The sequence below is a fragment of the Peromyscus eremicus genome, chromosome 1 (genome assembly GCF_949786415.1).
Source record: "Peromyscus eremicus chromosome 1, PerEre_H2_v1, whole genome shotgun sequence".
NCBI lineage: Eukaryota > Metazoa > Chordata > Mammalia > Rodentia > Cricetidae > Peromyscus > Peromyscus eremicus.
In genome coordinates, this window is record NC_081416.1 from 131,908,279 (window position 1) to 132,052,457 (window position 144,179).

A 144,179-nucleotide genomic window follows, 5' to 3' on the forward strand; every position below is an offset into this window, starting at 1 on the left:
TAACCAGAGCAGTACCACACGATCCAGCAATTCATCTCCTGGGCATAGACTGGAAGGACTGAAGCTGTGGGTGAAGCATACTGTTTGAATCCATTCTCTAGCTGCTGCTCAAGCCCCAATGCTTTGCGGCAATCCTCCCTTTCACCAGTACCCACAGACGTCTACGAGACACTGTCTTTGAGTCCCTAACCAGCAGCCTTCCCAGTGCAGGATCTCTCCCCTGGGGTGCAAACTGACATCAGAGCCATGCATCCTGCATCTTGCTCCACATGCTCCCCGCTCCCCGTGCCTTGGGATCAGAGCCCGGATGCAGGCTCCTTCTGCAAAACCTCCCCCATCTTCAGAAATGTGTAAGAACAGAGTCCATTTCTTCCACATGGGATTCTGATTCCACTCTTCAAAGACTCCACCATGATGCCTGTCTCTGGTGCTGGGGTCTGAACTCTCTTTGAAACTCATACTATGCTGTTGCCTCTTTGTCCATGGCATTGATAACTTTTCCAATAAACTCCTTACTCTCCAGTAATCTGCCTCAGTGTCTCCCTTGAACCTCCATACCCAGACTCTTTCAGTAGGAACTTGAGGAGATCTTTACACAACTATTCTGAGGCATGATTCACAATGGTCAAGGGTAAGGGTGACTCAAGTACCATCAGTAGGAGCTAGCCTAGAGCTTATTAGGTAGCCAAGGCTAGCCTGGAGCTCATGGCAGTCCTCCTGATTCTGGGATTATAGGCATGAGCCACTCTGGCTCTCTTCTCCTAAATTAATGAATTTACCTTTTATATTTTGACCATTTCACAAACATATATTATATATTTTAGTCATTTATGCCCCCATTATCTGCTCTTATCATCCTCCCACTCATGCTGAACCCCTTCTTTCTGGGTCCCCCTTCTATTTTCAAGTCTTCTTGTGTAATCCACTGGGTTTAGAGTTGCTTGCATGAGAATGGCTGTGAGGTTACATACAGGTCATGGACACCTTAAGAAAACGACATGTCCCTACTTCCTCCCCAACCATTAACTGCCAAAGCCATCCTCCCAAGGGGGCGGGGCTTCATGTGCTGGCATGTCAGCAGGCTCCATCTTGTGCAGGCCTTGTGCTATGAGTCCATGGGTAGGTACAACACATCCCATCCGGAGGGAGCACTTCACAGCTCCCCTCTCATCTTCCACCACTTACAATCTTTCTGACCCCTCTTTGTCAGTGTTCCCTGGCCTTTGGGGATGGGACATAGATGTCCTGGTTAGGGAAGAGCACTCCACCGTCACTGGTTCTCAGCACTGTGACCAGTTACCGGCCTGAGTTAGCTGTTTGCAACTGCAGACAGATGCTCAGGCTGAGACAGCCCCAATTTGTGAGTGTAAACATAACTGTTTAAAAGGCAGCTTGGCCGCCATCTTGGTTTTTAGATAGGCTCTTGCTATGTATTAGACAGCCTGGCCTTGAATTTGCAGTAATCCTCCTACGTCAGGCTCTCTCTTTCTATAGAGACACTATCAATCATGAAGACTCCTCATCTAAACTTAATCACCCCCCATTCACCCCACCTCCATACACCACGGTACTTGGCAGTTTCACTTGGGACTTCACCTTAGGAATTTTGTGAGGATACAGACATTCAGTACACAGAAAGTGAAGACGATAAAGTTTACATTGAGTATATTTTACTGCAATTACCATGTAAATACAAGTAAGAGGATCCTGTGTGGAGTGGCAAGCCCTTGGGCTCTCCCTCCGTAGTCCAGTCATTGGCTCTGTGTGGAGGACGGGCGGTCCTCTCTTACAGAATGCAGGCAAATCTGAGTCCACCAGTGTGAGAAGTCTCCATGTGAGCCATGGGAGATTCCAAGCGAGGCTGAGGCAGGGTGCAAATGGAAGGTTATGTACCTGGTGGACAGGCAGAGCCACTTTGTCCAACTGGCTAAGGAACGAAGGGGAGGAGAAGAGAGGAGCAACCGATGAAGGGATGGAATGGATAATCTCCGTGGCCACACTGAACATAGTTCTGCCCCTCTCAAGCCCATCCCTAGCCCCACCTGCAGCCCCTCTCCAGGGCAGGCACCTCTTGTTCTTCCGCCTTGCTGTCCCAGAGTCACCCTGGGACACTCAGGTGTCCGGCAACAGGACCATCTGCAGACACACAAAGAGCAAGTTTTTCCACTGAGGGGAAGCAACCTGTGCCTCTGGGACCTGGCCAGGATAGCATCCAAGCTTGGAGTGGCCGGTGGGGACAACAGTATCTGCAGTGTCTCCGCCAATACCTGCCAGAAGGGAAAGGAGAAACCCTCGCTGGGAACCCTGCGGCTGAACCCTGCGGCTCTGCTCCGAGACCTTTGGCCACAGATGACTGCTTATCATTCCAGGGGACAGTCCCAGCAGCGGGAAGCAGAACCAGATCCCTCTTGTCTCCAGCCATTTCCAGTGCAGGAGGCCCTGGTTTTGTCCAGGGACACTGCAGGTCTGTCAGAGGAAAAGAGGCATGTGTCCCAGCCCCGGGCCTGGCCTCTGTGGGTGGAGATAAAGAGATCAGATTCTCTTTGAGGCCTCTTCCTGCTCTCCAAGTCCTTGCCAAGGCTCCAAAACAGCTCCATTCAGGGTGACACTTGGGTGGCAGGGCCATAGGCCCCAGGGACAGCCCCAGCCAGATGGTAGCTGGCTTCAGCCTGAGACAGTAAAGGAGGAGTGGAAATGGACCTGCTCAGCCTGACATGCAAAAGCCTTCGACACGGAGGGGGCAGGTAGGCTCCATGTTGCCTTCTGAATCCTGTGTCCACAGCACAGTGATCACTTAAATTTTTTAATATATATAATTATTTTATATACATATATATGTAGTGTGTGTGTGTGTGTGTGTGTGTGTGTGTGTGTGTCTGTAGGTCAGGGCAATTTTCAGGAGTTGGTTCTCTCCTTCCACCATGTGGGTCCTGGGGATTGAACTCAAGGCATCAAGCTTTATAGCAAACACCTTTCCATCGCCAGCCTGGGATGACTTTTAAACACTTGCAGGGCGTGCAGAGACGGCTGGTCAGTTAAGAGTGCTCACTGCACATCACGAGGACTGCAGTGGACGCCAGCATCCATGTGACAAGGTAGACATCCCCCAAATTTCTTCAACTCCAGCTCCAGGGGATCTGTGCCTCCTTTTGGCTTACACACACACACACACACACACACACACACACACACACACACAGGGGGGGGGGACACCTACTCACATATGTGAACATACACTCACATAGACACACAAACACATAAATAAATCTTTTTTTTCAGCAGATGGGGGTTATGAATTCAGAGTCCACCTGCAGCTCAGGTGGCAATCGTAGAGCCCTGAATCCACAAGGCCCCTCCCAATACAAGAGCTATCAAGGTCTCCATGATTTATCCACTGAGAATCTCGGGTACTTCCCATTCCACTTGCTTTCTGAAGAAATCCTGAATTATGCTGTTATGGATTAAATTATGCCTACTTGGCTCCCAAATTCCCAAGTTGGAGTCCCATCTCTACTACCTCAGATTGTGGCCTTATTAGAAACTGGCTCATCAGGTATAACTAATTAGTGAGGCTGCATTCACGCTACAGCAGGGGTGTATTTGATTCAATTTGCCAAAATTCCTGATAAGCAAGGGAGGTACGACACAGAAACACACCCAGAGGTGAGATAACATGAAAGACTTGGGAAGACAGACATCTTCAGGCCAGGGAGAGAGGCCTGGAACAGAGCCTTTCCCAGCTCAGAAGGAACCAATTCTCTTGACACCCTCACTTGGACTTTCAGCCTTTAGGACTGGGAGACGAAATTTCTGTTGTTCTGATGTAGGTAGACCTGTAAGCCAAATCAACGGTCTGTCAGGAAGGAACGTCAGGGCAGGGACCTGGAGGCAGAACCTGAAGCAGAGACCACAGGGGAACACTGCTTACATGGCTTGCTTAGCTTGCCATCCCTACAACCCAGGGCCCAGAGGTGGCACTGACCACTGTAGGCTGGGCCCTCCCTCATCCATCATGAATCAAGAAAATGCCCACCAACACACCTGTGGGAAATCTGGTAGAAGCATTTTCCTAGTCAAGGTCTATCTTCCCAGTTGACACTAGCCTGTGTCAAGTTGACAAACACTAACCTGTGCAGACACGTACATAAGCTAATTTAGTCATCGTTGCTATTGTTTCTTGGTCTTTGGGTTGTTTCCAGTGTTTGGCTGTTAGGAGACTTTGGTTTTCTTTCTGAGGATCACACTCAGGCCTCATGCATGCTGAGTTACAGCTTCAGCCCTATTAGATCTGTCTCATATATGAATCCTAGTACACATGCCAGGATTGCCTTTGGGGCAATGCTGCAGAGTGGGATGCTAGATCACAGAATTTGTGAGTGTGTTTGTCATGTGACCAGAGAGTGCCAACTGGTTTCCAACGCTTCCTTACCAACACATGTCCCACTTAGCAGTGGGAATTTCCATTGGCATCCTCACCCACGACTCTGGGGGTTATCCCACTGTAAATGGGAGCACTACCTGGTGTGTGGTGGCATCCGGTTTTGTTTTTTCCTTTTTTTAAATGTTTAAGATTTATTTTATTTTTATGTATATCAGTATTTTGCCCACATATAAGTATGTCCACCATGTAACTGCCTGATACAGAGACCAGAAGAGGATGTTGGATCCTGTAACTCTTGGAATTAGAGTTACAGATGGTTGTGAGTGTTACATCCTGGTCATGAGCCCCCCCAGAGACCACCCGAGTCAGAGTTCATGTATAAACACAAAGAGCCTTTATTGCAAGCTCAAGCTTGGGTTCTCCATTCCTTCTGACACAGCAGTTGTCAGGGACAGCCCTGAGCTCTCAGGACTTTTAAGGAGTAAAGGATGGGGGGATAGGGGAATTCCAGATTCAGATGGGGGTTGAACTCCTGGTTTGGCAGGAGTAGGGCAACAGAAGTCTTGTCAAACAGGGATTGGTACTGGTGTTGCTGCAAGGAAATTGGCAACCTGTATACAAGTGATGTAAGCTATCCTTAATGTTCTGGAGCATCCAGTACTTGTTTGTCTCAGTTCTGATTGGTCCCCCACAGGGTATGGTTTGTGGCTTTTCCTGGTTATTGTAATGGTGAGGCCTAGTCCCAGTATTGTTAGTCTGCAGCCTGTCATGGCTACACTGATGTTAAGTTAGGCCTCTTCAGTAAGCCATTATGTGGGTGCTGGGAGTTGAACCTGGGTCCTCTAGAAGAGCAACAAATGCTCTTAACTGCTGAGCCACCTCTTCAGCCCCTCAGCAAGGTCTTGCATATTCCTGCTTAAGAATAAAAGTCAGGGCCTTTTCATGTGCTTCCTCTGCGGTGAGGTTAGTGCTCAAAACTTACCCATCTCTAGGGTTAGTAGTGTGACTGTCATTGGCATATAGGAGTCACACACACACACACATACACACACACACACACACTCATACATACACACACATTCTCATACATACACACAGACACATTCTCACACACACATACACACACACTCACTCACAGGAGTCCTTTGTTAGTTCAGGTGTTGCAAATATCTTTCTCCTATTATAGCTTGTTTCTTATGATGCCTTGATGGACTTGCAGGTACAACTCCTTTGGGGAGTTTATTTTATTTTTTTAAAGAAATCCTTCCTCACCTTAAGCTCTGGAAGATATCTGACTATGTCACTCCCGCCTGTCTTCTGCCATTGTTTTGCGGGTGAGAGGGTCAGTTATGTATGCAATGGTCACAGTTCCATGTGTTTAAGCCTCAACCCTCTGCCACAGATCTGCATGGCACCTGCCTTATTGTTTGCAGTGCTGAGCACTGAACCCAGGGCCTTGCGTATCCTGGGCAAGCCCTCTACCTTTGAGCCCAAACACAGCCTCTACAGGCCACCTCTGTCACATGTGGTATCCGGTTATGCATAGACCCATTTCCAGGCTCTCTGGGCAGGGGCACCCACCATCTTCCTACCCCAGGCTTTAAGCAAGCTGTCCCCACTGCAGGACAGTATGCCAGGATTGTGTTTGGAAGGAAAGTTCCACTCACCCTATTTTTTGTTTACATTTATTCGTGTGTATATGTGTACATGTGTGTGAAAGTGCACAAACCATGGTTCATACGAGGAGGTCGGAGGACAATTTTTGAGAATGGGTACTCTCCTTGTAAGTTTTGGGGCCTTAACTCAGGCTGTCAGGCTTGGTGGCAAGTGCCTCTCTCCACCCCATACCGTCTTACCAGCCCCAGCCTTGAGGGCTCCCTCATTCCAGCCGTTGGCCGTGGGGCAGCCATTCCCTCCAGGGATGGTTACTACAGGAGAACACAGATTATAAACACAGACACAGAGGACACCTGGGAGATAAACATAAATACGGAGGAACAGCACAGACCGTGGTCCCCAGTTGTACGGGGAGAGATCCACTGAGACTTGTGGCCACCTGAGGGTGTGACAGGGTGGACAAGTGGTAGGCATTCAAGTAGAAACTGCACTCGGAATTTAAAAGCATAGCTTTCCCATCCCACTGAGTGCAAACCACCCTGTCAGTGCTGGGCTTCGTGAGGGAGCCCCAGCCCCAGTCACCCACAGTTACAAAGGAGAGCTAGGGTTCTCACTAGTTAGGTGTGTGTGTGTGTGTGTGTGTGTGTGTACATGCACACATGTGTGCACGTGAACTCTAAGCATCTGGTCCACAGCATCATGCTTTAGACAAGTGCTCTGTCATGGGGTCACACCCTCAGCTCTAGCGAATGCCTGTTTTACTTTGAGTGTTTTCCGTCTGTGGGTGGTTTACGAGTACAGAGCTTTACTTTAAGTTGAGGAACAACTGTAGTGAAGTGCTTGACTTTAAACTTAAGAGGCACTGGGGTGGGGCAAAGCACTTGCTCGCACCTCAAATCTTGGTTTCTATCTCCGGCATCACACACAGTATACAGATAGGTCAGTGTTATTAGCTCGAGCCCATGAGATGAGATGGGGACTCCCTGGGTGAGGAGAAGTTGAGGGGATAGTGTAGAGATGGGTGGTCTCCATCTGGGCCATTTGTCTTGACTCGAGGTTCTTGGAAACCTAGGAACAGCTGGCATCTTAGGACTGGCACTTTGAGGTATGAGCCAGCTGCCACATTTGTCCTTGTGCCGGGTTGTGCTAGGGCAGTGAAGCAGATGAGGTGTAGAAGGTGGCAAGCGTTTTCTGAGCAGGACAATGGGCACCACTGAGCAGGAGCAAGGGCACCCCATAGAGAGAGGCCCTGCGGTGAGTAGGGAGAACAGGACAGGGACCCGTGGGGTCCCGGGCTGAGTCCAGCAGCTGTCTCCTGGCAGTCACTATGTTCTGCAAATCAGGCCTCAGGTCAATGCAGAACAGCAATTGCAAGCTCAGGTGTTCTCGTCCAGTGAGAGACTAAGGTTGTTTACGTGGGTTCTGGAGATCTGAACCCAGCTCATCAGGTATGCGCGGTAAGACTTCATGCCCACTGCACCATCAGCCCAGCCCTCTAACTTAATGAGATTCGAATTCCAAACTCTGTCTCCTCCTGCAGCAGGAGCTAATCTGCTTTGCTTTCCTGGGACCACCAGCTATGACTTTCTCCTGGGTTCCATGGAGTCTGCCCCACGAAAACAAAGAAGTCAATTGAGGTTTAGAAGGGAGTAAACTGGTAGACTAGGTTGTTCCACCCTCTGGCCCCACCCACTCCTTCCTGGGACCTCCTCCTCCAAGGCCCACTCTCCTGGAAGCTCCAAACTCTTTCCTATGGTGCCTCAAGCCAAGAACAATGGGACTCAGTGAGTCCTAACCTCCCACTTCTAAGTGCTCTGATCTGTTTAATATGTACCTCAGTGAAGTTCTCTTCTTCCAGAGTAGGAAGCTCCTATCTGGGCACGATCTCAGGGAATCACCAGCACTTTGAGTAGTTGTTCCTTTGTTTAGTTAATTTTTTCTGTTTATGGATGTTTTGCCTGCGTGTATGTCTGTGTACCATGTGCATGTGGTGCCTCCGGAGGCCAGAAGATGTCAGATCCCCTGGAACTGGAGTTATAGATGGTTGTAAGTCACCATGGGGGTGCTGGGAATCGAACCTAGGTCCTCTGGAACAGCAACCAGGGCTCTTAACCACTGAGCCATTTCTTCATTTCCATTTTGGTTTTCGTTGTTGCTTTTTCTATGGTGTACAATTATTGTCTGTGAGAAGATCAGAGTGACACACGCTACTCTATCCTTCTTGGAGCTGGAGGAGTCTTCTGAACACTGTATTTTGAAGGTTTCTTCTCTTTCTTTTTGTAGTGAATAGCATGTTAATGGAATGCGTGTTTTGAATGTGCCCCTCCACCCCAAGATGCCTGTGCTGAAAACCTAATTCTCAAGTTCACGCACCGACGGTGTTTGCAGATGAAGTCTTGAGGTAACTCCAGTTAGATGAGGTCATGAAGGTGAGTTCCCATGATGGCTTGAGCTGATTTCTACGAACAATAAGAAGAGACCCAACCTAGCATGCTTGCCCAGTCTCACCATGAGCTGCCCTCCACCATATCAATGACCCTCACCAGGGGCCAGCATGCTCTTCTGGACTTCCCACTCCCCAGCACTGTGAGCCAATAAACTTCTATTTTTTTGTAAAGTATTTGGTTACAAGTGTTTTGTTGTGGCAACAGAAAAAACCACTAAGACATGGAATCTTTACAAAATACAACCTTTTTTTTTTTTTTTTTTTTTTTGAGACAGAATTTTACTGTGTAGCCCAGGCTGGCTTAGAACTCACTACGTGGCCTGGTCTGGCCTCAGACTCACAATTCTCTGGTGTCAGCCTCCCAAGTGCTGGGGTTATATGTTTGCACCACCTAGCTCAAAAACTTTAACCTTTTTAAAATGCAGGAATTCTGAAAAGATCTCTTATGTGCGAGCCTATAGCTCATCAACAGTTCACTGCATTCAGGGGCCACCATCTCCTGGTAGTAGATGAGTACTCTAAGCTGAGCTCTTACATTCCTGACAACCAGAAAGAACACATTCCCACCCCCACCCCCATTCCCAACACTCACCAGTGACCAGAACGAGGCCAAGGTGCTTGAACAAATCTACGATTAATCAGCTCTGTGACCTTAGGCCTCTTACTCACACTCTCTGGGCTCCTATTCCTCATCTGCAGCTAAGGTCAGAACACTGACCTCACAAGGATGGAGAGAGCCACAAATGAAGTAACATCTCTAGAGTGCGGGGCACTGAGTCACCCGACCCATGAACAGTCACTTCAGGAGGCCAGCGGGGAGGTGTTCCGTGGCTCTTTCACTGAGAGCTGTTTGGTGGTTTTCTTGGAAAAGCTGGAAGCCACAGCTGTCTTTAGAGGACTATCCCATTTTATTTTCCTTTGACCAACACCCCAGCCAACACAAAGGGTGACTAACTCGGCTTTGCACAGTGACTTACCAGGTTCCCTCCAGGATGAGTGTGTCCTGGTTCCGCGCCCGTCCACTGTGGTAGCTAGGTGTCAGGCAGATGGAGATTTGGCATCTGCAGCTAAAACCTAGAATCTGCTGTGACAAGCAGGAAGGGACCTTGGTCCGAGGCTAGTACTGGGCAAGTCTGCAGGTGTACCCAGTGGGGCGGAGGTTACTCCAGATGTCATGTGACTGGAGCTAAGGTTCAGAGAATGATCCCCTGGTTTCCTCTTGGGCACAGAGATGAGGCAGGGGTTCATGTGGACAGGTAAAGATGGAAAGGCAGTTGAGGTCCACTGGGTAAAGTACAGGCGGGTCAAATCAGGCAGTCTGAGCTTGAACCACAGCTATGCATTAAAAGTGTTTGGTAAGACTTGGTTGTGGTTTTTTTGTTTTGTTTGGTTTGTTTGTTTTTGTTTTAATTGTTGTTTCTTTAAGGAAGAGACTGGGATGGAGGAAGGGAGTAAGCAGGACGTGTTCCACCATGTGTAGTACTGGGGGCAGTTCCAGCTAACATGAGGGGTGGTGGGGGTAAGTGGGATTATAACTGACATAAAACTACAGGACAGCCAAAGCCAGTCAGCTCCCTTCTCAGTCTGGGGTGTGGTGATATTTTGTTTGTGATCTGACAAAAAAAAAGCTTGCCTGAAGATCAGAGTGTGGAGCTAAGCCACTAGTTAGCCATAGAGGCCAGGCAGTGGTGGCACACACCTTTAATCCCAGCACTTGGGAGGCAGAGGCAGACAGATCTCTGTGAGTTCAAGTCCACCCTGGGCTATACAAGATTGATCCAGTCTAAAAGAGAAACAGAGCCAGGCAGTTGTGGCTGACACCTTTGATCCCAGCACCAGGGAGGTTGAGACAGGAAGTGATATGGTTGGGTGGAGAAAGGAATATAAGGCGGGAGGAGACAGGAGACAGTCTCCTCCAGGCTGAGGAGTTGGTGAGGTAAGAGGCGGTGGCTGTGGCTTGTTCCTTTCTCTCTGATCTTTCAGCATTTACCCTGAAATCTGGCTCCGGGTTTTTATTAATAAGACCAATTAGAATTTGTGCAACACTGGGGAGGTGATGAGTAACCCCGCCCACTTTATAGAACAGGAAACCAAACTTTGGCACAGGAAATCTACCCAAGATCATACAGCTGCAGGTAGGGCCTGGGGTCTACAGAGTTGACTCAAACCAGTGCTGTGTGGCAAACCCAACTTTGGGGGAAAAACGATCAAAAGCCTACTTTGAAGGGCTGGCCATTTCCTGAAGTGTAAATACTCCACTTTGGCCCATGTCTGACTCCTGTTGTGATGTCACAGGCAGAGCTGGAAATGAGGCTCCTTCTCCAGGCTGAGCTGCCCCCAGACCACGGCTGACCCAACTCAGTTCTGTTTGGTTCTGAGTCTGTGGCAGCTCAACAGTCCTTTGTCTTAGCTGACACTCTTCTCTGCACTCTCATGAGTTGATTTAACCACAGGCTACACCGTAGCATGAATCTTAAAGGTTCTTATTAACAAAATCAAACCCGGGGCCAGTTATTGGGGTGAAATGCTGGATGGTCAGAGAGACAGACAAGCCACAGCTATCCTCACCTGGCCAACTTCTCAGCTGGTCTTGTTTCCTCAGACTGGAAGCCTCTGTGTCCTCATATCCGAATGGCTCTCAGCTGAACTGTGCTGCTAGAAGCCTGAAAGCTTAACCAGCCAAATGCTTCTAGTTTCTGGTCCTCACACCTTTTATACCTTTCTGCTTTCTACCACCACTCCCTGGGATTAAAGGCTCGATTTCTGGGATTAAAGGCGTGTGTCACCATGCCTGGCTGTTTCCAATGTGGCCTTGAACTCACAGAGATCCAGAGGGATTTCTACCTCTGGAGTGCTAGGATTAAAGGTGTGAGTGCCACCATTTTCTAGCCTTTGTATCTAGTGGCTGTTCTGTCTCTGACCCCAGATAAGTTTATTAGGGTGCACAATATTTTAGGGAACACAATACCACCACACTACACTGTACTATAAAATGAGCTACACTGATACCTCTCACAGTATGAAGAGCCACTGTTCCTTATCCTGTCTGTCTTGAGCCCTGGGCCCTGGTATTTCAGGATGCACAGCTTAGCCAGGGCCCCATTCTGGAGTTATGGAAAAGCAACATCCTTTACAGACAGAGATGCTGGCTGAGATGCAGGGGAGCATGGTAGTATACTTGCATCTGGTTCTCTGGCTCGCCCAGGAGCCACAGACTGGCACAGGTCCTAGATTCGAGGTAACAGATACCTGCTCATTCAGAGCCAAAGCACAGCCATTGTTTGTCCCAAGTAGAGATTGTGTTTCTGACGCCACAATCTATAAGTGGATTCGGCTTGCACAGCACTCATCATGCAAGTTGGCAACCTCAGCTTCTCTCGGATGATTTATTTTAGGACAAACTGTGGCATTTTTACACCAAACCTATGGAACTCTGTGTGACTCTGAATCTTGGGACTCATGGATATTTTCCTTCTCATTTGAAACTGAGAGGCAGCCAGGAAAGGTGCTTGCTAAGGGGTACTCCTACTGGGAAGCAGGGAGCAGGCACTGGAGCAGTTGAACAATTAGGGAGCAATTGCTTGTGGCCGGAGTGACTTAGACAAGAGCCACATCAGCCAGCCCTCACCTGAGGGGAGGGCAGAGAGATGGTCTGCACATGCCCAGAACCTCTGATCTAACAGAAGGAAAACGGAAGCCAAGCATTGTCCTTGCTCCAGGGCTGCTGGCCTGGCAGCAGAGAGGAAACTCCGGGCAGGCACAGCCCCTAAGGCTGCCCAGCACTTCTGGCAGACCCACAGGAAACCAGCTGGGGCTGGACAGAGCTTTCCAAGCCCTCCACACTGATGAAATCTACCAGTCACATCCGCCTGAGGATGTGGCCCAGACAGTGACTGCCCCGACAACCCACCTCAGAAAGCGGTGGCACTCAGTAGCTTGAGGGCACAGCCTCTCAGGGGGAAAGGCCATCTCTGAATCTAATTTTAAAGACTCACAAGTCATGACATAACTCATTTCCCAGGGGTGGTAGCCACATCAGACTCTGGCTCTTGGAAAGCCACGAGGGTACATGTGATTATGGTCACTTCCCTGGAGTCCAAGGTCCCCAAAGAAATCCCCAGTGCACTGACAATGGGTGAGACAAGAAACACCCTCCATCTTCCTTTTGTGAACCGGGTCTTCCTTTCGCCCATTCTTCTGATAAAAACATTCTTTGGTGGAGTCATCACTGGGTCTCATTGATGGATAAACACTGTCTTCCAATTTAGCGATGTAGAGCCTTCCAGGAACACCAAAGCTAACAACAAAATCTGTTGTTATTGTTTGTTTTCAGAGCCAGGGTTTCTCTGTGTAGCCCTGGCTCTCCTAGATTTCACTCTGTAGACCAGGCTGGCCTTGAACTCACAGAGATCCACCTGCCTCTGCCTCCCGAGTGCTGGGATCAAAGGTGTGTGCCATCACTGCCCGGCAACAATAAAAAAAAATATTAGCTAGCACGTACTATGATGTCACTTTATAAAATAGTCTTCAAAACTAGCCTAGAGCACAGGTTAAGCAGGTCCACGGTTGTCAATCAAAGTTCACTCTCATGTATTTGCAAATAAGTACTTTTCTACCAGAAAAACCATGCCTGGTTCCCTGAGGGACACCTGGGCTCCTTGACACCCTGCCCCGCTTTATCCTGCATCCCTGCCACCTCAAGTCTGGGAAGAGCTGCCCTTATCTTGAACTGACAGCTTCCGTTTCTCAGCCTGCCTGTCCGTCTGTCCCCAGGGCAAGCCTATGAGTGGACCTCATTCCCCAAGAGGCCACGTATCTGGCCGGAGCTTGCCTGACTCACCGTTATGCCTGCCTTTTCCTCATTTTGTCATGACTCAAGTTTTGTGGCCATGGGGCTGAGTTTTGGGGTTGCCGTTTTCTCGGGACGGTATAGCCAACAATGTACTGAAAAGTCTTCCCACAGTAATTCTCAGATGTGATTTTGTTGTTCACGTTGATATTTTATTTATATATATATTTTTGTGCTTGTGTGGCACTGGGGATCAAATCCTGGGTCTTACACAAAGTAGGTAAGTGCTCAACCACTGAGCTATATCCCAGTACCTCATTCGGTTTTAATTTGAAAAATGTTTTTTAAAAGATTTATTTTTAGATGTGCTGTCTGTGAGGGGGTATGTGCACACAAGACGCTGCGTTTTCTACTGGAAAGACTGAAGCACAGGTTGCTGGGGTTCACTCCCCAGGATCCTGACCTTCACATTTCACATCTTCACTGAATTTATAAGCCAGACTAAGCCAACGCGCACGCACGCGCGCGGTGGACGTTTCCACGGAGAACAGAAAATGGCTGCTTTTAAGGGCTTGCAAAGTGCCAGGGACCCACCTAGGTGGATGGCAGCCCTGTGCAGCCACCTTAGTCGACACAACCTTAGCTGTCTCCCGGTCGTGTGGCACGTAAGCTCCTTTGCAACCTAGATTACAGGTCTTTGTAGCAGGAGTAAGCCAGCCTAATCCCCAGGGCTGGTGCTGTACAGGGTGGGGAGGGCTGGCACCTGGCATCCCTCCACACAAAGGCACTGCAACCTTAGGCCCTGGGAACTTGAGTGGCACTCCTTGGCCACTAAGAGTCTCACTTCCGAGTGTCCTTAAAGACAAGGACACTGGCAACAGGGTGATAGATTCAAGAGGTCCTTTTAATGTAAATATTCCCTTCCCAGATGAGGAGTGTCCTTGAACTCTGAGCACACTAGGTAATGGATAAAGCTGTCTGCAGAGAACACCAGATCCCCGGGCGGCCCTTCCAGGGACACGAGGCAAAGCCAGACTGTGACAAACGGCAAGCAGAGGGTGTATTAGCAAAGTCCACGAGCATGCAGCCTGGGGAGAAGAAACCTCATACCTAACTATTGCTGAGCTGTGCTGAGACCCGGGCTTGGAGGACTTGGTAAAATAGGATGTGAACAAGAGCTGGACAGGAAGGAGGTGCAGACAGACTTGCCCAGAGGGCTGGAACTTAATTGGAAGGCTCAGGAAGGTTTCTACGTCCCCTTCCTGCTTTCAGACTTCAGTGACAGGTTCTGTCCACTTTCTCCCAGGGTCGGCCTGTGTCTACAACCCAGAGCAGGTACTTCAGGACTAGTACTGTGTGAGCCTCACCTTCCTTTTGAAACAGGAGGATCTCAGGGAGTTATGGCTGAAGGCCCAGCTCCAGCCTCACCCTGACCCAGACCACCAAATCCAGCAAAATGCTACTTCCTTATGAGAGTGACATACCAGCATGTGTCATGGCTGTCTGTGACCACCCTGCTTCACCTCTCTCAGGATTCCTCCAGATCCGATCACAGCATTCAAACCTGCCAACCCTGCCCTCCCAAATGCCCCCAGATAGCAGAGGGCCACGAAACTCTGCTCTGCCCTCAAGTATCCCAAGGCAACAGATACTCCTGCCAGGACCTGTGTATTATACACTATTTTCTCATCATATGCACACATGCACACTTCCGTCACCAGGATACATACAAACCTGGCAGTCCACTGTTCCAAGAACCTTGGGCTGGATGGCTGGACGGGGAAGAGAACCTTCCATCTGCATGCCCTCATGCACAATGATCTCTTCCCTGCCCCCCTAACCCCACTCACATTCTTGATTTTAAAAATATTGTCAACAGGGCTTGTCTAGTGTGTTTGGGACATACTAGTTTCTTAATATATTTTATTAAAAATAAGGCAACGCAGCTAGGTTTGATGGAACACGCCTTTCATCCCAGCACTCTGGAGGCAGAGGGAGGTGGATTTCTGAGTTGAGGCCAGCCTGGTCTACAGAGTGAGTTTCATATAGCCAGTCATAAAGTGAGACCCTGTCTCAGAATAAAGTAATCCATGAAGAACAAAGTACTGGCAAGTGAGACAAGGAGGCATAAACTGAAAGCTTCCCTGAGGCTGAGGGCAGTATTTCTGGGCCCAGGGTGAGGGTGGCAAGTCTCAGCCCATCTAATGACCATAGGACTCACTCAGTGGGAATTCCATTTCAAAGAGTAGGAGCCACTGTTCCCAAGACACCAGGGAGCCACTGGGATCAAGAGGCCCAGGTGCAGCTTCCATGAGGTCTAATGACCACATGAGGGAAGGATTAAGTCCGACTAATCACATCCATACAGGGTGGGGGGTGGGGTGGGGGGTCGTCTAAGGTGGCATCAGTGTAAACAATGGGGTGTTTCAGCTGCAGAACAAAAATACAGAAGTGTCAGAGCCTACCAGCCCACAATGCTGGGCCAGAGCTGGTGTGGCTATAGGCGGTGTCCTGATAATGGTCACCAGGCAGTGTCCAGGCCGAGGGCCTGGGACAAGTGAGACTATTAAGAATACCTCTGGAAGGAGGACACTGGAGTCACAGGGAGTGACGGGATGAGAGTTGAGCTTGGGGGGCAGCAGACATCACAGGTATTAACAAGGGCAGTGAACTGGGAAAGGGGCCGACAGCATTCCTGGAGACCACTGTCACCAAGAAGTGTGGAGGACGGTGGAGTGGGGACAAAACAGTAAGGAGCAAGTTTAACCATGTGTCACTGCTTACGAGCATTCAGCTCTGTATGTTCCTGCCCCAAATCCCTACAGCTTGTGTCAGAGCACAAGTCCACAGACCAGGCATGTCATCAGGCTTGGGATGATGCTCTTCCTCACTGGGAAATAAGACTGCTCTGATTTTCTCCATAAGGGGTGGGGAGGAAGGCCTAACAACTTGTACAGACTGAGTGGCAACTAGGCAGATCACATCAACTCTGTGAGCACAATGTCATCACACTGCAGATGCCTCTCCCAGGGATAATTCCCATCCCCAGAACCTTACTAATAACCCCAGAAGCCACTTTTGATCTCTGGATTCTATAGCAACTGTGTGCAATTTTTTTCTCTAGCTAGATTGAACCTAAACCCCGAGAAATTAGTGCTGATGAGGGTCTATTTGTAGCCAGGAGCCAGACAAGGGCCTGGGCCTAGTCTGAAGCGCTGTTTTTCACGTTGAGTCAGCAAGCTGATGGGGGAAAAAGATGAGTTTCCCCTAAATGAGTCGGTTCTATGGACTCCCCACCTGCAGTCCAGAAGTGCTGGCTGAAATAAGTGCAAAGGCTGAGTCTGTGTTTCAGTGTTTTACTTTCCAAATGTAATTCTTCAACTAACACAAAAATAATGAGACAAAATGGGTCTGCAAAGTACAATAGAAAAATACTGTCCACTGGTTTATTTGTTCAAATGTGCAATAGGCTATTTACAAATAAGCAGATCTCCAACGATGTCTATTAAAAATGACAAATCTATCAACTGTTTGAAATCTAAATGAAAACAAATTATTAAGGCACATTTGATCTGTGAGTTGGAAACAAACATTCTGGTGTAATAACAGATTCATTTCATTTTTTTTCCCAAAACACATGAGCACCAAAATTATCAAAGAACACTTAATATTTAGTAAGATGGGAATGTAAAAATTAAAGATGAGGAAAAAGTGTTTTCAAAAAGAAATCTTTGGAGATCGGTTTACCACAAATAAAACATTCTAACCACACTCATGGTACACATAAATACTAGTAACTGACAAGTACTCAAATGGAAGAGATCTAAACAATGGGTATTAAATAAATTAAAGGTATTTCAGATAAACAAGATAGAACAAAACAGTAATTAAAAAATGAAGTGACCATCTTCCACCCACAACCCAGGATGAAGAGAACAGAGCCCCGACTTCCCCTCACTTTCATTAGGGGTCTGTTTAGCTTGTATCCGTTACACGACTAACAGCCATTCTTTGTCACCCTAAATAATACTGTGTCCTCTAAGGAGAAGGGGCAGGAACAGAGAAAATGCCAAGTCCTTCTTGGACTTCAGTGCCAGGTCTGCTGAGCCAAGGAATTACGGTGGGGTCGCCACAGTGCGCTTCCCTCAGTCCCCTACTTGTAAAAGCCCACGTGGCCACGGTGGGTGGAGCACAATTGGGGGAAATAATCAATGTGGAAAGCTGTCCTGGAGAAAATGACAATACAGCTATTATCATGTCTCCTTACTTTGTGACTGGAACTAAAGACAGCTTAAAAAAAAACTTGTTAAAAAAAAAGGTAAAAAGGTAGAATTTGTGCAAAGGTAACAGTCACAACAGAACATTTACCAGTTACAGTGTCTCTGTCACAATAATACTTCTTAGGAATGTTCACGTTTTTTGCCATAGGACTATAGAGAAGGGGTGGGGGTTGTTGGAAAAGAAATGTAAAAAAACAAAAACCAAAAAATTATTATAAAAGTTTTGTTCATCAGGTATGTTTCAAGTCAGGATTAAGCAGGTGCTACATAATGTTCAGCAAGATGTGTTCAAAGGCAAACATTGATCACATTTTTGTTCAAAAAGCTCAATCTTAAAGGAGTCCTGTGTAAGAAAACCACTTGGAAAATATATCCTTATATGGACTTCAAAAAACTGATCATACAAAAAAGTTTTTGAAAAATAAATTAGGCAATTAAAAACGTCTTTCCAGTGCGGCTGGAATCAGGCTGTCCCGGCAGAGCCGTTACTGCCGCCGCCTTTACTGTAACTGGGGTCATTTTTTTCTAGCCACATTTCGGCCAACTGCTGTGTGGACCCGTACGTCGATGCTTTCGACCCCAAGCACATTTTATACTGTTTGGGATCCAGATTGGGGTCACAGAAGACAGGGTGGTGGATGTGGACGACTCCAACCTCCTGGCTCCTGAATGTCTTCAATCCTGCCTGGACAACCTTGTTAAAGAGGTCCACATCCTCTAGCCCCCAGCCTTGGATGGAGATATCAAAGCCGCCCACTCTGACAAGATCTCCCTTATAAATACAAGTAATGCCAAACCCATAGTTTCTCCAGAAGCCGGTTTTCTGAGTAAAGGCAAAATGGTTGTCACTGGGAACCTTCCCACTATAAACAATCTTTGGATCGTACTGGCTAAAGATGATTGGGAAATAGATCTGCTGACCCAGCACTGTGTTGGCTCGACATCGTTGTAGGAATTCCACAGTAAATACCAGGTCGACATCACAGAAGAAGAGCAGAGACTCATTGTTAAACTGGGAAGAGCCTACTTCTAGGGCCAGCGCTCTTGAAAACCCTCCAGACACAGGCAAAACCTGCATGTCAGCTTTAGGGTACTTGACTCGGTAATCTCTCATCAGTTCAACCTGTTTGGCCTTGTCTGGGTTGGAGTCAGAATTGAAGAGCAGAACTACCAGCCTGACGTTCTGATTTGGAATGAGACACGTCTTCTCAAAGTTTCCCATGAACCTTACAAACATGTCAAAGCGTCCAGACAAAGGGATCAGAATGTTTATCTTCTTTTCTTTGGGCTCTTTGTGCTCAATCTTGGACCCAGGAAGCTGGAAGGGAACGAGCTTCTTCAGGGAATTGGATAGGAATGACAGGGAACCAGAGTCCTGGTTGATTCTGTCAGCCAGCTCCTGCGCATCCAGCTCCTCATGCTCCACAAACTGGATCCTGCTGAAGGTCTGCTGCAGGTACGCATGCCTCCTCACAGGGACTGTCATCTTCTTCCCTTTGTGCTTCTTATACAGGAGCAGCAGGTCCAGGATGTACTCTGCCCCATACAAGGGGTTCACACGACGGTAGCCATACTGGATCTCCTTGAAGTCAATGATGCGCCCTCGGGTCTTGGCATTGGCATTGATCATCTCCATCACCTGCATGACAATGTCATCCAAGGCCTCCCTCTGGGCCGAGTCCATCCCTCTCCTGGGAGGCTGGCCATCAGTGGCTGAATATAAGTATTTCCCAGTCAGAAACTCCCATTCCAGGATCTCCTCTCGCTGGTGGGCTTGAAAGCGCATAAAGGAGGGTGGGATGCCCAGCTGGAGGTCTTCCTTCTGGATCTCTGTGCCACTGTACTTGCTCATCAGGACAATCTCCCGGTGAAGCTGGATGGTGCGGTGGCGCAGCTCCGCAATCTTGCGGCTGAGCATGTAACTGTGCAGCCTGTACTGGTAGGGTGGGTTTTTGTTGGGGTGTAAGGTGATCGCTCGGTGGATTTTACTGCTATGGAGGTCTCTGATGTACCCTTTCTTGTTCTGTTCATAATTCTCGTAAAAAAGCTGCTGCATCTGTTAAGAAAAGACAAGACTCCTGTTTTAGCATAAGTCAGTGTCATTCCATCCTTACATCTCCTCAAATAACTGCTAACTCTAAGGACAAAATCCAAAAGTGAGACCATTTTCTGGGTAGGCCACAGCACACAGAAGGCCCTAGAGCAACCTCATGAGATGAGAAGTTAATAGATATGAATAGCTTAAAGAAACATTTTAATGAGATGCTGGGCAGTGAGTGGCCCCAAGGGCTAAGGACCCTGGCCCAAATTGAGGGTGCAGCTATGGACCTGCAGAGCAGACCTCTGCAGATGGGGTGTTTTGTTTTTGTTTTGAACAACACTACCAAAACCTTTTTTTCAAAAGAAAGGGATGGCTGGGCAGTGGTGGCACAAGCCTTTGATCCCAGCACTTAGGAAGCAGGGGCAGATGGCTCTCTTCTGAGTTCAAGGCCAGCCTGGTCTACATAGTGAGTTCTAGGACAATCAGGAATGTAATACAGACTCTGCCTAAAAAAAAAACAAACAAACAAAAAAAAAACCCAAAAGTTAAAAATAAGAAAGCATTTTAGAGTCCATCTAAATTTAAGAGGACAAAACCAACTGTGACTGTCATGGATGCTCAGGGGAGCCAGTGCACACCATGGGGCCACTGAATGTGATGGGCTTTGGCTCACTGCTGCCCAGCAAACCTGGATCACAGCACACAGTGGGCACCTCCTGAGGGGATTCTGCACATCTCTTGGGCTCTCTACTATAAATGATAGCAAGGGTCTGCTCTGAAGACTTCAGGCTCGCTGAGAGAAAGTCAGAGACATCAGACACGGTGCCGGACTGAACTCCTCCCGACCCATGGCTGGACCAGAGGAGTAACTGTCCTGCTGCAGTGATGAGGTGACCTCCCGAGCTTGGAGCAGCTCCTTCACCACCCACTTTCCAACTGCAGGGCAGCACCATGGCCAGACTCCATGATTCAGAAGCTTGCTTTCAGGTGCTAGAACTCTTTAAACATGTTCCATAACCCTGTAAGCCCCCAAAGTAACAGCCTCTAAACTTGCTCCCAACTCTAAGAAGCCATGGCTCCACCTCACGGGAGCTACTGGACAACATGCTGACTCTACCTGGGGACTCCACCTGTGGAGGAATTCTACCATGGTAAACATCAGTCGCAAAGTTCCAGAACAGGGGATTCACTGCATGCCATGGGTAGAAAGCTGGAGACCATATGTGCACTTGCTTAAATACATAGGTTATGCCATTTCATCTGCTTATCACCTCTGAACTTGGACGACAAATTGAAGAAATACCAACAATTTTGGAAGATGGTCCTGTTCCCAAGAATACAAACATCTAAACCATTGATTTGGCCAAAATTAGGTGAGGCTGCTCAGAGGCATGCGCAGTTCCTCTCCCTGCCCAGCAGGCAATTCATGTTGCCAATCACCTGCCGGGGGCTCTCAGCTCTCTTCCTCTGACTTCAATTGCCAGGCTGAGTGGTAACCGCCCAACACAGCAGCCAAAGGGCATTCTGAGAATGTAAGTGAGGACTCATGGCTGAAAGAAGCATGGCAGAACTCATGTGGTTTTCCCCTCCCTTCTGCTCAAATATCTCTATGAGAGGAAACAAAGGGGCATAAAAGTAATAAACCCCTAACATGAAGAGAATGGGCCCAGAGAAGACCCTGCACTTGTGAGAGATGTCCCTACATCCTGAGGAAATAAGAGACCAAGCGAAGGAATATGGAAGCCAATAACCCACTTTGAAGAGCAAGCCAGTTCCCCAAGCCAGAGCCCATAATGACACGGCCGTGAGAACATGGCAAAGCTACTGCTGGACATGGGGAGAACGGAGGAGCTAGACCAGTGAGACCCCCAACTACCACAGAGGTAAGAAGTGAAAGGGAAGATGGAGATACCAGAATCTTCAGACACATTCCAGTGCCTGGGGGGTGGTGGTGGTGGTGGTGGTGGTGGTGGTGGGAGAAGTGGGGTTGTTTGGTGGTAGCAGGTGCACTTTTGTTAAAATGCACCAAGGATTGTCTACCAAGAGTTGTAACTTTAATTAGGATTGGCAGGGAGCAGAAAGTAGAGTTTCAACACCAATGATGGATGATCATCATCACTTGCAATAGTTAGTTCTGAAGATAATTATCTACAGGCCATTTTTCCTCTCCTCTGGAGTCACTTCTAGATTCCAAATCATGCAACTCCAGTTCACTTTCCCTAAAAATTAAGCGAGGACTGGAGACTTCAGGCTCAACCATTAAAGGTTAAGTTCACAACCAAAATCCTAAGAAAGGAGGAGTAAGGTATAAGGCTGACAATGGAGTATGACAAGCCTCTGGGCTGCAACAGGACCCCAATCCTCAACTGTCCCTGCCATCTAGCACAAACTCCATTCCTCATCCCTCAAAGAGACCCAGAGGCCTCCGATCAAAGTGTTAACACTGGATCACAACAGCGGGAAGCTCGTGACTCATTCCTAACAGAGACGCATGAGCCCCACCAGCCGAGGACCAGCAGTTAGAAAAGGACTGCCCTGGCACAGATGCAAACAAACAACGAAGCAATTGGAGGGCCCACCGCAACAACCGAAGCAGAGAAAAGGCCTTGAAATTAAACAAAGTAGAAAAAAGGGGGACAGTGCTCAAGAGAATGAAGAATCTCTCAAGGAACCTGGAGAATAAGGCAATAATCATTCTAAAAGATAACAACATAGAAAATGGATCCAGAATTCAGAATTCCAGGACCTTTATGTCTGGTCAAGCCCCAAGTACTTGGCATAAAGAATAGAAGTCCAGAATGCCAAGGACAAAACACTTATAAACATCTACAGTGGGATCTGGTGAGGTAGTCAGTGGATAAAGCATTTGCCAGGTAAGCCTGATGACCTGAGTTGACCTCGGATCCCATGTAGAGGTAGGAAAGGAGAGAACCAATCCCACAACATTCTGACTTCCACAGGAATATTGCAGCATACTGGCCCACCATTCACACACACACACACACACACACACACACACACACACACACACTCACACACACTCACACACACAGTTTATGACTTTTTTTTCTTTAATCCAAAGTGGAAGTCATGTTCAAATAATCAGAGATCAGAAACTGCAATGATACTGCATGTGGATAGTACTACTAGAACAATGTCTTCAAAAGCAGGGAGAGTGAAAATCATCCTCAATGTACATTTACCTACCCAGCTAAACTATCCACCAAGAAAGGAGAATGGAAAAATCTTCAGATATGGGGGCTCATATTATCTTGCATCCTTTTCCTGGAAGATTTTGCAGGATATACCTCTCTTCTAACGTGACAGAAGACAGTAGCATTTGATCCAAGAAACAAAGGGTACAATCCAGCATGATTATGCAAGGAAGTGTTGAGTACTCTAAAGCTCTGATGCTTATTGCCTTATCTCCAGGGGCCAACCTAGGCCCTGACACATTATAAACCGCTTAATTACATCTGACAGACCAGTGATGAAGTGTTAGCCTTTAAGCACAGCAAGATATTGAGAAGCTGTCGAATGACTTCAATGTTGAATTGCTATGAAGGCTACTGAGATACATTAAATATGGTAAATGATACATACTGGACCGACTCCTCTAACCACATGTTTTCAAATCTAAGATTATTAGCATCCTTCCAGACTGTCTTGATTTTAGTACTTAGAATCTTAATATGACTTTATTTTGTTCTTTCTGGATAACATCCCACATGTGGAAGGTGGGTGCCCAAAGGCACCCTCTTTGCAATGTACCCCACGAGTGTCTGGTTTTCTCTGTATGATGATCACTTCTTACAGGCTTGCAAGGATAACACATTCCCAGATGCTTTGAGAAATACAGTTCTAAAATGTTTTAGAGGCTACCTTTTGGCATTACTTTCTCAGTAACTGGGGTCTAGGTAGGATTTACCTAGTACACTAAAGATATCAATACACGGAAAGTATTCACTAACGGGCTATGGGAGCATTAAAACACATTGGGATTTTTTTTTTTTTTTTCCCCTGAGACAGGGTTTCTCTGTGTAGCTTTGCGCCTTTCCTGGAACTCACTTGGTAGCCCAGGCTGGCCTCGAACTCACAGAGATCCACCTGGCTCTGCCTCCCAAGTGCTGGGATTAAAGGCGTGCGCCACCACCGCCCAGCCACATTGGGAATTTTTAAGTTGAATAAAGTTGTTGTAGGGACCTTCTAATTAAACTCCACAAGTTTGACTGGAGGGGATACTGTGTTATATTTATCTTAAAAAAATAAATTTATTACAAAATAAAAATAAGTGAGATTGAGGAGAAAGTGAACAGCAACAACAACAAAAATCAGACCGGCTGGTGGCCCCTGTGCTGTGCAAAGGATTTATTCTGTATATTGACTGCTACTGCAACCAAACAAAACTTTTACACAAAGACACCATCCACTTGATAGACTGAATGAAACACATACCTGCCATAATCTGAGGAAAAGGCTTAACTTTAAGGAGGTTCCTTGATTTCTGAAAGAAGCTGATGGGGATGAAATAAAGAGGTGAGCAGACGCGCCATGTAAGGGTGCGTGCCTCCATATAATCATGCTAACAGCTATACCAAGACCTGTCTGGATGGGCGTGGCTGGCACATTCCGTTAATCAGCCTACCTAACACCCATCTCAACCCTGTGCAAAGCCTCATCAGCAATGGCTTTGGTTGAGAGGTAGGCAAACATTTCTTCTAGTTCTCAGTGGTGAGAATGAGGAGGGGATATCACATGTTTTTCAAATTTACAAGGAAAAAAATTGTTTAGAGACAAGTTACCTTCAAAATGAACAAGGAGTAGGGAGAGGGCTCAGCAGTAAGGTACTTACTCCGTAACTACAAGGCTGGAGTGTGGATCCCCAGAACCCATGAAAAGCTTCGTGGGTGTGGTGGCACCAGTAGTCAGTATTCGGGAGGCAGAGCCAGGGATCCCCAGAGCAAGCTGGCTAGCAAGACTAGCCCAAAGAGTGAGCTCCAAGTTCAGTGAGACCCTACCTCAAGGCAGAAGATGGAGAGAGATTGAGAAAGACACCCTATGTCTACCTTGGACCTTCACATGTGTACCATTGCACACACTCACACACACACCAAATATGGGGTTTAAGAGTATTTTATTATCTCATAGTACTTCAAAAATTTATAATTTGAAATGTTAAGAGGAATAGTATAAGGCCAGGGGTGGTGGCATACACCTTTAGTCCCAATACTTGGGAGGCAGAGGCAGGAGGATCTCTGTGACTTCAAGGCCAGCCTGGCCTACAGAGCAAGTTCCAGGACAGCCAGGGCTACATACAGAAACCTTGTCTCAAAAAACTAAACCAAAAAAAAAAAAAAAAAAAAAAAAAAAAAGAGAACACTATAACACAAAGTTAAAAGGTGCTTAAAGAAAATCTGTTATTAAAAAATTGCAGAACCTGCTCTAAATGCATACAGCATTTAAAACTGATAGTTCCAGTTCCAGTGTTGAAAGAGCCCTTATTCCTTCTTCAACAAAGCACCTCTACCATTCTGGCTCCAGCAGAGGCATCTCCCTGCTCTAAGATACCTCAAGATTCTGTGCTACTCTGCTGTAAACCGAAGAGGAGCTAATTCCAAGGTCATGTTATTCCCAGGAACTTCTAGTACAACTGGGCACAGCCATCATCTACCCACATCTAATCTTCCATACAAATGCCTTCAAGAGTTCTCATTAGCAAGTATCACCTGTCCTCTGCCAGAAATGCCAACATACTGGCCAGGCCCTTGTTCTTCCTGTTAATGTTTACATTACTGTGCTCATTAAATACAGTACATCAGTAGGCTATCCCTGCTCCAGATGATTAGTGTCTGGATTAGTGCTCTATTACCCAAATCTTCTTATCCTTTTGTTCTTAAAAAATGGTTTTAAAACAAAATTAAGCTATCACAACTCCTGATAAAATAATTTAAACAGGAGAGATAGTGCAGCAGTTAAGAGCACTAGCTGCTCTTTAGAGTACCCGGGTTCAAGTCTCAGCACCCACATGGCAGCTCACAACTGTCTGTAACTCCAGTTCTAGGGGATCCAACACCCTTACACAGACAAATGTATACATAAAATTAAAAAAATTTAAATATCCACACCCATATCTTAAATATTTAAATTAATATTCTTACACAGCCACAGGCATTCCAATTCACACTTCAAAGCAGAACTTTTTAAATTTTATTTATTCTTTGTGTCTCTCACATCATCCCATCCTCTGCCCCTGCAACCCCCATCCCCTGAGATAAAATAAAATTTAAGAGGAAAAAAGAGAAAAAAAAAAGGAAAAATTTTGTCATGGAAGCTGCAGTGTGCCACAGACAGTTACAGAAACCCCTTTTGTCCATGTATTTTTATTTTCAGGTGTTCATTGCAAAGAGTCACTGGTCTGGTTCGAAGCCTCTAGTTTCTGCTACACTTATCAATGCTGGACCCTCATTGGGACTCCTGTTGTTGCTACACTGTGTCCTGGAGATCCTGCAGCTTTGGGTCTGCTGGATGGCCCTTTCACGTGCTCCCGCAGATCATGGATGGGGTGGATGTTGGGGTGGGCCAACTCATAACCCTGGTTCTGGGCCTGGGTGGTTGCAAGGTTGGTCAGTCTTTCAGCTCTCCCCCATCCTCACTACCAGGGTGAGCTCTCCTGCATTGCTTGGCTAATTCACCCCTTGGGGTGGAGCCAGTTCTCAGGCTTTCATGCCCTCACTCAGGGTTGGCTCTCCCACACCTACTACATCATCAGGGTCAGCTCTACTGTGTTGCCCAAGCGAGGTACAGGGGCCACTCTCCTGAGTGCCAAAGCAGAACTTTTGAAAGTAGGCATCTGCTAATAACTAGGTCAGACCACCAGCACACACGGAACTGCTTCAGGCTCTCGGGACATATGGTTAGCCTACACATTCCTATTAGTTCTCCCTAATTAGTTTTGTGTTGGTGTTGCCAATTTTCGTTCAATTAAGTTCAAGGAGTATGTACTCTGCATTTTAAAGACTTCATTCATAAAACTAAAGTTTTCATGAGAGTCAAACTGGACTGTTAATGGTAAAAATTGAGAAGTACATCACTGGTTAGATTCCAATTCTGAAGTCTGAATATTAAAGCCTGGGCCATTTCAAAGTCACTGAGAACTGAGCTTGGCAAAGTTAACCAAACGCGGCTGGTGGAACTTAAGTCCTCTGTGTGATACAGCACGCAAACACTGGACCAAAACTGGAGGTTGTGTGAGTGGAAATCCCACAGTAAAAGGTTAGGAAAACCCTTATCTCCAATCAGAAAGCTGCACAGAGCCCCCTTCTCTACTCCTTACAAACCTGACGGTCACTTCTTCCATGAGTTTTACTTTGACTAGTGTAGACAATGGGGTTCAGCTGCTGTCTGCACACATGTATACTGTTGTACTGTGCTCATGTCTGGCCTCCAGCATCCTTCTCCAGTCCTCCTCCAGCCCTGCTGGCCCTCTTCCTTTCCCCAGAGTATATTACCCCCCTTCTGGTTTCACATCATATGCAGGACTTTTTTTTTCTTTAATTCAGATTCCATGTGAAAGAAAATGTATATCTGTCCTTTTCTCCCCTACCCCATCATTATTTTTAACTAAAGAAGCAATTACGCCATGCTATGTGGAATGAATTATATACAGAACTATCTTCTAATGAAAAGTCCTATCAGATGTGGCATATGGGTTTTGTGTTGGTGCTGCCAATTTTCATTCAGTTAAGTTCAAGGAGTATGTACTCTTGTGGATGGCACTGTGCAGAGGGAGAATCCAAAAGGCCCAGCAAAGCAAAGGGATAAGGTAAGCCCTGGCTTGCTGAAAAGAGCACCTAGGACAGGCCTTAACAGAACTCACCACAGTGCCAGGATCCAATCCTCACAGTTCCCCAAGGCACTGTGTTATATATAACTCTAGTCAATATGGGTCTTGTAGCAACACAGCAAACACTTCTGTATGGTCAAATGACTCAAGTTCTAGCACCAGGGGTTGCCAAAACAAAACAAAATACTGAGATAAAGAGGTGAGGAGACACAGGGGGCAGGGGCAGACACATGGACAGGAGAATCAAATATAAAGGAAGGCAGAACTCTAGTTCTTTTGTGGAAAACTATCACATTAGGAAGTAGAGTGGGGAGGGAGGGAGGGAGGGAAAAGATAAAAAGACAAAGAAAGCCTATATGTCAAATACTATGGCCTACAAGGTCATTTCTCACCGGCATTTTTGTTTTTATTATTCTTATTATAAAATCTCATTCTACATAAATACTTCGTGCTACTTTAGTTTATAGACTTTATCAAGTAGTAGTATATCTCAATCCTACACAGCACTGGCATCTTAAGACTTACTGAGTTAGGGTTGTGAGAGCAAAGTGGAACAGGACACACCCCAGCCCTCTTCCCAGGCCTGGACTCTAGAAGCACAGCACACACTAGAGCCTATGTACCCCGCTTTGTTTAGAAACAAGCGCTCAGGAGCCAACTGTGTTGAAGCATTCTCTCCACTTGGCACCAGCAGAGGAACTGAAAGTGTGTAGGGACATCTCTGCCTTGTCTTATGTCTGTCACTCATCTCTTCAACCTTTCCTCTCCAGCTGCCTTGGGTTTCTGCAACAACAGACCCACAGGGCAGACTGCACACCGTGCAGCAGAAGCAATCACCTTTCACCCTCAAGCAATCCTTTCTTCCTCTACTTAAACCCAGAGAAATGTCAGTCTCAAAGACGGACTTGGGGATCCTGAACTCCTTCATCTGTTCCTTTTCACCAGCATGGCCACACCGAGTAAGTCTCTTCTGCTTGTCTCTTTAACTAGCATACTGGAATGGGTGGCCAGAGCTTGTAGGGGCTGCTTGAGCACAGCTTTTGCCTCAAGAACTCCCTTCACAATTTCACATTAAAATCAGAACTATCCGTATCATTTGATGAGTGTTTTTGCCCTGCACAGGCTCACACATGCCCATGCACATGTGTGCAGTGCATGCATAAGTGTGAATTATAATTCTGGATAGATGAGTCTTGAGCATGACCCACAGGAGATTAATGTTTCTACCTATCGTTACCAATGCACTAGTCTAAAAGGGAAGGGTGATTCCTACTTTACTACAATTCAAAAGCAGAAGTTCCATTTTTAAGAAAAAATATTTTATGCTGTGTGTGCCTGAATGTATGTGTGTGTAAACATGAGTCTTCTGCAAAAGCAGTTCAGTGTTCTGTCCTGGATTTTATTTTATTATTATTATTTTTTCCAACTTGACACAAGCTAGAGTTATCTGAGAAGATGGAACCTAAATTGATAAACTACCCCACCACATTGGTCTGTGGACAAGGCCTGTGAAGCATTTTTTAAACTAGTGATTGATGCTGGAGGGCCCAGCCCATTGGTGATGCCACTGACCAGCCCATGGTCAGGTGATACTGGGGTATATATGAAAGTAGAATGAGCAAGCAATGAGAAGCAAGCCAGTAAGCAGCACTCCTCCATGGCCTCTGCATCCTCCTCCTCGTTCCTGCCCTGAGTTCCTGATTGACTCTGCTGGGTTATGAACTACAAACTAAGCTAAACTAAACCCTTTCTTCTCCAAGTTGCCTCTGGTCATCCATCATGTTTTGTCACAGTGATAGAAACCCTAACTAGGACATGTTCTTAACCTCTACATCATCTCTACACCCCAAAAGTTCTTTGCTTTCACAAAAGATCAAAAGAAAAGGTTTGCAGAAAGAGGGGAATGAGGAAAGGCTAGGGGTGGGTGTCTGGTGAGCAAGAGGAGCAATTAAGAATATCTACTCCATGCTACATGGCTTACAATCTCCTGTAACTCCAGCTTCAAAAGATCCAATGCCCTCCTACTGGCCTACCCAGGTACCTGCACTTGTATGAACACTCATACAAACACACATATATACACATGATTAAAAAGAAATCTTTAAAAAAACAAAACCCTTTCAATCCATGGTGTTAAATTCCCAGAGAAGCTATAAAAATGGCTTTCAAAACACAGTAACCAAATCCAAACAACTCTGAGATTTTCTCTTACCCCAGCCATAATGGCTACAGTCACAAACAACCACCAACAAACGTGGAGGTGGTGTGGGCAAAGGGAATTCTCATTTGCTGTGGGGGACTGCAAACTGCTTTAGCCACTCTGGAAATGAGTTTGGAGAACCCTCAACAACAATGGCTCTCAACCTATGGGTTGAGAACCCTTTGAAAAAGCTCTATCTTCAAAAATATTTACATTATGATTCATTAACAGCAGCACAGTTAGAGCTATGAAGTAGCAACAAAAATAACTTTACGGTTGGGGGGTCACTATAACACAAGGAACTGTATTACAGGGTCACAACATTAGGAAGGCCGAGAACCACTGCTCAAAAATCTAAAAATAAATCTACCACATGTCCCAACTAACTATACCACTGCTTGGCATGTGTCCAAAAGATTCACATCTTACTCCACAGATACTCACTCAGCCATGTTTCACTGCCACTCTATTCACAATAGCTAGGAAGTGGAGGAAAAAAACAAATGTCCTTCAAAATGTACACACACAAGGAATACAATTCAGCTGTAAAGAAAAGTGCAAACATGAACTTTGCACTAGAAAAGGTCATATTGAGTGAGGCGACCTAGACCCAGAAAGGCAAACACTGCATGTTCTCTCTCATTTGCTGCTTCTAGATCCAAATCTTCGTATGTGAGGATGTAACCTGCAGTAGCTACAAAAGCCAGAGAGTAAAAAGGGACCACAGAATGGGGTGAGAATGGGTAAGGCAACAGTGAGGAGACTGGCAGGTCCACATGATCTGAAGGGAGCAACAGGGAAAACTGATGGGAAGGGACACTGATACAGAAGGAAGGAGGAGGGCAAAACAGTAAGGATGTCTAAAAAGATCATAAGAAGTCATTATCTGTCTACCTCAATTTACATATATTGTATGTAATACATGTAAGTCTGTACGCACACACTACAGACACACAGAGACACAGAGACACACACAGGCACACACAGGCACACGGGGCTGGGGTGGGGACAGAGAGTTTAAATAAAATGTTTCCATCTGGGCTGACAATGCTCCCCCTAAGAGCCATAGACTATGTAACAAAATCCCAACACCTTGCATAAGAACCCCCCATTTCAAGCTATTGCCCTTGGTTGCCTCCCAAAGGTTGAAGTTAAGTCCATTTTGCTCAAGATACCATATACTTTGGACCCTGGACCTGGAGGAACCAGAAGGCACCATGAGGCACCATGCAAGCTTCCAAGGGAGGGAAGAAACCAATAGTCATATCCAGTTAAGAGCCTACGAATTAAAACAATGAACAGCATGTCTCAACAGCCCTAAGGTGCAATAATGGTGCACAGCCCTTGGTGGTGACCAACAGCTCTCTCATTGGACTTCAGGCCCACTCAACAGGAGGGAAACCATGCTTGGTACTAGAAACCTAGCCAAGTACCTAAGGCTAGTGAAGTCATGGATCTTGGAAGAAACCTATTAACTACCATTTAACTAAACCAGCACAATCCCTAACATCATTCTAAATATTCGTCCTTACACCCACAGATAAGCGTAGTCCTCACTTCTCATCAAGGAAACCTCTCTTTGCAGCAGATGGAGACCACTACAGGAAAAACAAAAAACAAAAACAAAAACAAAAACAAAAACAAAAAAACTATCAAAACGCAGAGAACAAGTGACCATAGGATATCTAGCCCAACTGATACATCTACAACACAACTCTTGTACCTAAGGCTCAGCTATAGCAGGAAGTGTGGAAATATTCTAAGAGTCAAAGAAACAGGAAGTTTTCTGTGAGATTTCATCTTATAGAAATGTCAGAAGTTACACCCATACAGTCTCATCAACACAGCTACCTAAGCAAGACCTAAGTAAGAAGAGCACAGGCATGCTGATGTGGAAGGGGGAAATCTCATGAGGCCTCAGCCCTACACAAAGAACTACAAACAACTAAGAATGTGGAGAGTGGGATAAACAGTCTTTCCTAGGGCAAAGCCTCCAAACTGGTTATCCAATACCAAATGGTCAGCCCTGAGATCACCTAAGTACAAGTAACATTATACAGACTAAGTAAGTTGTACCTATATATTTAGGTATATAAAAGAGAGTGTATAGGAAGGGTTGGAGGGAGGAAAGGGAAGGGGAAAATGACAAAATTATATTTTAATTTCAAATATATACGCGTGTGTGTGTGCGCGCGCGCGAGGGCACATGTGCATGTGCGTGCTAAACAAAAAATGCAGGCAACCAACAAAGGCACAAAGGCAACCAAGAAAGGCACCACCCCAGAGAGAAGAGAAATTCAACACATGATGCTGGAACTGGACATTCACATGCACAAAACAAAAGCTAGCTACTCTTTATAAAAAGTAACCCCAAACAGATCACTAAAAGAGAATACAAAACTACAAAATGACACAAGGAAATCTAGAAGACTCAGCAATGACAACTGGATAGAATACGACCCTTGAAAGAGAAAGAATTGACAAACTAGATTTTATAAAGTCAGAAACTTCTATCCTAAAAAGACAATGTCGGAGCCTGGTGGATCTCTGTGAGTTCTAGGCCAGTCAGAGCTACATAGTAACACAAGTCAGAACATAGAAACTATCTGAATAAGACTTAACAGATGAGCCGGGCAGTGGTGGCGCACGCCTTTAATCCCAGCACTCCAGAGGCAGAGTCAGGCAGATCTCTGTGAGTTCTAGGCCAGCCTAGTCTACAGAGTGAGATCCAGGACAGGCACCTAAACTACAGAAGAGAAACCCTGTCTTCAAAACAAAACAAAACAACCCCAAACAACAACAACAACAACAACAACAAAAAACCCAAAAAACTTTACTAGGTGAGTTACTTGTCCAAGTCCCAACAAACACTCAGGGATCCTAAAGTTCAACAAGAAAATCAACTCTCAAGTAGTCAGAGATGACATATTATGGCAAATAAGGACGTGAAAAGACACCTGTGTTAATAGGAAAACACAAACCGAAACAGTGAGATGGCTAAGCGTGGTGGGCACATGTCTAATCTTGAGGATGAGTGAGTGTACTAACGGGAAGGAAGGTCACCCTGAACAATCATTCAATGCAGCCTTTCCTTCCTTTGGTTTTAGAGCAGACAACCTTTTGGCACTGTGGGTTGGCGCTGTTACCATTCAGGGGTTATAAAAAGGTCATTACCACTCCCTCACCCAACTGGACTTAAACCACTGCTGTCACTCTATAAAGGCACCTTAACAAGTAACACTTCTTGGGACCTACATCCAGCACCACGTATTAATGACTGCCCGTGTTTTACATGACGGGTGTGATGTGTCTGGGTTCAGCACTGGGTTCACCACCTGGAACAACACACCAACTGTTACTGCCTGGCTTGGTCAGAGCTGGCCCCTGAAATCAGAAGAACCTATTTAACCAGGTCTCTAGGCCTGGCTTCACCCAGAGGACAGGAGATGATGGCCTGCTCTCCAAGAGCTCATATAATAATTAGTAACATTTCAGACAGTGACTAGAGCTTTGTACAACTACAGAGAAATGAAACCAGTCGCAAAGATGGGTGCAGTTTCACACCTGTGAGTCAGAGAAGACAGGCTGAACTCTGAACAGAGACCCACAGGCAGTGAGAGGGAGGGAGGGAGAGGATGGGCATGCATACACTCATGTCTGCACAACAGCACTTCCAGGAGCAAAGAGTAGCCAGGGCTAGCCTCCAGACTGACCCGACCACATACCCAGGAGCAAGCAGCCTCACAAAGCACTGTGGCGGACTCCCTGCATGGCGTCACTGTGAGGCTCAGACCAGACACACACAGATTTTAACAGCATCATCAGTAAGATTTCAGTTAGGAATGCTACTTAAAATTTCTGAACAGAAGTTACAAACCCCACGGAACCCGAAGTTAAAGTTTGAGAAGGGCTGAAAAGCAACCTATGTGATGTGTACAACAAGCAAACTGGCATTAAATGGAGCCAGTCTTCTGTGCTGGACAATCCTTCCTCTCCTATGGAAATCCAGTCTGGGCTGTGGAGCCCACACTGCAGTCATTTCTACTCTGTGTAGGGGCAGGCCAGTCAACACCCGAGGATCCCTGGAAGAAAGGAATACCATGACAAGAACAGCTTCCTTCTGCCTGCTTCTTCCTCGAGCTTACTGCAGTCAGCTGCCCACCTCGGCCAGAACCAGAGACCTGTACTTTGTCCAAATGAGAGTAACTCAAAAGCACTGAGCCATTTGCCCTCTGTGTGGTGATGGAGTCTTCCACCGGGAAGTCATTACTGAAAGTATTATTCTTAACCTTTAAATGAGAAAGAGAGCAAATGGGCAACTCATGTTTTATTAACCATGCATGGACTGTGCCAAGTGCTTCTAACTGAAAGGAAGTGAGCACCAAGTCCATCTCACCTCAATTCATTATGCATGTTGGTTCTGTTTGTTTCTTATCTTGCTCACTGTACACATACATTTTAAGTGGGTACTTCCCCTGAGAAACAGTACAGTAAGCATGGAGACACTTTTAGGTATTTTAACTCTGTATTTCATTATCTACTTTGAGTTCTACCTTCCATAATAACTTTAATCTCTGAATTACATGGCCAAAACAACTACCTAGCTATCCATTCCGGCCTTAAACTCCCGTTTACACATCAGTACTGTGTCCTGTGAGATGAAGCTACACCAAGCACAGATGCCTGACCCCCCGCCAGTGTCCCGCCCCTCACTGGAATGGAAGCCCTGGCGCCCTGGCATCTCCAAGCTCCGGCACTGGCACATCCACTCTCCAGCTGTGCCTCTACTTCTGCATTCACTTAGATTACAAGTTTCAACTCTGTGTGCATGTGGGGTGCGGTGGGGAGGGCAACATGGAGATCCGTGAAGGCTGGGGGGTAAACGGGCATCTGAAAAAGCCCAAATCCTGTTCAATACACTTCTGGAAGGGGCCGAAAGGACTGAGAATCTCATATACTTCCTTCCTCAGAGTCCACAAGTTGTATCTCATAATAGAACTGGCTTCACAAAACCAAAATGGGACTTCATAAGTGAAATGTGTTTTGTTTAAAAAAAAAACAAAACTGTTTATGTGTGTGAGTACCTGCAAGTATGTTTGTACACTACATGTATACCTGGTATCTATGGAGACCAGAAGAGAATACTAAATTTAAGTGCTGAGCCATATATACAGCCCCAGCAGTGTTTCCAAGTCTCTGGCTGTAAAGCATCCGATTCTTAGCATGCATGTGTGGAAACAGTTCCATCATTTATAAGACCATTTTAAAACCTTTTACAGTCATTTCAGAACTGGTGAGATGGCTCAGTGGGTACAGGTGTTTACTGTGAGTCTAAACCCTGGGACTCACATGATGCAAGAGAATCCCTGCAAACTGTCTTCTGACCTCCACATGTGTTATGACATGACATGCACATGATGGCAAACACTAATACACATAAAGTAAAAATTTAATCTTTAAAATTTTAATAAAAGTACATACCAGTATTAAAACAGAAAAAAAACACTCACACTATGTAAACTAGTGCGTGTTCAGTTAGGACACTCTACTTCTGACCACCTTAATTTCCTAAAACAAACACTGGCCAATCCCTCAGGCAGTACTGGCTATCTACATAGATGCTCTAAAATTATAAGGTATAAGAACACAGACACAGAAGTGAGACAACTTTAAGATTAACGCCAAAGAAGTAAATTACACAGCAGCACGCACACAAAGACTGGAACAATTTCTTTCACGAAAAATGGCGGGAGAAGCAGGGTAGAGCAACAGAGAACCAGAGAGACTCAAATTCCATTTTCATGGTGCCTTGACTTCATTAGTTAATGTCAATTAAGTATAAATATAAACAGTAGAGCCGGGAGTGGTGGCTCAAGTCTGTAATCCCAACAGTTAGGATGCTCAGGCACATGAATGCCATGCAGTTGAAGCCAACTTGGTCTACACACTGAATTCCAGGCCAGCTTGAGCTAAGAGCCCTTGTGTTTTGTTTTTTTAAAGAAAAAAGAGGAAAAAAATGAAAATACAAATAAATGACTAAACAAGTAAAATAAAAAGTAGATGCAGATACAAAGTAAGTATCCACTATTTTAAAAATGGGTCACTCAGGAACCCTGTGAGAATGAGTTAGACTTGAAGAAGGGATGTTCTATCTTTCGGAGCCTTCTCACACCCATTCCCTCATGGTCCGTCTGATGGTCAGGTATCAGACAATACTATGCTCATGTAGAAGGGAGAGATATGATAAGGCCTTGGAAAAAAGAAGAACAACAGAACAAACCTAAATCAGTCGATGGAAAGAAATAGCCAAGAGCAGAGCAGAAATTAATGAAATGGAGAAAAATCAATTTAAAGAAAAAAAAAATCAACAAAAGAGCTGGTCTTTGAAAAGATACATAGGTAGCCAAACTAAGACGGGGAAGATACATATTAACCTAATTAGAAAGGAAAAGATGGCTTAATAAAAGATATTGAAGAAAACTCAGAAAATCATTAGGATACATCTTTAAAAACTTAATATTCCATCAAACTGTAGAAATCTAGACCTTAGAATAAACCAAACCAAGGAAATTAGACTTGTACGATGAAAATTTTAAAACACTGAAGAAAGAAACTGAAGAAGACATTAGAAGATGGGAAATCTCCCATACTCCTGGACTGGAAAAAGTAACATCTTAAAGATTTTTTTTAAAATTATGTGTCTATGTGCACGAGGGTAAGTGCTCACAGGGACAAACAATAGTCAATTCATGTTTACCAACCGAAAAGCAAAAGGCAAATATTAACTTCAGAAATACCAGAACTACCCAGAGTTACTACTTAGAAGTAACCACTACTACTCCTTGAGGACCCATCAGTGACAACATAACTGACGAAAGGCACACCACCAGGCGAATAACAGAACTCCACACCAAAGCCAGGACAACGAACGAACTATGCTGTGGGATGGTCTGTATGTCAAGTGTGTTGCTGATTGGTCAGTAAATAAATCACTGATTGGCCATTGGCTAGGCAGGAAGTATAGGCGGGACAAGGAGAAGAATTCTGGGAAGTGGAAGGCTGAGGGAGAGACACTGCCAGCCGCCACCATGACAAGCCGCATGGGAAGATCCCGGTAAGCCACGAGCCATGTGGCAAGGTATAGATTAATGGAAATGGATTAATTTAAGATATAAGAACAGTTAGCAAGAAGCCTGCCACGGCCATAGAGTTTGTAACTAATATAAGTTTCTGTGTTTACTTGATCGGGTCTGAGCGGCTGTGGGACTGGCGGGTGAGAGAGATTTGCCCTGACCGTGGGCCAGGCAGGAAAACTCTAGCTACAGAACTACGTAACACTGGCACAGGCAGGCAGCCATGAGCCAATGCGAATGCCTCGGCTTCTTTTCAAGTGTCTGCCACACACTGTGTGTAGGTGATCCTAGCAACTCAACAGTGAGCCACAGGTTCACGGTGAACCACAGGGATGAAAAGGAACAGAGCATATTTAGTTTTAATTATTTCCCTCTTTGATTTACCTAAGTATGTACCTATGTAAATACTCCTGAGTCAATTTTGTTTATTTCTTCCCAAAGAAGGTAGCAATATCCAATTTGAGATTTCCCCTCAAATTATTGACAAATGTGACTGCAGGCCAATTTAAATGTCTTCTTTCTTTTAAGATCAGGTTGGTGTGATCCATAGTATGGCACTTCCAAATCCCCAACATATAGGCTTTGCCACAAATGCATTCCTAAACTCTGTTACAAGGGAAAGTTGAAATGGCATAACAGAAACTTAAAGGGAGACATCCTGTGGAGAACATTCTCATCTGGGCTGATGTACTAGCTTATATTCTGATAGTATTCCCAAGTTGTTACATCTGTTATTAAGGTCAGAGTGACTTTCCAGAACAGAAAAACTTAGGTCACATATATAAGGATAACCCCTAATTATGCCATTTATATAACACAAACTTATAAATTTGTTAAAATCATAACACACAAAACCAAAACTACAAATAGAATATACTGATGACCGGCTTCTAACAACCAAGGCTTCTTGCTTGATGGAAGTGCTGGAAGTCTGTTCCAAAATTAGAATCTTTTAAACCTGAAAGTCAATTAAACTGCACTGTTCAATTGTGTTAAGTACTTGACCCTGGTACACTGTCACAAATTGTGACATCCAAGTGATCTAACCGTGCAACCTAGGGAACAAAACTTTAATTCACAAAACAAGTACACAGGCTACTTAGGATATTTATAGTGTGTGACCTCATGGCCAAGGTCTGTCCTCCATCCTCTGTGGTGACAGACTGAAGCCTGACTTCATGTTCAGTTAGGTGTGACCACATGCTCAAGTCTTCCCCAGTGGAGTATGACACATCTCCACCTCTTCCCCTCTAGGCCCTGTTCCTCTCCTGGACCACAGCCTGAGCACAGCAACCATGTCATCCATCTCCACCAAGAGCAATGTCTCAGGAGATAGCAAAGAACACAGACCTCACTCCCTAAATCCTGGGAAACAGTCCTTGACAACCTGGAAACCCTGGAGGAGTCAGCCAGTATTGGATATAGAAATTTTTTCTACTTCTACTGCATTTCTTGGGTGTCTGTTGTATTGGTTTAGCCTCTTCCTAAGTCATATGTCATATTAACTATTTTTTAAAATAGTATTTCAGAATTATATCTCACCAGAAAAATGCACAATTATACCATCTATTTCTGTAACTGCATGTCAGCCCTACGTATCCTATTAGTCACATTGTTCCTATTTTGGGGTGGTGGGGCAGCTCTAAGAAACTGAGAACCTCAATAAGGAAACTGCCAGTAACTGCAGGCTTAATTTCAAAAACATCATGCCCACATGGCACAGGATCAGCATATGTCCACAGCTGGTCTCACCAAGTGAGTTCCTGCCCCAGCTGCTGAGCTTAGCAGCTGGAGCTGAGAGCCTATGGGCCATAGACACTGAGATATTTACTATCTGATCCTTCAGAGAAAAAGTCTACTGACCCTTTATCTAGAGCTTTTGGGACGTGCAGATTTCGCTAAAGAACACAAGGGCCCTAAAAGTGATATTTGTCCCTAAGCAGTATGCCTTCTCTTCCAAAGCTAAACTTCTCCTTGGCTCCTGAATGCCAAGCTAGCATGCTAGACCAGTTCTGTCTCATCGATGCCAAGGTACCTTGTTTTATCTGAGATGTCACACCTCTGCCTTGCAGTTCTACCAGCAGAACACCTTCAGGGGAAAATGTAATCTCAGGCAAAAAAAAAATTCCAGAGACTGTATTACAACAAACAACTATATTTAACTCTACTGAATTAACGGCTAGGATAACAAATGTGTTATGTGTATTTTACAGCTAAAACCAAAAAGCTGCTGGGCATGGTGGGGTACACCTGTAATCCCAGCCACTCAGGAGTCTGAGGCAGGAGGACAGCTGAGTTTTGAGGCCAGTTTCAGACACAAATTAAACAAATAGGAAACTATAAAATTAAAATTTTACTGTAAGCTCTCTAAACACTGTAAGCTAACTAAGGACCTGAAAGTAACAATTCCAGAAACAGAAAACATACAGCATTCAGTTCTGCGTGGCCTTGACTTTGTGGTATACATTCATTCTACTTGGGTTTTATGAATAAAAGGCAGTTTCGAAAAACTAAAAACAGATATAGCACGCCTAAAAATAGAACCCCCAAAGCCCTCAAAGAACCAAGTATGTTCACTGCATCCCTGCTTCTAACCAGTATTACAGTTGCATCAGCATCTGTAAGGACCACAAAGCTGAGAAGTATCATTCTGAATAAGATACACAAAAGCAACTTTTCATACAACTCACTTCACACAGCATTTTGTCAGCCCCTACCACATGCCTGACATAGTGTATGGTTAAGCCACACCCCATGGCATGAAAAAGTATCTGAATTCCAAGCTCTCATGATTTTCAGGCAGTAATGATCATCTACGCAGACAAAGAGAAAAGACAGTCATTACATGAAGTCATTTTGTGAACCAAAATTTTTCTTTCATTTTTTATAACGATCAGGATAAAAAGAGAAGTCATTACACAATTATGCTGGCTATAAACAGATTCCTGGGGTTCACAGTGCCATTATACTTAACACGACAGCCAGACACCACACAGAATGAGAAGCTGGAGTAGGCTCTGCTTCTTGAAGTCTGCGTGTTTCTGTCCAAGTTTCCTAACCAACATGATCTCAGTTCAGGCTAAATAAAAAAGTATCTTCAGAGGTTACAGTTGGGGGCAAAGTACAGTATGAACAAGACTTAGGATTGCTGGAAGCCTGTTCTGGAGTACAATGGAATCTGATGAAGACACCTGGCTGCCCTGTGCCTTACCTGCCCCTAGATCAGTGAGGGTCTACCCGCTATGAATGCAACCGGGTCTTTTCCACAAAGACCTTCTGCAGCCTGTGAACAAGGCTCTTGCTGACCTCCTCACTTCTCAACTGTCTACCCCACACTTTCTTTTGACCTCCCTGCCTCAGCCTCAGCCTCCTCTGAGGCTGGGAGTATACAGATATATGCTGACTTGCTAAGAAAAATTTAATCCATCCAAACTAAGTCCCTGGTAAAAACTCAATTCAATAAAGAAAATAATGAAAGGGGAAGTATGGGGAAGATGCTAAAAATACATACTTGCATGAAAACAGCCTTAAGTGACATGAAGGCACTCCAGCAGGAAGAACCATCTTAAACCCTGTGGACTAAGGTGAAGCTTGAGAGAAGAATAAGAAAGAGTCCATAAACTGCATGGTGGTGCTCATTTGTAGTCATAGGGAGTAGCTACCATAGGGACTAAGTCAGGAAGATCAGGATTGCCTAGGAGTTCAGGGCCAGCCTGGACATCAGAGCAAAACCCTGCACTCTGCTCTCCAAGAGGATGCCTAAGAACAGGTGGGAGGTTGGTGAGCAACTCCAGCAGACTCCTCAGTGTTCTTCAGTGGCCAATCTGATTCAGCTGATAGACAGACAGAAGAGGCTCCTTTTCCAGCAGGCCACTGAGGAGGTGGGGAGAGCAGGCAGAAAAGCCAAGGTTTAGGAAAGGCAGGAGTCTTAGATGCAGAAGCCACAGGAAGAAGTGCAGACAGACATTCCCTGGAAGCTTCGGGAGCAGGTAGAAACAAGTACTTGCTGGCGAGCCCAGGCTGACCCGGAACTAGTGCTCCCTCTGCCCGAGACCCCTAAGTGTCGCAGTTCTAAGAAATCATGTACCACCATACCCAGCCTCACCTATAATTTTTAATGTAAAGGTCAGACACCAAACCAAGGTCATAACTTAGACACTTGGGACACACCAACTAAATACTTCATGGGATCCTGGATTCTAGACTGCATTCTGAAAAACCTTTAAGTTTATTTGTTTGCTATGAGCTGTTACAGGGATAACTGATGAAATATGAATACAGTCTGTGGATTAGATAACAGAGCAATGTTAATATCCCAATTTTGATTACTGCACTGTGTTTATGTCACTGAGGTATTTAAGGCAAAACTAAGCATTTCATCTGTAACTGACATGAAACAGAAGATGTGCTAACAGTCAGCAATCCGGGCACTTGGGTGAAGGGTTTAGGTGTCATTTTCTGTTAAACTTAAGTGATCTCCAAATTTCCAAACTTTACAAAGAAAAGAGTAGTTAAAAGTGATCATCTGGGAGCTGGAGTGATGGCTCACATGTCAAGAGCCCTTGCTGCTCTTACCCACGTCAGGCAGCTCACAGGCTTGCAGCTCCAGCTCCAGGGGAGCTGATGCTCTCTTGCCTGGGAGGGCACATGCATGCATGTAGTGCATATAGACACACTCAGACAGACAGACACAGATAGAGACACAGAGACACAGAGAGAGACACAGACAGACAGACAGACACACACACACACACACACACACACACACACACACACACACACTCTTTCCTAAAAAAACCGACCATCTGGAGAATTTGCAAGTACTGGTGGGACCCACCACTGCAGCCTTGTGTAGTCTGCCCTCCCTCCGCCAGCCAGCAAATCATGACCAGACTTCTCAAAGGTTCTTAAACTATTCAAAGAGATTTCCAGAAACATAAAGCAACAGGTTTTGGTCTGTAATCTGCTTTACTACACAGAGTTTTAAATTGTGTCTTTTGGATCCCTTCCCCTCCTCCTCCTCCTCCTCCTCTTCTTTTCAAAACGGAATCAACCAGGTAATACCCCAGTATGTGCTTTGCGGTTTCCGGGACAAAACCATTGCTATTTCTGTCCCCAATTCATTCTCTTGCTTGCCATCCTGTGAGTATGACATCAATTTATCATAACCAATAATTTACTGTGCCTCTAGTCACCAAATTACCACCACACGCACTGGTGATTCAGAGGAAAAAATTAGTATATGCAAGTAAAGCCAGTATGCCCATCAGCAGCGTAAAGGCAAGCCTGGTCTTTCTTTATTCCTCCTTCAATACAAACATACTTATTATCAATCTGCAAAGACTGTGCAGAGCTTCCAGGTGAAACAGAGAAAACACAGTTCCTCCAGTTTTTTTATAGCTTCCATTGGAAGATTCAGTCAGTACTCAAAACCTGGAGGGTACTGAGATAAAATAAAAGCCTAGGGTTTCTGGTAAACCTCTCATCAGCATTTGCATTTAATACAAACACACACACTTATTTGGCTCTGAGTAAAAAATGTCCACTTTGGAGATGGTTTAATAAGTTGTTCCATCTCCTGTGTTCCTAGTAAGGTTATTATTTTCTATTTTAAGTACCAACAGTCAATAACATGTTCCTTAAAACAATGATATCAACAATTTTGATGTATATCATAATATCTGCATTGATAAGTAAGGTTTCATTTCAAACCCATGCCCATATCCATGTCCTATCTCTACTCCTGGGACAGGCTCTAAGCTGAGAGAGATGTTTCAGAAACGGCCCTACAAGCAGGGACGGTTCTTGTTCGACGGTGTCAAACTAGAGAGGCAAGGAAAAACTGAATGGTTTTTAAACCAGCAGGACTAATGCCCAGGGGTGTGTTTCTCAAGAGTCACATGATCCACTCAAAGAAGGACCTGCGCCAATGAGATCAGGTGGAGGACGTCTGAGACATTCCTGAACACCAAAGCTGAGTCCTTATCCTTTGCTTTGATAACAAGGATGCTAAGGACCACTCCTGCTCAGTGATATGGCCACTACTGAGCCTGCTTCCTGTGAGAATGTTTTGGAAAGAAGAAAGCAGTAAACCATGGGGCTAAAGTGCAAACAGAAGGAGCAGTATTGGACCACAAGAATGAAATGGCTACAGAAAGAAAACAGACTTTATCAGCTGTGAGGAAACATGCCATTTTCTGGGTTTCATCCCACACAAAACTACTACTTATGGCCAAGAGAAGTGAGTAAATATCCATGGTTTAGGGGCATAGCCCAAAGCAGTGTTCCAGTACAGAGGATTTCTCCTTCCCATATTTATGCCTATAAATACACATAAGTGTATAAATGTGTGATGCTCATTATAAATATGTTCTTCCCTCTCCCAAACTTCAGGTAGAACTTACAGCTTGGGCATATCCATCTACTCATGCCATGGAGAGACCTGGTTCCAAATCAAAATGTTTCTCAAGAGAAACCAAACCACCCCAAACAGAAAACAGCATGGACATTGGGAAAGCTCCTAAGAAGACACCTGAAACAATCTATTTCTCACAAAGATTCTATCCTCAACAAATACTTTTTATATTAACACAATATCTACCATCAAAAAGAAAAAGAAACTACTCACTACTTAATATAGGACTACGAGAATTCTCCTCTACAGCTAATCTGTGGACATGAAGTTTGGCTTAAAAAGGAGATGTGGCACCTTATGAACCCCGAGGGGCAGGACTAGTTATCTCTGAATCTTCTCTCGTGTTAATCACTGGCTGGAGCTGTGAGAGAAGAGCGCACGATGCTGGCTTCCAATAACACTTGCATTTGTACAGTACTTCATCTCAGTGTTAGCAGAGCATCTTCTTCAAATTCAGGAGACCTTTAGCGTATTCTCTGAACATGGAAGTTTATTAAACATTAGTCATTGTGGTGCTGGGGAGATAGCTCAGCAGTTAAGAGCTCTTACTACTCTTGCAGAGGACCTGAGTTCAATTCCCAGCACCCACATCTGGCAGCTCACAACCACATGCAACTCCAGATCCAGAAGGTCTAACATCCTCTTCTAGCATCTGTGGGCAGCTGCCTTGATGTGTAAAACCCATCCCCAACATACATAATTTTAAAAATAAAACTTTTAATTAAGTGCCAAACACATTAACTATAAATATTGAAAGTTGTTAAAATTTTTTAAAAAGACAAATGTCTGGCACAAACACCCAACTTTAAAATATACACACTATCAAGACAGAAATAACCTCAGTGTTTTGCTTTGTTTTTGAAATTTAGCAATTACATATTTCATAGTCTTAAAATGAAGCCTATAAGCATGTGAAACAGGTATTTTCCAGGGCCAAGTAGCTAAAATTAAAAACCTGCTTTCATGGTCAGTGGTAGAGCGCATGCTCGGCACTATGGGGCCCTGGCTTGCTTCAGTCTCCAGAAGCAGACAGACAGCTGATTCCAAGATGGGTTTAGGCTTCTCTCAAGACCCATCTGAGCCTTAGTCCTGGAGGAAAAAAGCCCAGGCTGGAGTGCAAGGTTGAGAGAAGACAGGTTCAAGAGCCCAACAGGGCGCATCAGATTCCAGCGAAAAGGCTTGTGTAGGTATTGGGAGTGGCAGTGGGGTGACATAACATAGCCATCAGCACAGGCATGAGAGGGCCCAGGAAGCATGGTGGCAATGTGGAGGCAACAGGAGGCTGTTCTCACACGAGTGCAGTAAATAACTATATCCAAGAATAACGGGTCCTCAACTGTCAAAGAAAGGAACTGCAGATATGGAAAGAGATAATAAGAAATGAGCTTGGAGTATCATGATGCATGAACTAACAGTCAGACATGAATCCACTCTAATGTGCAAGAACTCTACTTTCCTGTGGTTCAGTACACTAAACACGGGTGCAAACAGCAACACCTTAAAGCAGTGAACATTCCTGGAGCCGACATTTAGTTTCTATGTTTTCCACTGTCCAGAACAAGAGTCTCAGCTGTAGGACTAGGGCACAAAAAAATGTAAGTTTTGAACAGGTTATTACAGCAGAAAGCAAGAGAGTGGTCAAGAAGGAGAAAGGCCTATCTGAAAGACAGAAGTCAGGAGGAAGCACTAGAGACCTGGCAAGATTTCAACAGGAAGGCAGGACAAAAGGAAGAAAGTGTAACCCACTGAACAAAACAGAAATGCCCGAATTGACAGGCACAAACACGGGAACACACAGGGAGAGCAACCCCCTTTACTCTCCACTAATAACAGCAGAAGGAACGGTCGGGTTACAGGTCACTCAGCCAACACCACAGTCTTTATCCAGCCGGGAAGCACTGCTGAGTGCCACAGCCAGGGTGTGATGTGAGGTGGACAGGGTACTTAGAGACTCCGAGGAGCTCGCCACCAAGACATACTAATCTTACACTAATTTTTATTACAAGAGTAACTCTACAATGGAGAATCTGACCAGCACCACCAGTGGAGCAAATCAAAACCACACACTGACCCACCCCAATCTCACGGGAAATCAATCCAAACTGACTAATCCACTAGCCTGTGATCTCTGAGAACGTAAGTCATAAAAACCAATCTGAGGACCTGTTTCAGATTGAAGGTGACATAAGAAAGGCATTTCAAATTTCATTCATTGTAATAAAATGAAGACTTATACACAGATTTTAAAAAATTGTAAAAAAAGAAGAGAAGAAAAAAGATGAAATACTTGATGGTTATGAGACTGGAAATTATATAAATTTAATGTCCCATAAGGAAAAATTACTGAAGGAAAATAACCACACAAGGTGAGTTGCTCCGTAACAGTAAGACATGCTTGTGTCAAGTTAAGCAAGGAGGGTAAAACGTGGTGAGTCTGTACTTTCTGGGTTGAGTTTCCAGGGCAGGTCATAACTACATGTGAGACTGTTTCAACAGCTCAGTACCGACTGCAGAACACACACAGTGGCACTCCCTAGTTAATGGGGGTGGGTGGGGTGGGGGGGATAACAGCATCAATGTTAAAAACCAATGGGGGGGTAGGGCTCAAAAAAAAATAACATGGGCTTTAACTTTTTTTTTTTTTTTTTTTTTTTGGTTTTTCGAGACAGGGTTTCTCTGTGTAGCTTTGTGCCTTTCCTGGATCTCACTCTGTAGACCAGGCTGGCCTCGAACTCACAGAGATCCGCCTTGGACCCAGAAGTCAGTGTGGCATCATGACACTCACGGTTTTACACAGACAGCAAAGCTGAGCAGACCAGGAAATGCAGGCCCGTGAGCATCAGCCTCTAAAGACTGCATCTACCAGTCTATGGATAGAAACCCACCCTAATGTTAGAACAGTGACAACCTGAAAATGCAGCACTACCTGGGTGGAGAGGAAGGGATTACTTTTAATCTCAAGTCCCATTTTCTTCAGTTTTAGAACTAAATTCTGTGACTCAACAACAATTAGAGCCCACATAATGAAAACAAAACAAAACATAAAACCTGGTGTTAAGGGGTGAGGGTTGTAACTCCATGGTAGAGTGTATGCTTATTAAATTTGAGGAAATGCATACAGACAACTGAAGAGGAGAACGGCCAGCTCTATTTGCAGAGCAGAAATCAACTAGGAACAGTCCTCTTAGACTATGAAGCAGTTCTGAACCAGCCGTATCACAATCTCAAGGGTGTCACATGTGGCACAATAAGTGTCTCCTGGAAGCATAATTACCACCTTACTTGGGGACAATACCCCTACCCTAAACTTGCCAATTTTACAGGACTGCTACTTGTCAGAGTCATCAGACATCAATTGTCAAACTGTGGACAAATATAGACAGAAATAACTTGCAGAAGGAATTACTTATTTTGTGGCTCCAGATGCTTCAGTCCATGGTTTCTTAGGTAGAATATGGCAACAGGAGCCTGAGAGAAGAGGAAACGTGTATGGCCAAGCAGGAAGCAGAGAAAAGGAATGTGGGCACAGCTGCTTTTCAGGTCTCCAGCCCATGGGATGACACTGCACACATCCAGAGCAGGCCTTTCCTCCAGTTACTGCCCTAGGCATGTCTCAATCTAGTCAGTCCGACAAGTACTTAACCATCACAAAGACCAAACAATGGAAAACTGAGATGGGGTGTAGACATGAGGTCGATATTTATCAGATACAGACTTTCAAAAGATGTAATTAATGTTTAAGAAAAGGATGATATAATGGACAACTTCAATGGGCAACTAAAAATATCACCAGAAAACCCAAATCATGAAATAAACTAAACTGGATGTGATGGTACATGCCTGTAGTCCCAGAACTTGGGGGATAAAGGCAGGAAGATGAGAGGTGAGACTAGCCTGGACTGCTCTGTCTCAGAGAACAAAACCAGAGCTGGCACGATGGCTGGGCAAGTAAAGATGCTCACTGTCAAGATGCCCTGGACCCACGTGACACACAGAGATAACTGATTCCTACAAGTCCTTTGGTTTCCACATTCATGTTATTACACACACACACACACACACACACACACACACACACACACACACACACACACAAAAACATTAAGTATGGGGTGACTGGAAATAAAACACTATTGAGAACATGAGGCAACGGGACCTGACCTCTTCATTTAGTGTGGCTGAGAGTTAACATGGCACAACTACCCTTAGAGAAAAACAGCCATTTCTAATAAAAATATATATACCTACCCTCTAAACCAGCAATTCTACTTCTAGATATTTACTCAAAAAATAAAAGCCATGTCCACACAAAATTCATATACAAGTTTACTCATTCATAATAAATTGAGCCCTATTCAATAGTCAAAAAGACAAATTATAAAATACATAACCACAGGGATGAGTCTCAAGGCCATTGCACAACAGTCAAGCAAGTTTCACACACAGAGCACATACATGACTCAACAAAATGAAGTTCTACAAGAGACAAAAACCATGTCAACAGCAGTTGCCTTGAGAATAGGGGAAACACGGGGTGATGGTAATAACAGACAGCCTTATTTATTTATTTATTTATTTATTTATTTATTTATTTATTTATTTACTTTTATTAAGAGATTTTCCATTTGTTTTACATATCAACCACAGATTCCCCTGACCTCCCTCCTCCCACCCCCCAGCCTTTTCCCCCAACACACCCCCTCATTCCCACCTCCTCCAAGGCAAGGTCTCCCCTGGGGAGTCAGCAGAGCCTGGTATATTCAGATGAGGCAGGTCCAAGCCCCTCCTCCCTGCACCAAGGCTGAGCAAAGTGTCTCACATAGGCACTAAGTTCCAAAAAGCTGGCTCATGCACTAAGGACAGGTCTCAGTCTCACTGCCTGGGGGCCCCCTAAACAGTTCAAGCTAAACAACTGTCTCACTTATCCAGAGGGCCCAGTCCAGTACCATGGAGGCTCCTCAGCTATTGGTTCACAGTTCATGTGTTTCTACTAGTTTGGCTAGTTGTCTCTGTACTTTTTCCAACCATGGTCTCAATATCTCTTGCTCATATAATCCCTTCCTCTCTCTCGTCGATTGGACTCCTGGAGTTCCGCCTGGGGCTTGGCCATGGATCTCTGCATCTGCTTCCATGAGTCACTGGATGAGGGTTCTATCATGACAGGGTGTTCGGCCATCCAATCACCAGAGTAGGTCAACTCAGGTATCCTCTTGACCACTGCCAGTAGTCTATAGTGGAGGTATCTTTGTGGATTTCTGGGGACCTCTCTAGCACTCTGCTTCTTCCTATTCCCATGGCATCTTCATTTATCATGGTATCTCTTTCCTTGTTCTCCCACTCTGTTCCTAATCCAGCTAGGACCTCCCACTCCCCTAAGCTCTCTTTCCCCTGACCCTTGCCCTCCATTACCCCGTCTCACCCCTAGTTTGCTCATGTAAATTTCATCCATTTCTCCATCACTGGGCGATCCCTGTGTCTTTCCTAGGGTCCTCTTTACTAGCTAGCCTCCCTGGAGCTGTGAGTTGCAGTCTGGGTATCCTTTGCTTTACATCTAGTATCCACTTATGAGTGAGTACATACCATGTTTGTCTTTCTGAGTCTGGGTTACCTCACTCAGGATGATATTTTCTAGTTCCATCCATTTGCCTGCAAACCTCATGATGTCATTGTTTTTCTCTGCTGAGTAGTACTCCATTGTGTATATGTACCACATTTTCTTTATCCATTCTTCAGTTGAAGGCATATAGGTTGTTTCCAGGTTCTGGCTATTACAAATAATGCTGCTATGAACATAGTTGAGCATGTGCCCTTGTGGTATGATTGACCATTCCTTGGGTATATGCCCAAGAGTGGTAAGGCTGGGTCTTGAGGGAGATTGATTCCCAATTTTCTGAGAAACCGCCATACTGACTTCCAAAGTGGCTGTACAAGTTTGCATTCCCACCAACAGTGTAGGAGTGTTCCCCTTGCTCCACATCCTCTCCAACATAAGCTGTCTTCAGTGCTTTTGATCTTAGCCATTCTGACAGGTGTAAGATGGTATCTCAGAGTCATTTTGATTTGCATTTCCCTGATGACTAAGGATGTTGAGCAATTCCTTAAATGCCTTTCAGCCATTTGAGCTTCTTCTGTTGAAAATTCTCTGTTTAACTCTATAGCCCACTTTTAATTGGACTGTTATGTATTTTGATGTCTAGTTTCTTGAGTTCTTTATATATTCTGGATATCAGCCCTCTGTCAGATGTGGGGTTGGTGAAGATCTTTTCCCATTCTGTAGGCTGTTGTTTTGTCTTATTGACCGTGTCCTTTGCCCTATAAAAGCTTCTCAGTTTCAAGAGGTCCCATTTATTAATTGTTGCTCTCAGTGTCTGTGTTACTGGTGTTATATTTAGGAAGTAATCTCCTGTGCCAATTCATTCCAGACTACTTCCTACTTTCTCTTCTATCATGTTCAGAGTAACTGGATTTATGTTGAGGTCTCTGATCCACTGGGACTTGAGTTTTGTACATGGTGACAGATATGGATCTATTTGCAATCTTCTACATGTTGACATCCAGTTATGCCAGCACCATTTGTTGAAGATACTTTCTTTTTTTCATTGTACAGTTTTGGCTTCTTTGTCAAAAATTATATTTTCATAGGTGTGCAGATTAATGTCAGGGTCTTCAGTTCGATTCCATTGGTCCACATGTCGGTTTTTATGCCAGTACCAAGATGTTTTTATTACTGCAGCTCTATAGTAGAGCTTGAAGTCAGGGATCGTGATGCCTCCAGAGGTTGTTTTATTGTACAGGATTCTTTTTGCTATCCTGGGTTTTTTGTTTTTCCAAATGAAGTTGAGTTTTGGTCTTTCCAGGTCAACAGACAGCCTTTAGATCAGAGAACGCTGGTATATACACTTGTCAAGAGGTGACTATGTGTGTAAGATTTGTTCATTTTGTTAGATGTAAATAACTTAAACTACACATCAATAGTGAAACACAGGTAATGTGGACTGGGGAGATGGCTCAGGCAGTGAAGACAGCAGCAAATAGTACTGCCCGAGCCATCTTCCCTGAGTTTAGACCCACAGCTCTCACATAAGACACTGGCAATGTAGTTCGTATATCCCTGCACCGAGGAAATACGACACAAGGATCCCTGAAGCTCAATGGACAGCTAGCTAGTCTAGCTGAATTGCTATACTCCAGGTTCAATGAGACCCTTTCTCAAAAGATAATATGGAGAATAACAGAAGAAGACACCCACCATCAACCCCTGGCCTCTGATACATGTGCACATACAACATGCACCCACAGTGTAAGCATGTTCGCACACAAAACAGCAGCAAGAGCATTCTGAAATCAGGATAGTATGTCATCACAATTTACTTTGAGATGTATCAAAAAATAAGATGGATGGCTAGATATACGGATGGTGGACAGATACACAGCAGATAAATAAAAATGTTACTGGTAGACTCTTCTGTTCTAAATTTTTCATAGTAAAATGTTGTACAAAATATACAAAAGTGATATTCATTTTTTCTAACAAAGAAAAACAACTTACAACAGAAGGCTGGCATTGCAGAAAATCCGAAGGAATTAAATTCTTCTGAAAGCAAGAAAAGATTCCCAATGAGAGAACAGAGATGCAGGAAGTATAAAGAAGAGTAGGGTAACTTTGAATGTATCTGAACTATAAACTCATGGTATGGAACATTATGACTCACATCTAACAGGATATACAGATAGGTAGCAACAGATCAAACAGCAGGAGTAAAATGGAGTTACATTCTAAAATCCAGGCACGACAGAGAAATGAGATTAACTTACAGTATCTTAATAGGATAAAACTGCACGATACAATCTCTACTAGAGTTAACTACTACTATAGCAAAGAAGGAAACAGAATTAAACATGATCTAAAAGGTGGGAGAATGAGAACTGGTCCCAAGAGAAACACCAATTTTAAAAAGTAACAAAAATGTAGTCTCTACAACCATCAATTATTATTTTAAAACAAAGTAAACAGATGGAATACAATGAAGACTTGCCTTGTTGTTTGATAAAGGGCCTTGTTATACACCCAAGAGCAGTCTAGCCACTCTCTCATTTTCTCCCCAGTGAGAACAGACTTTCGATCCTACACAGGGAGTCCAGGAGTGGCAACTCTACTTCCTTTGTGCCAGCCCACGTGACCAGGATCGATCACCTGCAGTGCAGGCATTGAAAAAGCCAGCACTGAAATGTGTTAGGCACAGTCATCAGGGTGCACACGCTCCTGTCTCCCATCTGCCAACCTCAGCCTCGCCACACATCTGTTAAAGATGTACCAACTTCACATCACTGGGCACAGCCCATCTCATCCATCTGCCTGCCCTGCCTGATGGATACTGACCACCTGCTAATCAGGACCTGTGCAAAACAAAATGCAGGCACACTTCCTTCACTACAGTTTCGATCATAATGCACCTGTATGTCCTTTTTCTGGGAGATAATGATTAAAATATGTTTCATCTGCCATCTGAAAAGAAAACAGGAACTGACTTGTCAACTGAGTTCATCCTCTGTAATGTGTTTATTTACATTGGCAATTGAATAAAGTGTGCGAATACCCTGGAATACCAGATAAAACTTAACATTTTACAAAGTTTTCTACCTAGTATAATATCAACATGAACTTACAAGGTCAGGAATGAGTTCCAGAACAGCCAGGGCTACACAGAGAAACCCTTTCTCGAAAACAACAACAACTGTGTGTGTGTGTGTAACTGAAGGGTTACACATACAGAATTTGACAGGTGTTAAGTAACCCTTTAACCCAGCTGCCATGGCACAGTATCTCCTTCTCCTTTAATCTTAAATCTAAAGAACAAATCCTTCCCAAAATTACATATTTTATAAATTTTGCACTCACATACTCAAAATTAATTTTCAATTATAGATTCACAGCATTCTTATTACTTCTAACTTAATGCCATTTGATTTTTAATATTTTAATTACATTTATGTATTGTGTGTGCAGCATGTGTACATGTATGTCGTATGTGTGAACACATGACAGTATGCCCATGTAAGTCAGAGAACTGGGAATCGGTTCTGTCCTTCCACCGCTAAGGTGCCAAGACTGAACTCACACCATCAGTTTGGCAGCAAGTGCTTTTGCCCTCTCAGCCATTCTACCGGTCCCCGTCTTCTGACAGAGTCTCACACAGCCCCGGCTGGCCTCAAGCTCACTGTGCAGGCAAGGACGGGCTTGAATTCCCACCACTCCTGCCTCCATGTCCAGAATGCTGGGATTACAGGAACACACCACTCTATCTGGTTTATGTGTTGTTGGGATGGAGACTATGACATCATCCATGCTAGCTGGGTCCTCTAAGTAAACTACATCCCTAACCCTCTTTTCCTTTTCTTGCATGTGACCTCGAGCACACTCACATTGTGTGTGTGTGTGTGTGTGTGTGTGTGTGTGTGTGTGTGTATTGCATGTACACATGGCCTCCATCACTGCCTCACACCCTTTCCACAGGCTCTGAATAAGTCACCGTATGCACTGAATTGTCCCATCCGCCCTACTCTGGTTTCCTACAACCATCTGTTCCCAGCTCCATTTGTACTTCTGAGACATACTGCTGTACACGTCCTCTCCTCTGTGGGACAAGTCTTGAAGGTGAGGGTCTGTCTTACCCACCTGTGATCTTCTTTGGTTGCCTGAAATTACAAGAATGTCTTTATACTTGTACTTTCTATTCTATGACAAAAAATTATTCTAAAAATGTCCATTTTCTGCAAGGATATATTTCCTATACCACTAACACTTTAGTTATGAAAGGAATGGCTGGAGGTGAGGCATAAAAGCGGTACTTGCTGAGGAAACGGACGAATTAAAGCAAGTGGGCAGATGTCATGCTCAAGGCTCTGGTACTCAACTGCCCTCCATTTAAACGACTTTCACTAACTATTGAACTCTTTCTCCAGGAGCCCGCCCGCCACCCACCTGAGGCTGTTAAGTTCCGCTCATCCTTAACACCTCCCTCCATCTCGGGAGAGGAAGGAATGCTCACAGTTCCTGCATTTTTGTCTTTCTTGAGCACAACCCTAATGGGTTCAACAGTCCCCTCAAGCAATGACACAAGTTTGGAGGGGACAACAACATAAGCAGAGACCCTGCCTGTTGTTCAACCTACACATGTGGTAGAGAGTATGTGCAAGAATTACTGACTGCTGTTTTTTTTTAATTAAATGCATATTCCTAAGTGGAAAAAATAACTTTCAAAAGCTATACATTTCTGTGACTGTATGAATCACAGAAATTATGTGTCTCAGATAAATTTCATAATGGCAAGGCAGTATAAATTTATTCACCCCGGCATTCTGGCCAAAAGTGCCACTATCACACAGGAGGTATTTAATAATGACTCCATGAGCAACAAATGAATGAACAATTCACACATTCTTCCAAACTCTCTTCAGTCGGATAATAATCATCTAAGTATAAAATGTGGAATGCTATCATCTCTAAGCTGTTTAGACTTGTCTTTAAAATTTTTACATATCCATTAATGTTATATGCTCTATTAATATTCCAGATGCCTAAGGCACATGGGCCACCATAAAAAGAATGGGAGGGGGAATTGAACCCAACCTCAAAAAAGACCAGTTGAACAATGTTCTAAACCCTCATTATATGCAGGCATAAACCTGTCCACAATTAGTATTAAGACACAAAAGTGGGATGCGCCACCTGCCTAAATTACCAACAGCAAGAAACACAGTACCAAATAAAAATACACTAGCCTGAATAAACAGAAGCAATATTAAAAACCTCTCCCCAGGATGAAAATGTGATGCCTCTCCACAACTAGTAGCATGGGCTCTGTTCCCAGCCCCAAGGAAACAAGGGGAATAGGGAAGAAGGGTGTGGAGGAGAAGGATGCTGACCTAAGCAGCACTGCAGATGGGCAAAGCCTTCAAACTCAAGGCAAGTGAAGCTCTGGAAGCACTGTGCTCCTGCTGGCGCAGCTGGTTCTCACGGGGATTCAGGCAACCATTCCAAACCACTAGTCAGGAATACTAGTGGATAATAATATCAGGTGGTAAAAGCCAGCAGGGTTCTGCTCGGGTGGGGAGTTGGCAATTAAGCAAAAGAAGGCAGCTGCAATCATCCATGTGGTAGAGATTAGAGATCCGGACAACAGTATTGATTCATGTTTACTTAATATAGATCCAGATGGTCACAGAGAGAAATGTTTATAGCTCTGTGTATACACATGGCTTAGCACTACATATGTCCTTGTTCTATCGTCCTAGACTCCCTAATAAAAGATCTTAAATCCTAAGTCATCCAACAGAAGAAGCCTGGGTTCCCTAAGAAACGAAAGATTCTAGGACAGGACAAAAAGTGTGGGCAAGAGGGAAGAGCATCTTCTAGTGCCTAAAAGTGAGGAAGGACAAAACAAGGAAGGCTTGCTCAACTGGAAAAACTCTCAAAGGCAAAATGACAGCAATTTTAGTGGATATAGAGTCCTGCCATGATATAAATGCTCCTAAAGTAGAGACAACAGTGACATCCTGCACTGAAGAATGTCAGCTAGGTCTGGTGGCTCGTGCCTGATGGTAGGCCAATGCACAAGAATGACCATGAAGCTCGGGCTAGCCTGGGCTAGACAGTGAATTCCAGATCAGTCTAAGCTACAGAACAAGAGACCCTGTCAAAAACAAAACAAAACAAAACACACCACACCACCACAAAGAATTCTAAAATATGTCAGTATCCCAGCCCCAAAGAGGCTGGATGGTAACTCCCTGCTTTTCAGGATATACTGACTCCCTTTTTCTAAGGATTTGGAAGACAACCCCAGGAATAGGGTGACTTTGTACTGGAGAGGCCTGACACAGCCTGCAGCCAGGTCAGCACTGACGGTGACAGTGACAGTGTAGCTGGTAGCACACTCCTCGACACAAGGTGAGAAAAACATCTTTCTGTCTCTGTGGTCTCATCAAACACCCTAATCCCAGTCTGGTTCTGGAAAACATCAGCTAAGTCCCAGCTAAGGAAATTCTACAAAACATGTGACTGTCAAGGTCATCAAAAACAAAGAAGTCTAAAACACTGTCACAAGCAAGAAGAACCTAAGAGATACATGACAAAAGGACATGGTCAGGCAGTCTATAGCCCAGCACTAGGGCAGCTGAGGCAGGAGGAGCCTAAATTCCAGGCCAGCCTGGGCTAATTTGAAAAACTATCAATATATAAATAATACCTTATCTTTATAATTTTTTGCAACTCTGAAAGTTTACCACAAATGAAATTTTCAAGGGCTAGAAAGAAGGCTCAGCAGCTAAGAGCACTGGCTGCTCTTCCAGAGGCCCTGGGTTTGATTCCTAACACCCACATGGCTCATCACCATCAAAAGCTCCAGTCCTAGGGGATCCAATGCTCTCTTAAGGCTTCCATGGGCACAAGGCATGCTTTTGCTACACAGGCATACATGTAGGTAAAACATTCATAAACATAAACATAATTTTAAAAACCCAAAACCCCAAAGCCAACCAACCAACGAAGCACTCTCTTCACTATTCTCTAGTGTGGTCTCGGTCAGAAGGAACAGCACAGCCTGGGGACATGTCAGAAACACCCTTCCCAAGCCAGGCCTGGGGGCACTCCTGGAACCCCAGCACCCAGAAGGCAGAAGGGTCAGGAGTTCAAGGTTAACCTTAGCTTTATAGCAAGTCTAAGGACAGCCTGGGTTATAAGAACCTCTCTTCATAAAGGGGAAGGGACGGAGTGCTGGAGAGACAGCTCAGCAATTAAGAGGGCTTGCTGTGCTTCTAGATGACATGACCTGAGTTTGGTCCCAGCACCCATGTTGGGCAGCTCACAACTATCTCTAGCTCCAGGGAATCTAATACCTTCTTCTGGCCTCCATGGGTACCCATACATAAGTGGCACATACACACACACACACACAGAGTATCTTTTTCTTTTCTTTTTCTTTTTTTTTTTTTTAAAGAAATACTCCTTCCCATTCTGTACCCAGATTGCTAAATAAGACCCACAGAGGCAGGGCCCTCAGTAATCCTTGCTTTGGGGCTGGGGATATACCTCAATGACAGAACTTGTCAGCAAGTACAGGACCCTGGGTGCTATCCCAAGGCTAGGAGAGGGAAGACAGGAAGAGGAGGCACAGTGTGATGCCAGTCCTTGGGAAACCAAGGCAACAAGAGTATTGTGTAGTTACCAGGCAGTGGTGGCACACGACTTTAATCCCAGCACTCGGGAGGCAGAGGCAGGAGGATCTCTGTGAGTTCGAGGCCAGCCTGGTCTCCAAAGCGAGTTCTAGGATAGGCTCTAAAGCTACACAGAGAAACCCTGTCTGGAAAAACAAACAAACAAACAAACAAACAAACAAACCAAAAGAGTACTGTGAGATTGAGGCCAGCTTGAGCTATTCAGTAAACCCGTCTCAAAAACAAAAATCAAAACCAAAAAGCCCGTAAATGACTCTGATACTTGCTTCACTCTGGGGACACAGTGGCTCTAGTTTTTGATACAGGACATGGGAGGACCTTGAGAACAGATGATGCAGAGCCTGATGGTCTTGGGACTACATGGTAACAAGCCAGGCAGTAAGAATAGCCACTGTCAAATGCTAATTGTCAGTCAGGTACTTATACAACATACTTGCAAGGCATGGGTCCTATTATTAGAGATGGCGACCTTAGTAAGCGCAGCCCTTGCCCCACAGCTCCACAACGGGGTGATGGCGACTCTCTGTTCTTGCATTAATGAAGGCTCCTTTTTTGGATAACATACTTCTTTTGCATCTTAAGACTGCTATAAATTCCAGTACTCGGGAAGTAGAGGCAAGAAAATCTCTGTGAGCTCATAGGCCAGCCTGGTCTACAAAGGCCAGCCAGGGCTACATAGAGAGACCCTGTCTTTAAAAGACTGCTGTAACAAAACACCAAACTTGTTGGCTTAAAAAACAGAAATACAGACCAGGTGGTGGTGGTGCACGCCTTTAATCCCAGCACTCGGGAGGTAGAGGCAGGCAGTTCTTTGTGAGTTCAAGGCCAGCTTGGTCTACAAGTGAGTTCAGGGACAGCAAGGACTACACAGAGAAATCCTGTCTCTGGGGGACAGGGGGAGAGATTTTAAGCAGTATTTGAGCACAAGCACAATGTTACATAGAAAAGAACATGATCATTATAGTTAAAGAGTGGAAGAGCTGAATGTGACTTCTGTTAACAAAGCCTTCTGCCTAGGGCTTGTGAGATGGCTCAGGGTAACGGTGCTTCCTGCCAAGCCTAATGAAGGAGTTCAATCCCTGGGACCCATATGGTGGACGGAGAGAACCAACTCCTGGTCGTTGGCCTCTGACCTCCACATGTGTGTTGTGGCATGCACACATACATGCAGTAACTAAGTAAATAAATGTAACTTAAATTTAATTAAAACTTAAATAAAAATAGATACCATGCACCCATACAGAAATGCTTTACAGCCAAGGCCTAACTGAACCAACTTCATTATCGTCTCTGCACTATCACAGTGACTTCTGCCTTGCTGGTTAAGGGCCATTTAGAAACTGTATCAATCCACCGCCACTATTAAAAAGTGACTTCAGCAATCTGCTGATCAGCAAACCAGAAGCCTATTAGGGAGCACCTGGTACACTCCGACTCGGAGGTCTTTGGTTTACATTTGCTAGTTTGAGCTCAGCAAGTCTGCACACTCATCATTCATTCTGGAACGTGCAATGTAGCGATGCACGACTTTTTAAAGAAGGGACTGAATCCCTGGGTGTGGTGGACAAGTGTTCCGGTGTGAGGGACAGAACTTGAGAATGAAAACATCTTGCCAGGGCCAAAGGAGCCCTGGGGCACAGATGGCTGGAAATTAGCACCCAGAGCCAAAAACTGTGTGGTAGGTTTTTTACTTATGTTCCCCTGCCCTCCTTTTAAAGACAGGGTCTTGGTGTGTTGCCAGGCAGGTCTCGAACTTGTGATTCTTCCGCCTCTTAGTAGCTAGAACCATAGGCGCATGCCACTGTCCCTAACTTACTATGAAATTTTAAAATGTTATTTACTTCATTTTATGTGTGTGGGTGTACCACACTCATGCCTGGTGCCCATGGAGCCAGAGGAGAGTGTCAGATTCCCTGGAGCAGCAGTTACAGACGGTTGTTAGGTGTCAGTGCTGGGAATTGAGGCTAGATTGTCTTAACTGCCGAGCCATGTCGCCAACCTGCACTTATAATGGTTTAGAGCCATACGGTCTGGTTTATTTTTTTAAAAAACAAGGGACTCTCCCCACTGGATGGCATGCATCTGCAAAAAGCCTCTTCAGGTCCTCTAAGTGCCCCCCCCCCCATCATGTTTGTGTTTCTTTAGGACCAAGTCTCTTGTTTCCTAGCATTTCCACAGAGAAGTTAACAGATGGTAGTTGCAAGACTCTGCTGTCTCACTGCTGTGGTCCCCATGACCACGGCAAAGAGCACACTGTTTTTACATCATTTGGCAATGGTGGCCCATACCTTTAATTTCAGCACGTGGGAGACAGAGGCAGGCGGATCTATGAGTTGGGAGACCAGCCTGGTCTACAGAGTGAGTTCCAGGACAGCCAGGGCTACAGAGAGAAACCCTGTCCCAAAGGGGGAAAAAAAAGCTAAGCATACTTGTATTACTTGGTTATGTTCATATCTATAGTCATCTTCTCATACTCTAGTAGAGCAAGCAGAATCCCAAATTATTACAGTATCCATCTATAAATATATACCAGGCCAGCAAGCCTTCTACTACCTTTAAATTACGTTGTTACAAGTAAAACTAAGCCTTTTTTTTTTTTTAGGGGAAAGGATCTAGGGACAAGGCTTAAGATCTCATGCTTATCAGGTAAAGGCTCTACCACTGAGCTAAGTCCTCAACCCCAAAATCTAAAGTCTTTAAAAGTAGTGCAGTATTTATTTTTCTGGTTTTCTTTGTTGTTGTTTGTTTCCTGTTGCTGTTTGGCTCAGGAAATAAATGCCAGACATCAAGGAAGTAACTTTGCACAGATTTCTTTATCTCCACAGTGGCGGAGGCCTGCAAGGCTAACACCGCCCTCCCACCCTGTGATGTCAGCAGGGGATTAGCATTCAATTACTTCGTGAATGCTGAAAGACTTTTGCTACCCAGGGAAAGGGCTGGCTGTAACGGTCCCATTACACATTTTTTACAGTCATGACATGGCACATTATAAGCTTGCTCAATGATAAGCTCTTTATGAGAGCTACAAGTCTGCAGCCTTCTAGAACAAAGACCTCTTCTGTCTTCAATTTCCTAGAAGTCAGTAAGCTCCAAATCACATCCTGTACAATACCCAGTCAGAGGATCCAGTCTTGGATTGCTGTGCCCAGTTTCCCAGAGCACAGCAGTCCACAGGACATGACAACCACAACAACCCCTCATTTTCAATTAGATGGCTCTGCGTTCTAACTGCCCCTGCCCCACTTTTGGAGTCAGACTCATGTAGCAGATCAGGCTGTCCTCAAACATAGTGCGTAGCTGAAATGACTTCAACTTCGCTCTTCCTCTACCTTCTAAGTGCTGGATCCCCACCACTCCTGGCTCTGATCTTTTAAATTCTGAAATAATTTTAGAGGGGCTTGTGAGATGGCTCAGTGGGTTAAGGCACCTGCCACAAGTCTGGTGGCCTGAGCTTGGTATCTGAGACACACATGGTAGAAGGGGGAACCAACTCCATGGGGTAGCCTCTGACCTCCACACATGCACCACGGCTGGCACACATATGCGCACACACTAAAATGGAACAAAAATGTACTGAAACCATTTTCAACTACAGAGTTGTAAACAGAGAGGAGCACCTCCCACCCTGTTTTACATTCTACTTAACTATGACAAACACATCAAAATGAGGAAATTAACATCCGTACACCACTCATCACTCAGCTGTAGACTGTCAACCCACTAGCTCTCCCTTCTTCCACCCCAGAGACCCACACTGGATGGAGTCTTCATGGCTCCCATGGCTCCACTGTTTCGCCATCTTTCCTTGCTTTTCATGACCCTGACACTGGAAGAAACACTGATCAAGTGTCTTGGAGGAAGTTCTATACCTTGAGTTTCTAGATTAGTCCTGATTAGTCTGAGGTTATAGATTTAACATCAAGGAAGTGAGCTGTCCTCACACTCCATCACACTGGAGAGAATCTAACATGGCCATGCCATCCCACTGTGACTCTGTTGGTGGATGCTGGACTCACAGTAAGTCACATGTTGTAACTACTTAAACATGTAACTAGTAACATAAATAAACTTTAAGTTACTTAGAAGCTAGTCTAAAAAGCTGAGTTTTCAGAGGGATTGACATATACCACGTAAACAAGTGTTTAGTTTTAACTGTGTGGTGGTACACGCCTGTAGTACCAGCCCTCAGAAGGCGGAGGCAGGAAAACTGGGAATTTAAGGCCAGCCCAGGCTACATGGTGAGCCCAAGTATCAACAAAGAAAAGTCATGTCAAGACTCTGCTTGTCATCTCCTGTGACTGATGTCTTCTCATCTGCCACTCGGGGATTAATGTCCTTCATTCTCACTCATTTTTATTTGGTCACACAATGGTTATCATGGCTCAGAGAGAAGAAAGGAACGTAAATAGATAGCATGGACCTTACAAAGCACAGCCCAGGGGAACATTTGGCGCCAAGTCTGGCTTCCCCCAACCCAATTACAGGCACTACTTCCCGGAAATACTTTCTGGAAAGACCAAAGTCAAACTCTCTCTCTGGTACCCAGGACAAGGGTTAAATGGGAATAACAATGAAATACTAAGTTCTACACAGTTCCAAAACACCATTACCCCCTAAAAAAGTTCTGAGTATAAAAGAATGACAGCTCCTGAACGTCTCGTGGGTACAAGAATCATCAGAGGAGTGCTACAGTAGACAGGGAAATTCCACCCATCAAGAGGCCAGGTCCAGATCTGGGAGTGGAGACTGCTCCTCCCAAGTGATGCAAGCGAATCCCCTGTGAAGTCTGCCTTTGATAAACTCCAACCTGGTATGAGATCTACAGACAATTCCAGTACTTGAAATATATACACATACAACATCCTCATTAAACCAAGTCCCTCTGTTGCACAAGATTGAGACACATCAACTTACAACACCCTTCTAACCCTTAAGCAATTTCACCCGACTTCCCTACTCCAGGCAACACTGCACCGCCAAATTCATTCTCGCCTTTGTCCCCTCACTGGCTAGGCTAACTCATCAACCAGAATGATTAAATAGCAGAACTAGGAACTTAAACTGGCTGTTGCCATCTAGCCTCTTAAAAGTGGGGAAGGAATCATAGTTACTTTGTTTGAAGCAATCTAAAAAGGTACTTACTTTAACAGTACATATACTAAAATTGGAATATTCCAGAAATCCAACTGTCTTTAGAAAAAACAGAGACCCAGACTGCCAAGGCCCTTTACAGTGCACCCTAACTCATAGTGCTCCTCTCAACTGCTGCCCAGCTCTCCTTGCTTTCCTTTGTAGTCTCAAGTGTTCTGTCCTGGTGACTGCTGATTTGTCAAATAGACATTGAAGCACTTTTCTGTATGAAGTTCATTTTCACGTTGATAAGAAAGTCTTAGAATCCAGGAATCACTTTATTCCTGTTATCTCAAAATGACTTTGAATATGTACATATTAAAAGGTAGGCTATACATTCTGCTGGAGAAATTCGAGTGGTGACACCTGTGGTCTCAAATGTTCAACTATACAGGAAGTGCCATTGGATATATTTTAAGGTTAAAAAAAAAAAAAGAATGTGTCTATCCTATCTCCTCTTAGTGTGCTAAAGAACTTTCTTGTCAACTGCACAAAACAGTTGAATACGCAAAATGATGACCTTCCAATAATAAAGTGATTAAGAAATAAATCTTAAACACTTTTAATACACATCATTCAGACTGAAGAATGATAACAACGTACCAGCCTACCTTTCTCTCAAGCATAATCCACCTATACACCATCTCAGAGATGCTACTGAAGATTTACTTTGACAGCAAATTACAGAGCCAAAGCAATTAACAGTTCTAAGTCCAAGTCCAAGAAGAGGGATTCCAATTCAATGCTGTTTTTACAAAGCAGTCAAACACCCATTCATACACGTCAAAATCTGTATAACCAGAGCTCCTGGGATGAGTTCTGAATGACTGTTTTCCAATACCCAAGGATACCCTGACCAGCCCTCTCATCTCACAGAACTAACTCTTATCCTGCTCTAGCTACGATAACACACATCATCATGATCCTTGAAACCATATTTCTTCGTGGGCAATTTCTACCCTTGTCCCATTCTGAAGGAAATTCAGGTTTGGGGAAGTTAGGTAACTTGTTTCACAAGACCACACAGTTAAATGAGAAGCACCGTGATTCAAGGCCAGACCTATTTGTGACCAAAGTCCTCCCCAGCCCTTGCCATGTCCAATTTCTGTGCTATTCTGGCGTCTCCATGCATCACTTCTCAAGCTGGTCACCTTGCTGTCTCAAGACCACACACTCTGCTGTCTGTTTCTCTGTGCTCCAGCCTATGCCTTTTAGGGTTGTCTTAGTTACTTTTTTATTGCTGTGATAAAACACCATGACCAAGGTAACTCCTAAAAGAAAGCATCTAATATGGGGCTATGGTTTCTGAGGGTCAGGATCCATAACAGCAGAGCAGAGGCAGAACAGCAGGGCACGTACATCTTGATCCTCAAGTTGAAGGCAAGAAAGGTTGGCAAGAGTCCTTTGAAATCTCAAAGCCCTCCCCCAGTGACACACCTCCTCCAATAAGGCTACATTACCAATCCTTTCCGAACAGTTCCACCAACTGGGGACCAGTATTCAAACATATGAGTCTATGGAGGTCATTCTCATTCAAACAACAACAAGAGTCTATGTTTTGTGCACCAGTGCCCCCAGAACAGAAGAGGTCCAAATTTTATTTATTTATTTAGGTTTTTTGAGACAGGGTTTCTCTGTGTAGTTTTGGTGCCTGTCCTGGATCTCGCTCTGTAGACCAGGCTGGTCTTGAACTCACAGAGATCCACCTGCCTCTGCCTCCTGAGTGCTGAGATTAAAGGCATGCACCACCACTGCCCAGCTCCAAATTTTATTTTTTAAATGAACATGTTGTAACTCACTGCTCAGATGTCTTCCAAATTTTTAGGGCACAATTATTTGACTTCTTAAAGTACAAAGAGATATTCAAAATAATGTATCTAAGTGAAAAGATACTTTAAGGTGTGAATCTAGTATCCAATAAAAGGATATGAAAAGAGAAAACAGTTGAAAACTTCTTTCTTCTGTAAAAGCATACAGAGCACTGGTGAGAATGCCCAGAAGTAGCCTTTTCAGGACTCTGAATTTTACCTAAACACTTGAGTAATCCAGGGAACATGTATACAAGATAAGCAGCAAAACTGTGCAATGGTGAGCTTTGTGGCCTTGGAACTTACTCTGTATCTAACTCATTTTCCACAACTACTCTGGCCTTGACTATGACCACAGTGAAAACGAGCAGCCTGGAAGTCCCTGGAAGGGTCAGAGAATGTCACGAATTTCCTTCAACACCCCACTCCAGGACTAGAAAGATATCTCCATGGTTAAAAGAAGCTGCTGCTCCTGTAGAGGACCCAGCTTCAGTTCCTTGTACCCACACTGGGTGGCTCACAGCTACCTGTAACCTCTGCTCTTGGGGTATCCAGTACCCCAGTATCCAGTATCCCTGCTGACTTTTATGGGCATCTGCATACATGCATACCATAATTAAAAACACCATTTCCAAAGAACTGTTATTATTTGCCCTGTCTGGTAGGTTTCCTGAAAGACTCCACTTTACAAAGCTGTTTTTATTTAACTAGACTCTGAGCTTTCTGATTGCAAACAGCATCTTTAGCTTAAGATAAGAGTGAAGGGATAGTATTTGCTCTAGATGACTGACTATCACACCATCCACAGGATGGCTAATAGTCAAAGCAAAAAGACTAATGAGAAAGCTTTTATAAAACAGGGGCAGTTGCTGGGCATGGCGGCATATGCCTTTAATGCCAGCACTTGGGAGGCAGAGGCAGGCAGATCTCTGGTCTACAGAGTGATTTCCAGGACAGCCAGGGCTACACAGGGAGACCCTGTCTTGAAAAAACAAAATAACAAAGGGGGGCGGGTAGTTAGCAGTTAAGAGTGCCTGCTGCTCAATCATAAGGCCCTAAGTTCAGATCTCAGGACCCATGCAGTTAACACTCACACACACACACAAATAATCTTTAAAAAAAAAAAAAAAAAAACAAGCAAACAAATAAACAAAAAAGAGGCATGTTGGTGCATGCCTTTAATCCCACCACTCAGGAAACAGGTTAGGTGAGTTCGAGCACAGCTTGCCCTACAGTGATTTCCAAGACAGACAGAGTTGTATAAGAGACTCTGTCTCAAAAAAGAAAGGGAGGAGCAGGCAAGATGGCTCAGTGGGTAATGATGCTTAGTACCTGACAACACAAGCCTGCCCATCTGAGATGAAGCCGCATAACTAACATAAAGATGGATCGATCCATACAACTATCCTGGGGCCTTCACTCACATGCCTCAGCATGTGCCCTTTCACAATAATAGAGTTCCAAGAAACTCTGAAAAGTTCCCATCAATATACTGGAAACCTAGAAGACCATAACCATGTAAGGTTGTACATATCCTCAGAAGTTCTCATTTCTGGCTGGACATGAGGCTCTGCAGCTGTCAGCTGTCTGATAGGTTTGAGGCAAGCATGGACTCATGCATGTGCAGTCTCCTCAGCAGAGTACAAGACTTCCTGGTTGTGGGCATCTGAGTAGCTCCAGCTGAGGACTGAACAAACCAGGCAGGGCTCATCAAACAACAACAGGACTAGCTCTGGCATTCTGAGTGAGGGACAGACTCTGATACCCACAATTACCACACCAACATGTGAATAAATAAGAATGAACAGTCCATACATGAACGTTTCTCAGGAGATGCTATTAGAGATAAGAAATTACTGCTCTTTAAAAGAACTAAACAAATTCTGGAGTTGAAAAGTACAATACCTGAAATGAAAAACAACAGATTTGAACAGGCAGAAGAGACATCAGTGAACCTGAAGACAGGTCCCATTATCCTGTGTGAGGAAAAGAAAACAGAATGAACAAAAATGAACAGAGCCTGAGTATGTGCATATGGGAGTTACAGAAGGAAAATGTGCAGAAGGGAGCCAGGGAGTGACAGAAGGAACAGTCAGAAAAACACGGCTGAGGAACTCCCCAAACTGAGGAAAACCAGACCACTCAAACAAGAATCTCAAGCAACTCCAAGGATGAACACAGACACCACACACTGTGGAGAGCCAGTCTTAAAAGAACAGCGCAGGAAAGAGACACACCACACAGGGATGCTCAGTAAGGCAGAACAGAGAAGGGACAAAAAACGGCAACAAAGGCAGAGATGGGACTCTACCATGGTAAAAGCATCCCTCTGCCAGGAAAGTGGTAATTATAAAACATATGCATCTAAAAATGAGCTCCAAAATAAAGAAAACACTGACAAGGAATGAAAGAAACAACTAATTCAGTAATAGTAGATTCCAACGTTCTACTTTCATAATGGACAGAATACTAGACAAGAAAAAAAAATCAATTAAAACCCAGAAATTTGGGTCAACATTTTGTATATGTGTGTATTTCATTTTCAATAATAGATAGAATTATATATCAACAAACAGTAACAATGAACAGCAACAACAACAAAAAAGAAAAGTTGGCCAACATTTTTTGTGTGTGTTCATGTGTACATAAGTATGTTGGGTACAGGCGCACATGTGGATGCCAGAAGTCCATATTTGGTGTCTTCTTTAATTACTCTCCCATCTATATTTTTTTAGTATTGCTTTTATTTCATGCTGGGGATCCGAACTCAGGTTCTTATGCTTACACAGACAGCTCTTTACAGACTGAACCACCTCTCCAGTCCCTGTGAACATTTAAATTAAACCTAACAGATCTATAGAAACGTAATTCACCAACAGCAGAAGATATATTACTCTCAATACATATGAACCATTCTCCAAGACAGACCCTATGTTGAGTCATAAAGTCTCAACACAGTTAAAACACTAACAACTACACAAAATGCATTCTCTAATAGTGAGACGAAATTAAGAGTCCACAGAGCAATGGCTGGTCTCACTGTCTCCAGTTGTCCTCTTTCTCCTTATGCTAGGCCCCTTACTGCTGCTCTGGTTTTCTGACGGTAGCCTCTGTGTACATGTGCACACATGTCTGTGTTTTGAGACAGGGTCTTTCGCCAAACCTAGTTGATCCAACTAGATTACTTGGCCAGGAACTCTCAGGGATTCTCCTGTTTCCGTCTCCCCAGCTCTGGGATTACAAAAATACGTTGCCCCACCTGGCTTTTGACGTGGGTACTGGGGGTCCCAACTCAGCTCTTCATGCTTGCACAACAATTGCCTTGCTGACTATGCCATCGCCTCAGCCCCTAAAATGTGCCATTCGAATCCATCAGAGGCTAGAAATCAAGCCAACAAATTTACCCAAGGACAACACCAAAAAACACAGTTCAAAGTCTAGGCATAGCGATGCACACCTTGAATCCCAGATTTTAGGAAGCAGAGGCAGGCAGATCTCTGTGAGTTCCAGGCCAACCAGAGCTACATACTGAGACTCTACCTCAAAAAGTTCAGTATTAGGCTTTGAGGAACATACAGGACTGAACTGGGTCACTTTTTCAATACACCTGTCAATTCAGTCAATAACAACCGTATTGCATTTGCATTAGTATCTGGACCATCTAGTCTAGCTACTGGGAACAGGTACAGGCTAGTTCCCAGGTAGGTGAGGTGAATGGACATTCGAAATGAGAAATGAAGGCACAAATAACACAAGTGATGTCCAGGACACCCAGCAGTCAAGAGACATCACTCCTTCCATTAGTAACTTTAGAAAGTTTCAGGCATGTAACGTGTGATGCGAGGATGGTCAACATCCTTTTATAAGCAAACCAGATCAGGAAGAAAGTCCTCTTCTTTACATATATTTTGCTTAAATTCTAACTTCCCTTGCCGATATGTCTTCCTATAAAGACCAGCATTGATTTTTGTCCTTTCTTATACTATTTTTAAATTTAAAATCAGCATTATGAGGTGTCATACTTAATTTCTCACTGTTTCATGATGATTTATGCCACCTCAAGATGAGTTTTTGATAAGAAGATACATAAACTTAATAGCTTGTATGTGTTGTGTCTGTAAGGATGCTCCAGGGTAGCTAATTCATGGAGGGAACCCAGTGGTACAGAAGTGGAGAGCTTCAGCCCTGCAAACCCTCCACACTTTGAATTCTGAACTATGTGAACAGCACCAACTGTACAAGTCAATAAACCTTTAAGGTTGTCAGAACCATCTTATCTCCAAATTTCACTAGCACTTCTTATTTTCCACCCCCAACACTGGTGCTTCCCAGTTAAGGTCCCTTAAAATGATACAGAGGTCTGGGTGCCGGTTACTTACTTGTTCGGTTTGTCTGGATATTTACAGCTACTACTTTCTCTAAAGGTACATGGTAACTAAAATGTTAAAATGAATGTTCCTATGGTCAACTTCCTTCTCGTTTCCTCTTTTAAAACAATACTATAATAATAGTCTATACATATGTCTAAATAAAATCACTTTTCCAACTCTTCAGCCCTGCATCTCAGAAACTCCTAGTAATTTGAGGTAACGGTGTCCACCCCCATGTGAAGGGCACCAGACTTAACCAGCATTTAAGCCTCTAGACCAGTTCTTACTTTCCTTTAACTTCTCTGTGAAACTAAAATCATTTAAAAATCAAGTGCTTAAAAGGCAGTTAATAAATACCAGCAATAATAAAAAAAAAAACCTTATAAATAAATCTGAGTTTTGGCTTTGACAACCGTTCCTCATGAGTCATTTTAATTACACAGCTATTACTGGAGAAATTATTTCTACTTCAAGGCAATTAAAAACATTATTCCTCTGGCTAAGCTTACAATAGAGCAACATAAGTACTTGCCATGACTCCAAGCTTAACATAACTATCCTATAGGAAGTTTAAGGAAGGATTAATCATGCCTGACTGTTGAGCATGGCATCTCTTAGTGATGAGATAAGGGTGCAGGTATCAGGCAGCCTGAGTGATTGGTAAATGTTCCATAATGTATTTCTTGAAATGAGAATGAAAAACTATATGTAAAAGGGTAAAATTTTAAGCACAGAAAAACATAGAATAAAATCTGTGTGACTCAAAAAAAAGGAACAATTTCTTAAAATACTAAAAAGGGGATGCCTGGCGAGATGACATAATGATTAAGAGCACTGGTTGCTTGCTCTTCCAAGGACCCAGGTTCAGCTGCAAGGACCCACATGGCAGCTCCAGTTCTGCAGGATCCAACCCTTTCTTCTGGCCTCCATGAGCAAAGTACATGTGTGGTACATAGACACATATGAAGGCAAACACCCACAAATATTAATAAAAAATAAAAACATTAAAAAGCATAAGTCATCAAAGTTAGGTTATGATAAATTAGACTCACAACTGGCCAATTTTTAAAATTCTACAATTCAGTGAAGGAAAAAGACAAAGCACATAGTCTGGAAGATACTATGTTGAGAACAAAGCACTTGAACAAAATCCTAAAACAGACAGCGTTCCATCTGAAACATGGGCCAAAACTGTACACAGACAACTCACAGAAAACAGAACTCTCAGCACAGATGAAGGGAGGAGCCTCTGGCACAAGCCCAGGGGAGAGCCAGCCAATATAATCTAGGAAAATCAGTGTCATCATAATGCATTTAAAGAACTGCAAAGCAGCAGGGACATTCCTGCCTGCCTGCCTGCCTGCCCCACATTCCTGAGAAGAGCCACCTGTGGCTGCTGCCACTGACACAGCTCCCTAGGCAAAGAGGGAAACACCTACCAGATCCTCTGAGCCAGTAAGACTACTTACAAGATGTATAGTCCAAGTGTCCATGATATCGATGGTCACAGGTATTTCTAGCCATGCTCTTTACAACTTTCATGTCAGATGACCTCATAATGAATGGGAACTTACCCCTCAGTCTTTCAAGTCCTGGAGCTCTAGATCCCACTTTACACCAACAATTTGGCACTGATGTTAAATCCAAGTTCTTGCTCTAACACAAGATACTGACTTTATCCAGTAGTACCTATAAGATATTAATCTACATCAAGACACAATTATTTTTTAATTCTCAAATTAAAACTGTGTGGGAGTGGTGGCCAAAGCCTGAAATTAGTGAGTTCTAGGCCAGCCTGCACTCCAGAGTGAGACCCTATCCTCTACCCACACACAAAAGAGCTGGGAATGGTTGGTGGCTTATAACAGTAACCCCTGCATTGTGGGGGCAGAAGGCAGCAGTTCAAGGCGTCTTAGCTACAGAGCAGGCTCACCATCAATCAGCCTAGGCTACCAAGGAGAGCCTGTCTCAAAACAACAGAAAGCAAGCTTGTCCTCTAAAATGTCAGCAAAATAAAGCATTCCAAAATATACAAATGCTGCGGGCCACAGAAATATGAAGCAGGAATTCAGCTGACTATAGCAAAGGCTATACCTGAAGAAGCAGGGCTCTTCTAGAGGAAAAGGCCAAGCCTCAAGGAGTCTTTGTGATATTCACTTTTAGATCTATATTAGCTGGTTCCTGCAATGATTTTCTTGTGCCCTATGGTAGCTTTTCCAATTGGTTCTTCTAAGAACTTCTAACAGTGTATTTTATCTGAGTTACCTCTCTCAAACATCCAAAGACAAATGGCAGGCAGAAATAGCATTCCAGACCACCTGCTGATCTCCTGAAAGGTAAATATCCATATGGAGACACTGCCTGGGCCAGGTGGACAAGGCAGATATTACAAACTTTTGACTCTTGTGCAAATTAAGCTTACCCCTTTCTTCCATAGCCCAAATGGTATCTCTACACCTCCTCTTTTAACATTTTAACTCAGAACAAAAGAGCTTTCAGAAACCAGGTGCATCAAGCTATGACACAGGCTTCCAAGCTACTGAGCAGACAGAGCATTGTGGATTGTAGTGTAGAGACGGATGAGGGGAAGAGGAGAGGAAGGAACGAGGCTGGAGAGAGGAACGGAGATGTTGAGAATGAGATGGAAAGAACTTAGAACTATGAGAGGACAGGAGGAGAAGGGACAGAGAGGAGCTAAGTATGAGAACAGAATTGAAGCTGTGTAGATAGAATTTTGTCTTAGAAGAATAAAGTGAATGGACTGAAGAGCTTGGTGTACTTAGATTCATTCCCTCAGATTATTTCTTGCTGTAGCATCTCTTCTGAAAACCCTGGGAAAAGACTATTAGAGGCTGGACCCCAATAGCCTTTGTTATACAAAGCATTATATATCAGCCATGAAGAAGTATGTTATGACAAAACTATTAAGGATGAAGAATATGCAGAAAAACTGCCAGTTGTAATCTACTTAGCACAGCATGAAATACTTAAATGGCTTTTGTGATGGTTTAAATGAGAATGGCCCCCATAGGCTCCTACGTTTGAATGCTTGGTTGTCAGTTAGTGGAACTGTTTGGGAAAGGACTGTTGGAGGAGCTATGTCATTGGGGGTCAGCTATGAGGTTTCAAAAGCCCACCACAGGCCCAGTCTTTCTCTGCCTGCTGCCTGTGGATCAGGATATAAACAAAGCTCTTAGCTACTGCTCCAGAGCCATGCCTACCATCTTGTTCATGGACTCACCTTTCTGAAAATGTTTAAAGTCCCCAATTAGATAATTTCTCTTATAAGCTTAGTCACAGTATCTCTTCACAGAAACAGAACAGTAGACAGCTTTCCTCACTGCAAAATCTCATGACAAAAGAGATGTCCCAGGCCTGGTGAGCAACCACCAGGCAATAGCAGGCAGGCAGTGAGAAGGTGAGGCACACAGGGATTAAAGGGCTCCCTCAGATCATATTTAGTATCTAAAATACCCCTTTGTTAATTTGTAATTAAAAATCACATGAAGAACATTCCTGTACATTTAAAAATATCTGCTTCCCTAAAACTTTAGGCAGAAGTAACAAAAGATTGGAGGGCATTTAATAGCAAGTTGTGGGTTGGGAGAGGAAAGCATGGGCAAAAGCATGTCCCTTCCCTGTAGCTGAAGTTTTCCTGTGCTCGCCCGGACCAAGGATCCCACAGCCACTTATAAAATAATCACTCAGAAACTTGTATTAATTAAAACTGCTCAGCCATTAGCTCAGGCTAACTATTGACTAGCTCTTACACTTAAATTAACCCATAATTCTTATTTATGTTTAATAAATAATAAATAATTTATTATTAAATAAAAAATAAATAAAGGTACCTGGATTGGTACCTTTTCTCAGTTCTGCCTTCACATCTTGCTTCCTCTGCATCTAGCTGGAGACTCCTGACTCAGCTTTCCTCTTCCCAGAATTCTCCTCTCTGCTTGTCCCGCCTATACTTCCTGCCTGGCTACTGGCCAATCAGCATTTTATTTATTAACCAATCAGAGCAACACATTCACAGCATACAGAACATATCCACAGCACACAGCACTTCCCTCAAGTGTTTCGGAAAGAGCTGGGAGCTCAAATAGGAGGGCAAGTTCTTGCTTTGAGCAAAAGGCCTAGCAATTCCTTCTGTTCTTCATACTCATCAATAGTTGACCAAACTAAACGAAACAAATCCATTTCATGCTGCTTGTCTTAGTTAGGGTTTCTGTTGCTGTGAAGACACACCATGACCATGGTAATTTTTTTTTTTTTTTTTTTTTTTTTTTTGGTTTTTCGAGACAGGGTTTTACTGGTGTAGCTTTGGAGCCTGTCCTGGAATTCACTCTGTAGACCAGGCTGACCTTGAACTCAGAGATCTGTCTGCCTCTGCTTCCCGAGTGATGGGATTAAAGGTGTGTGCCACCACTGCCTGGCCATAGTAACTCTTACAAAGGAAAACATTTAATTGTGGTGGCTTGCTTACAGTTCAGAGGTTTAGTCTATTATCATCACAGTAGGAATCAAGGCAGCATGCAGGCAGACACAGTGCTAGAGAAGGAGCTGAGAGTTCTACATCTTGACTCAACAGGCAACAGGAAGTGGTCTGAGGCAATGGGTGTGGCTTGAGTATATATGAGACCTCAAAGCCTGCCTCCACAGTGATGCACTTCCTCCAACAAAGCCATACTTATTCGAACAAAGCCACACCTCTCAATAGTGTCATTCCCTGAGCTTATGGGAGCCAATTACATTCAAACTACCACACTGCTGTTATTGGATCTTGAAACTACAGACAAGAGGTACACATGTGCAATAAAACTGAAAGCCCAAAATTAACTCATGCCCACTTATAAAAGAGAAAATACTGGCAAGCAGACTCCCATAAATGTAGCATGAATCTTAAAGAATCTTATTAATAAGATCAAACCTTGGGCCAGGTATTGGGGTGAACGCTGGAAGATCAGAGAAGCAGAACAAGCCACAGCTACCTCACCTTGCCAGTTCCTCATCTGATCCTGTTTCCTCAGACTGGAAACCTCTGAGTTCTCATCCAGGATGAATCTCAGCTGAACTGTGCTGCTCGAAAGCCTGAAAGCTTAACCAGACAAATGCGTCTAGTTTCTGGTCCTCACACCTTATATATCTTTCTGCTTTCTGCCATCACTCCCTGGGATTAAAGGCTCACTTCTTGGGATTAAAGGTGTGTGTCACCATGCCTGGCTGTTTCCAATGTGGCCTTGAACTCACAGAGATCCAGAGGGATTTCTACCTCTGGAATGCTAGGATTAAAGGTGTGAGTGCCACCATTTTCTGGCCTTTGTATCTAGTGGCTGTTCTGTCTCTGACCCCAGGTAAGTTTATTAGGGTGCACAATATTTTGGGGAACACAATACCACCACATTTCCCTTTATTTTGTCTAAAATTTAAAAAAGCTTATAATTAATACAAGAAAAACTATCCAATAAGAATATACAATATATACAGTCAAAAATTACATTAACCATGTCTAGTCCATTAACATTTGACAGATTCAGACAAAAAACTCCATTATATATATTAACAATGTCCAGTCCAGTAACACTTGATAAACTCAGACAAAAAATTTTCATTACTTATCTTATTTAAAACAAGTAGTTCCTTTTTAAAAGTATTTTTTCTTTCCATAATAAATTCAGTAATCTACCTTTTGTCATTTTTATATCTTCCCTTTTTCTTTTTAGTGTAGATTCAGTGATCTACCCATTTATCCTATTATTTCTTTATCTTTTTTTCTCAGAGTAGATTCAATGATCTACCTCATATCTATATTCTCTTTTTTTCTTTTTCTTTCTTTTTTTTTCAAACAAAAACTCTGAATCTAGTCTCCTTGTTCAGCTTTTTTTCCTGACCATTAACAATTAACAACTTGTAACCAATCATCATAAACAATGACAATATCCAAAACTCATTAAACGACCAAAAACCTCCCATCCCACTCTTGGGAATGTGGGCGTTGTTTTCTTAAAATTACTTCCTGCTTTCTGGGGGTGAAGACATCTTTAAAGAATTCTGAAAAGAAAATTTTTGGGTTAATTGTGAAGTCCTGTATCATTTGTCCAGTCGCTGCATAATGAGAAAGTGCAGGGCTTGTCTCAAGTCCTTGTTCAAGTAGTCTGTCAGGCTGGATCATCTCAGCTAGCCATCTCAAAATTGTCCTGAGTAGTTTGTAGTCCAAAGTCGATCTTTTGGTGGTGTTAATCAGTTTAATGGCTTTACCATAGTCCATGTGGATTCGTCATTACGGGATCCTGTCATCTTTCTGAAGATTTCAAAGTCACTGTTAGGTGTGGTCATGGTTCCCTGCAGACTTTTTTTTTTTTTTTTTTTTTTTTTTTTTTTTTTTTGTGCCTCCTCTGTGATTTGGAGCAATCACAGGCTGATAAATTGATAAATGTCTGTCTCTCAGAACCATAAATGTTCTTCCCTAGAAGAGAAAATCTTCACAGCAATTTCTCCCCACCATTTGTCTTGCCAAACTTTTCCAAACTGACCTTTGCCGATGCTTTCTTGTAACACGATGGTCCTGGCAATTCTTCTCTGAACCAGCAACAGTAAACTCTTCATCCCAGGTAGCAGCATCACTGCAGTCACCAACATGATGAGAAGGAGCCGGCAACGCAGAGCAGCAGCCGCTGCCTCCATAGTTCCACTGCCACTGTTTGTGGCCAGGTCCCGGGTCGAAACTTCTCCTTAGCAAGCCTCCTAGGCTGGCCTCAAACTCGGGATCCTCCTGCCTCTGCCTCCTTCAGTAAATCCTACCAGCATGCTCCACAACTGGCTGAGGGTAGCTCAGGTCTGACCTGGGGCCCACAAGGCCACAGGCAAGTAGCTTTTTAGGACAGCAGCGGCAGTGAAGGGTAAGGTTTTTAGCTCTTAGCTATTGCTCTGACCTCTTGGTCTATTAACTCTGCATTTGTCTCTATGTTTCTTATTTAATAAGACCGTTCATCTACACATAAAGGTTTCATGTGTTAAAATAACTCAGAATTGCCTGCCACCTAATGTGAAAGGAATGACTGTATCATAAGCTTATAGACAAAAGGTCAAGGTTTGTAATAGTCACTTATTTCTTTTTGGTACTGGCAATGCCCTCAGGGATGCTAAGCACATGCCATATTGCTGTGCTACAACCCTAGCTTCCAAATGCAAAGCCAAAAGCTCCTGACCAGTTTCTCATCACTAACCATTTTATAAGTTCAAAACATGTAAGTTTCTGATCTGTGTAGGTCATCTTGACCAGATGAAAGTGCAAGCCTTCGGGAAACGGGGAAAAAAGGAAGTATCCTATGCTCTTGCAGAAGGTCTTGTGGAATCAACAGAAACCAGATGGCTCTAGGTGTCATGGGAAAATGTCACTATGACCATCAGTAAATCCTAGGTTTCTTCAAACCGTGAGTACCGTTATTTATTTAAAAAGACATCAGAAGTACAGAAGACATGCTCTAAAGGCCAGGGGAAATCAGAGTAATAAGAATTTAAAAAATTTAAAACTCAGGCTAAAACATATACTAATAATTTATACCAACTTTAACCCTAAAGAGGATCATATTGCTAGTTTCCTATGATTGATCCCGAACTCAAAAGCAAAATTGATGGGTTTTCCCCTGTAAAGAATCTTACCTCATATGACCAGACACACTGCACGCCTGCGAACCTCCGGACACATCTTCCCACCTCTACATCCTCGTGGGTGGTGTACATTTCCCGGAGACACTTGCCAATGTGTGGTGCCATTCTCCGAAGCACCTCCCTGCTCAGAATCACACCGGGTCCTCCCATGCAGAAATTCTCTCCAGGCTCAAGGGCCAGTTTCCCCATTTCTTCTGTGGTGCCCAGTCCCGTCTGCCCAAGAAAGAGGGGCTCGCTGCTATTCAAACTCCTCAGAAAACTCTCCAGACGATCTCCTTTGATGTAAACATCATCATCTGCTCTCATAAACCATTCGTACTTGTCCAAGTAGTGGTCATGCATGTACTTGAGCATCATGAAAGACTTCTTCTGGGGTGGATAGGAGTCATCTACACCCCGCAGTGGCACTATCGGAATGGGTATAGATGTATCTGAACCTTCGCTAGAGAAGAATTCAACTTTCCCAGGAATTGTCTTGGACCATGTTCTGGAAATAAAATAAATAGTGATTAGAGGACAGTTGTTTTCAGAAATGAATTTATCCACTCATTTGAATCTCTGTGTGACTGCTTCTAACATCTGGTTTGCGTTTGCCTGCCTCTTCTAACGGAAGCCCCCATTGAGTATTACAAAGTCCAGATTCATTTTCAGAAGAACCCCAACTACAGGGAGGGTGAAGTCTTAAAGGATCACTAACTTTTAGTTACAACTGATAACTAAATTGCTAAGACAAGCTCTGGGTTGGCCAGTCAACTTTTGGATTTCATCAACTTCTACTGACAAGCTCCTCAGCTTGTAAGGATGGCTAAGTGGTAAAGACGGAAGCTGCCAAGTCTCATCACCAACCCAAGTTTGCTCCAGGGCCCATGTGGTTGAAAGAGAGAATCGAATCCTACAAGCTGTCCTCTGACCTCTACAAGCCCGCATACACACGCCCACATACTCCCACAAAGTAAACAACATGCAAATAAATAAATAAATAAATAAATAAATAAATAAATAAGTGACCACAACATCAAATTTTGCAGTCAACAAATCTTGCTGCCAAGCTCAAGTGCCAACCAGGACAGATGCAATGGTGAACTGAAGCACAGCTGGAATCGGGGCAGTCCCCAAGACAGATGCAATGGTGAACTGAAGCACAGCTGGAGTCAGGGCAGTCCCCAAGACAGATGCAATGGTGAACTGAAGCACAGCTGGAGTCGGGGTAGTCCCCAAGACAGACATTGTCAGGAGGGTCGCGCGCGTGTGTGCACACACACACTATCAGCATGAACATGTTCTGAAAGAAAGCCGCACACAGACAGAGGGGAGCCAGAACAGAAAATGCTTCCCGGAGTCAGGGTAAATGCCAGGATGCTAAGGCTGACCCGGGGTGAGAGCACAACAGTTTGCTATGTGGGAAGATGGAGGAAAACCTCAACTGAACTAGAGGTGGGATCCACCAGAGAAGGGGTCCTCTATGGGATGACAGCCCCAGAAGGCACCAAAGGGAACAGCGCAGGAAAAGAAGAAAAGGGAATCCCGGGTGCGGACTGGAATGGAAAGAAGCCGGAGGTGTAGTTTGTGTTTTAAAAGGCGCTGCTTCAGGCCAGACAGAAGATCAGTAATCAATGAAATGGAAACAAAGTGTCCAGTTACAAAGAACTAATTTAAGGTAATCATAATGTCCTTCCTGGTGCTTCAGGCTACTGCTGAGAACTTAAGTAATTTAGCTATAATCATTCATTTATATGGACTACTTCCCAGAAAAACATGACAGAGAACAAAGAAAATACAGGCTGAATATCCTTTATCTGGAGTTTTTCACATTCTAAAATATATGTTTAGATTCACCAGTCATGTATCCCCTGATTCAAACAGCCAAGTGCCCTGAGACCTGCCACTGGTAGAATTGAGCACTGCTCTCAAAGTCTCATATTTTAGAGCATTTTGAATTTCCCTATTAGAGTCGCTCAATTTGTAATAAATTTAATATTAAGAAAATCAAGACCTAGCATGGTGGTGCACATCTTTAATCTCAGCACTCTGGAGGCAGGGAGGTGGATTGCTGCAAGTTCAAGGTCAGCCTGATCTACACAGCTAATTTCCAGGCCAGTCAGGGCTATAGTGAGACCCTGTCAAATGTAGGACCGGGAGAAGACAATAAAACCCTGAACTACAAATACAGACTAGTGGTAGAGTGTTTGCTCAGGATGTGCAAGGCCAGAGGTTCAATTCCCAGTCTCGCTGTCTCTGTTCCCTCCAATCAGTTTCCAAGTTCTTCATAAATTTTAATTTACTTAACCAGTACAACTGTATTTCTACAGTGAAAAGATGACTTAGACCAACTACACCTACACAAATTTTTAATGGAGATTACTAGGAGAAAAGTATCATTAAAAAATATTTTAGGCCAGGTATAGTAGTACTCCCAGTGCTCAGAAGAGTGAGACAGGAGGACAGCAGGTTGGAGGTCAGTCTAGGCTACTTAGGGCAACTCTGCCAAAAAGAAAAAGAAAAAAAAAGTAGGGAAATTGGAATCGGAAGAGCTAGAGGAATGGCAGACATAACTTTCACACTTCTCTATAGTACAGGAGACTGGAAGTACCACACACGTAACACAGAAATCACCATCCTAACCACTTCTAAGTGCACAGGTAACAGTACTCAGCACTCAGTGCTGTGTGACCATCACCACCATCCAATTCTAGAACATTTTCCATCTTGCAAAACTGAAATTCTAAAATTGTTTTTAGAATTTTAAATGAGATACTTCAAAAACAAAAGACTACTTTTCATTTAGCTTCCTAATCAAGATGTAGGGAATAAAAATAACCAAACTGTCTCATTCAAATTGAGGAAAACATTCAATTGCATAAAACTTTCTATCAAATTCCTCTCAAAGAGTCCAAGGATTGAATATATACGGTTTTCTCCTATCTAGGTATCAACTATAAGGTCTGTCACCATTTCATTTACCAGCAGCAAATACTGCTAATCAAAAACTAGAAACCGCACCCTGTATCAGAGTCTGGAAAAGTGCATCTTAGAATGAGTGAGACACTGTAGTTAATGTTGTCCCAATGCCTGCGTACTGATATTAACACATCTGGATATTCTATGCCACTCAGCTCTTTAAGAAAGAATCATGAAATAAATGTCACAGAGAACTCTTACCACATTACTGATTCTACACCAGGTACTATATTTCAGTTTCACAAAGGATATGCTCTTTTAAATAAATTTTTTAAAAAAAATAGCGAGTTGAAAAAATAGCCCTGTAGTTAAGCACATTTGCTATCTTTCAGAGGATCAGGTCAGGCTCCCAGCACCACATAGAGCAGCTTACAACTGTTTATAACTCTAGTTCCAAGGGATCCTCTTCTAGCCTCCAACATACATGACAGAAAGAGAGAGAGAGAGAGAGAGAGAGAGAGAGAGAGAGAGAGAGAGAGAGGCAGACAGATAGACTCACATATACACATAAAATAAAAATAAATCTGTAAAAACAAAAACAAAACAAAACATACATTCATGGTAACACGTGGCTATAATCCCTCCTCAGGAGGCAGACGTAGGACAGGACCACTTCAGACCATGAGTTTGAGATCAGCCTGGGCAACACAGTAAGATCCCATTTCAAAAAGCAAAATGAAGCAAAAAGGGTAAAATAAACACAGGATAGATGAACAGTTAATGTAAGGAAAAGCCAACTCTATCCATAAAGGGACAAGTCCTTTGGCACATGCACACAGAGTGTATGATAATCTACAGGTACTCTTGTGATGTGATCATGTCTGTACAAGGTCCTTTTAAGCCAAGGAGCCCTGATTCTGCTCTCCTCACACACTAACGTTTGGGCTTCCTTGTTTTCTTTCAGTCACACTAATTCCTTGAAAATGTAAATAATCACAATGTTTGGCACATAACAGAAGTCAGTGAACACATGGAATGAGAACTGCCCCCTCCTATACAGCGAGTGGCTTACAGATGCTGTGTGTTGTGTTTGCCAAAGGACAAAAATCACTTCCAGATGAGCTTCACATAACTGTCCATCAGCCCAGCCATATCCCTACAATTCGCACAAGAAGAAAATCAATTTACTCAAAGCACAAACAAGAAAACAATTATTCAGAGGGAAAAGTCAGAGGCCCCGTGTGCTGAAACACAAATGTAACTCAAAGCTAAATAATGTGCATCATTTATGACGGAATGTAAAAGGACAGTGACTGAAAGCAACTTAACTGCCTATCAGTATTAGTAAGTCGTGTGCCTTGCACTAAAATGAGATGACTAAACAACTTAAGTGCCTATCAGTATTAGTAAGTCGTGTGCCTTGCACTAAAATGAGATGACTAAACAGACCAAGTTCAAAGGAATACTAGAGCAACCAGCCCCAGAAGCCATGAAAATAGTGGAGCCAGGGTTATGTTACTGGGGAGACGCAGCACTATTAAGGAGACAGGCACTCACTCTGTGGTGCTTGGGCTCTAAAGCACACTGCTGAGATGAGTCCTGACTCCACTTTCAGCACTGCCTGAGGGTGACTTCCTAGAGAAGGCGGAAGCTTGCACATAAAACAAGGTAGTGAAAGAAGTAAGAGACAGGAGAGTATGGGCTGAGCATGGACCAGTCAGATTTAAGACTGCACTGTAGTGATGGCAGTATGGAAAGGAATTCTCACATTTCTGGCTAAAAACCTAAAGCCTCAAGCCATGTACTGCATTAGAATTGTGTTTACCTCTCAATTTCAAACATTGTTTCAGGTAGAATTCTAATAAGAATGTAAATTTTATTTACTTAAAACACTAGGCTCTTTCATATTAGACTGAAGATGGAAATTCATTTCTGCCTGGCGCAGTTTCTCAGTGCCCCAGGCAGAATGCATGCAGAACATACTGGTAACACAGCCATCACGGATGCAATTAATGTCTCAACTGTGACTTGAAATGGTGTAATTTGTCCAAGAAGAGAAAGCAATTAATTTTAAAAAGAGACAATCCAACCTCAAGCCCTCCTTAAAAGCTCCTCTGCGTTTTCAGTAGCCCCACCCAATTATTATCCAGTCCTTTTTAGGTAACCCAGGGCAGGCCTCATGTTGTCTTTTCTATTCTAATTGAAGGGTGGTTTGAGGAAAACCATCTTATGAATTCTTTGCAAACCCTCCAATCTTAAGAAATTATGATCTTTTCAATTAGGGTTCCACAGAGTGAATGTATTCTGGAACATAACTCATTTCACTATCCTGGGGGGGGGGGGGAGGAGGGGAAGACATTCATAATTTCAAATTGAAGGCAATGCTGCTGAGCAAGCAAGCCTGCCCTCCTGTGATCAAAACAGGTCAAGTTCCAGAATTTTCATAAGCAAATGTCTACTTGGCTATCAACACATTTGCTGCCTGGAGCTCTCAATGGAAATGACAGAACATTTGCAAAGGTCCTTGCCAGAAAGCTCCATTTTCAATGGACTGATACCCAACTCTTCTACAGCCCAGATAAGACAGCTGAAACTCGAGAGTGCCAAGGAAACCTTCTATTTCCCCAAGTTTCTAAAAGCTATCTCCTGGACCACATTAAAGCGCAACTAAGAAGTGCAGCTGGACAGCTGGACAGCTGGACAGCTGGCGGCTTGGCCAAAGAACGCCTGTGTTGAGTTAGGGCTTTGTATCCGTCTCCACTGCTACTCCATCTCACTGTAAGAAGAACTGCACCTACAATACAGACATTGTCCTGGGTAAGCATCCATAGCGTATGCCTAAGTTTACAAAGCAGGCAACGAGGGCTAAGAATGGAGCAAGTGATAGAGTGTATGCCTGGAAGTGCAAGGGCCTGACTCTATTCCCTACACACACACAGTAAAAAGGCAGGGAAGACTATACATATATATCCTGGCTTACTAAATACACAAAATGATGTACAACTTGACCCTAAAGTATTCACAGTGGTTGTTTCTAAATGGGTAATTAGAAAATATTTAATTTGGGGCTAGAGAGATGGCTCAGCAGTAAAGAACACTGGCCCCTCTTCTGGCTTCCTTGGCACTAGGCACGCATGTGGTACACAGACATGCACTGAGGCAAAACACCCACACACATAAAATAAAGTCTTACCAACATGGCTGTCTAAACATGACCCGAATAAGGACAACAACAGCCATGTTAACATGAACTGGGGGGGATGGTGGGAGGGGGTGGGTGGGTATTTCAACCCTACACAAATAACTACAGGCAATTGAGGGATGTTGAGAGCAGCAGTAATTTGTCTTCCCCAGGGAAGAGCAAACCAACTAGTTACCCAATACCAAATGGTCAGCCCTAAAAACATGTACATACAAGTAACATTATACAGGCTGAGCAAGCTGTAGTTATGTATTTAGGAACACACACAAGCATGCACGCACACACGTTAACAACAATTTAAAGAAAAAAGAGGCTATGAATTTGAAAGAGATGGGGCATACATGAGGTCTAGAGAGAGAAAGGGGGAAAGGATATAGTTATAATCTCAAAAAATGTTTAAATTGCTAAAAAAGTAAAAAAAAATCTTGAAAAGAAAAGATTACTTTTATTTTCTACACCTTCTACAATAGAGATGTATCTTTAGAACCAAGAAAAAATTCCCCAGGGGAAGCTTTGTGTAACAACAAAAAAAAGAAATACACAACAGTTTATTTTGTAATAACCTTATCCAAGAGGCAAATCAAAGAAAAGTGGCATAAGACTGAGTTCCTCCTTTAGTTTCTAAAGTTTAATAGTTATGCAAATTTTTGTAATTAAAAAGTGGGGAGACTTTCTATTCCACAAACTCACTCTTAAGCATGTTGCCTGCTGGTTACAGAGTGCTAAGTCTGAAAGGCTAAAATCACCCCAGATACTGCGCCTCAGTCTTGTTGCTAAGTGGCTGGGGTCTAAGGAGGAGGACAGAATGTCTTGTAGAATTGATGGACACTAGCTAGTAAATGTATATAATCCTTTCTGCTACAGAACTGAAGATCAAGTAACCAAAATGCATGCATGAGGAGAAAATGAGCAAGAGAACAACAGGAAAGAGAGAGAAGAGGAGGTAACCCAGAGCAAAGCAAGGGCAAAATCTTGGTGAACGAAGGGGCTCTCCTTGTTCTGTGCCAGGGCAAACTGGGACAGCCGGAGCACTCCTAAGAGGTGCCCCTCAAACTGGAGCAAACTCCTGTTCAGACCTGAGACCACCGAGTCACCCAGGTGTGCTAACAGTGGCCCACTTTCACCTACAAGCTGTCTAGGAGGAAAAAAAGAAGTCATGAAACTGCCCTATTGCTGAGGGCTAAGTGTAAAAACTATGTCAAACACTAAGTGCTAGGAGAAAATCCTCCTCCAGGCCCACTACTGAAGAAGGCGGGGAAAGCATCTCTGTGGGAAGCACAGTCTGAGGAGGCAACAGTCTTAATCAGTCCTCTCAGAGAGGGTATAGTATAGGAGGAAGATGCTGTTCTCCGCTGTCAGTCTGAGCATCAGAGCGACCTGTGAAGACTCAGCTGTCTCTCAAGGCAGAGGACATCGATAATTGATTGACCAAAGCTGGTTCTATCTCAGTACTAGGAACTCTACTTTAAATGTCCTTAGTACCTCTGTAAGTACATGGTTTCCGGGCATATGGTTTCCTCTTTTGAAGTCAACCGACTTACTGTCCTTAAGACATGAGTAATCTCAAACTATTACAGAAATAAGTGAAAAATATAACAGAGAAGAGTGAGGAAATTATTTCTAAAGGCTAAATTATAGTCTTTACTGCTGATCCTTAAACATAGATTTGCTGGGAAAGCAAGTATAAAAGAGTATTTTTGCTGGGCAAAGCGATGCACACCTTACAATCCAAGCACTTGGGAGGTTGAGGCAGGAAGATAACCAGTTTGGCTGTATTATATACCAAAATCTTGTCCGAAAAAGGGGCAGAGGGTGGGGGGAACACCTGCTCAATTGAACTGCTGCCAGGGTGGATTACAACTTCCTACCTCAACAGTAGTCCAGAAGGCACTTCCAACTATTAGGCACTAAGAGGAGCCAGTCCTGGGCCCAGGTTCACAACCAACAATGAGGACACTTACCAAGAGACCACAACACACCTTTTTTGAAACCTAAGAATGAAAATGCAGAGCATAAATGACAAACAGTGCATTGTAGCCTCCTGTAGGCTCCAGCTGAGCACCACAAACCCTCTGAACAACTTCTGTACTGCTGCTTTATACTTCAAGTTCATGTGTTTCCCTGAGCTATAGTTCTCATTAGTCCCCAATAAGTGTCTTTGCTGGGGGTAGGGGGAGTATACATAAACAAAATGTAAGTTTTCAAATCTTAGGGGAAAAGTTTGATCAGAAGTCATGGGAATAATAAAACCATTCTGGGCTTACTCTTGTAGATCAGTGTCCTGGTGCTGTGGGGTGCGACCTGGAATCAGCCTGTTTATCAACTGCTACCAGCTACCCTTGAGTCAACAATCACGGGCTGCTCTGCAGCCACTCACTCTTACCAAGTGGAGGACTCTGAAGTATGGCTACCCACAGGAAACTCAGGCCAGTAAGGACCCACAGCTAATGAATACGAGCCAAGCAGAACAAACAGGTGCCACTCTGCAGCCTCTGCGGCCAGCCTATCACCTCACCCACACCTGCTTCCTGGTTATCGCCAGTTCTTTCACAGTGGGGACAGGAGCACTGATAAGCCCAAGGAAACAGTCCACTCAGATAAGGAGGGCAGCCTTGCACACGCTTCAACCACTTCCACCTGCCCTTTGTCTGCCTGGCTTGGCAATGTAAAAACTCCTTCAGCTTATGACTGGGTTTAACTCTAAGGCAAGCCCTCCTGTCTGGACCTGCTTACCATCCCGATCCTGCACACACACCTACCTGTGGCCATTACCATCAGAAACAAACTTAACAAAGCCTCCCTCCGGATAGCAAGGCCATCGGCTGGACTTCCAACACAGATCCTGTCAAGCTACTCTCATGCTGAAATACCGCTGCTGGCTCTGCAAAACTCAAGTTCCTGAGTCTGGTACACGTCAGGTTCAAAGGACTCCAATTCCCCAATCTCCAAAAGGTAGTCCAAATACTCAGAAATGGGCTCAGCCTGGACTACAGGAGGATTTCTGGTGGTTAGATAAAAGCCAGTATTCCCCGGGAGTTCCCCTCTACCAGAAGGAGCAATTTCCCTTCCTCTGGCAGAAGAACAAATGGCTGCCAGTAATGACTGTCAGCATATCAAAGCTCACGCTGGCCTCCAGTCTCCTTCAGTATCACAAGTCCCTGTTACACATTTCAAAGTCCAGGCTAGCATCCTAGCTCCTCTCCCCTCCTTCTTGTCCTAAACTCCCTCCAGCTCACAGGCTTCCCTCCCCCAGCTACTGATTCTCTATAACCCTGCTAGTCTCATAGCACCCTCCCCAACTGCCTCTCTGACTGTGTTTTCTATATTTTCTATCCCCTCTCTTGCCATAGTCCTGGCCAGGTCCAGTCTTGCTGGCCATGTTCAGTCTACTCCTTTCTCTCTGTGCTCTGGACTCTTCCGGAGGCCTCTGGCTGCTCTCTCTCCTATCTACACTAAAAACCTTCCCCTTAACTATACCACTCTACAACATGCAGGTGCCTTTTCTCAGCCTGGCCCTCGGTGTTCTTGCCATCATTGCCCAGGGCTCACAGTCCAGCTCCAAGGAACTATCCTTCCTCATTACCCACCATTACCATTTCCTGCTACTTCATGACTTAGAAAACTTGCTATCGTCTCTGTTTCAAAACTCTACTCATCCTTCAAGGCTCAGAAGGGAAGAAAGGGCTGGAGTGGGAGTGAGAACGCCCTTGATCCTTCTTTTGGCACCAAGTGTGAGCCCTTCTGCACACTTTCCAACAGGTACCTTGTGAGCCCTTGTCAATCAACACTGTCTTCATTTCTTCAACTAGACTAGGCTCTGGAGGGCTTGAAGCCCAGTATTAGTGATCTTTCAATAATTAACAACTTAAAAAAAGTTGGACAGCAAAAAGTCAGACTGCCAGTGGAACAAGAACACGTGTCATTTTCTGCTGACAATCACATAATCCTCACACAAAACCTTCCAACCACGAGAGAGAAAACTACACTCAGATCAGGATCACATCTCTCAGCAGCCTTTTTCTACGAGTAATTCATAACTTGAAATTAGTTATGCTCCAAAGTACACTTAAAAGTTGATTATTTGGATTTTACATGTAAACACCTTCCATATTAGTATTTGCCAAACAGAACTGCGTGGAATAGGGCAACTGAACTGTTTCAAGATAAACACAGTTTACTCAGCCCAAGAAGTGAGGAAATTACTAAGATATATTAGGAAGAAGCAGCTCATTAAGGCTGGCAAGAGGAACAGTCTGCCTAGTTTCAAAGCATTAGGAAGGGTCATTAACTGACAAAGTTATCTTGAGTAAGAGTCCTGTATCTAAAGCTAGTGTGTCTCTTCCCACACTCATCTGCACACTAATGCTAATTACCCCTACACAACAATCACATCTTCGAAGGATGGAAAAAAGAAACCAAGAGACGACTGTTTCCCATCTTTAGGACAGGGTCAGTAAGATCCAAATAACTGTGATATGTTATGTTAGCTCAGTGCTGTTTCACCTCGTGTGTGTGTGTGTGTGTGTGTGTGTGTGTGTGTGTGTGTGTGCGCGCGCGCGCGCGTGCTTGTGTGAAACAGGCATCGTCTTCAAGAATGCTGTCTGCTTCTGAAACAGTCTCACTGGCCTGGAACTTAAAAGTTAGGCTAAGCTGGCAGTCCAGTAAGCCCCAGAAATCCTATACAGTCCTCTCCCTGTACCTGAGTCCCAGACTCGAACTCAGGGCCTTGTACCTTGCAAGCACTTTCCTGACCAGGCTTACTCCGCCCAGCTGAAGCTCAGTGTCCTGAGCATTAAAAACAGATGGGGGGTGGGGGAGAGAGGTGGGGAGAAGAGCTGGGTATGCCAGCAAACATGCCTGTGATCTCAGGACTCAAGAGGCTCAGGCAGGAAAACTCCAAAATTATCCCTAGCTACTTAGCAAGATACTTTTTAAAGACTTTAAACTGGATGAGCACAGGTTCCTTGGAGGCTGGAGCTGAAGCAGTTACAAGCCACCGGATGCGGCTTAGGCTGTCTTTTCCTTCTCAGGGCAGAGCAGAAAAATAAAGGTTTCCTTTAAGAACATCCTCAGGGGACTGGCTGTAATCCTAGCTACCTGGAAGCTAAAGCAAGCTCAAGGTCAACCTGGACAAGGGAGTGAGGCCCCGTCTCACTTGAAAACTCAAAGGGGCTGTGAGTGACTTTGAACTTAAGGAGGAAAATCAAAAATCAGGACCAGGTTATAGTGACTTTTGCTTGCAATACCAGAACTCAGGAGGCTGAAGGACAGGAGGATCACTAGTAATTCAGGGCCAGCCTGAACTACAACGTGAGTCTCAAAAAAACAAAACAAATCAATAAAAATGGGGCTGGAGAGCTGACTCAGTGGGTAAGAGCACTGGCTGCTCTTCCAGAGGACCCAGGTTTGGTTCCCAGCACCCATACAGTAGCTCACAACCATCTGTAACTCCAGTCTCTGGGGATCTGAGGCCCTCTTCTGGCCCCCTTGGAAACCAGGCACACACACATGGTACACAGACATACATGTAGGCAAAACACCCACACAAGTTAAAAAAAAAAAAAAAAAACAGTAAAGGAAAAGACAGGTCGAATTATTTGAACATTTAGCTTCCATATGTTTAAAAAAAAAAAATAAGAAAAAACACAAAAATTGAAGAAAATATTTAACACAGTAACTCCAGACATCCAATCAACCTGTTGATAATTAGCACAACAAATTACTACATATACTACATATGAATCATATTTTGAAGTAAAAATAGACAACTTTGCAGATGAGTCTATGTGAATTATTTTCTATATTTATTTACAGAATCTCAGCTACCCATCTCCCTTTCTGCTCAAAGCCTCAAGTGGCTTTTCCATTCGCTTGGAATACAATTCCATGAGTCTGAACAATCAGACCCAGCTCCTTCTTTTATGGCTTTCTTGGGGTTCCTTTCCAAGCTGGCTTCTGCCTCTCAGCATCTAGCTTTCCCTTTGCCAATGTGTCTATCAGTAACAGTCACACAACAGTCTTTCACTACCTGACCCCATGGCCCCTTTCTCTAAAGCCTCTCAACCACCTAATACAGACAGGACACCACCCTGCCCAGATGTTCTATTTTCTCTGCTGTGCTCATCACTAGCCCAGACCCTTTTTAGAGCCTGTCCCTTAGAACTAGCAGAATAAAGATCTGTCTTGCTGTGCCCTCAGACTCAGGTTTTGGATCCACAAGGGCCATGCAGACCATCTGCTTTACAAAGTACCTAAGTGCACCTAAATGTTTTAATGAGTCAGGATCACTCCTGTGAGCAGAACAGCTAGGCAGACACCAGATCAACCAAAGTTGGCTCCAGCTGGTCTCTCTATCTGCTACACTTTGAGTTTCATTTTGCCTACTTTCAAAAATGTTTCGTGTCTGCTATAAGCTATCATTGCCCGGCTCTCTCTCTGTATGTACAGCAGACCTATAAACTGAGAGTATCTACTAATGGGGCTCTTCTACAGTCAGAGCAATACACTGAAGTAACTACAGTGCAGACAAGCATACCTTCCTGGATTTTTCTAGGGCTTCTTAGCTCCCTCCTGGATCTCAATCCTCGGAAGGAAAAAGTTGCTAGTTACTAGTCCCAAAGCATAAATTCGGACATTTTCAATATCTTATATCACAATGCCCTCTTACTGAAAATGTTAGCATCTCCTTCATCTATAAGATAAGCAGTAGTTTCGTTAAATTGGAGGCAGAGGGGGATGATGAGGACAACAATCTGAAGGAGCTTTTGTTTGGTTTTTAAAGACAAAGTCTCATGTCGTCAGGCTGGCCTTGAACTTCTAATCTGCCTGCCTCCACCTCATCAATGCTGGAGTCTTTCCTAAGAATAAGCCAGGTGTGGTGGCACATGCCCGAAATTCCTAGCACTAGAAGGCTGGAAGGTTCAGTTTAATCTAGTCTGGTCTACACAGAAAAACAAACGAAAATTCACTTTTTAGGAGAAACATAACACTGAGCACACCCACTTCCAAACTCAGGTTCCACCTTGTGCCCCAAGATTCAAGAATCAAGCTATTTTCACACAGTACTTACTATACATGGATGTTCCAACTTAAGAGCTCAGTGTGGACTTCTGGCCCAGGCTGCAAAGAACAGTAAAACTGTAATAATAACTTACAACCCAATAACCTCTCTCTCAATTCAGGCCTTTCCTGAAAGCTCCCTAAGGCTAGTCAATCTAACTACAGGGCTGAGAGGCAGAGGCCCTGACCTGTGCTCCTCTTTCTTCAGAACACAGATAAAGAGTAAGTCAGAACAGGGAAGAAATGACTGGTGGATGCAGTGTTTCCTGGAAACGACTCTTCCTTTGTTAGAGGAAGAAACCAAGAGAAAGCATTTCTACTTCCCCACTGCCTAAAAGCAAACAGACAAAGAGAACATCTTAACATTAAAGAAAGGAGGCAAAGGACCACATACACTGCACTTTGTGATGGGCTTTGGGAGACCACAGCCAATCACAAAACAGTAGTACTAGTGTACACTACATCTCCTGGGTACCGCTGGCATGATGATCCCTACTGATTTGTGTACACTGACTTCATAAGCACGAAATGTATGAGGGGCAGTTAGGAGTCAGATAATCTATCTGAACAAACTACTCTGGTAATTGTCTCCAGAGTTTTGATTTCATGTGACCTGTCACTAATTGGCAGTTTATTTTCAAAACCATAAGTCAAACAATTTAGTGGGTTCTTCCTCAATTTAATTGTATTACTGGAAGGACATGTATTTATCTACTGGGTGTATGTTGTGCGGGAGGGCCAACGCAGCTGATGGCCCAGGTGTCCAAGTCAAGAAGACCATTTTGGGAAGGTGGTTCTCTCCATCTATCATGTGGGATCTTCCTGGGGACCAAACTCAGGTTGTGAGGTTTATCAGCAATTTCCTTTACCTACTGAGCCTTCCGAGGGGGAGTGGAGGTGGGGAGTGGGGTGTCCTTTCTTTTTTTCTTTTTTCTTTTTTTTTAAGGCAGGGTCTCACGGTTGGTCACATCTGGCCTGGAACACTTTACATAGACCAGGCTGACCTGGAACTCACAGAGATCCACCCCCTCTGCCTTCTAAGTGCTGAAATTAAAGACCTGTGCTACCACATCTGCCCTCAACTTCTGGTGAAGATATTAAACCACAGGACATCTGGGAGTGAACTTTGACCTACTGGTCCTTACACTGCTCTGTTAGTCCACACAGCCAGCCAGCCACCTGCACTCTAAGCTTCCCTGGCCACTCAGAACCTTTCTTGGCAGAACACAGCCTCTTGACTTGAGCGGTAGGAACTGGTGGTCAAGCCATTCAAAGGCAGTCTCTGGTCACTCTCCAGCGCCTTTTCACCTTTTCCCTCAATCCCTCACTTGGCTTAAAGACCGGGAGAGATCCGGCTATGCTTGTTCCCTTACACCGTCTGCTGCCTGAAAACTTAGACCAGAAACTGAACTTAAAAACCAAAGTTACAGAAGTACCGGTTATAAATTTAAAACCAACAGCAACTAGTGCAGCCTTGCTCAAAACGTTTGGCTCCAGAACATCTGTGCTCTGAAACCCTTCCTGTCACTGATTCTGTGCCTGGGGGAACTCCACTTCACCCATACAGTAAAGGTTTCTGTACTTCAAACACACACACAAAATCCCACCAGATCCCTTCGCTCCAGTCTACACCCTTCTTCTATTTCAGGTTCGCTCCAGTGCAGACGCATTTCTAACCATGCCCTCCATTCCCAAAGCATCTCCTTTCTAAAGGCTCCTTTTGGCTAATCCCTTTGTTAATCCTGAACACGATCGATCGCAGCCACTTCTATGACTCATTTGGCTTACTAGGGCCCAGCTCCTTCCGACCATGCACACACCTCTGTGACGGAGCGAGGGATCACCAGAATGTGGTCTTGCCTTGACTGAATCTATCGAGTATGCCGTTTTTTCCTCAAGATTCGTTCTCTCTACTTAAAGAACCAGAGTGGGCACTCTCACTAAAAGGAGAGACTCTGAAAACCTTAAAGCGTGGCATGGAAGCCTCCTAGCCAGGTTCATTTAGGCAGGCTCTCCCTTTGCAAGGACAAAGTGCCTATTTTAGACTCAAATTATAACCTCTGCCTCCGCTATCGCAGGTACAACGTTCTGAATTTTTCCCATCACATTATGGGAGAGACTCGTTCCTTTTAACAAAGAAGTCTTGGACATAGAAAGCTTATGCGTCTTGCAGGGGATCAGGGTGAGAGGCACACCCTGAGAAGCCAGCCTACTACTCCATCTAATCCCAAAGCCTTGTCCTTGAGCGTAGCTCTCCTCTAACCCCGGCTGCCTGTGCCTGGAGTCGCCGGCACCTTCCACGGCAGCCTCGGGAGAACCCTCAGGCCGGCCGCCCGCCCGCCCGCCGAGGATGCTGGATGATGATGCCGGATGATGCCGGAGATGGTGTCCACGAAAAAGGGGCTCACCTGTAGGCGGCCACGGCGCGGGTCTGCAGGTATTTCTGGGCGGTCATGACTCCCACGAAGAGAAAGTTCCTGTCACGCGGGACGCCCTCCGCGGCCGAGCTGTGCGGCCAGAGCTGCGCCCCGCGCGCATCGCCCCGCGCCCCGCCGGGCTGCGACGCCGACTGCCCGGGCCGGCATCCCTCGGGACTGGGGCGCCGCCGCGGGCCCACACGCTTCAGCTCCGAGGCGCGGGGCAGGACGAGCCGCGAGGCCAGCACGAAGCCCAGCACGAGCCCGAGCAGCATGCTGAGCCAGGCGCGCCGGCCGCGCGCGGCCATGCCCGCGCCCCTCCGCCCGCCGGGCCGCTGTCCCCGCCGCAGGCTCCGCGCGCCCTCAGTCCGCCGCCCCCGCCCGCGGAGGCCAGCCCGTCCTAGCGCCACCAGGCCCGGCCCGGGCAGCGCCGAGGCCGCCGCGGGCCCGCCGCGCCCATCGCGGCTCCCGAGCCGCCCGCAGGCCCCGCGCCGGCGCTTTGTTCCGCGCGCCCGCCCGCACCGCCGCGGCCTGCGCCTTTAAGAGGGGACCATGCCCCGCGCGCGCGGCCGGCGACTCCGGCGCGAGGCGACGGCGGCGGCGGCGGCGGCGGCGGCTCCTCCGGCTCGCGTCCCCCGGCTGGCTCGGCTCGGCTCGCGCTGCGCCCGCCCTCTCGGTGCCCTGCGCCGCCACTGCAGCTGCACATCCTCCGGCTTAGCGCGCCATTGCAAAGGAGCCCCTCACGTCACGCACCGCGCGTTATGAAGCGGCCCGCCGGCGGCGTGCCGTGGTCCCTCTCGGGATCCGTCCGCGCCTCGTGATTGGCGCAAAAGTGAATGGGGGGCAGTTCACGTGGCCAAAGTTTAACCGAGAAAAAAAAAAAAAAAAAAAGGCGTCCGCCCCGCAGTCTGCCGCCGGGCTGGAGGGGCGTGGGTCGGCACCGACGGGAGCGGTGCGGGCGGGACTCCAGCCCCGGCTGACCCGTTACCCGCGGCCACACCCCCGTCGCCCGCGCCCAGAGCCTGCGGCCGGGCTCCGCACGTGGACAGAGTTGACCGGCTCCCCAGAGGCCCCTGGAGTCGCCACGCCCTTCCCTCCCCAAGCCGAGCTCCGGGCTCCGTGGCCAGTGCAGCCGCGTCCACACTGCCGCTTTGTACTCACCCGGGCGAATACAGCCACAGTTCACCTCGGAACGTTTGGGGCGTGCGGGCTGGGAGCGAAGCGTGAATTGGACCAAGTGCCTATGGCTGGCCTCGAACTCAGAGACTCGCCTGCCTCTGTCTCCCGAGTGCTGGGCTTAAAGGATACGGAAGAGAGGGCGGATGAATTAACATGAGATGATAGATATCTTTGTTGAGTCCCTGTGGGCAGGGAGTATCTCTCATCTGAGTCCCTTGGTATTTTTAAAGAGTCGATTTATAAAACGGATATGGATTGTGTATGCAGGTGTGTGTGTGTGCGTGCGCGCGCGCGCGCGCGCACACCTGCATGTGGTCTCCTTAGGAAGCACCCACCTTGTCTTTTTTTTTTTTTTTTGCTTTTTCGAGACAGGGTTTCTCTGTGTAGCTTTGTGCCTTTCCTGGATCTCGCTCTGTAGACCAGGCTGGCCTCGAACTCACAAAGATCCGCCTGCCTCTGCCTCCTGAGTGCTGGGATTAAAGGTGTGCGCCACCACCGCCCGGCCCACCTTGTCTTTTGAGACAGGATCTCTCAGTCTTAGAGGTCACTAAGTAGGCTAGGCTCGCTGAATGGATTTTTAAGTTGGGTACCAGTTTCCCTTACACTTGCTCGGTCTTAACTTTTAGACATTTTGTTAAAACAAACAAAAACTGCAGCTAGGGTACCGTATGACAAATGTTTATAAATACCGACTTTATTTCCTAGTCACCAGTATGTTAGGGTTATAACAGATAAGTAGACACCTGGGCCTGAGTGGTTCTTTGAAACAGAGTCTAATAGAGCCCAGATGGGCCTGGAGCTAGCTGAAGCTGAATGTTATCCGTATCTTGAACTCCGTATCTTCTTGCTTATGCAGCTGGAGTGGCCTGAATTCCAGGCCAGTGTGCCACCACCCTTGTTTGGAGGGTGCCACGCATCAAACCCTGAACCTCTGGTATGCTAGGCCAGAATTCTACCTTCTGAACTACCGCCCTAGAGCCTGAGAAGTGCTCATTTAATCAAACAAATAGAAAACAGAAAACAAGCATTCGTGGGGCCGGGGGCATTTCTTGGATCTGTTTTTCATGATTACTAGATCAAAAAACTGAAATATTCCAGTTTAAATGGCAGAGCTGTGCAAGGCCCAGATTCCTCTCTGCCGCTGAATGGTGGTTACTCCTGTTTATCCTTTGGATAGTGCCACTTTCTTTGACACTTGTGATTTATTTCAGAAATAGTTCATTACCTACCGCCCCGGACTCCCTCTGTAGGAGATGGTCCACATCTAAAAATAAAATATTCATTACGCAGTGAAGACAGTATTCCAGCAGTGGTCTCTGGGGGAAATACAGAACACACAGCCATGAATTACAGGCTGGGAAACCATAGAGAAAGGTTCCAGTAAGACCATAAACCACAAATGCCAAGAAGTCACCAGAGCCCCCAAATTCAGCAGCTGCCCCATAATTCACACTCATTTACATAAAGCACCAATCTGGCAAGACACAGATGTTCAATTTTGTGACATAGTCAATGCCTTCAGTATCTTCTAGCCTGCTTAAGACATGTCTGTATTTTCTAACCTCAAGTCCAATGAAAAGACAGAAATGTATGATGGGAATATGCTGAGAAGGTTGAACATCTTGTTCCCAGTTCCCGGCTTCCTAGAATCCCTCAGTTCCCAAGTCAACACCCTCATCCACGTCACCTCCTGATGAATAGAGAAGCTATGAGCTGAAGTTGCTCCTTGTAAACTTTAAGATTATTACATTTATTTAGAGTGTGTGTGTTTCTGCTCCTGCTGTGGTACACATGTCGGGGGCAGAGGACAACTTTCAGGAGTTGGTTCTCCCTTTCCACCACGTGGGGCCTGACAATGGAACTCGGGTCATCAGGCTTGGTGGCAAGCACCTTTACCTGCTAAGCCATCTCGATAGCCCCTTTCTTGTAGACTGCCGATAGCCCACGTACGACCTGAGCCGGGGCTCATACTGGACTCATGTTCAGCCTGGAATGGGATGTGAGTTCTACATGGAGTCCCTACTTGGCCAGGCTCAGAGTCTCAGAATCTGACTGTCCCTTTCCGCTGGAGCACACCAGGGGCTCAGGCTCAGAGTCTCAGAATCTGACTGTCCCTTTCCGCTGGGGCACACCAGGGGCTCAGACTCAGAGTCTCAGAATCTGACCGTCCCTTTCCGCTGGAGCACACCAAGGCTCTGCAGGAGTGGTTCTAGACTAGTGTTTCAAAATTTTTTCAGAAGTGACAGATCACTGACTTTTCTGTTTGCCTGAGTGCAATTCTTTATGACATAATTAAAGCTGATCTCTGCCTACATTACATGCTCTCGTAAATTGCAGCTTTGTCCTCTCGCACATTACATTTTCTCTGCGGCTAATACATTGATTGCCTGCTTAAAACAGGTATAACATTTCGTATGATTTGCTGCAGTTTCTTGGAAACCTTTGGTAAATACCTCAGTTGTTGGCAGCGTGCCTCCAACAACGGACAGAGCTCCCTGTAGGGGCTTCTTTAAAGACACAGCAGCTGGACTCCAGCCTCAAACAGGAGTCTCTGGACAAAGTAGTCATCTTTAAAAAAAAGTTCAGAAATGCTCTTTTGTCCTGTCAGCAGGTTCTGTTTGCTGTCTGCAAAGAACGACTATAATGTCCATTCTTCTATGGCCACTTAACCTCAATGAATCCAGTGGAACTCTGCTTCATTACTAACACTACTGTTAAACCAACAAGCAAGAGCCTCATTAGCTTATTACTTTTTCTAGCCAGGAATGATAGTACACACTTGCAATCCTCGCACTTCCTTGAGAGGCTAAGACAGGAGGATTGTCAGTTCAATTTAGGATTTAGGATGGGTCTTGCCACCTCAAATGATCCAATCAAGAAAAATCCCACCGGGCGGTGGTGGCACATGCCCGTAATCCCAGCACTCGGGAGGTAGAGACAGGTGGATCTCTGTGAGTTCGAGGCCAGCCTGGTCTACAGAGCTAGTCCAGGACAGGCTCCAAAGCTACAGAGAAACCCTGTCTCAAAAACCAAAAAGAAAAGAAAAAGAAAAATCCCTCACAGGTGTGCCCAGCTTCTTGGGTTTAATTGATTCCAGATATGGTCAAGTTGACAACCAAGATTAGCCGTCACAAGTACCTCATGCATCCTTGGTCTGCTTATGAGTTCTATATCCGGTTTTGTGAGACACACTTTTTCACACAAATCTGTGTGCATGTGCACATATGTACCAGAGAGAGAGGAGAGAGAGTGTGTGCTAAAAGAAACAGCACAGCTCTGGGAGCTAGCAGGATGAGAGAGAATAACTAGTAAGTGGTGGTGGAGACACTTGGGAAATAGTCTAAATGTTTTTTAGCAGATACCTTCATGACAAGGTTTGCTCTAGCTGAAGCCTTAATCTGTCTGTAGCAAAGAAGTGTGACTAAACACTGGTTGTCAAGAAACGCCGTTGGTTTGTAAAGTGAGGCTAGAGTTTCCACAACTGGACAGTTCGCACGTTTCCATCCACAGGACACCACTTCCCTCTCAACCCCAGCACTGCTCAGCTGGTGAATCACGTCCGTGCTCGATGAGCTGGCCCAGAGCATGGCCACCTGAAGGCTCACCACAGTTCTGGGCAGGTTCGGACGGCTCATGGAGCCACTCTGGAAATGTAACTTAGACTCTCTCTGTTTTCGTGGAGGCCTAACAAGCTGCAGAAGAAGGGCTTAGGCTACTAATTGAGGCAGCAGTCATCTGAATCTAAGGACAGCTAAAGTATAATTCTGAAGATAAAAAAACATTTATAGTGCCCCCTTTGATCCACCCCTGTTACACACACCCTGTTAATCTACAATCACAACGGTGCTAGGCTGTTATGTCTTATCACTCACCTGATGGGTGCTGACTGCTGTTATTCACAAAATGAAGGTCTCTCTGAGAAGTCACAGTAATTAGGGAAAGACACATTTTGCTAGGGAAAGAAAATCATATAACTTATTTGGAGGCCAAGTTTGTCAACATCACAAATAGCAACTGCATTTCTCTCTCTCTCTCTCTCTCTCTCTCTCTCTCTCTCTCTCTCTCTTTCTTCCATCCTTCCTTCCTTTCTTTCTTTCTTTTCTTTTTTTTTTTTTCCCCAACAGGGTTTCTCTGTGTAACAGTCCTGGCTGTCCTGGAACTTTTGTAGATCAAGCTGGCCTCAAACTCACAGAGATCCACCTGCCTCTGCCTCCCAAGTGCTGGGATTGAAGACATGTACCACCACTGCCAGTTTATTTTGTTTATTTGTTTTGTTTTGTGTTGTGTTGTGCTGTTTTTTTGCCTGTCAAGTGAGTGTTTGTATGCCCGTGTTGGGGCACATGTGTGGACATTAGTATGGAGGCCTAAAGTTGATGTTGGGTATTTTCTTTTCTTTTTTTAAAATGCTTTATTTATTTTTATTTTATGTGCATTGTTTTGCATGTGTGTCTGTGTGAGCGAGTCAGATCCCCTGGAACTGGAGTTACAGACAGGTGTGAGCTGCCATGTGGGTGCCGGGATTTGAACCTGGGTCCTCTGAAAGAACAGCCAGTGCTCTTTAGGACTGAGCCATCTCTCCAGCCCCAATGTTGGGCATTTTCTTCAATTATATTCCACTTATTTTATTGAGTCTCTCAATAAAAGCAAAGGTCTCAAATTCAACCAGTTCAGCTAGCCATCTTGCCCAAGAATCTTTGTCTTTTCTGGGATGACAAGCAGCTGCATGTCTACTCTGTCTTTATGTGGTTTCTAGGGATCCTAAGTATCCTTCCTCACACGTGCATGGCAAGAACTTTATCTACCAAACCAGCTCCTTGGGCTCTGTATTAACCTCTGACCTGGCAATCCCACTTCTAAGAACTTACCTTCATCCATACCAGTACTAAGTGTCACTTGGACAGGTTATTCTCTGCTCCGTGGTGAACTGGGCCCCCCAAGTGTCCACTTATAAGGCTACAAGTGACATAGCATTGCTGCTCTATTTGAGATGGGGTTATGTGCTGGTGTCCCATTGTAAGTTGGGACCGTTGTAAGTGGGAAAGGCATAGAATACACCGAAGGTACCCAAACACCCCACTGTAGCTACAGGGCCCTGTTGAAAGCTGATTGTCTCCTGGGTGTGGCTGGTGGGGTGAGGGTGCTATCCGGCATCAGAAGAGAGGATTGGGTCACAGATCACCAGTCTAGGCAAAGAACAAAATTCTAAGTGCAGTTCCTACTGAATGCTCTTCTTGTTTGCTTGTTTGTTTTTGTTTATTTGTGTTTGTTTATTTCTCTGTGGCACCCTGACTGTCCTGGAACTTGCTCTGTAGACCAGGCTGGCCTCAGACTAAAAAAATTGCTTGCCTCTGCCTCCCAAGTGCTGGGATTAAAGGCTTGCAACACCCTGCCTGGTTTACTGAATGCATTTTACTCTTGCCCTGTGGTCAAGTCAAAAAGCCGTAGGTCAAGCCTTCTTCAGTTAGGTCCATCCATGTTCTACAGCTGTAAGACAGGGTGTAGGGCTCTCTCCACACGGAGTTGGAAAGAATTTCACATGATTAGAGACACAAAACAGTAACAAAAAGCATTTCCTCAGTGTCTTTATTACAAATTACAAAGCCTGAAAGTGATGACCCAGGGGGGCCTGGGAAAGTGAGGGGGCTGAAGAGAAGGATGTGAGTGAGATTTCCCACCAGATGCTTTTAATATTGGTCTGGCTTTTTACTGTGTGAGGGTTTTACAACAACAAAATGATACTGCACATATAACAAAAAAATGTAGTTCTCTGACATACTGATGTATGAGCAGCATGGCTCAGGAAGACAATGGATTCTACCTCACACTTCATGTACTCCAAGTCTTTATCTTAATGTGAGTGGAAACTGAGCCCCAGAGAGAGGAAGTTGGTGAGTGCCATCCCCAGCCACAGCTCCAAGAGCTCCATCCCCAGCCACAGCCCCAAGAGCTCAGGCTGGAAGCGGGAGTAGGCAAAACACTCTTTCACATGTTTGATTCTTGTCTCTCAACAACCAACTAAAGTAGAAACTGCAAAGAATAAATTGCATTTTTGCTTCGTATTTCCTTAATCAGCCAGCAAGGAAATACCACGGACAACTTTAAGTCATTCGAGTGCCTATACCAGGTGAGCATCCCTAATCTGAAAAATCTCAAGCCCAAATATTCCAGAATCTGCAACATTTTAACTGCTGACATAATGCCACAAGTGCAAAACTCCAGAACATGAAATTGTGTTTTGTACACAAAAATTATTTAAAATATCGCCTAGAATTGCTTTCAGCCTGAGTAAATGAAGTGCATATGAAATACGGATGAATTTAGCCTCACAGCAAATATGTCTCATTATATACACGAAAAAGCTAAAGACAACAGCCAAAACACTTTGAAATCAGAATCCCTCGCCTGTGAGCACTCGGGTAAGGGCCGCTCCACCTCCATTTAGAATCTCTGTCCGCCTGTTTCACACTTAACACCTTCCTTCACTTTTTTCTTGAATTGTCCATAATACTAGAGATTTATCTTTTTACCCTTAAACAGGTAGAGGAAAAAGTCTTCCAAAATGTTCTTAGTACAGTGTTCATTTAAAAAAAAAAAAGTTAGGGCACCGACAGTGCTGGAACTTGGGGCAAGAGCGCCCTCTTCTGTTGTACGTATTCTTGTCATGACAGGGTTTCTTCATTTTTTATTTATTTATTTTTTAAATATGTGTCTACGGAGGTCAGAGGATAACTAACAGGAGTTGATCCCCACTCTGTCATGTGGGTTCTAGGGATCAGGTAGCCCAGCTTTCCCAGTAAGAACCTTAACCCACTGATCCATCTGGTCCAACCAGGGTTTCTTTAATCTTTAGTCTCAAAGAGAACACCAAGCTGACATGATGGTAAAGGAGTTTAAACCCAGCATTCGGGAGGCAGAGGCAGGAGGATTTCTGTGATTTCAAGGCCAATCTGGTCTACATATTGGGCTCCAGGACAGTCAGGACTACATAGAGACGCTGTCTCAAAAGAGAGAAAGAAAGAAAGAAAGAGAGAGAGATAGCAATGGTCACATGCTTCGTGGTTCACTTTAGTCTAATTACTGCCTAATCCAGTATTTTCAAAGATGATGTCCTGGTTCTGGACTTGTGATGACAGTATAAACTGAGAGACATTTAACTTTAGGAAAGCTCTATCAGCCGGAATGCATCCTCTGCATCCTAAATTGAGAGTATCGGAAAGGTGGAGTTGGCTTCTTCAAGTTTATCCCAACTGACTCTGATGCCCAGATTGGTATGGAGTCACGGTTGGCCTCTTTAATGAGCCTCTCATCCCTCCAATGAATGCAAAATATCAACCAGCATATGGGTATAGATGCTACTGAGAAGTCTGTGTTCCTGGAGCACAAGGTGCAGTGTTCATAGGAGAGGAGAGCAGGAGTCTCTTGCCACAGAATCTCCAGTCTCTGACATTCCGGGGCTGCAAAACTCTGTGTGTGTGTGTGTGTGTGTGTGTGTGCGCGCGCGCGCGCGCGCGCGCGTGTGTGTGCGCGCGTTGCATGCACTCTCTCCACCAGTGTTGTGATTCAGAAGGTTGTGAGTACCTTTCCCAAGTCTTGAAAAGTCCACGTCTTCTGGAGGTTGAGTAGCCATGGAGTCAGTTAGTGTGCAAGTGGAGGATTGGAGGAGGAGGTGGAGCTAAAGGCCTCTGGTGTACTTCATCAGCAACCCCAGCAGCAATGCAAAGGCGTCTTGGACCCCACAAGGGTGCTGCAGTTTGGATCCGGAATATCTTGCCAAGGTCCATGTGTTCAAGGCTTGCTCATGAATTCCTAGTGCTGTTTCAAGGTGGTGGAAACTTTAAGAGGCAGGGCTTACTGAGTGAGTCTAGTCTTGGAAGCATGCCCTTGGACGGATGTTGGGGCCTGGATTCTTCCTGTTTCCCTGCTTCCTGGCTGCCCTGAGATAGGCAGTTCCTTCTGCTTTGGGCTCCTGACATGATATTCTACGCTTCCATGGATCCAAAGGCAATGAAGTCAAGTGACCTGGAAGGAAAATCTCAAAAGGTAGCACATCTTTGCTAATATCAGCTGGATGTGGTGTGTACTTGGCCCTGAATCTCAGCTGTCACTGCTAACGTTTCAACATGTTTCACTAATGTTGAAATATTGAAACGAGTCCAGTGCAGTGGTGCACGACTACAGTCCCAAGAATTCTACTGAACTAGTGTCATTTGGTTTTTTCTCATTTTTCTGGAGTGTGTGTGTGTGTGTGTGTGTGTGTGTGCGCGCGCGCATGCGTGCGTTCGTGTGATAGGCATGTATGTGTGAGAATGCCTGTCCATACATCTGCACGTGGAGGCCAGAAGTCCATGCATTCTCCCTCCACCTTCGATTCTGAGCTCCTGTTTCAGCTAGACTGGCTGCCTAGCAACCCCGTGGAGTCCTCCTGTGTTGGTCCAGCACTGGAGCTGCCAGCATACGCCACCCTGCCAGCTTTTACATGAGTACTAGTGATCAAAACTCAGGTCCTCATGCTTGTGTAGCAAGCACATTGCACACGAATCTGTCTCCTCCAGGCCCTTGGGACATTTTTCCGTCAATGGGAAATAGTTGTTTTTAAAAAGAACCTGGAGCCAGTGAGATGACTCAGTGAGTAAAAGCACTTGCCACCAAGTGGCCTGAGTTCATGTTCCAGGTCTCCATGGTGGAGGAGAAAACTGACTTCTCCAAGTTGTCCTCTATCTACACACACACACACACACACACACACACACACACACACACACTCACACACACACAAATGTAATTAAAAATTGTAAATAAGCCCTTTTGCTACTTTTTAATATTAGAAACAAATATTTATACCACTGCAATATGTATTTAATTTAAAAATATCTGGTCATAATAAATTCACCACCTGTGCCAGGCAGTGGTGGCACATGCCTTCAATGCCATAACTCGGGAGGCAGAGGCAGATGGATCTCTGAGTCAGAGGCCAGCCTGGTCTACAGAGTGAGTTCCAGGACAGCCAGGGCTATACAGAGAAATCCTGTTTGAAAAACCAACCAACCAAAAAACAAACAAACAAATAAACAAATAAATAAATTCACTACTTGTGCAGAGTGAGAAGCTGCGTGGCTCAGGCTTGGGTGCAGGAGCTTCCCATGCATTTGCCTGAAACACAATCCCGCCCATCCATCTCTGCTGTGCTCCTGTGCCAGCTTTCATGGTGCCAAGGGAGCAGAGCGGAGACTCCCAGATCCAACACTGGCTGACACAACAGCAAAACCATTCATGTCATCGGGGTCCAACCAGGGGACAGAAACATCATCAATCATTTTAACAGAGAGAATTTCAGGACAACTTCAGTGAGGTATGTCTTAGCTACTCTTGCTGTCAAGGCACTATGACCAAGGTAAGTTACAGCAGAAAGTTTATTGGGGGCTCACAGCTTCAGAGGATGAGTCCATGACCATCATGGCAGGGGGACATGGAAGCAGGTAGGTAGGAATGTCGCTGGAGCAGTAGCTGAGAGCTAACATCTGATCCACAAGCATGCGACAGAGAAAGCTACCTGGCAATGGTGTGAGCTTTTGAAATCTCAAAGCCTATCCCCAGTGACATACCTCCTTCAACAAGGTCACACATCTTAATCCTTCCCAAACAGTTCCACCAACTGGAGATCAAATATTCAATGATATGAGCCTATGGGGTCATTTTTATTCAAATCACACCAGGTATAATTGATATACAATAACCTGTATATATTTAAAGCACATAATTTGTTGGTATGTTTGTTGCTTTTTTTTTTGTTTGTTTTGTTTTGTTTTGTTTTTGTTTTTCGAGACAGGGTTTCTCTGTGTAGTTGTGGTGGCTGTCCTGGAGCTCGCTCTGTAGTCCAGGCTGGCCTCAAACTCACAGAGATCCACCTGTCTCTGCCTCCTAAGTGCTGGGATTAAAGGTGTGCCACCACTGCCTGGCAGTTTGTTTGTTTTTGAGACAAGGTTTCTGTGTAGCCCTGGCTGTCCTGGAACTCAGAGATGCACCTGTCTCTGCCTCCCGAGTGCTGGGATTAAAGGCATGCGCCACCACCACCTGGCTAAAATGTATAATTTAAGGGGTGTGTCTTCAGGGTCAGAGTGCTTGCCCTGCATGCTTGAGGCCCTAGGTTTGATCTCCAATACTACAAAAAGTTAAAAATACACATTTTAGATTTCCACATCTGTATGTGACTATATTAGATATCTTTCTATTGCTGTAATGAACCATGATCAGAAGCAACTAGTAGAAGGAAGAGTTTATTTGGGCTTATGGTTTCAGAGGGATAAGGGTCCATCATGGCTGGGGGTTGGAGCAGGGCAGCAGGTAGCCATGAGAGCTGGAGCAGCAAGCTGAGAGCTCACAATTCAGTGGCAAGAACAAAGCTGAGAGAGTACTGGGAATGCATGAGATTTGAACCTTCAGAGCCCACCCCCAGTACTACTTCCTCCAACAAAGCCACACCTCCTAAAGCCACCCAAACAGCACTACCATTTGGGGACCAATTGTTCAAACTTCTGAGCCTATGGGGGACATTCTCATTTAAACCCCAACATGTCTATGACACCAAAGCCACAATCAGTTGAAACAGTGAACTTATTCATCACCCCAAATGTTTTCTTCCATAACTCCCTCTTTGTAGGGTGAGTAGTCTCACACTATAGCCCAGCCAGGCCTTGAACTTCTGGCAAACCTGTCTCAGGCTCAGTTTTCAGAGTGGTGGGATCGCGGGTGTGAACATCTAAGGTTTTGTTTTTGATGTTTTAAACATCTTGCTATGTAGCTCAGGCTGGCCTGGAGATCATTATCTTCCTGCCTTGGGTTTCTCAATGCTCTACCAGGCTCAGCTCTTGTTCTCCTTTACAACCCCACCCGCTTCTGCTCACCTCTCTCAACCTGATGTGTGCTCCATCACTGTGGCTTACTGGGCCTGCACTGGGTTTTTGTATAAATGGAATCATATGTGTATTTTCTTTTGCCTGTCTTCTTTCACACAGCAGAAGTATTTTGAAATCTACCATGCAGGGCTGGAGAGATGGCTCAGAGGTTAAGAACACTTGGCTGTTCTTCCAGAGTTCAATTCCCAGCCACCACATAGTGGCTCACAACCATCTGTAATGAGATCTGGTGCCCTCTTCTGGCAAGTAGGCATACATGCAGACAGAGCACTGTATACATAATAAAAAATAAATAAATCTTGAAATCCACCATGTTATGGCATGTGTTTCATTCAATCATTCCATTTTATTGCTAAGTGGCATTTCACTCTATGAATGAACATGTCTGTCCATTCACCTGTTCTTGGATGTTTGTGTTAATTTCAACTTAGGCTGCGGCATACACAGTTGCTGTGAACACTTGTGTCATGTGCATGCTTTTCCAGGGGCTTGAGCTTCTGTGTCCCTTAGTTAACATTCATGAGTAGAATAAGTAGCTGGCATTGAGTGGTAGTATAAATTCATTTTTAAAAAAGATTTGTTTTAGCCAGGTGTGGTAGCACACACCTTTAATCTCAGTTCTCAGAAGACAGAGGCAGTTGATCTCCTGAGTCTGAGGCCAGCCTGGTCTACAGAGTGAGTTCCAAGACAGCTAGGTCTACACAGAGAAACCCTGCCTCAGAAAAAAAAAAAAAGGTTTTATTTTTAATTTTTGTGTATGTGTGTCTTCCACATGCGTGCAGGTGCCTGAGGAGGTCAGAAGGAGGTGTTGGATGGCATGGAGCCAGAGTTACAGTGGGTAAGAAGCCACTGGGCATGGGGCTAAGAAATGAACTCGGTTCTTTGGGATGAGCAGCAAGCATGCTAACTGATGGGCAAGGCAGGGTGGTTTCTCTCTTTCTCCTTATACCTTCCAGTGTGGTGCTGGGGGTGGACCCAGGGCCTTGTACATGCTAGGAAAGTGCTCTAGCACTGAACCACACCACTGCTGTCTTCGATTATCCGTTTCTGACAGAGACTTGTGAATGTTCCAGTTCATGTGCATCCTCATCAACACTTGAAAGAGTAAGTCTTCTTAATATCAGCCTTAGTGGTATTTCACTATGGCTGACCTGCGACCTTCTTTCTTCCTTCCTCCCTTCCTTCCTCCCTTCCTTCCTCCCTTTCCTCCCTCCCTCCCCTTCCTTCCTCCCTCACCTTCCTTCCTCCCTCCCCTTCCTTCTTCCCTCCCTTTTCTTCCTCCCTACCTTTCCTTCCTTCCTTCCTCCCTTCCCTCCCCTTCCTTCCTCTCCTTCCTTTCTTCCTCCCTCTCCTTCCTTCCTTCCTTCCTTCCTCCCCCCCTTCCTTCCTTCCTCCCTCCCCTTCCTTCCTTCCTTCCTTCCTCCCTCCCCTTCCTTCCTCCCTTCCTCCCCCCCTTCCTTCCTTCCTCCCCCCCTTCCTTCCTTCCTCCCTCCCCTTCCTTCCTTCCTTCCTTCCTTCCTCCCTCCCCTTCCTTCCTCCCTCCTTCCCTCCCCTTCCTTCTCCCCTCCTCCCTTTCCTTCCTCCCTGTCCTCCCTCCCTCTCCTTCCTTCCTTCCTTCCTTCCTTCCTCTTGTGTGTGCACACAAGAGATGTGTGCACACATCAGATGCCTACAGGGCCAGAAGAGGGCCTCAGATCCTCTGCAGTTAAAGTTACAGATATTAGCTGCCTGATGTGGGCACTGGGAACTGAACACCAGTTCTTGGGGATAACATTACGTACTCTTAATCATGGCACCGAGTCATCTCTGCCTCCAACCCATTCTCACTGTGGTTTTTAAGTTGCAGCCTCCTTGTGGAAAACACAAGATGGGATTAGGGAAACGACAGTATCCTCAGAAGTGGTCCGAGGGTCCCTGGAAATGGTCTGTGAATGTAGACATGGCTAAACTAGGCAATAAGGGATCAGAGGGCTGCAGGTATGTGGCAGCCAAAGGGACTGCAGGGGCTGTGGGGTCAACTTGCTGCTTCTGACAGCCTTTACACGTACACAGAGAAAAAAGAAGCTGAAAATAGCTATGGCCCAATGTAGAACATGAGGGAAAAACCAGAAAGCCCTGCTGGTCCCCCATCCCAAGCCTAATTACAAAGAGCTGCAAAGAACTGACTCTTTCTTGGTCCCAGCACTCCACCAACCACTTCCATGGGTGCTTGTCAGTGTCCACCCCAGGAGCGATATTCCTCACCCAGTGATGCTTACACTCAGGCCTCAATCCACAGCTCATGGTGGAGTTTCCCAAGATTCTTTGGAGAAGGTACAGGCCTGCTCTGAGTAGCCATAGATATTCCCTGAGTGTGGGGCAGGATCCTATCTGTACACACAGGCAAGCAGTGGGCATGGTTATGGGAGCAGGATCTCTAAGGCTGGCAGGAGCCATGAGGAATGAGACTTATGAAAACAGTTCAGATGCAGTTTTGGGAGAGGTCCCAGGAGTGATGATCCCATCTGCTGGGTTAGGGTAGCCCACACTCTGTACCACAGCTGGCCCAAGTTGACTGTGTGGGTGAGTTCCCACATCTTATATAGGTCAGCCTTCTGGAACAAAAGCCCGCAAAGACCAGACCTGGAGGGTTTATCCCTCGTCCTCACATGAAGCTTGCTTCTGGCGCTGTTCAGGAATGAATGTCGTTGCTCATAGCCTTTGTAAGATTTGCCTTAGAAATGTTCTCAGGCCACCTCCTGGCAAAACCGAGGTGGGAGTCCCACGTAACTTTGATGCCTCCTGAGCCCTCAGACTGTCTTTTGCAACATGGACGGGAAATGCTCACAGTGAAACTTCCTTAGGGGTCACTTTTCATGGCTGTTGTGACGAATCACCAGAAACTAACTGGTTTATAGTCACAGAACGGCAGGTAGTCTCTTAGTTCTAGAGGTGGCAAGTCCAAATTGAAGGTGCTGGGAAAATCATGTTCCCTTGAAGCTTCTAGGGAAGGATCCTACCTTGCCCTTTGCAGTTTCTGGTCAGCCAGATGTTTGGGGCTTGTGACTATATCACTCCCCACTGTCACATGTCCATCTTGAACTTGATGACATCTACTAAGACCCTATTTCCAAATAAGGCCATATCCACAGGTAGTAGGAGTTAGAACTTCAACATGTTCTTAAAAGCCTAAAAGGCCATGGTTAACCAACTTAGCAGATATTAACACATCCCCAGGGGTTCCCGCTTTCAGTTAGGATCAGCCAATGGAAGGCATTGACAGAGGAGGGGTGGCCGGGAGAGTGAGGTCAGAACACACTGGCTTTCTCCCTGGGTTTCTACCAGTTGGCGGTCTACTGGGAGTCTGTCAGGTGGCCCTCTGCACAGCTCCCTTCTGCAGACACTAGTCACTGTCCTTGGGTTAGCAGGTATTGATGGCTCTCTAGTGAAGCAGGCCACTGCCCAGTATTGTACTGTGACTACACCTTGCCTGCTTGCTTGCAGAGTGCCTTTGCTTAATCCCGACCAGTCTGTCTGTCCTGTTGTTTTCTGGTTCTTCGCAGGCCGGGAACACACTGTATTGGTCAGAACAGGGTTCTGCACAATTGCTACTCAATTGTCTCGATTGTAAGTCTTGGGGATGAGTCTAAACTGTAAGGTGGGCCAGGCTTGACACAGACTGGGGCAGACTCCCACTGTGACCTGTGTGTGAAGGCTGCAGGAGGTCATCTAACAGTATCTGGCCAGAGTTAGTTCTGCCCCATCCCTGCATTTACAGCCTTGTGATGTGATTTGACAGCTCTTCCCACTGAGTGTTGGTCCTTCTGGCTTTTGCATTATGAACTGCTTAAGTCAATGGGATAGCAGCAAAATGTGAAGGAGATTTGTGAATGTGGGCTGATGAGACAGGTGACTCAGTAGATAAAAGGCTTGCCCAGCAAGCCCAAACCCTGAGGTTTGATCCTTCCAACCCACCAAAAAACTGGACGCAGTGGCTTGTATCCATAATCCCAAATGAAATCCGAGGTGGTGACAGGAGAGTCAGATGGAAACTCATGGGCCAGCCGGCATGGAATATACATAGTGGCAGATATAAGAAGAGACCCTGCTTCAACAAGATGGAAGGAGGAACTGATTCTTCCAAGTTGTACTCTGGCCTCTACATATGCACTGTGGTACATGTATTCCTGAACTGGCTAACACACCTAACAGTAACAATTAAGACACTTAAAAAAAAAAATTAAACTTTGTCATCCTGATCTTGGACTTGAGTAGCCCCATGAACAAGCCCTGGCTACCCTATCCTGCTTCAGAGTGAGAAACACACAAGAGCCAGTCACCTGTTGCCCAGCTGACAGCCATAAGGGATGCTGCAAGCCCAGCCAGCTTCTAGATGAGCCACAGATCCATGACTGAGAGCAATCAAACTTGGAGAAGCCAAGCATCATAGACCCTTGGGGATAAGAGCTTATTTTACCCATGATGGCTTATAATGCAGGGAATGCTAATGTGCACACCTTCCAAATCAGGCCACTTTGGTGAGCTCCTGGGATTTGCACTTCATTCATGCCCTATTTCAGGGTCTGCGGGATGTTTTGATGATGCCAAAGTGGGTATGAAATGACCTTTGAGGTTTGAATCAGGTGTTTCAAAATAAGGAAGGCTGTATCCACACCTTCAGAAATTTGCTGTGGTCTCAGGGTGCTAAAAAAAAGGCAGCAAGGGGCTGGCTAGTGAAGTTTCCCAAGTACCACAAAGGCCTGTTTTTACACTACCATGTGGACCCCAAGGAAGATGCAGCTACTGAGCAATAAATATGCCTACAATTGCTCAACACTGGAGTCTTCTCTTCATTTGTGAATGTTGTGATCCCTGCAAATTATTATTTATTTTTTACATTTACTTATGTGAATGTGTTGGGGCACACATGTGGAGGTCAGAGTACAACTTGTAGGAATCAGTATGTGGGTATGCAAAAAAGAAAAAGGAAGAAGATAATGTCCAGAGTAAGCTTTGAGCATGTAGCTAGAGTTTTCCTGCCTGGCCCATGGTCAGGACAAATCTCTCTCGCCTGCCAGTCCCACAGCTGCTCAGACCCAACCAAGTAAACACAGAGATTTATATTAGTTACAAACTGTATGGCCGTGGCAGGCTTCTTGCTAACTGTTCTTACAGCTTAAATAAATCCATTTCTATAAATCTATACCTTGCCACGTGGCTCGTGGCTTACCGGCATCTTCACATGCTGTTTGTCATCGTGGCGGCCGGCAGTGTCTCTCTCTCAGCCTTCCACTTCCCAGCTTTATTCTCCTCCTTGTCCCGCCTATCCTTCCTGCCTGGCCACTGGCCAATCAGTGATTTATTTATTGACCAATCAGCAACACACTTGACATACAGACCATCCCACAGCATGAGCACCCAGTGGTTAGAAGTCAGAAAGGTTAGTAAAAGCAGCAGAAGAATGGTGGATGTGGTGACATCACCCTAGCAGCTGCCTTTCTCACAAAGGTAAGGCGGAACACACAGCCAGGGTTTCAAACAGGTTTTGTTTGTTTGATTGGTTTGGGTTTTTTGTTTTCCGAGACAGGATTTCTCTGTGTAGCCCTGTGATTTGCTCTGTAGATCAGGCTGGCCTCAAACTCAGAGAACTGCCTCCCAAGTGTAGTTGATTTCTTCTTGCTCTTTGGGGGCCTGCCACCCAGCTCTCAAATAATACACAGAAACTTATTCTTTCTTATGAATGCCCAACCATAGCTTGGCTTGTTTCTAGTCAGCTTTTCTAAAATTATTCCTCTACCTTTTGCCTCTGGGCTTTTATCTTTCTCTATTTTATATACCTTTCTTTACTTCTGACTCCAGAGCTGGCGGTGTGGCTGGCCCCTGATATCCTCCTCTCCTCCTTTTCTTGCTCCTCCATCCTCTCTTCCCAGATTTCTCCTCCTATTTATTCTCTCTGCCTACCAGCCCCACCTATTTCTCTCTCTTGCCTAGCTATTGGCCGTTCAGCTCTTTATTAGACCAATCAGGTGTTTTAGACAGGCAAAGTAGCACAGCTTCACAGAGTTAAACAAATGCAACATAAAAAAATGCAATACATCATTGCATCACTTAAACAAATACTCTTTAGCATATTCTCATCTTAAACTAATATTCCACAACACCTGTGTACTGGGATTAAAGGTGTATGCCACCACCACCCAGCTTCAAACAGGTTTTATGACTGGCTCAGTCCATTCTTCTGTGTGAGGCTTGAGTGTTAACCTTTGTACTCCTGCCCTCAGTTCCTTCTTTCTAGAGCAGGCAGACCTTGAGTGATGCCAGGCTACCCATCTGAAGTGCTTATTGCCCTCAATTTGTCATACACAATTTCCACAGAGTAGTTCTTTCTTTAGCTGGACTAAGCTGCCCACACCTTGATTAGCTCAGACTTTGGATGACAGAACACAGGGATGAAATAGACTCCACGGATTAGCATTGAACAAGTTACTTAACTCCTCTAAGCTTCAGTTCCTAAAAACCAAACTACCTGCTTCACAGGCACAGAATATTAACCAGGTTTGCAGATACCACATGGCAAGTGCTTTTCCTATTATACAGGTGGCATCTCATTATATAACACTCATTTGTACAAGGGTGACACCATTATTCCATCAATTCTGTATGACATCACCATCAAAACCTGCCAGACATGCCTAATAGTACACAAAGCCACACCCTTCTAGTACCTTTTCTCCTATTTAGTTTCTACTACAAATCAACACTGCCTTAGTTGAGAGCCACTTAACACAACTCAATCCCTCTAGACTCCAAGCCTTAATGAGCTATTTGTTTCTTTTTTTTTTTTTTTTTTTTTTGGTTTTTCGAGACAGGGTTTCTCTGCGTAGCTTTGCGCCTTTCCTGGAACTCACTTGGTAGCCCAGGCTGGCCTCGAACTCACAGAGATCCGCCTGGCTCTGCCTCCCGAGTGCTGGGATTAAAGGCGTGCGCCACCACCGCCCGGCGAGCTATTTGTTTCTAATTGCAGTGCTACAGCCATCCTAACTCGTCCCTCAAGCCTTCCCCAAGACTTTTAGCCTCCACATTGCCCAGCCTGTCCTTGAACTCAAAGTCCTCCTGACAGCCTCCTGAGTGCTGTGACTACATGAGTACTCCAGGTCAAGCTCCCCAACCAAGTCCTACAAAGACCGTTTCCTCTTTTATATGTCAAGACGGACAACCACATACTATTTTGCGTCTATAGACTTCTAACTTTCTACCAAGTGTGCTATTCTGGGTTAATACTTTTTCCTTTCCATGACTGACTCTATGGCAAGAGTATCCAACATCCACCATGTAAGCCAAAGCTGGCCCGAGTGAAGAATGGTTTTGCTGCTTAAAACAGCTGTTAAATAATATAAACATCAAAGACTGTAGCTGGGCATGGTGGTGCTAGGCTCAACACTCAGGAGGCAGAGGCAGGCGGATCTCTGAGTTCCAGGACAGCCAGGTCTACACATAGAGAACCTGTCTTGAAAAGCAATCAAACAATCAAACTGTGACACACACACACACACACACACACACACACACACACACAATCAGTAGAGTCTTGCAGAAAATCCCTAGCAAGTCCTCTCAAGAACAAATGAGACATATGTATAAAGGAAGTTCTGGCAACTCAAACAAGACTCTGTTGTTGGGTTTGGTGTGTGGCGAGATAGGGTTTTGCTACCTAGATCAGTCTGGCAATCCCCCGGTGTCTGCAGTATTTACAGGCAAGTACCACCATGCCTGTCTGTCTTCTTTTGAAACATGTTTTAGCAGTTTATCACAGTGTACTTGAGTTTCCTTAGACAGAGTCTCGCTATCTAGCTCTGATGAGCCTTGAACTCAGCACGTAGCTAAGGCTGGCCTCAAATGTGCAGTTATCCTCAGGCCCCAGTGTGGGGTCATAGGCTGCACCACCATAGCCTGCTGTGCTATTTCTTTAGCCAACTAAGGGAGCAACTAAATCCCAAGGAGTCTGTCAACCTCTAAAGTCACCAAGGCTACCTGCCACTAGCCATGAGCAATAAGTAAAATAATTGGAGACTGAATGACAAAAAGCTGTTTAATATCTGATAGACAAAGTCAAGCTCACAAAGAAATGTCCTTGAGTTTAATAAAGATGCTAAAAATGTTACTTTTCAAGTATTTAGCTTTTCTTTTTTACAAAGTTCTGTACATAAAAATAAATATACAGAAGTAAACCCCATCAACTGTTACATCAGTAATCCTCACTGGTGGGCTCACCATTTATAAGGAAGACATCATTCAACGCATCCTGTCACAGAGACTGTCCTATCAGCAAGGACTTCTACCAGAATAGATCATCACCAGGCCTCCTTTACCAAGTTTGCTAAATAGCAAGAGGCCTTCAACCTACCGACTAGCAAGGTGCCATGAAATTAATGGCTGTCTCATCTCTAAGTAGACTGTGACCTAATGGCAACGTCTATAGCTCATACTGATCAAAGCCCTTAAAATACAGGTAGTTAAGAACGGAACTAAGCCCCACCTCTCCCTGGCTAGTCACTGTGAAAGTGTGCGTAAGGCAATTGAGTTGAGGGTTAAGGGTTCACCTTGCTAATGTCAGAGTGACACTAACAAGAGTCTTAGCTTCATCCACCAGATGATGGGCCCCTGCGTCCAGGTCTCCAGGAGCAGGTTCCACCCCCTTCACCAGTCAGAGGGTTATAACCTGGAAGTGAAAAGGAAACAGAACCATTTTGATGGCTGGAGATCAGGCAACATTCTATATTAAAACTATAACCACAAATCTAGCATGTAAAGTCTATATGCAAAGATATAGACTCCATCTCCATGGCCACTTCCACGGGACTTTAGCTATTCTATAAAAAATAAGGTGCAGACAGATGCGGTGCAGCCTTTAATCCCAGGACTTGAGAGGCATACAAAACATCAGTCAGAAATTACCCAAGATGGCCTGATTTAATTATAGGATGCCTCCAATTTTAAGTGTTACAGTTCTGGGGGAAAAGCTTCCCCAACGCAAGTGTTACAGCCCTGCTCTGAGGGGACAGTTTCCCCCAATGGAAGTGTTACAGCTCCAAGGGGAAATTCCCAACACACGTGTTGTAGCTCTGAGGGGAAGGCTTCCCCAGCGGAGGGGGACAGCTTCCTCTGTAGAAATGTTGCATCTCTGAGGGGAAAGGCATCACTGGCAGTCAGGAGCCAAGGAATACCACAAAGTCACACCACACAACAAACCTCACACAAGAGATTTATTGGGAGAGACACAAGAAGGTTCTCGCCTTGCTCAGGTGAGAAGCAGCAGGAACTGAGCAAGAGGTAGGCTTATACAGGGTTTCTTCGGGGAGGAGTTTTCCAGGGTAAGGACTGATGAGATTTCAAGTCCTGAGCTTGGCTGGAGCCCAGGGATTGGTGGGATTTCATGCTCAGGGATTAGAGGGTTTTGATAGGTTTTCAAACAGGGAAGTGGGCTTGGACCTTTTACCCTACACTAATCGTAACACTTAAAAGAAAGCACACATTCAAATAAAGGCTACTGAAGCTACAGAAATGGACTTTTAAAAAAAATAAAATGGCCAGATGTGGGGGCTCACACTTGTAGTTCCACTCAGGAGATTGAAGGCAGATTACCTTGCATAAGGCCAGCCTTGGCTACACTGTGATTTCCAAAACAACCTAGGCTAAAGTTTGAGATCTTGTTTCAAACTCAGAACAAAAGCAGAGCAGAACATTTTAAAAGGGTGTGATGGAGCAGGCTTATCATCTCAGTCCTTGGGAGGAGGCAAGAGGATCAAGGGGTCAAGGTCATCCTGGAGGCCAGCCTAGGCTAAGACCCTGTCTCAAAAATGAACAAAAGCCAATCCAAACAACCAGAATGGAACTTTCCACTTCTAGTAGTCAGAACTGGGTCACCTACATCTTTTTCCCATCTCTCCCTCCCACATCAGTTCCTCACAGCCAATCTGAGAACTGGGTCTTTGCCGAATGCCCCAGGGTCCAGAGTCAGTCTTATGTGGGTCGGTTCTGCTCCTTGCTCATCATGAAATCTCGCCCCTAGTCTTAGTTTCCTCATTTGCAAAGCCAGGCTGTTTAGGTTGGCCCTAGCTCAGGACAGCACAACAGGCCATGTACAAACTGAAATATGTCTGGTGAGCCAGGATGAATAATTAGCTCTTGAGGGGAGGAGGGGAGATACATAATACACCATGTTCCATTGCCTCAAACTCAGCCGGAATCACAAAAGATTGCTAATTACTCCATTTGTGTGTCCCATCTTGCTGAGATAGGTGAAACCCTCAGGGACAAAATGAAGACATGCTGCTATGGTGTCACCTAGAGTGTCTAGTCATGTTAATCCACAGAAAGAGGCTGAGTGAGCATCCGTCTATATCTTGAGAAAGTTACTCAGAGGAAACAGGGCAGCACTGTTGACCAGACATGGACTGTGTCTGCCAGACACTGTCTGTAAGACAGACTGCTCTCACCCTGGGTCACCTTTCCTGTCACAGTGCTATCAGGAGAACAGGAAGAACACTGAATCCAACACAATCCCCCTAATTGCTTAGTGAAGAGCCACAGGGCACTCTGCATCTGCTCCCCTCGTCTCTACAGTCCCAAACATGGGGACACAGAAACACTATGGAGCCTGGGCTGGCCTCCGCTTGGACAAGCCTGCTTCAGCAGCCCAAGTGCTAGGATTACAAGTATACATTCCATGCTCAGCTGGAGCATCTTAACTTTGCAAAGGATGGCTCAGTGGGTAGAAGGACGTGAGTGCAGATCCCTAGCACCCATGCATAAAGGCAGGCCTAGCAACACACTGGTAAGCTCAGTGCTTTAGCTTCGAGACAGGACTGCTGAGGCTTCCCGGCTGCTGAACTAGCTCCAGGAAGAGGGAGAGACTGTGTCTCAGGGAATAAGGTGGAAAGTGATAGCCCAAGACACCTAACGTCCTCTGGCCTCTGTGTACAAGCATGGGCACGTGCACTGGCACACTGAAGTGCCCACACACCACACACACAGAAAGTACATGTAAAAGGACACTATATCTTGTAAGTGTTAAGACTGTTAAATGTTTCACATTGCCAGGTTCTTACCACCTCCCCGCAAAGGCTTTTTGTCAGATTTTCCTTTGGGGGTGACAGATGAAGTAGAAGGCCCAGGACCATCTTCTTCCTGTTTGGACATACACAAGTTTAAGAATCAATAAATTCCACTTAGGGTTAGGGGTGTGGCTTAATATGCCACGCTCTGGGTTCAATTTACAAACCACGAAACCAACCCAAACCCCCGCACTCTACACGGCCAATTGCTGTCAACTCTAGTTACCTGAGGCCTTCCTGTACTTCTCCTGTAACTTCTGCCTTCTTGCATGCTGTCCCACATTTCGATCTTCTGCCTCCTTTTCTCTTCTTCAAGCTAAGAAAGAATCACACACACAAGAAAGCAGACAGGAAGTACTCGTGAGCTCCTACTAGTCTCAAAGAAAATGCTCATTTGAGAATTCTTAATTCAAACAGCTCTCAAAACACATCTTCGTTTCACTTTATTCCTTAAAAAGAAAAAAGCCGTTGGGCATGATGGTACGTACATACCTGGAACCCTGGCGCTCGGGAAGATGAGAGAAGACTTTAAGTTTGAAGCCAGCCTGGCCTATCTCATAAAACCCTTATTTAAATGTTTTAAAATGTATGGAAGGGGCTGGAGAGATGGCTCAACAGTTAAGAGCACTGACTTCTCTTCCAGAGGACCTGGGTTCAATCTCCAGCACCCACGTGGCAGTTCACAACTGTCTGTAACTCCAGTTCCAGAAGAGCTGGCATCCCTACACATACATGCAGACAAAACACCAATGCACATAAAATAAAAATAAGAAAGTTTAAAAAAAAGTATGGAAAAACCCCCAGTGATTCCATTATTTAACCCACCCTTATCAGTCCATTTTGGCAATGCAGAAGAAATGACCTGGAATGGCTGTGTGTGGCTGGCAGGCCTGTTTTGTCATCATGTGGCTGTGCTACTTAGTTGTTCCACCTCAGGCACTGGATCATAGGACAACAGACTGCCAAGTGCATTAGAAAGCTAAACACTATGGAAACGTAAGGGAAATGAATCCCAGCAGAAAATTACACTCAGCAATCAGTGCCAAGAAGCCTGTGGCATGCATGGACCCAACACACGTGATATTTGCTTCTGTTTCCTATTTCATGGACAGCAGCCATTTTTTCAAGCAACCAAGCATTGCAGCGGACATGTATGTAATGGGTATGCGATCTCTTATTTCCAAAGGAATTCAAACTCAATTCAGTACATTCTGGTCCTAATTAAATTGTGATGTCATAAGGATACGAAGTGCCTTAAAAGCACATATTCTGCGAATTTCCCCATGGTATGCACACGTATTGCTAAACCTGTCCCTTCAAGCTTCCATCCCTTATAAGCACAGGAAGTTCAGAAAGAACCAACTATCTCTTAACGTAAAGGCTGCTTTATACTTTTAGTTATATCAACAAGGTCTGAGCTGGGCATGGTGGTGTATGACTGTAATCCCAGAATCCCTACTCTAGGGAGGCAGAGGCAGACTTTTAGGCTAGCCAGGGCTCCCTGAGACCCTATACCTCAAAAACCGACCAAAGAATGTCATCATAACAAAACCAAAAACAAAATGAGCGTGGTGGTGCAGCAGGATGGCTCAGCAGGCAAAAGTGCTTGCTGAACAAGTAAACAAGCCTGACGCCCGAGTAGAGCCCCAGAACTCAGAGAGGAACGAGAATGATTGCTGTAAGTTGCCCTCTGATCTCCAAGTGCACACCATGGCATACGCATGCCTGCACTCACACACAAACAACAATAAACATACAAAATGAATGTATAGCAGATAAATTCTAGCATTACCTATGAGAGATCTAAGCTAACCATAAGCCAGGCAGATGATGGGCATTCAAAAAAAGCATGCACATACTATTTCCATTTCTATTCAAAGGGACCCACACAATGTGCTCATAAAACACTGAATAAAATATACCTGTAGAAATACCTAAGAAAATTGGACATTACATGGGATATTTAGGCAGTAGGTAAGAAGCAGGGACAGTGGAGACTTAATTTCCACAGAACGAACTTCTCTACCACAGGTTTTTCATTATTAACTTTAAAGTCCGGCTGGTGACTAAGGAGAAGACAGGCACCTAACTTACATGAACACTGAAGGCTGCTGTTGGAACAAATGCCTTAGGAGGGAGGATGTAGGTTTGTCTTATCATGGCCTTTCCTTCTGGGTCCCAGCCAAGCCGGGAAGACCAGACCCAAAGGATGACCAGGCAAAAATAAGAGAAGCTGCCAACTGGGACAGAAAGACACAGGTCCCTGGAAACCCCAGTGACACAGCAAGACTGATAATCTCTGGTGCCTCAAAGCTGGCAGAGGGAGGGCTCTTTTTGTAGGGGAGAGACAGCCTGGTGAGACAGGCTCTGAAGACTTGTGGGTTGAATGGAAAGCAGTCACTCCCATGACAGAGCAGCTCGATGCTGGTGTGCAAATGTCATCTGAATGAGGAATGTCCCCCATAGGCTCTCCAGCTGCCGGCAATGTTTGCCAATGTCATGGAACCTTCAGGAGGGACAGGCTCGCTGGGGAAAGTATGTTCTGGAGGTGGACTTGGAGGTTTTATAGCCTGGCTCCATTCCCTGTCCTCTCTGCTCCTTGTGTGAGGATGGAATACCATCAGTCTGCTTCCTGACCGCCAGGCTGGCCTCATGCTCTTGCTGCCATGACAGGCTGCATCCTCCCCCAGGGACTGCACACCAAAGTAAGCCCTCTCTCCCCAGCTGCTTTGTCATTCCATCATGGCTACGGAGAAGTGACTGACACGGCAGTCTCACTCCCCGAGGACCAGCGCAGCCCACCTGACTGCTCAAAGCAACCCTTGGTTCCTCCTTCCCCTCACGTCCCACCTTCCCTCCCATGAAAAAAACCCATGCCTTAAAAAACAAAAAGCTTTAAAATTCCCGTCTTCTGGTCCACACCTCCACCAACATAATCATCATCTAAGACTTATGCTGCGTTGTCTCGCTCTCCTGAAACCACTGCAGTGTGCTTGACCATACAGGTCATATGCAACACACAGCTCCCAACAAAGCTAAACATGGAGCTTGGAATCCCAGCACTTGGGAGGTGGACAGGCTGGTATCTACCCTGGCTCCAGTGGCATGTGACCCAGGCACACAGTTTCGTTGAGTAATACTGTTATTAATCTCAGCACTGGGAGGCAGAGCCAGGTGGATCTCTGTGAGTTTCAGGCCAGCCTGGTCTACAATGAGTTCCAGGATAGGCTCCAAAGCTACCCAGAGAAACCCTGTCTAGAAAAACCAAAAAAATAAAATGAAATAAAATAAAAAGAAATAAAAAGAGTATTTCTCCCTTGACAGTTCAAAACTGTACAAAGTAAGCATGCTGACCCACAGTGAACTAAATGAAATTAATTCTTGATATCCACCCAAAAGACGCACTCACTCACCCACAAACATTGCCATGTGCTGTCTTTCACCTAGTAATGTATTCACACACCTATTCCTAACTAGCATAGTTTCCTCTATATCATCAATGTTGACATAGTAGACTCTGAAATCCATCTTGAATTTACTGAGACACAACCCTCCTCTATAAGCTTGCAAATAACAGTAAGTGTATTTTATTGACTGTTATCACTCAACCTTGAACAATTTAAAATTAACTTCTTCAAAGTAAAAGCAGTTCAGGGGTAGAGGTGTGGACCAGTGATAAGAGACCTTGTCTAGCATGCTCAACGCCCTGGAAAAGCAAAGCAAAGAAAAAACCCAACACATTTATTAAGTCAACTCAGTTCATACCTGTCTTAATTTTTCCTTATGTTTTTCAACTTGGGCATTTAGATCTTCCTGCATTCTCAAACGAGCAGCTGCTAAAGCCTCTTGTCGCTTAACAACAGCATCAGGTTCTAAAATAGCAAGGAAAAAAAAAAATTAGGTATGACTCCATATGAAATAGCCTATAAATAGAGAGGTTCAAATGTCAGAACACCACCACACAATACATCCTTGTACACTCATAGTAGAGCCCTGAGTGCTCTGATGGCCACCAGAGTGACAGCGACACCCTACCACACAGTGTGGCCATCCCCCTTGCACCTGATCTCTAGGTGGAGAGCATTGCACGAAGCAAGACTGAAGGCTTCTGCATCGTTTTCACTTGATTAGCCCAGGTCTATGAAAAGAGGTGTAAGATCCTCTTCCAGCAAACAAAGTCCCTTCAACTAGCACTAAGAATATGAATGTCAGCCGGGCGGTGGTGGCGCACGTCTTTAATCCCAGCACTCGGGAGGCAGAGCCAGGTGGATCTCTGTGAGTTCGAGGCCAGCCTGGTCTACAGAGCGAGATCCAGGACAGGCACCAAAACTACACAGAGAAACCCTGTCTCAAAAAGCCAAAAAAAAAAAAAATATGAATGTCAGCTAGGTGTGGTGGCACACACCTTTTATTAATCCCAGCACTCAGATCTCTGTGAGTTCAAGGCCAGCCTGGTCTACAGAGTGAGATCCAGGACAGCCAAAGATACACAAAGAAACCCTGTCTCCAAACAAACAAGCAAACAAGCATGTTCCAGTTTTAACTTTTGGTTGAGGTAGGGTCTCATGTAACCTCGACTGGCCTCAAACTCACTAGGTAGCACAGAATAACCTTAAACTCCTGATCCTCCTGCCTCGACCTCCCAGTGTGAGACAATAAAAGTTTGCCACCATACCCACTTTTATTTAGTACTGGAGACTAAACCCACAGGCCATGTGTATGTTAGTCAAGCACTCTGCCAACTGAGTCACAGCTCCAGCCCTAGCTTACTTTAAAAAAAAAAAAAAAGTTGTTTTTTTTTGAGATAGGGTCTCACTATGTATGAATCTGTATAAATTTGAGGTCAGCCCTGGCTGACCTAGAACTCTCTATGTAGACTGGGCTGACCTCAAATTCATATAGATCTGCCTGCCTCTGCCTCCTGAATGCTGGGACTAAAGGTGTGTGCCCCACACCCAACCCTAGATTACATTTTTACCTAGATGTAAAATCAAGGCTTTCCACCCCAATCCTAGTACTAGAGTAATTCAGATGAGTGGTGGCTTGTATCTTAGTTATACTGCAACATAAAACACTTAACATGGCCGGGCGGTGGTGGCGCACGCCTTTAATCCCAGCACTTGGGAGGCAGAGCCAGGCGGATCTCTGTGAGTTCGAGGCCAGCCTGGGCTACAGAGCGAGATCCAGGAAAGGCACAAAAGCCACACAGAGAAAACCCTGTCTCGAAAAATTAAAAAAAAAAAAAAAAAAAAAAAAAAAACAAACAAAAAAACCAACAACAAAAAACACTTAACATTTCTTTTGGACATACCCACAGAAATAGCTTCTAGCTAGAATGGCTGCCCTTTGAGTTTTGTTTTGTTTTTTTTTTTAAATAACCAAATGATAAGTGAAATCGGGTTTGATGAGATCAGTGAAAAATCAAAATCAAGTGCATGCAAAATCCTAATGCTGAGTTTCTGGTCACTCACAGTAATTCTAGAGGTTACTCAATGGATGTAGTAGAGCACAAAGAAACGGTTTTCATTTTAATCCTCTCTAAAATTAAGAATTACTAAGCAAGATGTGCATTGAGTATGCTACACATAATCGGGGGAATTTTCAATAAAAATCTTTCAAAACCCAAACTCAAAGGCATAAACTGCTGCCACCTACGTAAGTAAGCTACAGGCGTCTTCATTTCTATCACATGACACTAACCCAGAACAGCCTCAGCTTGGTCCAGCTGCCTCTGCCTCAACGCCCTCAGTCGGACTGCGAGTTTCTGGATGACAATGTACAGAAGGATGCAGCTGAAGAGGATGTACCAGCCGTAGCTGGCCAGCAGGGAGCCCACTGGGGGGGAAAAAAAGAAACCAGATTCAAACACGGGAAAAACGCCATTTTTCAATAACACTCAACAAAGATAAATCATAGCTCCTGCCTTCAGAACCTTCGCATCTAGCTGAGGAAACGGGCTCCTAGGTAGTTACTATCTGGGCAAGGAACAGAAACTTCTCAACCACCAGGGGACTCGGGAGTAGTCTGGAGGGTGCAGGGCACAGCAGCTGGGTTCGGAAGGACTAGGGGGACGTGTGTCTATCCGACTCAGGAAAGCAAAGGCCCTCCAGACTCCAGGAGCTACACTCTGGAAAGGAGACAGCAAGTGGGTTAGGGTTGTGCAGAGCGGAACGCCGGCCGGAGGACTCCTGTCACTGCAAAATGAAGATGTTAAAAGGATTCCAGCGAATGAAGTCCGCGAGCGCCCGCCCAGCCTGGGCGACTTGGAGGTAGCCGCGCTCGGGCCCAGCCCGCTGTCCCGGCCTGGCCGCGGCGTTAACGCCAGGCCTCCCGGAGGCCGACCCACCGAGCATGGCGGCGCCCGCCGCACGCCCCGCCGTCCCTCACCTGTGACGTGCAGGAATCTCAGGCCCTCGGTCTCCAGCGCCGGCCGCGCGGACAGAGGTTCCTCGGCGTGCTCCATGGCTGCCGCCGCCAACGGCTCGCCCGCCGCTCTTCCCAGCTCGGAGCTTCCGGTTCGGCCCTATGTACACGTGGCGCTCCCGGCCGCGGCGGTTCTGACCTATCGTGGCTCGACCTGTCTCGACGCTCGACCAATCACAGAGGGGGTGTGACTGGAGGGCGGGGCCGGAGGACGCCCAGGCGGAAGCGCGTTTGAGTTTTAGGGAGGAGCTGGCGCGTTTGGAAGTTCTGGAAGGTCGAGCTCCATGCTCTGCTCAGCGTGGATTTGCACTGATTGGACACCGAGCATCAACAGATTTGAGGCCTCCTAGGGATGAGATTTGCATCCCATCCTTGTCACCGGGCCACTGAGGGTTGCAGCATAGGTCTCCTCCACAAACGTGAGGAAAGCGAGTTACTACTCCACTGACCCCAAATTATTCCTAAGGAACCACAATCCCAACGGAAGGAATTAATGTAGTAATGACTCCAACATGTTTAGACTATTACCATGTGTTACATTACCACATTTTTGGTAATGCTTCCCAGCAACATATTAGGAAAGCAATAAAGGAGACGGCTGCGATTTGAAATGGAACTGATTGAATCAAATTTCCAAGATCTTAGGTTAATGGGATTAAGAAGGCAACAACTTTATCTGTGGTGTTTAAAGGCGGAGCTTTTGGGAAATTATATGAGGTCAGTGTGGAGTTCTCCAAGGAAGAGGAAACAAGATTTATACGCACTCCACCATGACGTGAAACAGCCAAAGGACTCTGACAGAATTTATACCGTGCTTTGTGGACTTTGAATCTCCAAAATGGCAATAAATCTCATTGCTTCATAAAATTAGTCTGTCAAGTATCTTGCTACAGTAATAAACTAATGCAGTGATTCCAAATACTGAAGGACTGGTGTTCGTGGGATGAACACCTAGGGATATCACTCTCCCATCTCAGATTTCTCTTAAGTTTCTTCACTCAGTACTTCATATATTTCTGAAGGTTTATAACACATAAAACTTGCACAGGTTCAAGCTCAACAATGGAGTTCCAGCACTGGGGGTGGGATTGAGCAAATGGACACAGGTTCCCATCCCTAACAAAGGAGAAATCTGAAATTTATATCAGCCAAAAAGGGAAAATCCATTGTCTCTAATATAGTGTTACTTAGTATACCAAGTTTCAATGTCAAGTGTAGTTAGCCAACACAAAATAAATTCCAGGGTATATTTGTTGTTGTTGTTTTATTTTGCTTTTGATTTATATGTGTGGGGATGGGAGTTGTTGTGATTTGTTATTTTTGTCTTATTTTTTGCTTGTTTAGGTATTTGTTTTGTGGTATTTTTTAAAGACTGAAAGAAAAGGGGAAACAGATTTCGGTGCATAAGGTAGAGAGGAGGATCTGGGATGACTTGAGGGAAAAGTAAAGCATGATAAAACATCTTGTATGAATTTTTGAAACCAATACTATTGTAAATGTTAATAAGATAATACGGTTCTAAAGAATCAATATTTTAAAGATTAAAAAATTATTTTTAGGGCTGGGCGGTAGTGGTGCACACCTTTAATCCTGGCACTCAGGAGGCAGAGCCAGGTGGATCTCTGTGAGTTCGAGGCCAGCCTAGTCTACCGAGCAAGAACCAGGACAGGCGCCAAAACTACACAGAGAAACTCTGTGTCGGAAAAAAAAAATTATTTTTAAAAAGGATAGTAGACAGTTAATGAGTACTGAAAGAGGGGGATTAGTCTATTCCAGAGAAAAGTCTCCTAATTGATCATGCAACACAAAGTCATCACAACCTCTACAGAGCCAGACTTCCCACTTCCTTCTCCAGGCTCTAGTCAGTGTGTTTCCCATGACCTTCCCATTCATACCTTCTCCTCACCCATGCTTTCTCAGTCATGTTCACTGCTGCCCTTTCCATAATAGCTAGGAAATGGAAATGACCATAATGTACATCAACTGATGAATGAATGAATGAATAATGAAATGTGATTCACATACACAAAAGCAATATGAAATGGTCTTTCTGTGTGTGATGTCTGTGTGAGTCTGTGTGCATGTGTATAACATTAATAATTTAAAGAGAGGCATTCAGTTTGAGAGGTAAGGGAAAGGCATAGGATAATTTGGAGGGTGGAGACATTGGAGGGCATCAGGAAGGTAAGAAAAGGGTGAAGCCCCAGCATCTGGGACCAAGTGTTCAATTACCTGAACCTGTGGGGGACATTCGCATCAAAAACACCTCAGAGACCAAATATAAATATCTGGTATTGCAGATAGAGTGGAGCTAATCAGAGCATAAAAGTCATGTTCTATGAAACAATAGCAAAAATGTCCCCATATCTAAGGAAATTTAGGGACCAGCTGTACAGAAGACATTTAGAACCACAACAACCATGGCTGGATAATAACTTCTCCATGTTGTATTGTAATAACGTGAAATTTTAAAGAAATTTCCATTTTTTTTTTTTTTTTGAGGAGGTTCTCACTGTGAAGCTCTGGCTCACTAGACTAGGCTGACCTCAAACTCACGGATCCATTTGTCTCTGTCTCCTGCTGAGGGCTGGGATTAAAGATGTGTGCCATCACTCCCGAGCTCACAAAAATCGTTATTTTATAGCTTTTCACTACACTGAAAACTCCAAAAACACAGAACCAAACACATCAGAGAGAAGTTTCAAGAAATTCCATGTCCCTACAAAGGCAAGCCCATCCATGACCTCTTAGTAAATAAAAACAAACAAAAACCCAAGGAAAAACTTCATAACGAATAATTGCAGCCCCAAAGAAAAGAAGCACCAAACAAAATTACAGTGTGGAAGAAAGGAATCCACCAAACTTGAGGAAGAGATGGAGATCTTGCAGGATATACACAAGTTAAAGCTCAGGAGACCACCACACTGACAATGCACATGCGCAGTGAGCACTATTTGCTCCATGAACTGTCAGTTATGCCTAAGGTAGAACCAGCATGCTTTTGTTTACCAGTGTTGCTTAGCAACAGATATTCCATAACCGGATGCTTCTGTTTGACTGGTCAAACCATAGCCTCGCACTTGTGGGAGTCACAGAGTTAGGCTCTGGTTGTTAGACAGTCAGTGGTTAAAAGTTCATCATTTTGTAAAATTCTTTATAGTGTTGAGCTGATAGAAAGGTGGTCACAGCGATGTTCTCCATCCTGAGGAAGCTCTTCAGTTTTACGAAGGAGCAGAAAACCCCCATGGGATTTTGTGATGGCCCAAGCAGTGAAACAGGAAACTTGTCCTGCTGTTATTGTAAAACTGAGGACAGGTACAGCCAACCTTATGATCCTGAAAACAAATTTTATGAGACAGTGTGCACGGGAAAGCTCAAAGCGGTGTTGCGTCTCCTTGTGAAGAATTTTCATGTGAATGATGAGGATGAACGGAAATGGCAAGAACACTTGGAAGCTAAGGATGAGGGGCCTTGAGGAAGTCGGGTGATGGGAGAAGCCTACCTTTCCTAGCTCTGTTGTAGGCAACAGGGTAAGGAGAGATCAGCTGTGCTTTCTGGACTACAGTCTCCTTGATACCTGTGATCACACAGAGGTCCGGTGTCCAGATCTTTTTCTGGACGAGGAGAATCTTAAGCTCCAGCAGGTTTATTGTCACCCCGCAATCCTCCTATGAGCATTTTCTTATGGAGCATTGAATATAGAATAGAATAATATAACAAACTATAAAGGAATGGGATCTAATTTCAATCTACATAATAAAAACAATGTTCTATAAAATGCAGAAACTACAGAATTCAAGTAATGTTCCTCATGGTATGTCTTCCTCCCACCTAAAATTACCCAAAAAACATTCAATATGAATCTTTTATCTTTGTGTACTAACATTTATATTCCCCACTGAAAATAATAGATATAATCTAAACTTGATAGATGTGGGAGAGAAAAGCCTGAAATTGTTTCACATTATCAGCCACCTTGAAAATGGACTTTACAAATCAGAAAATTGATGGCTGGATATTTTTTTTAAAGATTTATTTTTTATTATGTATACAGAAGAGGTTGCCAGATCTCATTACAGATGGTTGTGAGCCACCATGTGGTTGCTAGGAATTGAATTTGGGACCTCTGGAAGAGCAGTCACAGTGCTCTTAACCTCTTAGCCATCTCTCCAGATGGCTGGATATTATCAGTTAAGGATATAAAGCTTGCCATCAATTTGCTGGATTAGTTTTATATTCTCAATGTTTTTCTCTTAGTGGTAAAAAAATGACCACTCTGTTTAAAAATTTTGGATACTGATAATTGGGGTCCCTACTCTGTACTTTTGAGCTACACCTCTAGTTTGAATCATCACTCTTTGCTTAAGGTGATTACTCACTTCCTTAAGCTTCATCATACGAATGCAAGTGAAACATCTGGTTAAGAGTGATGAGGTTGCTTAATTTGCCTGTTTATTCCGTCCCTTGACATCTGTAACCATGATGATGAAATAAGTAGTAACATTTAGTTTCATTAAAAGGGGAGGTGGAAAAACAAACAAACCAACAACAAAATGCCAGGTATTGGTGATGCACACCTTTAATCCCAGCACTTGGAAGGCAGAGGCAGGTGGATCTCTGAGTTCCAAGGCCAGCCTGATCTATGGAGTGAGTTCCAGGACAGCCAGACCAAACCCTGTCTCAAAAAACAAACAAACAAAAAGGTGGGGTGGGTATGATCAAAGTACATGATATACATATATGAAAATGTCATAATGAAATCTATTACACAATGCCAATAAAAAAGGAATCTTTTCCACTTGGGACTTTGCAATATAAAATAGAAACTAGCAGCAATTCATAAAGATAATGCATTAAAAAATAAAGTAGGACTAGGAATGTATCTCAGTTTGGTCAAATGCTTTCTTGTTTAGTATGAGAGTCCTGGGTTGAAAGCCCTGCACCACATAAACTGAGTACGGTGGCAAATGCTTCCAACCCCAGCATTTGGAGGCAGAGGTAAGAGGATCAGGAATCCAAGGTCATCTTCGGTATCATAGGAAGGCCACTCTGGGCAACGTGAAACTGCCTCAAAAATCAAAACCATGGGAGACAGAGGCAGGTGGATCTCTGAGTTCCAGTCTAGCCAGGGCTAGGTAGTTAGCCCTTCTCAAAAACAACAAAGCCAAATAAACAAAACCCCATATATACAAAGTAGTTCTGTTTACTCCTAGGAACCAGTGTGCATATTTAGGTGTGCACAGTATAATACTCAACTAAAAATGTGAAGCATTTTGAATTGAGTGCATGGATTTTAGGCTTTTATTCCAGTTTCTAAAAAACTGCTTCTGCATCTCAGGTGTGTTACTTTTGTTCCTTTTATCAAGTGGTAGCTGTCTGGAACCCCACTTAATCCAGCACTTGAACAGCTCAAGTGTTACTTGCAAAAATAGGACAAGGGTGAATGGTGACCACAACTCCCACTACTGGTTATGTAGACTAAATGCCTAGCTCTAACTTGTCACTTCTTATAACCACATCCTTGTACGGGTACTTCTCCATATCCTTCAGGTTAGGTGAATCTCCCCATCCATTGTACTTAGCCAGGTTGATTGATTTGGTTAACGGCAAGTAAGCAGAAGTGTTATCCCTCCTGAGTAGTTTAACTAGTTGTCTGAGGAGAATTAGGCATAGAAAGCCAACTACTCCAGTTGATCACAGACACTGCAAGATCTGCACAAGACTGGGCTCCTTAACATCCTACCACCGAGAGGGGGAGGTGCTAACTAGGCCTTCCCTGACCCCCCAGGACTAGTTGATGGAGAAGAAACATTTTTTCAGTGGTGTAGCCGTTGGTAAGGTGTCCATACTCCCATAAACAACCCTAACTCACCAAGTCCAACACACAAAAAAGGGGTGGCTAATTGGGAAGAGGGAGATAATCCTAAGGACAAAGGAGGGTAATAGGTGTGTGTGTGTGTGTGTGTGTGTGTGTGTGTGTGTGTACTCAAAACGGTAACACTTCTGCTTACTTGCCATTAGCCAAAGCAATCCACCTGGCTAAATACAATGGATGGGGAGATTCGCTTAACCTGAAGGACATGGCTATAAGAAGCACCTATACAAGGATGAGGTTATAAGAAGTGACATGTGCCGGGTGGTGGTGGTGCACGCCTTTAATCCCAGCACTCGGGAGGCAGAGGCAGGCGGATCTCTGTGAGTTTGAGGCCAGCCTGGTATACAGAGTGAGTTCCAGGAAAGGCGCAAAGCTACACAGAGACACCCTGTATCAAAAAACAAAACAAAACAAAAACAACAAAAAGAAGTGACAAGTGTGTGTGTATGTGTGATTAAAATACATCATGTACATGTATGGAGATGTCATGGAACCCATTATTATACACAATCTAAGGTAATAAACACACTAGAAATAAAGAGCAGAGTCAAATATGGAAACATGTAGATGATTTGGCAGTTGCTGCTGGCAAACTGTCAAAACTCGCTGTTTTACACGGTAAGAAGCAACTACATAGGACCAAAGATGTGGGGAGCTCAAGAGCTCAGAGAAGGCAATACAGTGACAGTCCTGCACAAACATGAATGAAGTCCAGCCTCTTTCCGTGGATACTCTTAAAATGAAAGTGTTTGGCCGGCATGTAAGTGTACCATACACTTGCAGCCCCTAGGGGCCAGAAGAGACTGTTGGATTCCCTGGGACTGTTACAGGTTGAGAACTGCAGTGTTGGTGCTGAGAACCAAGCCCAGGTCCTCTCTGAGAACATCGAGTCCTCTAAATCACTGAGCCATCATTCCAGCTCCAACTCCTGTGTGCACATGTGTGTATATATATATATATATATATATATATATATATATATATATATATATATATATATATGGAGATGTGCACTGGCATATGTACGGAGATCAGTTCTATTATGTGGATCCAGTGATCAAGCTTCAGGTTAACCATTAATCAAGTCTTTGTTAATCATATCCATAAATTCATTTAGGTTGAGCCTCAAAACCAGGGCATTTACCCATTATATACAAATGCTAGAGCAAGAACATTCAAGGCCAAGTGTGGTGACACACCTGTCATCTCAGCTGTTGCGAGGTGGTGGTAGGATTAGGAGTTCAAGGCCAGTTTCAGCTATGTGGTTAGCTGAAAGCCCGCTGGGCTATGTGAGACACCATCTCCAATCAGTGTCTTAATGTAGTTCCGTGGATCCATTCAAGCAGGTGTTGCATGACTACCAGTTGTTAGAAATTTCTGCTGTAACATGGCCCGTATTAGCCTGAATGAAACTCATGCTCTACAAACTATTCACTGAAAATGGCGGGTTCTAGGGAAAAGAACATGATTGAAGTGAACCTGATCGATTATCTGGGTCCTGAGACACACAGATGGAGGAGGAAGCCTCACTTGCCTCCAGCCAGCTTGGTAAAGACCTTGATCAGGACAATGGCATACATGATGTAATGGTGTGCTGGGTTTTGTTTGTTCCCACCTACCTCAAATACTAAACTGTCTAGTAAAACTATCTATACTAACACAGTTCTGTTCAGTCCAGACTAATAAAGTGCATGTTCAGCAGCCTCATTTCTCAAATGCTGTAGTGCAGCCTGGGTTCCAAACATAAGTTACTTTTAGTAAAAAAAAAAAAAAAAAAATTGCAATTAGAAGTTACCCCAGGCCACCAGCCTTGTCATCACTGGGACTGTTGATCAAGATGGAGTCTCATCCAGCAAGAGGACTCAATGACGCTACGGACAACAGGAATGCTTTTTCTTTGGTGCTAGGGGTCTTGCAGTCTTAGCACGGCTGTCATCAAGCCAGAGTCCCAGCCAAAAAGAAGCAAGCACTTCATCTGTCTTATCAGCAACAGGGGCCAATGCATTAACAGAAGGGCTGTGGGAGCAGTACAGGCAGCCTCACTGAGGATACTGCAAACCAGACTCCAATCCAGCATGGGATGAAACTGAATTTAAGCCTAGGGCTCAGCAGAAGCCACGGTTCCCTCCATTCTCCTCTGCACCTCAGGTATCTGGTACATGCCTTATAAGAACAGTTAGTTATCAGCCATCAATGAATAGCATCCAGAGACGATTTAATATGCTGCTCACATTCAGAATTACCAACGGAGTTTGCAAAACTGTAACCAGGGGCTGGGAAGATGGTTCAGTGGGTAAGAATGCTTGCTATGCAAGCTTCAGTACCTGTGTTCAAATCCCTACCACCCCGGTAAAAAGCTGGGTCTGTCCAAATGCATGCCCACCACCCTAGTACTGTAGGGTAGAGACAGGAAGACTGCTGGAACTGGCACGCTGCCAGCCTAGCTCCAGGCTCAGAGAGAGATACTGTTCTCAAGGGAACAAGGCAGAGTAGGGAAACCAAGGCACTGAAATTTAGCAATAAAAAAAAAATCTTTCCCAGAGAAGGAATACAGTTAAGATAACTAGATGCTAAGAAAAGTGTGCCTTTACCTGCTCCACAGAGAAGCCATGACCCTGTGCCTCTGTCCCACAGGCTGCAAGACTATTTTACTCATGCTGTAGCACCATGACATTAGAATTTTCATTCCTTAGAATTTTCCAAATCATTTTAAACTTATTTGTTAGATGCTCGTGTGTGTTCAATTAAAAAGGTCAAAGGATATGCCCATTTGTCTAGTCTTAAAGCCTGCCTGCCTTTACAAAGATCTGTAACACTTCTTAATCGGAAGCAAAGTTTACTCAGAAAAACCACCCTCCCTGGACCCGTAGTTTGCACACTGGAGTCATCAGACGGGAGAGAGCCTCTGTTGAGGAAATGTCTCTGTGGGATCCAGCTGTGAGGCACGTTCTCAATTAGTGGTCAATGGGGAAGGCCCAGTCCAAGGTGGGTGGTGCCATCCCTGGGCTGAGTTCTCTAAGAAAGCAGGCTGAGCCAGGGGAAGCAAGTCAGTAAGCAGCTCTTCCCCATGGCCTCTGCATCAGCTCCTGCCTCCGGGAACCTGCTGTTTGAGTTCCTGTCCTGACTTCCTTCAATGATTAACAGCAATATGGAAGTGTAAGACAAATAAATCCTTCCCTTCTCAACTTGCTTTTTGGCCAATGGTGTTTTGTCGCAGCAATAGAAACCCTAATTAAGACACTCCCCAACTTCCAACTTGAACAGGTCCTTACACCTCACTGCAAACACACAAGAACAGACAATTTGGCAGCACAGAAAGTGGCCTTTATTTTACCATTTGTAGAAAACTGGCATTTAGATTCCAAGGTTCATATTAAAAAATTATCAGCAGTAGTTCTGAGCATTCAGCAATGCTGACAGATTCTATGTTGCTCACACAACATAGGCTGTTACTCCATGCTCAAAAAGCAAGACTTGTCTAGAGTCTCTGCTACAGAGCTCAGGACCCATTTGTGACTGTGTCTTCTTCCATCTCCTCTTCACCATCATCACTTGGTCCTGAAAAAGCCAACAAAGGCAGAAGTCATGTCAATTTTGTACTATCTGTCCACTCGTCAGACACACACACATTAGTAAAGTGAATACACACACATACAAGGGCAATGGGTGAAACTGGTATGAATTTTCCTGGAGTAGATGCAAGGAAGAACACAGCAAGTGACATCACGTGGCCAGCTGCCTTGCTGCAGCACCAGCAGGTCTTACCCACCACTGCTCTTGGCCCACCAGTGCAAATGCTACTGAATGGGAAGAGCAAACATCCTGGAGTTGTTACAGAAATAATTTACCTTGCATGTCCCCAGGGGCCCAGGGCCATATAACAATGCCACCCATCTTAAAAATACCTTCTACTCTCTCCCTCAGGAGCTACTGGCAATCAATAGCTGCTGAGGTAGGATGTCATTTTCTTTAGAAGTGCTGTCACTGTAAGCTGCCCTTGCTCCAGGTAAACACCCCTGCCTCACGCTCATGCAAGCACCATGACTAAACTCAGCAGGTCACAAAACTAAAAAACAAAACAGCTCAAAGATAAAGATCCTTGAAAAGCCGTCGTGGTAGTGATCCCTAGGGATACTTACACCAAAATTTATAGTATGTGTTTATTTGAATAATGTATCTTGAGTGCTCAACATGCTATTTGACACAAACTTGACATTCACACATTACACTAGTTAACATCTACCCAAAACCTGCCTTGTGCTAAGTGCAATTATCACAATCCTCCCCCAAACCTTTTGATGATAGTATTTATCTTAAATTTAAAGATAAAAATACTTGCCTAATATGAAGAAGCCTGCCCAAAGACAGTACTGGTCAGGCTCTATATATAGCCCATGCAGCTAACCACTAAATTACCACATACAGCCATACCTTTATAGGGATCTGTGTTCTAGGAATTTTATCACTGGAGATTTTGTTGTTTTGTGAAGATAAACATGATAGAGAGCATACTTACACAAACTAGATGGGATAAGCTATTCAACTATCATCTGGTAAAGGTAATTATTTTTTTCTAAACTATGAACCTAGACAACATGTTACTGTTCTCAATAATGTAGACAACTGTAAAACAAAGCTAAGTATCTGTGTATCTATATGTGTGTAAACATAGACAACATACAGTAAAAATATCAGGCTGGGTGGTGGTGGCACACGCCTTTAGTCCCAGCACTTGGGAGGCAGAGGCAGGCAGATCTTTGTGAGTTTGAGGTCAGTCTGGTCTACAAAGTGAGTTCCAGGACAGCCAGGACTGTTACACAGAGAAACCAAGTCTTGGGAACCCACTCCCACCCCCCAAAAAACCCACAACAAAACAAAAAACAGGCAGAATGATTTTTAAGCTGTGACTTTATGGGATCACTATTGTATATGCAATGTATCAGTTGATCAAAATGTCCATTATATAGCATGTAACTTAGAAGTTCACAGCCACCTCTAGAACTTTCTTTCCATGTTATAGAATGTTTTGCTACAACTTGTAAAGACCCCACAAATATCCCAATGGCTTAACTTTATTGCCCTGCCTCCCTACTTCTTTCCTTTCCTTTTTTTTTTTTTTTTTTTTTTTTTTTGGAGAAAGGGTCTCATGTAGCTGAAGCTGGTCTCAAACTTGTTTTGTAGCCAAGAATGACCTTCAACTCCTGATCCTCTTGCCTCAACCTCCCAAATATGGGGATCCCAGGCCTGTGTTGTCATGCCCGCCAGGTACTCCTCTGTAATCATTCCCAATGGGACGTTTTGCAAGGCCACACAGAAGAGTTTCTGACCTGATCTGCGCTCTCTGCCAGGTATCTGGCCAGACTGTAGCAAGCCCTTCAGCCTCTCAACCTCTGCCAACGTCGATGCATTTGCGATAGCATTCTGGAAAACACAGGGAAAGGGAGAGGGATGATGACAGCCACCCAGAAGACACTACAGAAGTCCTAGCAACTTCCCCATAGAACATCAACCGCACAGTTCTGTGTCGGGTGAAGAACTTCACTGGCACATTAAACATCAACCTAGAAAACACACCATCAATTTTCAATATTTAGGAAGAGATTCAGGCTCTTATACTGGAGAAGAAGCAATCATTTCACATGCCCTAAAATTCAAGCTAAGTATCTGGAGTTCTGTTACAGGAGTTGTCAGCCAGCAAATCCTGGGAAGCAGGGACTCTAAGACTGCACTCCAAGGTTACTAAGTGCTCACAGGAGTCAGTGCATCCCAGGAGGAGACACACAGATGCCTTCCATTAGTTCATGCATTTAATGCAGATCAAAGTCTGGTCAAACAGTAACTTCAGGCAGTTTGTTCCTGAAACAGAAATACCAGTGTCCTAACAACCACGAGAACTAGACCACTGCCCTGGTCCCATCTCAGCTGTCCCCAGTCTGACAACCCCACACACATCCTTACCTTGATGGCCTCCACATCCCCTGCAGATGGCCCACCTTTCTTTTTGTCGGCTGGCAAACCAGCACCTGGATTAAAACTTGGAAGGGAGAACAAAGCGTTACAGTCTGACTAGCGCAAACTGCTTCTCTTACTTTCAAAAGCTTTTGAAAGTAATTCAACCAGTGTAGTATCTTATCTTTGTTAACAAACTGATACAGGAACTCTCGCCTTCAGAAACACCACCCGAGCCATCTTCTGATAGAGAAAACAGGATGTTTAACACCACATTAAGATGGTAAAACAAAATATATGCTCTGCTAACCTGGTAGAAATTTCCCATGATGCACAGACCACGAATGGCCAGACACCATCATTCAAATGTAATACCACACTAAGCACAGATTTGGGTTGAATTTGCAGGCGGCAAACTGCCAGACGATAGTGTTTCTGAAGGTGAAGTGGAGTTAAGTTGGATATCCGTGTCTTACGTTTTGCTTCTCCTGGCAATATCCTTTGCAAGCTGTGCACCCCGTTTGCCCTTGAACATTTTCTCTGCTTCCTGACGCTCCTACAGCGACACCACACACAGAGTTAATGGAAACAGGAATACCACATGCATTTAGATGCATTCCTTAGAAAACACCGAAGAGCATTCTCCTCAAGTATTGTGGGCTGGTAAAAACACCCAAAGCCAACTTCCACTAGGAGACACAGTGGTCCGACCTTCTCAGGCAAGCTCTCAAACAATCCCCCTCCTAGTTTCAGAGGGACTCCCAAGGGACTACAGAGAATTAGCACTTCCAACAAAGGAAAAGCCCTTCTAACAGGCAGAGCTGCTCAAAGCCGATTATACTACACTCCTTGTTGGAACACATCTAAGCAGACAATCCACTGGGTAGTTCTAGCATTCGGCCAACTTGGAATGACCAACAACTCCCTACCAAAAAATGCTATGAGATAAAAACAAAAACCAAAACCCCATGAAAACAACAAACAACCCTGACTTAATGCTTTCTTTCCCACACATTAAATTTCAAAGTAATGGTAACATTTACTTATTAAGCAACTTTAAAAAAATCAGTCATGAAAGAATAAAGAAAAGGCCAATTCTGTAATGACTCACAGCCAGTATGCGATACTCACTTTTAGTTTCACTTTCTGAAAGTCCAGTACTCTGACTTGTGGAACTTTATAGATGACATAAAGTCGGTAATGCTTCTTATTTGTTACAGGATTTCTTAGGATGCTATAAAAAAGGGAGTGACAGTCACACACAGCATTCCATCTGAGAGGGTTATGACTGTCAGTCAAGAGGAAGCACACATCCTTCCTACTTTACTGTCACAAATAACACACAGCATCTAGGAAGAGCTGTTCAGTGCAGCCTGATGGCGTTATTTACGGACTTTATTATTACAACAAGCCATTTCCATACCTTAGATATGTCAGTGATTTGAGAGATGCCAAAGGATCCAGATCACCCTGTAAAATAAGGGTGAGAGTAAGAACAAGACTGATAGACACGCTACTATTCTGGTATTTTGAAATGACAAGTATCTTTGAAACAAGCAGCCACGTGATCTTTTACTTATTTTTTTACTCCCCTGGCACCTAGTCCAAAACTAATACAACACAATTGCCTAAATATCTTCCACCTAATAAGCTGATAAATATATTCTAGCTTCTTTAAGTCTTCGTAGCAACAGCACCTATTTCAATAGAAGAAAAAAAATTTCCTATAGCAATCTCAAAATGGCTCCTAAGCAATGATTCAAAAATGAAGCCAATGCCAACATTGGTGATTTACTTGGAGCAAGCTATTTACACAGGAACCTCAAGCCAAGACCTTGGTTTAATGTGGGGTTTTGTTCTTTGAGACAGAATCTCCTATAGCCTGGACTGGCCTTGAACTGGCTATGCCGCCTAGGATGATCTTCAATCCTGATCCTCCCAAGTGTTGGAATTATGGGTCTATGCCACCACACCTGGTGCAAAATGTCCTTCCTTGTTAGTATATCCCAAGTGGCCTGGGGGAGCATATTATCTTTGAGAGGAGGCACTGTTAGTTATCTTAGGCCACCCCTGCCCCCATCTCTGCAAAGACAAGGTGAATAGTATAGTTCAAAAAACTATGGTCGCCAGTCATGGGGGCACATGTCTTTATCCCAGCACTTGGGAGGCAGAACCAAACAGACTGAGTGAGTCTGAGGCCACCTATTCTACATAGTGAGTTCTGGCCAACCAGGGTTACGTATTCTCAAGTCTTCCCAAATTGTCCTGGAAACCATGATGGAACAAAGACAGCAACACTAAAAACCCACCATCCAAAGCTACAAGCAACTAGACAAGGTATTTCCCGGAACCCATGTAGTGGGAATAAGAGGGACACCAGCTGCAGAACTTGCACAGCATTTGTGCAGAAAGAAGGGAAGGCAAGAAGGAGTATAATACACCACAGAACTCCATAATAACCAACAGATGTTCAGTCTGAGAGCAGCTGCCTAAGGATCTGCAGTAAGTACAGAGAGATCCAGATAGGGGGTGATGAGGCTACAGCAATGTGGATCCTCATGTTGTCTTTTCTCCCATTTGGGACAAAGTTTTGCTATATGGTCCTGGTTGGCCAAACTGTGTCCCTACCAGGACAAAGTCCTACACTAAGGAAAAATCTGGGAGAGACCTAAGTTGAGTAACTTAAGAGGGACACTGGGAAATAGCATGGATGAAAGCAGGAGCACTCACTTCTGCAGTACACACGAAAACTGAAGGATACAGAGAAGGTCAGTATGGCCTTGTAAATGGATGACACGTACCTTTGTGAAGCGGTTCACAATTTTAAAAAGCAACGATAAAGAATAGTTCTCAGAAAGCAAGCAGCCATCTTCACGCCACCAGAGGGAGCACTAGAGCTTGAAAACTGGCTTACTACCATGAAGAGACTCCAGAAGAATAAAAATGTCTGTTATACACGCACAGTACAGAACATAATGACAGCACGCTGATGGGTTTAAGAAAAAGAATAGCCAGGCCTGTAGATCAGGGCTCAACTAACACCCGAAAGGTTCTAGATTAAATTTTTGATTCTATAATCTATCACTCAAGGCAGTGACTCCAGAAAGACCCCTTGCTGGGACCTTCTACACCTCATCTGTATGCTGGTAGAGCACTGGCTTTAAAGATGGGTGTAGTGGCTCATGCCCATAATCCCCGCATTTGGGAGGCTAAGGCAGCAAGACTGTAGTGAGTTCAAGACCAGCCTAGGCTACATATGGAGTTGCAAGTTAGCCTAGGTGACAAAGTTAAGAGACTGTCTCAAAATACAATACAGGCTAATAGTTGATCTAGGTTGCCTACCAGAAACTTGATGGATGATAAGACCTTACTGGTGAAGACACCAAACACTTTCATCACAGGACATGAGAAATCGAGTTGGTACTACTGACCAGGAAGCTTCCTCCCAGATGGCTAGTTTTCATAGTACCAGAAGTTCTATGCAGGCTGCTGAGGAAAAATGTCATCAACAGTCATACTCAGCTGTGAATACTGTTAGCTCAGTAACGACCACATGGCAAGATATACCCATGGGCTCAGTGGTGGCACAAATGTTAGAATATAAACAACCATCTTCTCATCTTGTCTAAGATCCACTTCCACAGGAGGAAATGCATGCCCGGCACAGTAAATCTGGCTAAGAACCCACAGTTGGGCAGCTCACAGGCCCTAGAGCTGACCTTACTACTATTATTATTATTATAAGTGGACACAGCATCAAACCGCCCTCTAAATATGTATCTGTATCCCCACAGATTAGTAGTGCAGCTCCTGGACCTCATCAGAGAAGTTTCTTTGTGGAGTGGATAGTAGTATATGAAGAAACTCCCAACCGGCCAAAGTGTAGAGAATATGTGTTTCTGCAGGGCTGAGCCACAATGGGACACCTATACCACACCTCTTCTCCACATAGACTATTGAGGAGGAAAGGCAAGTGGAAAGACCGAAGAGCTAGAGGTGGGGAAAGGCCAGGCAATACAGTGTCTTCTGAACATGGTAGGACCACTGCACTCATGAACTCAGAGCAGCTGTGGTCATCTGCACAAGACCAAGCCAGTCAACATTCCAGCATGGAAGGGGAGGGGGGCTTACAGCATCCACCTCTACCCTAGGAACTTTCCACAGCTGGAGCAACTAGCGGAGGGAAGAGTCAGTACTCTTGAAGGGTGGGGCTCCTGGTAGGTCAACCATTCTCCTGTAGATGGCCCCATACCCCAGAGCTATGGCCAGCACAAACAGGACATGATGGGTTAAAAAGGGGGTGGGAGGGAGTGGTGCTGGGCATGGTACCACACTGCAACCCTGCACAACATGGAAGGAAAAGGCAAGTCTCGACAGAACATCAGAAGCACTAATGATAATGACTGATAAGACTATATGGGAACTTTCCTACCCAGACACCCAACATGGTCAAAAACCAAAAGGCACACCCGAGGGGACAAAGAGATCTTCCATATACATTATCCAAATGCCTTGCCAATTTCCAGCACATAAACCAAACCAAAACAACCCAAACCAAAATTAAACAAAAACAAATATTAAAAAACCAAAGGCTTGGAATAGTAAAATAATTATGAAAAAACTCAAAGAGAAACTCAGAGATAATATTTTGAGGCAAAAGTATCCTTACCTTTCCTCTTCAATCTAGCTTTCTCCATTCAACTTACCAGTTCCACTAGACTGTTGTTGGTGAGGATGAGCTCTGTCAGACAGGGAAGAGCCTGATCAAGTCCCTCACCTATGCGGCTAAAAGAAAAACGGAAAGATTCTTAGTGAAAGTGATAAACAAGCTAACATTTCTCTCCATCCTTGCAAGTATCTAACCCCTCAATGCTAGAAGACCCCTCTCCACATCCTGTCTCAAGGAGGGCAGCAAAGAGGAGGCCTTGTCTGAGGCACAGGGTCGGTGACAGGGATGGGATGACTTCAGAAACCCATGCCTCCTGCCACTGCCAAGTGCTCTAGTGCAGCCCAAATAAAGGTGAGATTCCAGAATAGACAAAAATTAGCCAATTTAAAACTTTTTGTTCAGAAAACTCAAACACCAATGATTCTGCATTCACAGAGCTGGTGTAACACATTCACCCAAAGAAAATGTTAATCACGAAAATGGCTTCTACCTAAAAACATCACTCAGTACTTTTATGTGTATAGGTGTTTTGCCTACACTTGTGTCTGCATACCAATTACGTGCTTGGCGCCTGTGGAAGCCAGAAAAGGGCCTTGAATTCCCTGGAACTGGAACTAGAACTGTGAGGCCATGCTGGTCTGGGAGAAAAACACAGGTCCTCTGAACTGGAAAAGGAGCAGTCAGTATTCTTAACCAGAGCCACTTCTCCAGTCCCAGGACTCTTAATAAAAGCTTTGCTTTCAGCAATCCAAGTCCCCTGACAATACTTCCCACAAGAGCTATAGACCCTAACAGAACCTAACATCAGTACCAGGCATGAGAAATCTTCTTTAATAACTATACTAATATGATTTTTATATAAAGCTGATAAACAGCCAGGTGGTGGTGCACACCTTCAACTCCAGCACCTGGCAAGCAGAGGCAGGCAGATCCGGAGTTCGAGGCCAGGCTAGTTTCCATAGCGGGTTCCAGGCCAGCCAAGGCTACATAGTGAGACCCTGTGTCAAAAACATAAACAAAACAAATAGGATCTTGTTGGGGAATATTATTTTAAGGTGTGTTACTTTTGTTTAACTCTGTGAAGCTGTGTTACTGTGCCTGTGTAAATACCGGATGGGCTAATAAAGAACTGAATGACCAATAGCAAGGCAGGGGAAAGGATAGTTGGGGCTGGCAGGCAGAGAGAATAAATAGAAGGAGAAACCTGAGAGTAGGGATAAGTAGCCAGAGAAGGAAGAGGACACTAGGGGTCAGCCACCTAGCTACACACAAGCCACCAAGAATTAAGATTTACAGAAGAGAGCCGGGCGGTGGTGGCGCACGCCTTTAATCCCAGCACTCGGGAGGCAAAGCCAGGCGGATCTCTGTGAGTTCGAGGCCAGCCTGGGCTACCAAGTGAGTTCCAGGAAAGGCGCAAAGCTACACAGAGAAACCCTGTCTCGAAAAAACAAAAGATTTACAGAAGAGAACGGAAAAGCCCAGAGACAAAAGACAGATGGGTTAAGTCAAGAAAAGCAGGCAAGAAATAAGTCAAGCTAAGGCCATGCATTTCTAATTAAAAATAAGCCTCCATGTATGATTTATTTGGGAGCTGGGTGGAAGGTCCCCAAACAGCAAAAACAAACACCAACAGGATCTTTTTTTTTTTTTTTGGTTTTTTGAGACAGGATTTCTCTGTGTGGCTTTGGAGCCTGTCCTGGAACTCACTCTGTAGCCCAGGCTAACTCAGAGATCTGCCTGCCTCTGCCTCCCACAGAGTGCTGGGATTAAAGGCGTGCGCCACCACCGCCCGGCTTCCAACAGGATCTTAATTTCACAGAATCATATTCTAGAAGCCAACTACAAAAAACAAAAACAAACAAATAAACAAAAAAACCCAGCAGGATGTATGAAGTATAGGTTCTCGGTGAAAAGTAATTTTTATTTTATAAAAGATTTTATTGAGACAGGGTCCCACTATGTAGCACCAGTTGGAACTTGCTATGGAGACAAGGCTGGCCTGCCTCAGCCTTCCAAGTATTAGGATTAAAGGTGGGTACCACTACACCTGGCCTCTATAAATCTTTTTATTATGATGCTGCTGATAACTGCTCTAGAATATGAAATTTACATATAGCAACATGTTTTAAATTTAAATTCAAAGTTTAGTATCAACTACGAATATTAAAGATCTGTGAAGAGTGGCAAGTATGGTCAGACCAATGCCCATGTTAATCTCCCAATTTCTTAGGAAAAGTGCTCCAATCACTTCTCCCTTTAAGACCGGATAAGGAGAGGCTGGAGAGCTGGCTCAGCAACTGAAGAGAGCTGGCTGCTCTTCCAGAGGACCCAGATGCTAGTCCTAGCACCCATGTGGTAGCTCACAACTGTCTTTAACTCCAGCTCCAGAGGAACTGACACCCTTTCAGAGGACCCAGCTTCTAGTCCTAGCACCCATGTGGTAGCTCACAACTGTCTGTAACTCCAGCTCCAGGGGAACTGACACCCTCTCAGAGGACCCAGCTTCTAGTGCTAGCACTCATGAGGTAGCTCACAACTGTCTGTAACTCCAGCTCCAGGGGAACTGACACCCTCTCAGAGGACCCAGGTTCTAGTCCTAGCACCCACGAGGTAGCTCAACAACTGCCTGTAACCCTAGCTCCAGGGGAACTGACACCATCATCTGGCCTCTGAAGTACCAAGCAGGTATGTGGTACAGACACACCTACAGGCAAAACACTAATATACATAAAATAAAAATAAAAATAAAAAAATAACAGGTGTCGTCAGGGTACATTATAACATCTACTTCAGGGAAGAAAGTATTCTCACTAGCAGACACTCACCAAATTCTGTTGTTGTTCACTAATAATGTTTTCAGTCTTCTCAATAAAGGAAAACCATCCAGTTTCCTGATCTCATTGTCAGAAAAATCAATAGCGTCAAACTGGTCTAAAGTAGCACCTAGATTTTCAATGACAGGAATTTTATATCCTGTAGAGGGGGGGAAAAACACATACAACAAGTATTAATATAAATGAAAGGTCCTGAAAACAGCAGGAGTACTCGATGGTAATTAGACTCAAAGTATTCATTCTAGTAGTATTCAACTGGCAGGGTGCCATGAAGCATGTGGTCGGGCACTAAACTTGAAGAGGTTGAAGGCAAGAACAAGAACAGATGAGCACACTTACTAATATTGGTGTCCACTGCTTATATGTCACACTGTTCAAGTCCTTAGAGTTATTAGGCTCCACGACAAATTCACACTGCTTGCTGTTAATGCCCAAGCCTCACTTGGACACTGGTGACAAGCGTTCTCAACCTTTTGAATAACTCATCAGTAAGTATATCCTCATGGTATCCTGACTCACCCTCCTCTCCACCAGCTCCAATTCAGAGCTGAAAATGGTTACAGACAGCTACAAATCACACTGTGAGCATCCCCTTGATTGTCAAAATCATCGAGGTAGGTACCAAAGGAAGAAAAGAAATTTAATACACAACTCAGCTGTGAAGGAGTGCAATAAAATATGGTACCAAAATAAGCATTCTCAAGACTGCATGGTCTTCAGAGATGCAGCAGAGACCAAAAATGAGCCAGGACAGTAAACGGGTCCAGATGCTCCTGAACTGGACCTTTGTCTAAGAAAGTTAATTTCAACTAACAACAGCACCAGGATTTCCTGTAGGCCAGCTAGGAATTTTGGAAATGGCAGAGCATAGTCCCCTGAGACTGTGGTTGCCTCAGGTCAGGTATATAATCTTAACCCCTTTCAAAGCCATCTCCAGAAAAGTCGTTGACAATTGCACTTTCAATGCTATGTGGGGTTATTTGTTGTTGCTGTTTGTCTTGTTTTATACAAGACAGGAGATTAGGCTGGCCTCGAACTCAGAGATCCGCCTGTCTCTGTCTTCCAAGTGCTGGGATTAAAGGCTACCACTGCCGAGCTAATGCTGGTTTTTGTTGTTGTTGTTGTTTTTTTTGTTTGTTTGTTTTTCGAGACTGGGTTTCTCTCTGTAGTTTTGGTGCCTGTCCTGGCTCTCGCTCTGTAGACCAGGCTGGCCTCAAACTCACAGAGATCCGCCTGACTCTGCCTCCCAAATGCTGGGATTAAAGGCGTGTGCCACCGTCGCCCGGCCTGCGAACGCTATTTTTTAAACTAAGCTCTACTCAACAGATGAGAGTATCCATCACCCCTCACATGGAAATGATGATTAAGCCTTGGTCAAACAATTCAATCTTGAAAACACCTTCACAAAAGTGAACTATCAGGGGCTGCGGATCTGGTTCTGTGGGGCGAGTGCTTATCCAGAACGCACAAAATCCTGGGCTCATCCGCAGCACCGTATAAACATGGGGCACACATTTAAACCCAGCACCCGGAAGTGGAGGCAAGAGGGTCGTAAACCCTTAACTATACAGCGGTTTGAAGTCAGCTCTGAGTACACGAGACCCTGTCTCAAAAACAAATGATCAAACGGGAATTACTGTATAATTAAGACAACTTTGACTTATATCTAATCTACCCTCACGTGTCATATTAACTCATTTGTTAAAAACCAGCGGGTCTCCATCCCGCATGTACCATTTGCCTATTTTCCTGGCCCTCAAACAGTTCAGGCTGCTGAACGTGCCGGGCAAAGCCAAACGAGTACGGACCCGGGAAGGAATCGAGGAGCCGCGTCTGCTAGCGGGAGCGGGAAACAGATGGCTCCAAAGGGCCCCGCGGGACCGTCGATCCGAGGTACCCGAGACCGGGGCGGCAGGCCCGGGCCAGGCTCCGGCCTCAGCGCACGCGGCGGGCCGGTTTCTCCCGGGACACAGCCCTCGCTCCGCCTAACTCACCGCGAAGGTCCAGCTCGCGGTCCCGCACAGCATTGGTGTACTGCGCCGCCTGCTCGATCAGCTCCGCCGTCAGCTTCACCATCCTGCCGCCGCCCGAGTCCCCTCACCTCGGCCACCGGCCCGCGCCTCCCGCCAGTGCCGTGTCCCACCGTGCACCGCGCCGCGCGGCCAGACATCACCAATCGAAGCCGCGCGCGCCTCGGCCATCAGGCTAAAGCAATAGAAGGCGCCGCCGAGCGTTGCGATCGTCGTCTTGGCTTCTAGGTTCTGGGCTGGAGCGTTCCTGGGGTGTGAAGAGCCCAGGATTCCAGACATTTGTGGCCAAAAGATAAGAGCATGCTAGAGGCACTCTTTCTTACTTCAGTGCACCTCGAGGGAGGGGTATTTGGGATTGTCGCCTTCTCCATCCAACAGGGGGCAGAGACTCCGTGAAGGCTCCAGGGATTCAGGTCCCCGAGGGCTTGGGCTTCCAGCAGAGACAAGGCTGGGCCAGTCAGCTGGACTGCCTTAAGATGGGCCACATCCGACCTAGTACTGTCTATCACCTTAAAGCCTCAGGGTGGGCTTGCGGCCTCTAGACATTTAAGTATTCGTATGGAGGGTCTAACCGGTGAGATGGCTTAGAGGTTAAGAGCACTTACTGCTTTTGCAAAGGACTTGAGTTCACATTCCCAGTACCCAGTTGGGCGCCTCACAACTGCTTGTAACTACAACTTCAGGGGATTCGTCACCCATTTCTAGCCTCCTCGGACACCCGCAATCACAAAGACACACATATATACATAAAAATAAAATAAATCTTAAATGATATTCATATTGTAGGCCTGGCATGGCGGGGAACGCCTTTAATCCCAGCACTTGGGAGGCTGGATCTCTGAGAGTGTAGACCAGGCCACCCTGGTCTACAGAGCAAGTCCCAGGACAACCAGGGCTACACAGAGAAACCCGGTCTTGAAAAAACAAACAACAGCATCAAAATTCATATGAAGAGCAGGCTAGTACACACATCAGAAGCCTGACATTTGATGAATGCCAACAGAGTGAACACAACACACCTGCAGAGCCTTGGCCCCTGTCCCCAAAGACAACCGGAAGCCAATTTCACAAATCAATGTGCTCATTTTTTATCATAGCTTATTAATTTGTGTATATGCCACCTGTGTGGGTGCCAGGGGAGGCATTTGGCCTGAGATTCCCTGGAGCTAGCCGTTGTGATCCTGTGGACATGTGTACAACAAGCTGAACTCCAGACCTCTGCAAAAGCAGAAATGCATTCTTTAAATCATTTAAAAAATTACCTGGGTATCTGTGTGGTTTTGTGCACATGGGTGCAGATACCCACAGAGTTCAGAGGCACCAGATTCTCTGAAATTGGAGTTACAGGTGGTTGCTGGAAATGAACTCAAGTCCTCTGAAAGAGCTGTATGCACTCTTATCAGCTGAGTCATGGGAGCGTCTCACCCTCCTGCCTTCACCTCCAAGTGCTAGGATTATTGGATTGAGTTTATGTAGTGGTGCGGATGGACTCTTGAGTTGTTTGTGCATGCTGAGGCAAGTACTCTCCTCACTGAGTCACATCCCCAGCCCTGATTTTGGTTATTCTAAGACAGGGTTTCACACTGTAGCTCAGGCTGACCTGTAAGTCACTGCAATCCTCCCAACTCAGTCTCCCAAGTGCTGTGGTTACACACAGGCAATACTGAAATGGCCAAGGCAACACCAGCTTGTCCAGCACCAAGAGACGCTAAGAAAGGGACTTAGATACTCCATGTGGATCATTTCACCACCATATAGCTGAATCTTTTTTTTTTTTAGAGACAGGGTTTCTCTGTGTAACCCTGGCTGTCCAGGAATTCGCTTTCTGGACAGGCTGGATTTGAACTCAGAGATTCACTGGCCTTTGCCTCCTGAGTGCTGGGATTAAAGGTATGCACCATCATGCCCAGGTATAATCATTGCTTGCTTATTTATTTATTTATTTATTTATTTATTTATTTATTTATTTATTTAGTATGGTAAATGAATCTGTGCATGCACCAACATGCCCAGCTATGATCATTGCATATTTATTTATTTATATATACTTTTTGTGTATAGTAAATGAATTTGTGTTTGTGGGTGCACCTACCTGTGGGCATCTGGGGGGTAGAGGAGGGAGTAAGTATCCTGCTCTAGCACTCTGTGCCTTATTCTCTTGGGAAAAGGTCTCTCACTGAACCTAGAGGTAGGCTGGCAGCAAGCAAGCCCCTCAGTGATCCTCCTGTGTCCATGTCCATTTTATCCCCCAGCACTGGGGTTATAGACCCACACTACC

At 44.8% G+C, this 144,179-nt stretch overlaps 3 protein-coding genes and 1 pseudogene across 4 annotated transcripts; 1 reads left to right on the plus strand and 3 right to left on the minus strand.

Annotated features, from left to right (window-relative positions):
* Positions 1-16,652: 16,652 nt before the first annotated feature.
* Chsy1 (chondroitin sulfate synthase 1) lies at positions 16,653-91,244 on the minus strand. Its single transcript, XM_059273236.1, has 3 exons — positions 90,928-91,244; positions 75,352-75,847; positions 16,653-19,569 (listed from the first exon to the last, which is right to left on the minus strand). The coding sequence occupies exons 1-3, from the start codon at positions 91,242-91,244 to the stop codon at positions 17,977-17,979; spliced, it is 2,406 nt and encodes an 801-aa protein (XP_059129219.1). The 3' UTR covers positions 16,653-17,976.
* Positions 91,245-111,082: 19,838 nt separating this feature from the next.
* Selenos (selenoprotein S) lies at positions 111,083-120,638 on the minus strand. Of its 2 annotated transcripts, none has more exons than XM_059273251.1 (6): positions 120,509-120,638; positions 119,822-119,956; positions 117,887-117,993; positions 114,348-114,437; positions 114,116-114,194; positions 111,083-111,726 (listed from the first exon to the last, which is right to left on the minus strand). In XM_059273251.1, exons 1-6 carry the CDS (start codon positions 120,582-120,584, stop codon positions 111,647-111,649), a joined length of 567 nt encoding a protein of 188 aa, XP_059129234.1. In that variant the 5' UTR covers positions 120,585-120,638; the 3' UTR covers positions 111,083-111,646. The 2 variants fall into 2 exon arrangements, with proteins under 2 accessions (XP_059129234.1, XP_059129243.1); XM_059273260.1 differs by lacking the exon at positions 120,509-120,638 and adding an exon at positions 120,468-120,498.
* A 9,083-nt stretch (positions 120,639-129,721) lies between these two features.
* Positions 129,722-142,017, minus strand: Snrpa1 (small nuclear ribonucleoprotein polypeptide A'). Its single transcript, XM_059273271.1, has 9 exons — positions 141,866-142,017; positions 139,863-140,010; positions 137,075-137,153; positions 133,792-133,838; positions 133,500-133,602; positions 132,845-132,924; positions 132,378-132,453; positions 131,747-131,840; positions 129,722-129,977 (listed from the first exon to the last, which is right to left on the minus strand). The coding sequence occupies exons 1-9, from the start codon at positions 141,945-141,947 to the stop codon at positions 129,919-129,921; spliced, it is 768 nt and encodes a 255-aa protein (XP_059129254.1). The 5' UTR covers positions 141,948-142,017; the 3' UTR covers positions 129,722-129,918.
* LOC131902894 (U6 spliceosomal RNA) lies at positions 135,093-135,193 on the plus strand (annotated as a pseudogene).
* Positions 142,018-144,179: the final 2,162 nt, after the last annotated feature.

What these genes read in the sequence shown, in the direction of transcription:
- Snrpa1 (XM_059273271.1), bottom strand. Translation starts at nt 141,947, where the DNA reads ATGGTGAAGCTGACGGCGGAGCTGATCGAGCAGGCGGCGCAGTACACC. An exon ending in AAATCACTGACATATCTAAG is followed by an intron (nt 133,603 to 133,791) that starts GTATGGAAATGG and finishes CCTTTTTTATAG; the next exon opens with CATCCTAAGAAATCCTGTAA. An exon ending in GGGATGTGGAGGCCATCAAG is followed by an intron (nt 131,841 to 132,377) that starts GTAAGGATGTGT and finishes TGTGTTTTCCAG; the next exon opens with AATGCTATCGCAAATGCATC.
- Chsy1 (XM_059273236.1), bottom strand. Translation starts at nt 91,244, where the DNA reads ATGGCCGCGCGCGGCCGGCGCGCCTGGCTCAGCATGCTGCTCGGGCTC. An exon ending in CGCGCCGTGGCCGCCTACAG is followed by an intron (nt 75,848 to 90,927) that starts GTGAGCCCCTTT and finishes TTTTATTTCCAG; the next exon opens with AACATGGTCCAAGACAATTC. An exon ending in AGTGTGTCTGGTCATATGAG is followed by an intron (nt 19,570 to 75,351) that starts GTAAGATTCTTT and finishes TTTTCTTAACAG; the next exon opens with ATGCAGCAGCTTTTTTACGA.
- Selenos (XM_059273251.1), bottom strand. Translation starts at nt 120,584, where the DNA reads ATGGAGCACGCCGAGGAACCTCTGTCCGCGCGGCCGGCGCTGGAGACC. An exon ending in GAAGTACAGGAAGGCCTCAG is followed by an intron (nt 114,195 to 114,347) that starts GTAACTAGAGTT and finishes ATGTCCAAACAG; the next exon opens with GAAGAAGATGGTCCTGGGCC. An exon ending in AAAGCCTTTGCGGGGAGGTG is followed by an intron (nt 111,727 to 114,115) that starts GTAAGAACCTGG and finishes TTTCACTTCCAG; the next exon opens with GTTATAACCCTCTGACTGGT.